Source organism: Crassostrea angulata, chromosome 5 (genome assembly GCF_025612915.1).
Source record: "Crassostrea angulata isolate pt1a10 chromosome 5, ASM2561291v2, whole genome shotgun sequence".
Taxonomy (NCBI): Eukaryota; Metazoa; Mollusca; class Bivalvia; order Ostreida; family Ostreidae; genus Magallana; species Magallana angulata.
This window is the reverse complement of record NC_069115.1, coordinates 56,072,938-56,194,833: the sequence shown is the minus strand read 5'-3', so window position 1 is coordinate 56,194,833 and position 121,896 is coordinate 56,072,938. Positions and strand designations below refer to the sequence as shown.

At 35.3% G+C, this 121,896-nt stretch overlaps 10 protein-coding genes across 39 annotated transcripts; 4 read left to right on the top strand and 6 right to left on the bottom strand.

Moving 5' to 3' along the window:
* Nucleotides 1-4,156: 4,156 nt before the first annotated feature.
* On the bottom strand, nt 4,157-12,407 carry LOC128184974 (uncharacterized). Its single transcript, XM_052854633.1, has 3 exons — nt 12,180-12,407; nt 5,917-6,063; nt 4,157-4,381 (listed from the first exon to the last, which is right to left on the bottom strand). Exons 1-3 carry the CDS (start codon nt 12,324-12,326, stop codon nt 4,295-4,297), a joined length of 381 nt encoding a protein of 126 aa, XP_052710593.1. The 5' UTR covers nt 12,327-12,407; the 3' UTR covers nt 4,157-4,294.
* Nucleotides 12,408-15,227: 2,820 nt separating this feature from the next.
* On the top strand, nt 15,228-25,390 carry LOC128184962 (uncharacterized). Of its 2 annotated transcripts, XM_052854616.1 has the most exons (9): nt 15,228-15,294; nt 17,523-17,547; nt 18,998-19,127; nt 19,583-19,751; nt 20,875-21,066; nt 22,194-22,435; nt 22,843-23,073; nt 23,971-24,211; nt 24,554-25,390. In XM_052854616.1, the coding sequence occupies exons 2-9, from the start codon at nt 17,533-17,535 to the stop codon at nt 24,687-24,689; spliced, it is 1,356 nt and encodes a 451-aa protein (XP_052710576.1). In that variant the 5' UTR covers nt 15,228-15,294; nt 17,523-17,532; the 3' UTR covers nt 24,690-25,390. The 2 variants fall into 2 exon arrangements, with proteins under 2 accessions (XP_052710576.1, XP_052710577.1); XM_052854617.1 differs by lacking the exon at nt 17,523-17,547 and having other exon boundaries at nt 15,269-15,294.
* LOC128184963 (serine protease inhibitor dipetalogastin-like) lies at nt 24,819-29,704 on the bottom strand. The gene is made up of 10 exons (XM_052854618.1): nt 29,547-29,704; nt 29,201-29,408; nt 28,873-29,004; nt 28,377-28,526; nt 28,170-28,295; nt 27,945-28,070; nt 27,719-27,844; nt 27,419-27,544; nt 25,656-25,775; nt 24,819-25,498 (listed from the first exon to the last, which is right to left on the bottom strand). Exons 1-10 carry the CDS (start codon nt 29,611-29,613, stop codon nt 25,357-25,359), a joined length of 1,323 nt encoding a protein of 440 aa, XP_052710578.1. The 5' UTR covers nt 29,614-29,704; the 3' UTR covers nt 24,819-25,356.
* Nucleotides 29,705-32,921: 3,217 nt separating this feature from the next.
* On the bottom strand, nt 32,922-45,248 carry LOC128184453 (neurofilament heavy polypeptide-like). Of its 29 annotated transcripts, none has more exons than XM_052853909.1 (18): nt 45,046-45,248; nt 43,630-43,815; nt 43,363-43,467; nt 42,375-42,398; nt 42,005-42,028; nt 41,238-41,519; nt 40,419-40,454; nt 40,234-40,266; nt 40,063-40,098; nt 39,925-39,951; nt 39,714-39,758; nt 39,559-39,606; nt 39,428-39,463; nt 39,234-39,269; nt 38,866-38,898; nt 37,545-38,150; nt 35,888-35,936; nt 32,922-34,539 (listed from the first exon to the last, which is right to left on the bottom strand). In XM_052853909.1, exons 1-16 carry the CDS (start codon nt 45,088-45,090, stop codon nt 37,545-37,547), a joined length of 1,602 nt encoding a protein of 533 aa, XP_052709869.1. In that variant the 5' UTR covers nt 45,091-45,248; the 3' UTR covers nt 32,922-34,539; nt 35,888-35,936. The 29 variants fall into 29 exon arrangements, with proteins under 29 accessions (XP_052709869.1, XP_052709870.1, XP_052709871.1 ...); XM_052853910.1 differs by having other exon boundaries at nt 40,234-40,263; XM_052853911.1 differs by having other exon boundaries at nt 41,238-41,498.
* Nucleotides 45,249-45,296: 48 nt separating this feature from the next.
* Nucleotides 45,297-77,781, top strand: LOC128184456 (uncharacterized). The gene is made up of 28 exons (XM_052853942.1): nt 45,297-45,448; nt 47,330-47,476; nt 49,180-49,227; nt 50,622-51,130; nt 52,266-52,403; nt 52,990-53,199; nt 53,617-53,739; nt 54,239-54,415; nt 56,684-57,901; nt 62,684-62,743; nt 62,835-62,877; nt 67,719-67,813; nt 67,958-68,096; nt 69,027-69,187; nt 69,537-69,629; nt 71,688-71,830; nt 72,252-72,411; nt 72,679-72,792; nt 73,065-73,198; nt 73,515-73,578; nt 73,679-73,795; nt 74,200-74,279; nt 74,572-74,705; nt 75,478-75,557; nt 76,168-76,259; nt 76,346-76,487; nt 76,844-76,960; nt 77,206-77,781. The coding sequence occupies exons 2-28, from the start codon at nt 47,374-47,376 to the stop codon at nt 77,380-77,382; spliced, it is 4,671 nt and encodes a 1,556-aa protein (XP_052709902.1). The 5' UTR covers nt 45,297-45,448; nt 47,330-47,373; the 3' UTR covers nt 77,383-77,781.
* LOC128184455 (guided entry of tail-anchored proteins factor 1-like) lies at nt 59,018-62,633 on the bottom strand. Its single transcript, XM_052853940.1, has 5 exons — nt 62,476-62,633; nt 62,185-62,350; nt 61,696-61,763; nt 61,209-61,323; nt 59,018-60,258 (listed from the first exon to the last, which is right to left on the bottom strand). Exons 1-5 carry the CDS (start codon nt 62,554-62,556, stop codon nt 60,116-60,118), a joined length of 573 nt encoding a protein of 190 aa, XP_052709900.1. The 5' UTR covers nt 62,557-62,633; the 3' UTR covers nt 59,018-60,115.
* A 1,289-nt stretch (nt 77,782-79,070) lies between the features above and the next one.
* LOC128184452 (zinc finger E-box-binding homeobox 1-like) lies at nt 79,071-82,310 on the bottom strand. The gene is made up of 2 exons (XM_052853908.1): nt 82,173-82,310; nt 79,071-81,707 (listed from the first exon to the last, which is right to left on the bottom strand). Exon 2 carries the CDS (start codon nt 81,692-81,694, stop codon nt 79,574-79,576), a length of 2,121 nt encoding a protein of 706 aa, XP_052709868.1. The 5' UTR covers nt 81,695-81,707; nt 82,173-82,310; the 3' UTR covers nt 79,071-79,573.
* Nucleotides 82,311-87,095: 4,785 nt separating this feature from the next.
* LOC128184403 (achaete-scute homolog 4-like) lies at nt 87,096-91,595 on the top strand. The gene is made up of 2 exons (XM_052853854.1): nt 87,096-87,685; nt 89,504-91,595. Exons 1-2 carry the CDS (start codon nt 87,107-87,109, stop codon nt 89,588-89,590), a joined length of 666 nt encoding a protein of 221 aa, XP_052709814.1. The 5' UTR covers nt 87,096-87,106; the 3' UTR covers nt 89,591-91,595.
* Nucleotides 91,596-105,228: 13,633 nt separating this feature from the next.
* On the top strand, nt 105,229-107,387 carry LOC128184642 (achaete-scute homolog 1a-like). Its single transcript, XM_052854202.1, has 2 exons — nt 105,229-106,043; nt 106,853-107,387. The coding sequence occupies exon 1, from the start codon at nt 105,419-105,421 to the stop codon at nt 106,031-106,033; it is 615 nt and encodes a 204-aa protein (XP_052710162.1). The 5' UTR covers nt 105,229-105,418; the 3' UTR covers nt 106,034-106,043; nt 106,853-107,387.
* A 7,072-nt stretch (nt 107,388-114,459) lies between these two features.
* Nucleotides 114,460-118,333, bottom strand: LOC128184616 (achaete-scute homolog 1a-like). The gene is made up of 2 exons (XM_052854175.1): nt 117,657-118,333; nt 114,460-114,682 (listed from the first exon to the last, which is right to left on the bottom strand). The coding sequence occupies exons 1-2, from the start codon at nt 118,228-118,230 to the stop codon at nt 114,627-114,629; spliced, it is 630 nt and encodes a 209-aa protein (XP_052710135.1). The 5' UTR covers nt 118,231-118,333; the 3' UTR covers nt 114,460-114,626.
* Between the last annotated feature and the right edge of the window lie 3,563 nt (nt 118,334-121,896).

Sequence of the window (121,896 nt, the reverse complement as noted above, 5' to 3'; positions counted from 1 at the left end):
TCTTTAAGGACAAATGAGAAATATTTTCAATTATTTTCTTCTTTTTGTGTACCGTAAATCGTTGTCTTTGCAATGTGTAGAATTTTACTTTGCATTCTGTTATCATATTTCATTTTACATGATATACTTCTATTTGGATATGTAGTTTTTATAGAAAATATAAACTATCACTTCTTAAAAAGCATTCAATTGCATTTTGTATAATATAATAAGGAAAATCCAAAAATAGTCTAACTCCAAATATAGCCTGGTAATGTATCTTTAATTTTTTGACATAAACAGGTTTAGATGTATATAAACAGGGAATAAATCTTCATGGAAACTTACCTGAAATTGAGATATGACCTTGACTTCTCTAATTCCCTTATTTTCAAATAGCAGATTGACTCTCTTTTGTACAATAACTAATCAAGAAATATTTTTTAAAAACTGCTGAGGAGCTTCAGTATGAAAGCTAATTCTAACAATATGAACACATTGACAATGCTTCAACAAAAATGGACATGCCTAATTAATGAAAATAATATTAAACAGAAGACCCCGGGGCCACATTGAGTATCTGGTGAGGTTTTGCACTTTCCTTTCCATGTTCTTTCAAAAGCAATTGAACCCCCATTAAAAACACGTGCTTCCAGCAGAATGTCATGATTAAAATTTAGATCTTCACCCCATAATATAATAAATGAAATAAAAATCTTCATCCCAGATGCCATAACTGAAAATACAATCTTCATCACATACCGGTAAACAAGAAGTTCCTTGTACTTAAAGTTTCATGTCCATTGATTAAGAACACTTTTTCTTGATGTTTCAAATTCCTAGTAATCAGAAGAATAATTTCCACCAAGTAAGCAGAAGAAGAATTTTCACCCAGTAATTGGAAGAAGAATTTCAACCTATTAATCGGAGGAAGAATTTCCACCTAGTGATCGGAGGAAGAATTTCCACCAAATAATCGGAGGAAGAATTTCCACCTATTAATCAGAAGAAGAATTTCTACCTATTAATCAGAAGAAGAATTTCCACCTAGTAATCCGAAGAAGAATTTCCACCTAGTAATCAGATGAAGAATTTCCACCTAGTAATCGGGAGAATTGCATTCTCTTTATGTACATGACCATTACTGGTCCGTGTGTCACAGATGAACAAACGGTAAACCTACACTACCATCAGAGGATGCATATGATCATCACAAATTGTTGCTCTGTGATTCTTGATTACAAACTTCAAAACATTTTTTGAATTTCGTATACACTAAAATACCATTTACATTCCCTGTTTGGTTAAAAGTAAAACAAGAGGCCCATGGGGCCACATCGCTCACCTGAGCAACAATGGGCGTTCAAAAGATATTGTGCCATATGGTCCCTCGGTAGAAAAACAAAAAATAAATATTGTAAAGTATTCGAATTTTACACTTTTTTTGTATACATGTAATCTTTGACATTGTACCTTCATGAAATACTATTTTTTACCAGAATAAGAAAATTCTACGCAAGATATAAAACTAAACATTTGGTAGAGGTATACTGTTAAGTTGTTAACTTCCAAATCCCTATATTTTCGTTCTGCCCCCCCCCCCCCCCCCCCACTTTGTAAAGCGATCAAAATATATGAGTGCATATAGTTACATTTTTTTCATCAACTACTCACTACTTACTAGTTATTGTTTTAAAAAAAAATAATAGTTATTGTTTTTTATTTTAAAAACCCTACATGTATAGATGTGAAGAAGAAAATTGTACCTCAATGTGCTCAATTTCTCAAATTAAAAACATTCAAAAATTTTATTTGTCTTCTCCATTACAATTAAATGACTGTTATTTACTTCGCGTACAAACCAGGATAATTTTCCGCTGTGATATTCTTAGGAATAGCGATAATTACTTTATCCCCGCAACAGAAATGTGTCAGAAATATGGAAACTGTTTTAAAGATGTCGTTTTTATTTACTCGTGTCTGAAAAACTATCAAAATTGATGTAGATTTCACATTATTTATTGTATAAAGAGAGGGAGAGTAGATATATACAGAATACTGTGGAATCATTAAATTTCGTGGGGTCCAATTTTCGTGGATGACTTAAATTTTACAGATTCGTGGGGACGTAATTTCGTGTTTTCATATATATCTACAAAAGGGAATATGACTTTATTACCCTAATTCATCAATTCGTGAAGGATGTTATTTCGTGGATGAGAGGTACCCAAGAATTCCACGAAAAATGAGCCACCACGAAATCTAATGATTTCACAGTATCATTATTTTATTTTGTTTGTACAAGTATTTAACATACTCTAATTCATAGAGATTTTCTAATGTTCAACCAAAATTTCAGCGTCAATTGTAGAATTATAAGCAAGATACAGAGCTCACAGTTCGCCTAGGTTTGATTCATATTTTGTTCACATGAGTTTATTACATTCAGCTTATGATTTTTAACTTGGTATTTCCTATTCAGCATTTAAAATGGAAAAAAAGAATGGCCTAAGATTTTATATTCTTTTATTCACTCAATACCAGTTCACTGGTATTTGAGGTTCAAAATCAGTTTATACAAATGTACACAAACACAGTGAAGGATCACATGTACAGTAGGAGTAATAATGACGAAAAAATGTTAAGTTTACAATACAATAAGATGTTAAAGTTGGTTTCTGAACGAATAGACTTTGAAAATTTTCTCAATAAATATTGACAAATTTTTTACTTTTTTAATCTTTAGTTTTTAAGATCTGTGTACAAACATAGAATTGTGAGCAAATCTCTGTATCTTGCTTATAATTTGAAGCTTAACACTCAAATAAGGTTAGTTATTAGAAATTGAAAACAATTAAACACAAGAAACATTCACTATAACAAATAAAGAACACAATTTATTTTTTCGAAATGAATCATATAGATACATGTATATACCTACATATTTCCGTCAGCAATGTCAAACTTTATTTAAATTGAATAAACTCGAGAAAATGCCGAGCATCGCAACAAAACCTATTGCATTAATCTACCATTACGCAAAAGATAATGCCGATCGAATTACCGGTAGAATGAATTGTATTTCATTATTTTTTAATACATCAGATTTTGCTTAATTTGCGCAGGTAAACAGTTAACTGTTTGATTTACCAAAGTCTCTGTTTGATTTGATACGTAAAAATCACGAAATAATACAGACGATTGTTCCCAGGTTACAAGCAGAAATAATGAAAACGAAACGAAAATCGGAACAAGCTAACACCAACGTCATGTGTGAAAACTGTCAACGCATTGAAATATTTAGCCTCAATTTACTTCACAAAATCGGCAACGATATATTTTGCATGTTTCAAAAATTTCCCTTCATACGCGAACTGTTGCACAACAAGCAAATTCATCATAGTCAGATCGACCCTTTTTCTTATAATGTCATGGCTGCTTTAAACAAAGAACCGCGTTTTAGATGTATGGAATACGAGTCTAGGTAAAATGGGTATGCAAAATAAAAGCCAAGGCAGATCGACAATCGTCAATTCCAAATACGCATTATTTTGCAGCAATATTTACAGCGAACACAAATATACTAGTCCATCAAATATCCTGATATTTTAATGAGATTGGCAGATTAATATCTGCCAATCTTTGTTTTGCCCAGACCAAGTCTTGCCTACCCATTTTACCGGATGCCGGATTACCGGATGCCGAGCCCGAAGCTATTAAACTGATTGAAACACCCATTTCCTTTATTATTATTTTCGTAATAACTCAAATTTGACACAGAATTAGCACTTAATTTTTGCAATTTATATTTTCCTTCCCATAAGGATAATTTATGCTAAACTACGTTGAATTGGAATCAGTAGTTCTTGAGAAGAAGATTTTTAAAAATGCACCCCCCTTTTTCTACAGTTTCAAGGTTTTCTCCGCTTTGAATACAGATCGGACTTTTATTTTTGCAATTTATATTCGCCCTCACATAAGGATGCTTTGTGCCAAATTTGGTTGAAATTGGATAAGCGGTTTTAGAGAAGAAGTTCAAAATGTAAAAAGTTTACAGACGGACAGACAGACGGACAGACAGACGGACAGACAGACGGACAGACGGACGACGGACAAAATGTGATCAGAATAGCTCACTTGAGCTTTCAGCTCAGGTGAGCTAAAAATGAGAAAAAAATACAACACACATAACTTTTTTTATTTTCTGAATGCTTTTTAAACATTGATTTTCAATGACACCTAGTAACACAGATCGTATAACATGTTGATTTAAAGTCAAAGATGGCGGATATTGAGGGTTCAGCGATAACCAGGCTTATGTTGTTGTACCAAGAACACCGATGCCTCGTATTCTATCTCTCCAAGTCAATTCACCGCTCATAATCTGTCTGTCTCTCTTGTCCTGTAAACAAGATGTCAAGTTTATTTGACTAAGATTAAAGATGACACAGTGTCCAACAAAAGAGGACAATCTATACTTATAAATTAAGACATTTGCAAATAAACTACAAAATGCCTGCACCAGAATAACTGCTTACACCTTTGATATTTCAACACAGGTATAATTGAACTGATAAGTTATTATTGTGAAATTAATTATAAACCTACTTTCATTTTCGATAAACAAGCCCGAAATGGCAAAAATGTGAGTAAGGTGGTGGACATGCTTTGGCGGATCCATGTCAGGGATAATCTCGTGGCCCCACCCTACCCCCAAGGGTCATGATTTTCACAACCTTTAATCTACCGTACACTACCTGAGGATGCTTCAATATAAGTATCAGCTTTCCTGGCCAAATGGTTCTTGAGAAGATTTTTAAAGATTTACTCTATATATTCACATGTAAAAATGCAACCCCCCATTGTGGCCCCACCCTACCCCTGAAGGTCATGATTTTCACAACTTTGAATCAATACTACCTGAGGATGCTTCCACATAAGTTTCAGATTTCCTGGCTGATTAGTTCATGAGAAGAAGTTTTTTAAAAGATTTACTCAATATATTCATATGTAAAACTTCTACCCCCCAATTGTGGTCCCACCCTACCCCCGGGGGTCATGATTTTCATAACTTTGAATCTACACTACCTGAGGATGCTTCCACACAAGTTTCAGCTTTTCTTACTGATTAGTTTCTGAGAAGAAAATTTTCAAAGAATAACTCTATATATTCCTATACATGTAAAAATGCAACCCCCATTGGGGCCCCACCCTACCCAAAGAGGTCATGATTTTCACAACTTTGAATCAACACTACCTAAGGATGTTTCCAAACAAGTTTCAGCATCCTGGCCTAATGGTTCTTGAAAAGAAGATTTTTAAAAATTTCTCAAAATTTTTCAATAATTTCTAATTAAATCCCCTTAAATAAGGGCGTGGCCATTAATTTTCACAACTTTGAATTTCCTTTGCCTAAAGGTGATTTGTGTTAAGTTTAATTGAAATTGGTCCAGGAGTTCTTGAGAAGATGTTGAAAATGTAAAAAGTTTACAGACAGACAGACAGCCAGACTGACGGATGGACGACAGACAAAATGTGATCAGAAAAGCTCACTTGAGCTTTCAGCTCAGATGAACTTAAAAAATTAATCATTGGGGGCAGGGTAATAATTTGCCTCAAATATTTGACTAATATGTGATTAGTTTCTTTTAATTTTTGTAAAAGTTTTCTGTACTTTTTTGTCCCCTCCTAAATGTTCCAGTTAATTCAGTTCATTCCATTAAATTTTCATTTTTCTATATGTAAATTTAAATATATGATGCCTTTCAACATAATTTGGGGCCCAGCTGGCATCACCACATTCTTTGTTGCTACATGCCTTAATTATTGTGAGTTAACAGCAACAAAGTGAGATTATTTTCTACAGGAGGTATCCCTCTTATAAGAGAGACATTTCACCTTAAAACATCATTATTACTAAAGATTACTGATACTTACCACAGCTCTTTTCCATAATACAGCGATAGTGATACAAGGAATTGTACAGTACAGAAGCCCTCCAATAACGTTGGATTTATGCCATATATTCATTAGCTGTAAATGATTGTTTCTATAGGCATGCCATCTTTCGAAGTTATGATCCAGCTAAAAAAAACCAACGAAAACCATGTTTTAAAGCAATATGCTAGTATGCTAAGTCTGCATGTAACTAAAAGTTTTATGATTACATGAATGTAGGTAATCAGTCACAGATTACAAAGCTCACCGAGGCATCCCCTTAATGAGTCATCACCTTTATGAGACCAACTTAATCATATATGAAAATCATACTTTATGATCTTGTGTCTTCATGGATTCTGTTTTGATACAATATCGTAATTCATATGTTAAAAAATTGTGTGATAATCATATGTTTATTTCATACAGTTGAGTGAGTTAGGAGATTTCTTTAGCATCCTTGATAATGGAGATCAGGCTCTGCATCTGAAGCAACCTCTGCGTTTCATTTATAATATAGTTAAATCAACTATGCAAGCTATCATCTATAAAACATGTGACCTGTTCCAAAAAAACTAAACCTCATCCAGCATCCGAAACCTATGGCTCAGATTCAGCATTCAAGCCTGTCAGGTGCATCAGTATACATAAGACGCATCTCCATGCAAGTTTGGTGAAGTTCAGACCAGTAATAACTAAGATATCATCATCAGAGGGCACTAGCAATTAAAACCTTAACCTGCTCCAGCATCCGCAACCTATGGCTCAGATTCAACATCCATGCCTTTCAGGTGCATCTGTATCATAAGACACACCATCAATTCAAGTTTGGTGAAGTTAGGACCTGTAATAACTAAGATATATTTTTTAGCATCCTTGATAATGGAGATCAAGCTCTGCATCTGAAGCTTCCTCTGTGATTCATTCATACTACAGTTTAATCAACTATGCAAGTTTGAAAAAGTACTATTATCTATTAAACATGTGACCTGTTCCAAAAAACTTAACCATATCCAGCATCTGAAACCTATGGCTCAGACTCAGCATTCAAACCTGTCAGGTGCATCAGTATCATAAGACGCACCATTCATGGAAGTCTGGTGAAGTTAGAACAAGTAATAACTAAGATATAATCATCAGAGGGCACCTGTTTCAAACACTTTAACCAGCTCTAAAAACCTTAACTTCCTTCAGCATCCGAAACCTATCGCTCAGATTCAGCATTCAAGCCTGTCTGGTGCATCAGTATCATAAGACGCACCATCCATGGAAGTCTGGTGAAGTTAGGACAAGTAGTAACTAAGATATAATCATCAGAGGGCACCTGTTTCAAACACTTTAACCAGCTCTAAAAACCTTAACCTCCTCCAGCATCTGAAACCTATAGCTCAGATTCAGCACTCAAGCCTGTCTGGTGCATCAGTATCATAAGACACACCATCCATGCAAGTTTGGTGAAGTACGGACCTGCAGTAACTTAGATATTGCTATCAAAGGGCACCTGCAACAAAAACTTTAACCTGGTCCAACAACATTAACCTCCTCCAGCATCTGAAATTTAGGACTCAGATTCAGCATCCAAGTCTTTCAAGTCCATAAGTAGGTCCAGATGCATCATCCATGCAAGTTTGGTGAAGATAGGACAAGTAATAGCTTAGATACTGGACCTGCAACAAAAACTTTAACCAGGTCCGGACGCCGACGCCGACGCCGAGGGTATAGCATAAGCTCCCCCTGAATTCGTCTCGGTGAGCTAAAAAGCGCATCGTGTTTACCACCGGAGCTAGTGCTTTGACATGTTTTCTTCAAAATAATCAGAGACATAAATAACCGAGATTGGCAACTCCGCCATTAGCGTGTTTTGCTGTTGAACAATGGTATGGGACCAACCTTACTTTGAGAACTACATTTTAGTGAACTGAGATAATGATCATAAACCAAAATTTATATTGTTTTCATGAAAAGTGTGCAAAGGTTTTAGACATTTTTGAAATAAAAAATTGAAAAATATGATAAATATATATAGACAAGAGGCCCAGGGGCCACATCACATCGCTCACCTGAGCAACAATTGCCTTAATTCTGATCAAATAAGCATTACAGTATCAAAATATCTAGACAACTAAGTACAATAGATCTTGCTTAAAAACCCTGAAAATCTGCCAATTTTTATCCACCTCTTTTTTTCGGTAAATACCAAGCCCTTTTTGTTGTGGTACGTGTAAGAAGATTTTTCTCTATTCCTATATACCCCCCCCCCCCATTTCATGGCCCCACTTTTCTCTAGGGAATCATGGTTTCATCAAACTTAAATCTGCAAAACCTGTGCTTTCACACTAAGTACTGAGTTTTGAACCGAAAACTTCCCCAGAATATTTTTAAAGATTTTCTCTATATATTCCTATGTAAAAATTCAAACCACCATCACGGCCCCGCCCTATCACTAGGGACTGTCTTGCAAACTTGAATTTACACTACCCGAGGATGCCTCTACACAAGTTTAAGCTTTTTCTGGCCAAATAGTCTTTAAAAAGAAGATTTTTAAAGATTTTCTCTATATATTCCTATGTAAAAATTCATCCCCTTTTGTGGCCTCACCATACCCCTGGATATTATTTAAACAAACTTGAATCCATACGATCTGGGGATGCTTCCACTCAAATTTGGGCTTTCCTGGCCTAACAATTTTTAGAAGAAGATTTTTAAAGATTTTCTCTATATATAAAAATTTATCCCCCATTGTGGCCCCGCCCTACCCCCAGGGACCATGATTTGAACAAACTTGAATCTACATTATCTGAGGATGGTTACACGCCAATTTGAGCTTTCTTGGCCATATAGTTTTCCAAAGAAATTTTTATAAAGATTTTCTCTATATATTCCTGTATAAAAATTTATCCCCTAATTGTGGCCCCATCCGTACCCCGGGGACCATGATTTGAACAAATTTGAATCTACACTATCTGAGGATGCTTCCACTCAAATTTGAGCTTTCCTGGCCTAATAGTTTTTGAGAAGAAGATTTTTAAAGATTTTCTCTATATATTCCTATGTAAAACTTGATCCCCCCCATTGTGGCCCAACCCTACCCCCGGTTACCATGATTTGAACAAACTTGAATCTACACTATCTGAAGATGCTTCCACTCAAATTTGAGCTTTCCTGGCCCCAGGATCATGAAGCTGTCTTAGACTTAAGTCAGAATTTGTATGCAATGCATTATATAAGTTTTAAAATAACATACAAACAAAATTCGAAATATGTTTTCGGATTGTTTGTCTATCTTGTTGCTACCTACACACTTCAAGTCAAAATCTATGGTTAATAAATTTTTGGTGAATGATTATAATTTTGATTTAAGCCTAAGATCTTTCATGATCCTGGAGCCAGGTCTAATAGTTTTTTAGAAGAAGATGTTTAAAGATTTTCCCAATATGTATTCCTATGTAAAACTTGATCCCCCCCCACGTTGACCCCACCCTACTCCCAGGGACCATGTTTGGACCAACTTGAATCTACACTACCTGAGGATGCTTCCATTTTAATTTGTGCTTTTCTGGCCTGATAATTTTTGAGAAGAAGATTTTTTAAGATTTTCTCTATATATTCCTATGTAGAACTTGATCCCCCCATTGTGGTCCCACCCTACCCCATGAGACCATGATTTGAACAAACTTGAATCTACACTACCTGAGGATGCTTCTATTTTAATTTGAGCTTTTCTGGCCTAAAAGTTTTTTAGGAGAAGATGTTTAAAGATTTTCTCTATATGTTCCTTTGTAAATCTTGATCCCCCTCTTGTGGCCCCACTCTACCCACAGGGACCATGATTTGAACAAAATTGAATCTACACTACCTTAGGATGCTTCCATTTTAATTTGAGCTTTTCTGGTCTAATAGTTTTGAGAAGAAGATGTTTAAAAGATTTTCTCTATATATTCCAATGTTAAACTTGATCCCCCAATTGTGGCCCCACCCTACCCCCGGGGACCATGATTTGAACAAATTTGAATCTACACTATCGAGGATGCTCCCATTTTCATTTGAGCTTTTCTGGCCTGATAGTTTTTGAGAAGATTTTTAAAGATTTTCTCTATATATTCCTATGTAAAACTTGATCCCCCTCTTGTGGCCCCTCCCTACCCCCGGGGACCATACCTTGAACAAAGGTGAATCAACACTACCTGAGGATGCCTCCACACAAGTTTAAGCTTTTCAGGCCAAATATTTTTTGAGAAGAAGATTTTTGAAAAATACCAACAAATTTTCAATAATTCTCAATTATCTCCCCTTTAAAGAGGGCGTGGCCCTTCCTTCAACAAACAAACTTGAACAACCTAGTGGTGCTTTGTGCTAAATTTGGTTGAAATCTGCCCAGTGATTCTTGAGAAGATGAAAATGTGAAAAGTTTACAATGACGACGAAGACGACAACGACAGACAACGGACAAACTGTGATCAGAAAAGCTCACTTGAGCCTTTGGCTCAGGTGAGCTTAAAATATATTGGCCAGCTATGAAACATCGGCGAAATCTCGGACGACGGGTAGCCAACTGACTCATAAAACTCCTCTTTTAATATTGTTTATATGACGTAAACTCATGAAAATATAATATTTTGAATGTTTTGGTAGTAGGTTTTAGCTGTTTATATTTCGATATGGCGAGAGAAATTAAATTTTTAGTTTTACGGATCCGCCGACCCAATTTTTCCGATTTTGTAAAAAAAAAAATAATGAAAAAAAATTCGTATCTTCGGAAATTTTTCCGGAATTTTCAAGTTTGACCGATCTTGGTTTTAAAATTACTTTATTTGATTTGAAATCTGCAAAACGTTTGACAAAGGGAGCTTTTAAAATCAAGTGTAAGCGTCTCTATAACATGGAGTATTTAAGATGGAGGTCAGCCATGCATGGTTTGGCTTAAAAGTTTTTATGAAAAGCAAAGAAAATGTTATCCTGAACAAGTTTTAAGGTTAATACCAATGATCTTGAAACAAACACAAAGTACACAGTGGATAGTGGACAAATTAAACTTAATATTATAAGTTCAAGCAAATAATATGTAATTTTGAATAATAAAAGTTTGCCCACTTTTTTTTTTTTTTTTTTATTTTCCCTCCTCCGACCCAAATTTTTTACAACAAAATCCGTAAAACTAAAAATTAAATTTCTCTCGCCTATAATTGTTTATTAGAAAGATATACTGCTTTTAAACTGAGAACACTTAACAATAGGAACCGCGGGATTTCCTGTAAATTATGTCTCTGCTGTAGTGTTTAACGAGGCCGAGTACAGAACGAGTACGCACGCTTTCGCGCAGCATTTCATTTGCATTGTGACGTCATCTTTTTGCTTGTTGACGCCATGGCGTGATAGTTTCAACTGCAGATATTCAGCGAAATTTGTTGAAAATAGCTTGTTTGATGCGTAATATTGATGTTATATTGTGAAATAAACATAAATGTCTCGAAGTATAAGCTATATTTGAGCTCGGGTCGAAAACGTGAAGAGGGTTCAGCAAGCCTAGCCCTCTGTCACGTTTTCTTAACCCGCCTAAATATAGCATAATTCATATATTTCAAGACAGTAACCATGTATTTTATATCAATGACCCTTAATATATGATGTTATATATTTATGTATTACTTAAATATGTTTGAATGTTTTAATAATACTATAAAGATCACCATTTCCGCCGTTGTCAAATAAAAAATAGCCATTATCTGACAAATCTGGGAAATTGGGCATACAAAAAACAACTTTGATAAGACCCCTGGAACAAACCAGGAGGTAAAAGGTTTTTTTCATTTGACCATTTGATGCCTTTTAGCAATAACTTTAATATATAGAACAGAAAAAGAAATCCCTAGGGCAGAAATTAAAAAAAAAATGTAAAAAATGTGCAAAATTGATACATTTCAAGCAAAATCCCATAGGGTTCTATGTTGAAAATTATCAAACTTTGAGGTGACCCCTTAAACAAACGGTGTGGTAAATGTCTTATTTTTTTTAATCTTAAAATAATAATTATATCATCAGAAATTCGTGTAAACAATTTCATTCAAAAATCTAGGGCAGAACAAATTAGACCCGGCCTCGTTAAAACTATTTAACATTATGTTTATAATTTTCTCCATGAGAAAACGTACATGGGTACGTTGACGGTTCTCTCTTAGAGAAAATGTACCCTAGGAATTGGGTACGTTTTCTCCCGATACCTCATCCAGTCCCCTTGAACAGTTGAAGAGAAAATTCGAACTTACAACGTAATCTTTTCGGGGGTCGGTATATATTTTGTTGAATTCTATTCTAAATCTGTCCTTCGTTTGTCGACGTCTGTCAATTAAATCACGCTCTGCATCAGACAGCTTAAAGGTCTTCCAGGGGTCCCAGGCTCGTTCCCCCGACATCTTTATATTGGGGGTCAAAGCTAGTCTCGTTCAACCAGACGCTCGGCTGTGCGAGACCTAGGTCAAAGCCAATCCGAGCTTGCCGGAAAAGCCCGAGAAGTTGCGATTGAGGTCAAAGCTAGATATTCCGAGTTTGACTAAAATGGGTAGAAAATTCCGGGCCGGGCCGGGATTTTCGAAACCGATAACCGGGTTTTTGTCGATTCCTTAGGAAATACTCATTTGTTCTGCACGAAATTTGCAAGACTACTTTAAAACATCTTTTTTGTCTTTGCTGAAATTTTTATCATCACAGAATAAGTTGTTCAATATTTATTGCAGATTCTCATTTTCCAGGTAACTGAAATTTGATGGGTAGCTAACACGGGTTACACATTTTGACTAATTAAAAATCATTAGAGCTGTCAAAACAAATTAAATTATTAAAACTTAGATTCTTATAACAGACAAAGTCCATGGTGTATCGTAAGTGTCCTTGGTAAAACATATTACAACTTAATTGTGTAAATAATTTGACTTTAGGGGCACTATTATGCACATTGAGAATACTTACTGTTATTTTACATATATGCATTCATAAGTTATAACAAAGAAAACATGCAGTTAACTCTATTTTGAAATCTGATATTTTTGTTTTTAAATAAAGGTTGTCCTTGGTATAACATTTGGACTAACATAATTGTCCTTAGTGTAACATCCCTTATTTTGCTTTTATTTTCAAAGATTTTCAAGAAATATTGATTTTTTTTTTCACTTAAGATTTTTTTTTTCATGTCACTTACAAGTGTCTACCAAAAAAATCAGACAGTAAATGGAAAAGAAGTTTTCAGTGTGCAATACAATATGTCATAAAATAGATGCATATTTCTCATTCACACACCAAATATGAAAATTTAAGGAAAACATACTATTGAATTCTTGTTTTATGATTAAGTTCAAGAAAAACTTAAGAAAATTTTACTTTAAAAACAAACCAAATGCATGAACAATTAAATTAAATGAAATTTATGAATATTTCTAATGCGTTACACCAAAGACTGTTTTCTTTTCATGTGGTTGTAAATATCATACTTTTATAGATTTTTATTTGATGTACTGTTGGCATATTTTAGCAAACAAACAATATAATATGCCCAATACAAAATATGAAAAATTCAATCTTGTTGTAAGTAATTTGTTTTTAAACAAGTGGTACTTGAAAAAAATCCACTTTTTGAGAATGACCGAAATAACAGAGATTGGTAACTCCGCCATTATCGTGTTTTGTTGTTGAAAAATGGTACGGGACCAACCTTACTTTGAGAACTACATTTTAGTGAACTGAGATAATGATCTTAAACCAAAAGTATATTGTTTTTATGAATAATGTACATAGGTTTTAGACATTTTCGAAACAAAAAATTTAAAAATAAAATCAATTTATAGAAAATATATTGGCCAGCTATAAAACATCGGCGAAATCTCGGACGACGGGCAGCCAACTGACTCCTAAAACTCCTCTTTTGATATTGTTTATATGGCATAAAGTCATGAAAATATAATATTTTGAATGTTTTGGTAATAGGTTTTAGCTGTTTATATTTCGATTTAAGGTGGATGAACGCATCATCACAAAATGGCTGACATCTGATCGAAATGATATTTCGTTTTATTAAATCAATTTTATTGTCGTCAACATGAAACTTACTCCATAGCGTGTGGGTAAAGTGTCGGGCTTGTGATCCGTACATCCCGAGTTCGAATCACGCAGGGGCTTTTGTTGTTACTTACTGAATTAACTTTTTTAGATATTCATTTTTATCCCCAGACTGCAATTTTTTTGCTTATTTGACACATGTTCAGTTTATTTATCATTATATCTTTCATAATAGAATAATTTACTGTTAATTTCAGTGTCTTTTCCAGGTGTGTTATTCCACCTTAATTGATATACTGATTTAAACTGGGAACACTTTACAATGGGGACCGCGGAATTTTCGAGAGATTTCGATCAGTTGCCAGTCTCTGTTATTTATGTCTCTGGATTAAATACTTAATTAATACCACTATTCCCTCAAAAAATATCATTAAATGAAATTTAAATATATACCCGGGACGGAACAAAACCGGACACGTTTACCCGGGACAAACTTTAATTTCCGAAAAAGCGACGAGAACGAACACAGAAAACATGATCAGATCAAAAAATTGATCTGATAACAAGCAAGATTAGAACTAATCATTAAATGATTGTAAAGCTCATCATTGATTATTGAAAATCCATCATGTGGACGGGGATATCAACTCCGCTGTGAGGGAATTCAGGATCCAAAAGAGAGTCTGGTCTTCATGTGTCCATCATGTATATTCTTCATGCATATGCTGACTAGGCCGAAGAAATAAAAAAAAAACATATGAGAAAACGCATGTCTTTGTTTTTTATTTGTTTTTAATGGGAAAATTTTCTAGTGCTTATTCAGTGTAAAAATGTATGAAAACCGAACTGGGCTGGACCCTGGTAGGGCGTCGCTGACTATCCATTAAGAACTGTTTTCTTGTAAATAATTAGTACAAATCTAGTTACCAGAAATAAATAAAAACAAAATAACAGGCACGTAGCATCGTTTTTGAAAGTTGAGGGGGGAGGGCAGACTCGAGCAAAAATCTTGACAAGAAAAAAAAAGGGAGGGGAAGCTTACTTTCCAAAATCCTGAAAATCCTATTTATTTAAAAAAATTAAATTTCTAATTAGATCAATGCAGTCAGCTTAATATCGCTGCAAATTTCGTGCAGAACAAATGGGTATTTCCTAAGAAATCAACAAAAACCCTGTTTTTAGTTTCGAAAATCCCGACCCGGCCTGTGTTTCGCTACCCATTTTAGTCACACTCAGAAATTCCGGAAGTAAACAACTAATCGTTCATATACTAACTCGATTACAGATAACCACAATCATGTGACAATATTGCACAGGTGACATTTAGTTAAGGTAAGTAAAATGTAGAAGTTTTTAAAATGTCAAATATATAAAACAAAACGAAACTTTTTTTTTATAAAATAATCAGATGAGCTTGTAATTTACCTTAATTGATCTGTTTCAAATTTTCTCAGTACATTAAATGATTGCTGTATAATACTGTAGTACATAAGTATGCCTCAGGTTACTAATTCCGTCGCTTTTTGACGAGTTTTAACGAGAATACACTTTTGTGTACCTGTCAAGGAACTGTATTTGGAATGGATGCAAGCCGGGGGAAATCCAAGATTTCATATATTTTTAATCGGAGTCATTAATTTAAAATAGTAAGGTAGATTGTCCCTCTGATAAGAGAGATAACTTCTGTAGATGATAACATTACTTTGTTTCTGTTAAATCACAATTATTACAGGCGTGTAACAACGGAGGCCGGGGGGGGGGGTGTGAACGAACAGATCTCCCACTAACGGCAGGGCGCAAAACATGATAGAAAACTTAAAAAATTACAAGAAACTAAAGTCGTTCCCAAGATATTCATGCAAAACATTAGGCCAATTTTTAATAAAGTTACACATACCCATGAAAGAAGATTTAAATCAATGAACGGTGAAATTTCCAAGATCTCTTCATTAACACATGCACATTATCATTATTCACTCGGAAAAATTCACAATCGAACTGGTTGACAAAGTAACACATTTTGTAACGTTGTTAGAAAACAAGAATTTTACAGGAAAATCTTTTTCAAATGTCACTTCAAATTAATGCAAATTAATCATTTACAAATCATTCAGAAATTAGCGGGAGCACGAATAATGAGGCTTATTTCGCGGTGTTGTTTTACTCTAATTTTACTCTAATTCAGGAGCTTCGAAGGCTTCACTTTACTTGAGAATTGAGAACTTCGGCATGTTGGTTAAATGGGAATAGACCGGGCGAGATGGACCGCTTGGAGACGCTTTTCAGGACGAAGTCATGATGGGGGTTTATTCCCATTTCGCCAACATTGATAAAAACAAATAAACGATAGCATTTTTAATCAAAGTACTGAAGTACTGACGGGAGTTGATTTAATCGATTACCGGTATCATTTATCTTAAAATCAACTTATCTTGCATGGCAATTAGTTTCTAGTCTGTATTTGAATTACGCACTTTTTTATTATATGAATTTTAGACTTTTTCCGACAAGAACTTCGAGAAACCACATATGAATCATGTTGTGTAATATTTAAAGATAGATTTCAAACTATGTATAAGTAATCGAAGCACTTCTAAAAGTTTTATGGATCCAAGCACTATTGATATCGAACTCTAGTCTCGTTCAACCAGAGGCTCGGCTGTCTCCGTTAATCTCCGACAAGCAAGAGAGCCTTTCTGCTTGTCGGAGATTTACGGAGACAGCCGAGCGTTTGGTTGAACGAGGCTATATTAACCTCTGGCGTAGGAATACATGAGACTATAAAAATTTCTTAGTTGTTCGTATTATATAAAATCTGACTATTTTGAAAGTGTTTATTGATAAGTTTCCTTGAAAAACAATGCTTCAGCATACATTACTTTGAATTTTCTATTATTTTCAAGAACTAAGTCTTGTCAGCGGTGATGATTTGTGCTTAGGTCCAAACACTGTTTCACTTTCGGTTTGCCAGAGTAACTGCATAGGAGAGTTGATTAAAATCAACTCCCAAAAATGATAAAATATGATGCATGAAATTATTTAGAGAAATAATGGTAATGCTAAATAAAATATATATTATGTATTATGTACTTTTAATACTAATCGAAACATACATCTTCCTTAAATCTCTTATATTATTTATTTTAAAAAGCAGTAGTTTTGCCAATTTGTTAATCAGAATTTAAAAAATGAGTAAAGTCCGGCCGGGGGTCTTGATACTTGGATCTGGGGGATGAAGGGGGGGGGGGGGGGGTGATCGGTCCTGTCCTTAAGCACCTGTGTAAAAAATCCCGAAATCCTGCATGTACCAAATTTCTCTTTACCCCCACCCTTTTTTTAAGGAGGGAGGGGTCGTGCCTGAATCTTGTGTGGTACCCCAGTTGGCTCGATGGTATTAGTATTTACATGTCTAAACATATGTTATCATTTCACAAAATTTAACACTTCATCTTTTCCAAGCACTTCATCTTAAGTTTGGGATCGTTTGGTACTTTATGCAGGGGTTATTGGCTCATACGTTGTGAAAATATAACAATTTAACGTTATCGTTTTTGATTCAGAATACTTTTGATGGCCGACAGTCAAGTAAGTGAACCAACAGTACCGTATGTGAGGTACATACTGCACGCACGCTCTGTTTGCCGCTCAGGAAAATCTGGTGCACTAGTATGATATGTATAATACAACGAACAACTTGAGAATATTTACTCTGAAAATGGAACATGAGACATATAGCAAGAGAGACTTATTTATAACCAAACTTTAATTAAGGTGTATCAAGTTTGTAATATAACTCGTGCAGCTTCCCGGCGGATATTCTTTCTACATATTGTATATATTCAATATAGATGTGTAAAAGATAAGAAAGTAAAACTACGGGCTCTGTTGGTTGCCTTAACAACCTTTTTTTACCCTATCCTTCTTTTTATATGCTAGACGATATAGTTTTATTATGCCCCCCCCCCCCAACCCCTCCACACAGGTTACATGTACCAGTGATAATTTAGAAACCATACTGTATCATATAAGTCAAATATTTGAAATATCTTATTGGGATGAAACTTTCTTTTTCTGCACGTACTCGATATACTATTGATCATGTCAAATTTGTTGTACGACGTGAATTCATCAAGGAAATGTTACTTTTATAAATATGATTAATTAACGAAAGGCCCAGGGGCCACATCGCTCACCGTGGCCTCTCGTTATTTAGTTTTATAGATTTAAAGCAGAGCTCGAAAAACTAAATAAGGAATAAGGAATCATTCTTTGAGTATTATGAGGTGATAATTTTGGTCGGGGCGTGATCAAATCCAATAAAGCCCGAAGGGCTTTGTGATAGATTTGATCACGCCCCGACCGAAATTATCACCTCATAATATTCAAAAAATTATTCCTTATTACTAATATTTATATAATTTTAAGCCATCGTACGATTAAATATTAAATTAAATATGAATAAGCAAACCCCGCTGGCGCCTCAATTTGGCGTCATTTGTATTATGGGTTATATAGTACAAAATCGATACGTAGTGTTATCACATGCAAAGACACTGGAAAATGAATGTAAATATAAGGTTATAACTACCTTCACTGGGCGTATAGGCCTATCCCACTTTTTAGGAATAAGCGGAGCCTGAAATGCTAAAATGATATAATCTATTTGACCATTGCACAACACGTACAAGTATATAGTCACTTTTTGGTCGGGGCGTGATCAAATCCAATAAAGCCCAAAAGGGCTTTATGATAATTTGATCACGCTCCCACTGAATGTTCCTTTATTACTCAGTGTAACTATATAATCTTCAGCAATCATACGATTAAATATCAAATTATTGGCATTTTAATTCATTAAAAACGCAAACCACGCTTACACCCCACACTACTTCAATTGCATCATTGATGAAATGTATTAGACTACACGTTACAAATTTGAAAAGAGTGTTATATCACAGATAAAGACACTGGAAAATATAAATATCAAAATAAATAACTATTTAGCAGAAATATCGTATTCATGTTGTATTTTCAGTTAAGCGATTCAGGCAGTCATGTCCACATGCATGCATCCGGTCTGAACATTCCATTTGCCGCATTCTTTATTGTGGGAGAAATAGCAGGATCCGGGGTGTTAGCTCTTCCGAAGGCTATTGATGATACAGGTTTTATACATATCAGCCATTAAATAAAGCATACAATACCGACCAGCCCAATCTAACAAAAAGCAAACCCCAACAAAACCCCATGTCTGCTTTCTGTGTCCGCTCAGGCTCTACAGACCCTTAAATCGCTCCTAAAAAAAGTAACCAAATGTTTTTACATGTGTATTTGCAATATGCAAGCGGCAGGCTTACAGGTGGTAAGAAAAAAGACATGTCTTCTTAACTCTTAAGTGTAAACATGCATTGGTAAAGCGGACCCCAAGAGCAGATGCAAATTTTTAAAATATATAGCAAACCCCGAGCAAAAACAAAGCATACTCGGGGTCAGCTTTAGAGGTCTTCTTTTTATGGTGTTAGGCTGGGGCTGGTCGGTTCCAGTAATTTGTTATTTATGCATACTGAATATATATTTTATTTTATCATTGCTATAAATTTAATGGATAATCTCGCTGTAGGTTGGATCGGCCTCGTTTTGATTGTGGCATGCGCACTCTTATCGTCATACACGGGAAGTATTCTTGGTCAGGCTTGGCTCATTGTCCAAGAAAGATTTCCTGAATATAAGAAAAGCTGTCCTGACCCTTATCCAGTGTTGGGAGAGAAAACGTTTGGAAAGAAAGGACGGTATGAATGATATTTATCGGGAATGTTATTTGTGTCATGAACAAAAAAAAATAGATCGTGTTCTGTTGGGCTGCCAAAAAGTTACGACATACATAATTTATGATAAACTTTTAATGGCTTTTAAGATAACGGAATGATTAAGATTGCGTAAAAAATTTCCCTGGATTAATATCTCATGCGCGGATTTGGAAAGGGGGGGGGGGGGCGGAGATTAATACCCCCCTCTTAAAAATTCAAATTTATTAAATTCACATAGTAATATTCCCCAAAATATGCCCTGGAGACCCCCTACCCCGGAAAAAAATCTGCATCGGTGTGCGTATCTATGCATGTACTAGTATTTAATCAAAAAGTTATTCACCTTTTTGAGTTACAGTGTCTTTTAAAGAATTGTCAAAAAGTAAAACCATGCTAAATTAGACCGTTTTAAAAGTGTGACATGGGCTGCGATTGCTGTCTAAAAAATGTAACAATGAGATCGACACTGTGAGAAAAGAAATGATTTTAATATTTTAATGATCAAGTGAAAAAAAAAAAGCCAGCAGTTGGAAAAACTACATGATTAAAAATATACCGACAGTATCGGTTTACGAAGAAATCCATGTCCTTCGACAAACCGCTTACTTGTTCATGTAAGACATGGTAAAACATTACTGTGCGCCTGATCAAGAAGCGGTTTTTGTTCTAGTCTGGAAAATATAAAGCTTTGTATTTATCAGTTATATTTACTTACTTTTGGTCACTGTAATTATATTTCATAAGTTCATATTAATTTTCCCGCGATACTTGTTACGCGAATCAGGGGGGGGGGGGGGGGGGTAGCATCGTTTTACCTGAAATCTTGGCAAGATAAAAAGGCCATAATAAACATAAACATAAGAACCAACCAACAACAAAAAAAAAAAAAAACACGCTTCAGCAAATATTTGAAAATTCTCATCCTTGGTGAACTAGGATTATGATTATAGTATTCTAAAGCCATGTCGATGATCACCATCGCAAACCACAGTCAATTCGTAAGATCCTCCCCCATCTAGGAGAGAGCTCCGCAGACCGTGGCTTGAAACCTTGGTTGCTGTGTATCATCTGCCTTTGTACATTTTGTTCGCTACTCTGATTTCAGATACGTTGTCTCCTTTTCCATAAACTTCACTCTGTTTGGAGTCTCCACGGTGTTCCTGCTGCTGGCCTCGGAGAATATCGAGGACCTAATTGAGCAATGGTCCGGAAAAGATCTGTCCTTCTGCTACTGGCTGCTGATCCTGGCGGCCGCTGTTTGCCCCCTCACGTGGTTTGGCACTCCGGCGGATTTCTGGTATAATGGCCAGTTTGCTTTTGATTGCCTACAACCTTACAGAATCAATAGATTTTGATAACTGAGACTTTCGTTTTTGAAAGTGGGGAGACCTTCCGGGGGGGGGGGGGGGAGGCACGTATATATAATATATATTAGACTTCAGTTTCACTGTTTCTTTCCTTATCTTCACTTATTTCACTTTCATTTTTTACATTGTTCCATAAAAGTGTGTGTGTGTGTGGGGGGGGGGCTAAAAAAAGCGGGAGGGGGCTTACCCCCTACCCGCCGCCCCCCCCCCCCCCCCCCCCCCCGCCCCCGAATGCTACGTGCCTGTGCTATGATGTGTTTGAAGTGGTATTGTCATGATTTGCAATCTGTAGCCAAAACGGTTCATCACTCCCATCTTGAAAGTTTTTAATGTTTATATATAATGTATTTTTAATGTATTTTAAATGCTAAAACAAAAATATGAATGTCAGTTGTCGAGTAACACGTGGAATAGAGAGTTCACTTTGTTTAAATATGTAAATAATGTTTTTGTTTTTCTTTCTGTTTTAACTTATTTGCAAGTACATGTAATAAAAAGTAAATCTTTTGATGTAAATGAACTTTTTATCAATACGTTCAATAATTACATGTAAAAAAAAAAAAAAGCCAACATGACACGAGCTTCGTTAATACAGGGACGTACTGCAGATTCCTTATTTTACGCGAGTATACTTAATTTCCCGTTTCCATCGTTTAGCATCAAGTCTCCAGAATATAAAATCACTATTTTCAAGCCGAGTTTTTATCATTGTTTACATCTCTCTGAAAATTAAGTTTTAGAGATTTAGAATTCAGAAGATGTTACATAACAAAGGAATGTGAGCTCTATCGATAGTCTTGACTACTAACATTCAGTTCAACTTAAAAAATGTCTATTATGAAAAAGTATTGCAAACATTAAAACGGTAGGAGAAAAAAAAGATACAAGTAAATTGCAATAGCCTCTGATAGCTCATATATTGAAATTGATTATTGTAAAAAAAAAAAAACAAACCCAAAATGCTACTCAAACTGCTAATTATTAGCAGTGAATATTGTGATAAAACTTGTGATTTCAAATATAAATATATAACATCCTGGTATTTTCTGTTTGACAGGCCGGTAGCCGTGGGAGCGACCTTAGCTACAGCTGTGGCGTGCGTCCTACTGGTGATCAAGGTGGCGATGGAGGGCGGCGCGTGGGACCCCGTCCTGCACTCCACCACGGAGTTCGAGCCCTTCTTCATGGCGTTTGGAACGATCGTGTTCGCCTTCGGGGGGCACCCAGCGTTCCCGACATTCCAGACAGACATGAAGAAACCCGGTGATTTTAAATGGGCAGTCTTGTTGGGATATCTAGGTAACATATTTTAAGGGATGGATATACGGAGGCACACATTAATGATTAGACACAGCGAACCTTTTATTGACGAAATAAGATATATCAAGGGTATATACATGCATAGATAAATACCGTATATAAATGGATACAGATAAACAAAAATCAACGGACTGACTTACTGTTGTTTCATTAATATTCGTGGGTATTAATTTTGGTGGATTCAATGAAAATCACGGTTTCAAGGATGCGTAAATTCGTGGCCAATGATCCTATCAATACAAAACATTAGTAGAAACGAATATTGATGAAACCACAAAAACCAATGGTCCGACTTATAGAAGGACATGTCTTGTCTACGATATGTTCTGCTGCCTATTGTTGGTCTTTACTTTTCTTAAATTTGTCCATCCCTTTCGTTTATGCAGTTGTAATGGTCATGTACCTGCCAATATCTTCCGTTGCGTACTTCATCTACGGAAAGAACGTTCAGTCAAACATTCTACTGACGAAGAGCAGGGACGTTGACAACAAGGAGGTCAGTGACGTCATAAACCAGGTCGTTGAGGTGCTTATTACTATTCACCTAATACTGGGACTGCTCATTGTTATCAACCCTTTCTGCCAGGAGCTGGAGTCATACGCAAGGGTCCCTAGACGTAAGTCATGGCTATTGTATGCTAGACCGTACAGAACCCTTACTGTAATATAATACAGTGTGGACCCACAATGTAACTTTTACATGCGCATAAAAATATTTACACCATATGTTTGCATTGGAAATCTGTGGTGTTCATTTTTCTATAACCAAACCTGATCAAGGCGTATGAGCACAAGTAAACGTCATCACGCGTTTTGAATCTATTAGATCTATTATTGTTATGAAATTATATTAAACGTTCAAAGTTATGTAACTAATTTGATATGTACTTATGAAAATAATCGTTAAATCATATCTATTCGTTAAAAGATATTTCTCGACAAAGTTTCTGGCACTATATTTTTAGCAGCGGAAGCGAACTAAATAACACGTTAATATGGCTGTTCCCTCTATTATTCATATCCATGACAAAAAGCGTATGTATTTATGGCTTTAAAATATTTCACACAATTAATCATCAATATGAATATAAGCATTTAATTCTTATTTTTGGATATCGTCGATCCTATGACACACCAAGCGGTGCAGATATATTATCAGGCCGTGCAAACAAATTATCAAACCGCACTAACGCGGGATTTTCATTTTGTCTGCAGGCCTGGTGTGTTATAGGACCAACGACATATCCAAAAATAAATATTCAATGCTTAAATGCATTAAGGAGCGCCTTGCACCTTGTCCAGAACACTACCTTGAAATATTTGTGTCAAAGCAATCATAGAATCAACGCGCAAAATATTTTCCTTAATAAAAAGCCAATTTATTTGCTCAAAGACACGCCATATTTTACTTACAACGACTTGGGCTTATCCTGTTTTATTTTGTGCAATATACTTTACGTATGAAATACATGTAAGAGCACATAAAGTATAAGTTCCTTGTATTTTCTTTTCAGATTTTACATGGAAGCGCTGTGTATTTAGATCCGTGGTTGTTATTGTCATCTTATTTGTGGCAGAATCAATACCAAAATTTGGCGCCATTCTATCGCTCGTGGGCGGTTCTACCGTGACACTGCTGGCTTATATATGCCCCTCACTCTTTTACCTGAAGCTGAAGTCGGTCCGCCAAGAAGACATGGTAGAGATTGTGAACGGTCACAGTGTTGATAGCATCAGTCTTACACAGGATAAAAGGTAGCCACCTTTAATAATGTATTCTTAACATCATCCGCTCACAATAATGCTGATCCAAAATAGTGGCGTCGGAAGCAAATTGAAAGGGGGGTCGACCTATCAGAAATCTTGATAAGCAACAACAAAAAAATTCAAAACAAACAAAAAATAAAACCATTTTTTGGTCATGTTTATTTGCAAAAAAAGTATGTGTATGTGTGTGTGTGGGGGGGGGGGGGGTGGTTCCGACGCCTACACAAAACTAACGGTTATTACATGTACATGTTGGTACTGTTTTACAAAAGGTCCTTTCCACTGATCACTCGACAATACTCCCTCCATTAAATTGTCTTCCTTTCACAGCCAGGGCCTCCCTTTGTGGGTGAAGGTGATGAACATCGAGATCATTCTGCTTGGCACGGTGGCCGGGATCGCCTCCACATACTCCGCCATCAAATCTATCATCAACAGTAACTTCTCCAAGCCCTGTTACCTGTGAGACATTTCATTGGGGAATAAATCACGTGATCGCGTTACTCACTTTCAACCACGTGATGTCGATTATACACGGGTACAAAACATGTCTTCTCAGACCATGATATTTTATCGGATTCAATGAATACTCGAGTTTCTATTTTCACAATTAGTGCAATATTTTATTTTAACAAACACAATAACTTCTACATGTACATATGTATTCAATTTTAAGATTTCTGTAAATGTTCTTCATAGTTCAATATTCAAGAGTTTATTTATTAATATTTTGTCTAATACTGTTACACGAGTACAATGAGATAACTGTATTCAATGCGTTTATAATTATGCGCCTGTGATACAACACTATGAAAAATGCGCAGAGGTGGTTAATATTCTTATTATAGATTATGAATGTACGGTAGGGCGAAAGCGCTTTAGATAAAAGTTGTTTGATCATTGGACTTATTATATATACACATGTGTATATATGTATATATATATTATGACTTGACACGTTTGAATTTGAATATAACAGAAGTTGCATAAAAAGTATCACACGAATAATTGAAACAGTATATAAATAGCAGTGATCGTTATACAGCACGGTTACAATTTATGTGAGCAATATATGATAATTTAATAATAACAAATTCAAACTGTCCGAATAGTCGAGTTCTTGTTTTGTTGAATTACTTTCTCAAATAAAATTTTTGCCAAATGGAAGTTAGCCACAAAAACATTGATTGGTTGTCGCTCGACTTCCGCTCTTCGATTGACCCGCCCTCTGCTGATGGACAAGGACAGGTTCCAGGACATGCCTGTGACACACCTCTACAATGAACGAAAAACCTTTGACTTGGTGAAAAATTTTCAGCAGCTCTATATTATGCACTTTTTAAATAATATCCCATTGACGACACCACAATGTAATTTGCCCCTTTTTTCCGTTGCATAGAATGGCAAATGATGATACTCATTCGGAACTTACGCGCATTGAAGTTCACATGGATTTATGTAGTCTTTGCCATCAGTACCGCAAACACGGGATTCGGGGTAACCTGTGCAGTTACAACAAGGACATTGGTTCTGGCAGCTCACATTAACGTTCCTGTCAAGTGTTTGAGGTCTTTATATCAATGAATGGATAGTTATAAATCAATCAGCTACATATCAGTCTTCACGTTTATCTTTCATTTTTATTAAGGAAATTTACATGGAAAAAGTGATGTGCGAGCATTTACGCGCAAATTACAATTTTTCAAAATTACATGCTTAAAAATTGAAATTATGACGTACTCAGTCACGTTTGCTCGCAGCGCGTTCAATTAGTAAAATATTTACTTACAAACATTTAACGACACATGTACATATAATGAATCGAACAACATTACGGTACTTGAATTTGCAATCATTTAGAATGATAAAACAGTGATGTGCAAGAATTTTAATTCGCCAAACAAAAACGTACGAGCATGCAAACATTAAATGACTCGTTGACATGCAAGCATATAGTGACGCAATGATAAACAAGCTTCACAATTTCCTACAAGCATTTAATGCCAACTGATAAACGAGCGTCACAATTTCCTACAAGGATTTAGTGACACAATGATAACCAAGCGTCACAATTTCCTTCAAGCATTTAGTGATACAATGATAAAGAAGCGTCACAATTTCCTACATGCATTTAGTGATACAATGATAAAGAAGCGTCACAATTTCCTACATGCATTTAGTGATACAATGATAAAGAAGCGTCACAATTTCCTACATGCATTTAGTGATACAATGATAAAGAAGCGTCACAATTTCCTTCAAGCATTTAGTGATACAATGATACAGAAGCGTCACAATTTCCTAGTAGTATTTAGTGATACAATGATAAAGAAGCGTCACAATTTCCTACAAGCATTTAGTGATACAATGATAAAGAAGCGTCACAATTTCCTACATGCATTTAGTGATACAATGATAAAGAAGCGTCACAATTTCCTACATGCATTTAGTGATACAATGATAAAGAAGCGTCACAATTTCCTACAAGCATTAAGTGATACAATGATAAAGAAGCGTCACAATTTCCTACAAGGATTTAGTGACACAATGATAACCAAGCGTCACAATTTCCTTCAAGCATTTAGTGATACAATGATAAAGAAGCGTCACAATTTCCTACAAGCATTTAGTGATACAATGATAAAGAAGCGTCACAATTTCCTACATGCATTTAGTGATACAATGATAAAGAAGCGTCACAATTTCCTACAAGCATTTAGTGATACAATGATAACCAAGCGTCACAATTTCCTACAAGCATTTAGTGATACATTGATAAAGAAGCGTCACAAAAATTCTACAAGCTTTTAGTGACGCATGGACAAACTTTCCTTCAAGCTTTTAGTGACACATTGACAGGCATGCGTCACAATTTCCTACAAGCATTAAATGAAGCATTGCCAAACAAGTGTCATAATTTCCTAAAAGCTAATCACATGATTCTTTCTTTCAAGGATCAAGCAACACACAGAGTACGTTGCGTGTATTTCAAACAATAGACTCATTTAGTGACACACTTACATACAACTGTTTAGTGACTCATTGGCTTATAGAGTATTTGTGACACAACAACTAGCATTAGTGACACGTTGACTCTTTCAAACACTAAGTAACAATATGACATATAGTTGTTTAGTGACATATTATTTAGTGACTCGTTAGCATGTAACTGTTTGTTGTGAAAAATGAACTCACGAGCAGTTAGCGACGCATTGGTTGGGGTATGTGATGTTGTTGACTCCACAGACGGGAGATAACTCTCTCGTGCAGGCGCACGGCTCCTGACATGGGCACGTTCCGTTGCACGCAACATCGTCCGCTCTAAAAATGTACGAGACAGTTAGTGATGCCAGAGTTGTAGCGGCCAACCAACCTGTTTCATTCATAATGGAAATGATTCGGGGGATTTTGCATACGTAAATCAACAAAAATTGTTGTTGTTTATTTTTCAACCGAATACCAGTCAAGACTAACAATAATGGCCCGGGCACTTACTCGCAACCCGCAAGGCAGGCGTTGGTGTAGTTCTGTCCCCGGGTGCTACAGACAGGTGCGTACTCGTCGGAGCAGTTACAGGAAGTGGGGCAGGGGCATATCCCTGAGCAGGCTGACTCGATCTTCCTGGAAAATGCATATACATGTATTATATATAGAATATAAGTATATATATATTTACAGACTTCAGGAATCTAACTTTATCTGATAATTTAAGTAAACTTACTGGCACTGTGCTAAGCAAGGGTTGGCATACGTTATACCGTCAGTCCCACACACGGGGTTGTAGATTCGGGTACATTCACAAATCTCTGGGCACGGACAACTCCCGTTGCATGCAACTTCTTCGCTCCTGGTAATCATTAAAAACATCGAGATCTTGAGATCTTGTTTTAATAGACATTTTGGAGCACGTTAATTTTTCGAGTTATGAAAAAAAACCAAGACATACAGACAGTCGGCGGTGCAGGGGTTTAGGATGGTCTTGTTTGAAGTTGTACACACGGGGTCAGGCCCCTGAGGACACTCGCATGGGGCGGGGCAGGGACAGGCACCAGTACACATGACCGCCACGCCACTAACACAGAACAAAAAATATCAATAATAATAAAATTACCCAGATATAAAAGTAAAAGAAATTTTAACGACGACGAAATACCTGCAATTAGCCTGGCACTCCCCTGTGTATGTGACGTCATCCGACCCACAGACAAGACCTGTGCTTTCTGGGCATGTGCAGTTGGCAGGGGCAGTAGGAGTCGTCGTGGGCTCACAAGGACACGGTCCAGTACACATAACATTTTTACTCCTTAATGCAAAATAATATTTAATAAATGAATATCATCAAGATGTAAATGAAATAACAATAAAAATGTTTGAATATTACGGTGTTATGTAAGGGTTTATATATATAATAAATAAGGTAGTAGTATGGTTGAATTTAATGGTAAAACAGCTCAATTTGTAAATGACGAAGCTTATAGATCTCTTTATATATGTCTACCCTCTATACTTTATAGTTGATTCTATAGTATAGAGGGTAGACATATATAAATATATATCGTTCGTCATTTACAGATTTTGCTGGGGAGCGCATATGAAAAAGCTGATATATTCATCCTTAAAGTGCAAAGATTTTTTCAAAATATACTCACGCACACAGAGCCCAGCACGGGTTTGTATAGGTCAGGCCATCAGACCCACACACGGGGTCAACCTCGCTCCCACAGGGACACATGGGGTGGGCGTGGCAGGGACACTGGTGATTACATTCCTCTTCCACACCACTACACATACATACTGAGTTCATTATAGGTAGAAATATGCATACAACACATGTACTTTCAAATGAAGAGTTAAATAAAAACTATTACTAGTTTACCATAACTCTCTCTCTCTCTCTAAAAAATAAATCTCTGTCTCTGCCTGTCTGTCTGCCTCTCTCTCTCTCTCTCTCTCTCTCTCTGGGAAAAGATAACTTACTAACAATCGGCCATACAGGGGCTGGAGTACGTCTGTCCATCTGTTCCACACACCGGCCTGTAGTAGTGATGGCCACATTTCTTAGAGCAGCTATTTCGTGTTAGTGGGTTTCCTCCAACCACCTTCAGAGGAATGGCTTTTTCTGGTTTCGAATCGACAACTAGTGTTTTGCCATTGTTGATTTCCGAAGGTTGGTGAAATTCGTGCACTTAAAAATAGGAAGTAACAATTCTCAATTTGTCCATTTACTACATTATTTCCTTAAAATGGACAGTCTTCATTATTGTAAAATATATTGTATATAATTATATACATTCATTAGAACTAAAATTCAAAGGATTGGTACCTAAAGCAGATGCTGCTAGTGAAAGACAAACACATAAAGCCAAGAGCCGCAGTGTGAAGGCGTCCATTGCTGTCTATCCTGTGCCGTGGATAAGTGTCCGTCAAAGGATGCTGTGAGTTGTGAGCAGTGTAGACCACCTAATACATTAAATATATACGACAAAAGATGTCTTTCAAGGCTTTGTTCCAGATTTTTAACTAATGTTGCACGTATTACTCTTATTTTAATAAAATAAAAACCAAAGAACAGACATCAATTGTCATGTGTGCAAAATAGATCACCGGAGAGGAAAACGTGACCACCATTTACAATGGAGATTTGTGATTAGCCATCCCAGCAATGTAACTTCATGATCAGGAAAATGATTGTTTGTATCCATATATACTTGGTATATATTGTCAACTATACATTTTCATATAGACGAGCTGAATTCAATCGTTTTTTTTTCTTTAAAGTGGATAAGGTTTATCGACATCATTTTCTTATAGCATCGATTAAACCATTGTAAAAAATTTAGTGCATGGTTTCAATGCAATATACATTATGTATTTGCTGTACTGAACTTTAGCTATCTTGTCTTTTGACGAACATTTTCCAGCATAGACCTACTATTTTATAGTAATTAATACCATATTAAAGACCTGTAAAAACGTATAATAAAATGGTTTCTCTTTTTTTTTCATCCCATGGTGTAATTGTCAGACACCTAACAGCGCATTGAGAAAAACCATAACACCGCGTTCCATAAACACTACTTTGCGAAACACACGCGATCGCACTCCCAAAACTTTTGAAAACCGCAAGGCCGCGCTATAACGCAGCTTCGCACCGTCTCACACCACTATTGAACCCTGAACCCGTCGTCTCAACGACCTCACTTAGATTGCCGTCGCCATAGCTCCCGCGACAGTGCGTTGTGCTTGCTGTACGGGATGACTTTTCCTTATACGCGCTGTCAAACGCGGACAGCATTAATAAGCGCGATGTGTGACATCGCGATTGCGTAAAAGCGCAACGCCGCATTGTGTGTAGTTTCGTATAGCGCGAAGGCGTAGCCTATGTGTTGTGTAGAGTTAGTGCAAGGGAATGTTGTATAAAGTTGTGTTAGGGCAAAGGCGTGTTTAATGAAGGTGTGTTAGTGCGACCTTCAATCTAATTAAAATTAGATCCTTCACGCTCTCGTATTTGATATGTCACAGCGACATATCAAATATGAGAGCGTGAAGGATCTAATTTTAATTAGATTGTGCGACCTTTTATATTCAACACGCTATTGCACCTTTGACATCAAACATGGACGTGTTGTGTGATATAGTGTTGATGGGAGTTTTGTTTGAGGCGCATTGTTTGGAGATATAATAGCTTAATGACATGTATTTTTCTCCACACGCTGTCCCTCTGCAATGGGCATACCAAGACACCATAATCATGTATTATTATATCTTTCTCTAATGCGATATGAAAAAAAAAATAAAAATTACTGGTATATATAAACAGCTACCAATGTCCGTGATACCATTCTGATTTTCTTCGCGTACCAATTATGATATATCTCACACAAACTAATGGATCCGATGAAGTTGTGGCGGACAATCATGTCCTTCCGCTTTTATGGCTGATATACCTAACAATTCTATTCAAAATTTCGTGCTCGGCTTATGTATACACCCCTGCGAATGTGTTCGGATTGTTTTCTTTATTGTTGCTAGGTATGTAATAAATCCAGAGGTGCTCGAATGAAAGTTCACGAGAATTCACCGAGATTTGTTAACTTCCTGTGAAATTTCAAGCGGAAGTATAAGTGTTCGGATTATATTATCAAAATACGTAAGTATTGGTCGATTTTCATATCATATTCTATTTTGATTTTTGTTAAAACATCACCATCCTTTAAGATGTATTGTCTCATTTCACCACCTAGCGTTTTTTTTTTAATTAAACGATGATATTCAGAACAGAGTTATCGTTCGTGTTCAACCACGTGTAGAGTGGTTGATAATATAAACAGTGTGGTGTGCAATACCATGTTTTTAAAAAATTAATGGGTGAATGTTTTGCATAAAAACTAAGTGTATCGAGCCATTTACAAGGAACATTCTGCATAAAATAGTACAGCCTGTTTCACTATTGATGTTATTACTAGGTCAGGCGCGGATCGAAAATTAATTCTAAGAGGGAATCTCTACTACGCATGTTAATTGTCGCAACAGCAGAAAAAAACTATTTTTTGTACTGTCTTGTTTGTTTCTAGAACACATTTTATCCACCAATTAATGAAGATAAAGTTTAAAATCAATAAACCTCTAGAATTTATATTTGACTACAAGTGCATGTACCTAGATTCTCTAAAATAGATTGTTATACTTTCATGTTAAATACTGAAATCTGATTGGTTAAGACGCAGTTAATAATATTTACTATTACCCTCAGCGTTAGCAACGCACTTGGCAACGGGTAACATTAAAAAATGTTACATGCGCGAAAATTATGTGCGTACGGTTCGCTGTAGAATTCACGTTATTCCTATATAAAAGCAGTAAAATTTTCTTAAAAATTTTAAAAAAGACATTCAGTATAACAAAATAAATAGTGCCTGTTTGGGAGGATAACAGTTGAAATTGACACCCCTCGAAAACCATTGTCAACCTCCGCTTCGCGTCGGTTGACAATGGTTTTCTCGGGATGTCAATTTCAACTGTTACCCTCCCAAACAGGCACTATTTATATACTATATAAAACTTTTACTGCGAAACAGAAAAGGTCAAATAAAACCACGTGGTTTAAAATTTAGATGACAATAACATTCGCAGGGTTGTTATAGGCTACCCGTTTCTTGGCTTATAGACTATCCATCCTTAAAATTCATCTACAGAAGCCACGTTGACCCCACCCCCCCCCCCCCCACACTTAAAAGGGAAATACTTTGAAAGACAATACACCTATTAATGTATTTGGCCAAAATATATAACTTTACAAACCATTTTTTCAAAGATTTTAAGTGGTTATAAGCCCAAAATACAAGTGTGGGTTTTTTCCAAATCGTATCATATCTTCATATTTTGAATAAAAGTATTCAAATTTAAAAACTTATGTATATTCATGTTTCATATGCTCACCCGTATCATTTCCACAGAAAAATTGTCAAAATATGTTTCCAATATAACCCCCTCCCTGCCATTTTTCACTTATGATTCATGTACATTATGATAAATAAACGCAGATGTTGATGGGAATGCGTGTCCAAATAGGAATAGACTGAATGAAAGCATTGTCACAAACACTTGGAATTGCTGCTCAGGTGAGTGATGCAACCCATAGGCCTCTCATTATATCATTTTAAGGTAATATTTATCTAATGTAAGCAAAAAAAACAGCTTTAGTTGGTACTTGGTACAATTTACTGTTACAATCAGGAAAATACATAAAAGTTTATTTTTTGACAAAAACTATTTTTAAGACATTACAAACAGAAAAAAGTTGTCTGAACAAATCATAAGAAACTTCAAAATGCTGATTAAATCTGAGAGGACAAAGCTTAAATTGATGTTTTGAATGAAAATCACCCTGGATTAGCTTTGTAATCAAACAGTTACATTTATTCTGGATGTACCTTAAGTAAAAGCTATACACTTTGGCAAGAAAAGATTATATAAATGAATAACAAAATATTATACCTATAATAAGTACATACATTCTGCCAGGTATCAAAGGTGTCGTGTCAGACTTAACAGATTGCAATTTTTTTGAAAGACAAGGAAACGGAAATAACAAACTAACAAAAAGAACTAAACCATGTCATGTAACAACACATTAATAAATGATATCCACTTCCCATGATTCATGTTAAAGCATTGACTAAAGCTCACATCACACATGGCACAGGGCAGTTCGTTGTCTCTAAAGCTGCAGTCCTGCAGGTCTGGCCCTTGGTATGTGAATCCACTGGCTTGGAATATGAACACAATAGACTATTGAACTTATTGGAATATGTTAGTAATCATTTAACTTGACTAGTCGCCCAATATCTCACATAATGCGTAGATGATAACGATCCAAGAAGACCAAGAGTTTTAGCTTCCCTTGTAAAATTTGTCATAAATTCCTTCTGTTAACTAAAATTAAAACTTTTAACCATTCTTTACCATTGGAAGGAGAGAGGACTGTGAGGAATTATTGGCGAGTTATTGGAGACCGGTCAAGTACGAGGAGACATAGGAGATAGGTGGGACTTCTACTGTCATCATCATAGTACTATCATTAGTAATATACATATACACTGTAAAATAAAAATAATCCTGTATAAAAAAAATGCTACACCAAAGCACTACATGCACATAGCTTGTTATTCAACCCTATCTTCAGAGAGATTCTGCATTATTTATGCATCTTCTGGGGACACTTAAAATTGAGCATCAAAACCAGTATCCAAAATTGGTTAAAAACAATTAACATTTCATACATTATCATGCTGCCAAGACAATAACTACCCAAATATTTGATGAGACAAAATTGTAATTTAAGAAATGGCATATTTCTGTTTCCCCCATAAATAGTGTTGTAAAAAAGTTGTTTGCACAAAAAGCATATATAAGCACAATTAAAACAAAGCAAAGTTGATGACTGATAATCCTGAATATATACCCTTTTTGAGTACTTCAATAGAGACAAAGATCTAAATCATATTAACAGAGACTGTTTCTTGTTCATTGCTTCTTTAAAAAAAGAAAACAATACACACAAAATTTTCAAATCAAATAAAACAAAACAAGGAATTCCCTCCGAAAAGAATTAATAGCATTGCACATCGAAAAACTGAGGGAATATGGAGAAAGTCTCCTTATCACAAGACAAGTTTTGGATGAGTACTAGTATCTCAACAGCCGAGCTTTGTTGAGCTAATCTCACTGGAGAATTGCCACTGATGGATCATTGCAGTTGGAGGGTTGGAAATGAAGAAAATGAGAGGCAGCTTCCTTAGACCTATACTCAGCACCTACAAAATACACAAGACCATTACAAATGTATCATAAGGGGGTTGAGGCCCTTTAGCATTTTAAGAGTCACCTAGGGAATATACAATTTGATGTTAATAGTCAGGATTCAATCAATAAACCTTATAAAAACTGTCATCATTTTAAGTCCTATTCACAGAGAATGGAACTTAAAATATGTACTGTAACCAAACCCTAAGGACCTTATCAATATGATTTGGTTAAGACTAACAGTGAATTTACTGACAAAAGGTTAAAATGGACTGGAATAAGGTTGTCTCAGGCTAAGCTGGACATAAATATACTCCAGAACAGCTAAACAATTTGAATTTTCCTTCTGTGGCCAATGCTAGACCTTCAACTTTTTTGCAATAATTGTATCATAATTAATCAAATCCTAAGTACCAAATATAAAATTGCACTAAGTTGTTGCACATGTGGTAATATCCACAGCGCATATTTGTCCTCTTTTAGGACTTGCATTGGTGTATGAAAATTACATTTGAAAACTAAAATCTGCTTAGTACAAAAGTCTATGAATAACATGAATGAAGACAGTACATGAAGTAAATAGGAAATATTGCATCTATTAGTAATTTGTAGATTTTTCAGAAAAGGTTAATCATAATTACCAGGGAAATACTAAGGTTGATCATAATTACCAGGGAAATACTAAGGTTGATCATTATTACCTGGGAAAGACTAAGGTTGATCATAATTACCAGGGAAATACTAAGGTTGATCATAATTACCTGGGAAAGACTAAGATTGATCATGATTACCTGGGAAAGACTAAGGTTGATCATGATTACCTGTGAAATACTAAGGTTGATCATGATTACCTGGGAAAGACTAATGTTGATCATAATTACCAGGGAAAGACTAAGGTTGATCATAATTACCTGAGAAAGACTAAGGTGGATCATAATTACCTGTGAAAGACTAAGGTTGATCATAATTACCTGGGAAAGACTAAGGTTGATCTTAATTACCTGGGAAAGACAAAGGTTGATCATAATTACCAGGGAAAGACTAAGGTGGATCATAATTACCAGGGAAAGACTAAGGTTGATCATAATACCTGGGAAAGACTAATGTTGATCACAATTACCTGGGAAATACTAAGGTTGATCATAAATACCTGGGAAAGACTAAGGTTGATATAATTACTTGGGAAAGACTAAGGTTGATCATAATTACCTGGGAAAAACTAATGTTGATCATAAATACCTGGGAAAGACTAAGGTTGATCATAATTACCTGGGAAAGACTAAGGTTGATCATAATTACCTGGGAAAGACTAAGGTTGATCATAATTACCTGGGAAATACTAAGGTTGATCATAATTACCTGGGAAAGACTAAGGTTTCTTTTATATTTACTCATCCTCTGATTTTCCCTGAAAAACAAAAACATCAGAAATTGTAAACATCCAGGATTTAGGACTTTCTCAAAAACAAAATGTACAATACTTTTCAGGTAGAATCAATTAAAACCAATATGATTAGTTAAACAATTTAATAAAATGCAGAAGAAAATAACAATAAACCTGAAAGTAATAAAAAAAAGAAGCCTGTTGTTAGTGGGCATTCCTAACATACACTATATACTCACATACCGGTATATCTTAATTAGAAAACTAACAATATCAGCATCCATAACAAAAGACTAAAGTAATGAAACCAACACAACAGTCTTTTTAAATGAATTTTATTTTAACACAAAATACTGAAAAGTGGCATTTAATTCATTGGGCTTACAACAAAAGAAGTTCAAGCAATTGAAACAGGTAGTATCAGGAATCTGAAATTGACACAAAGAGATTAAACGAGTTGGACAATTAAAAATCAAACCCTCAATGATAAAATAATGACCCTTATCAATTTCCTATGGTTTCAACTTAAAATATAACTACCAGGTATATAATTTCATATTCATCAGCTTTAATTACAATGTGGTTCATCCTATGTTTTGCCTTTATGATAGGTTTGATATTTTATTAATAAGAATTTATTTATACCGGTAAGCATGTGTTCATTTACTTCATTTTCTTGTTGTAATATATCTTGGAGACAATTCTATTTAAAATGAAGTGGATTGTGAAGTAAATCCAGAGTTAACAGCAACAACTCGCAGAAAAAAGTCAATATATGTACTTAACAATCAACAAAATAAAAACAGCAAGCATTTAATCCTGATTAATGCCTCATGTTAATACAAAGTTGAAATGATTTCCTCACTGTAATTTTATTTATTCAATACTTCAGCAAAGCTGGGTCCAGGATTCAGGACAGTAATTCCATCTAATCAGTAATGTAGGACTTATGTCCTTGCCAAAAGGCCTCATGTACACAGTCAGTTCCTAGTTCAAATAACATTTCTATGGTATTTTCATGCCAGGCATTATGTTATGTCAAATCATCCGATGAGCAATGTGGTAATTTATCACATCGATACGATTTACCAGCAGTGTTGTTAAATACCCACAAGCCTTTTTTCACCTCCTAATCTTTAGCGATCTGTTTCTTCAGAGTGACTACTGGACTACTGTTTTCAAAAAGCCAATCAAAAACATGCTTTTGAGTTCCTTACCTAATATTGTATCAGTAATAAACTGTGACATGCTTTAGTGATCATGTCGCACTGCATGTTAATTATATAAATAAACATATGTACTGTCACACTGTATGTTAATTACATAAATATACATATGTTCATCAGGGGAGGAGATTGCATGCTGAACCTCATTGTTTGTTGGAGCAATATTATTCTCAAGTGAAACTATCTATCTACTGGAGGGCCAACTGTCCCTGGTGGCTGTTAGTCTATCATTGTGGACACATCCTCATGCAGAAGTTTCTTATCATCAGCCATTTTTTTTTTATTGAGCTGCCTCTATTGGCTGTTAGTCCATGCAGATGTTACCTAATCATCAGCCATTTTTACTTGGGCTGCCTCTGGTGGCTGTTAGTCTACAATCATAGACACATCCTCATGCAGATGTTACCTAATCATCAGCCATTTCACGGCGGCGTCTTCTCCTCCTCTCTGTGGCACTCTCCACTTCCATGGAATCCGCATCTTCCTTGGCTTTCCTCTCTTCGCGACGTCTGCGACGACGCTCTTCTAAGCTGTCCTCAGCAGGCTCTGCATCAGCAGCTTCTTTCTCCTCTCTTTCTTTCCTTCTTCTCCTTCTCCTTGCCTCCATAGAATCATCATCATCATCCTCCTGAGCCGGTGTCTCGACTTTTGTTTCTGGTACAGGGCTTGGCTCTTTAGGTTTCTCCTCTTCTACTGAAGGAGCTTTCTTCTTTCTACCAATATCATCATCATCTTTACCAATCTGTGCCCAAAAATCAACTTCTTCTTCCTTCTCCTCTGATTTGGCTGATTCTTCCTCTTGTTTAATTGGTTCTTCTTCTTTTGTTGGTTCGTCTTCCTTTACTGGTTCTTCTTCCTTGACTGGTTCTGAAATTGTTTCTTCTTCCTTTACTGGTTCTTCTTCCTTGACTGGTTCTTCTTCCTTGACTGGCTCCTCTTCTTTCACAGGCTCGGATTCCTCTTTGTTAGTCTCTTCTTTGGTTGCCTCCTCCTCTTTGGTATCTTGATTCTCCTTTAAATGCATCAAAATAATGAGCAAGAAATTCAAGTTCATCAGAGGTACAGTTTTATTGATTTAAAAGTAATTTATTTCAGTAAAGCAGTAGTCCTTTTACAAGACATTGTATATTGGAGGAGATCAAACTAATGGCAATGTTTCAGAATCATAATAATAAAATCAAACAAATCTTCTACTCTAGAACTGCATGGTGAAAAGACCCATCTCCGCTCTTTAATATAAACGCACCTATATTCATTTTACACATTACGTGCTACACAACTGCTACAAAACACCTGAACTATATATATGAACCACACCATGCCTTTGACATCAGTCTCTCCAAAATCAATTAGTAACTGAACTAGTGTTGTATGTAACCATGGTAACAGAAACTGAACAGCCAGATCTTTGTTAACCATATCTTTACTGCTTCCAAGACCAAACATACATACATCCAAAGCAACGCAATCACTCAAGCTTAAAACATAGCCCCTCAAGTTTGAAATATAACCACACAAGATTCAAATTATGAATAATCAAATGTAAAACGACCACATTTGTTGTCAGTAGAATGAGGTTTTATGATAAGATATTTATATCGTTATCAAACATGCCATTCAGAGACAGTACTTTAAACATTTCACAACAGCTTTATGGAGAGATCTGTACACAATGAGGAAACCTGTTTCCTGTGTCTCTTTATTTATTAGTGTTCACTCTCACTTACTTTCTCCTCTACAATTACAAGTGGTTCTGTATCCTGTTAACAATGATAACTTTTACTGTCTATGCATATCACAGTGAAAATAAATGTACATGTACTATCTACTGGTCAAAAGCCTATTCACAATATGCATTCAAAAGATTTTTCAAAAATATATCGTACACTTGTACTTTTTTCTCTAGAAATTATTTTCTGGAGAATATATTAAATTTCTCTTACTGTTACATAAGTTTTCAATAATTTCTAATTCTGTCTATATTTGTCTCTTTTAAATAGATTCAAAGTTCTTCTGAGTCTTTTAAAATGTGTACTAAACAAGCCAATTCATCAGCTGTTAGGTAGTTTCATACAATTCCACTCTGTGGACTTACTTCATTAGATTCTGTTGTATCTTGCTGTTGTGATTCCTAACAGATTAAAAATCAAAATGCAAGCAAATTTTAAAACAACATGCTACCTTCAGAGAAACTTTATAAGCTTGGAAAAAGCGATAAACAATATCATAAAATCCTTTCTAACATTTTAATGATAAAGTTCACAGACTTCTGAACACCATGCCACTTACATCAACCATCTCTTGTTTTTCTTCTTCCTTAGGTTCCTAACACAGTAAGTTTGATCAAAAACAGTAAATGTTTGCTTTAACTTAAAACTAGAACTGAATTCTTGACATTATTAAAGCCCAAAACAACTTACTTCAGCATCCAAAACAACAACTGATTCTGTGTCAGTATCTTTTTTGTCCTGAAAATTAGCAATCAGTCATGCTAAAAAGGCAATATTGCTTATACCGGTAAATTAAAGCTGGTGAAAAGATAAAAAAAAGCTAAAGCAATGACAAGCCAACTTACATCTGTTTCCACAACAACCAATTCTTCAGCATCTTGCTCATTTTCCTAACATACAAACAAACTAAAGGTACTAACAAACAATTTCCATCAAAACTCGGGGGCATACCAGAAAGCAATTTACAACGATATACTGTCAGAATGAAACCGACAACATTTGATATGATGTAATGCTGATTAACACACAATGAATCAGAAACTATACTGAACTTACATCTGTCTTTGCATCGGATTTTTCTGCCTGAAACCAATTGTTGACCACAGTTTAATCAAGTTTATTAACAGAGCTCTAATCAACAGATTTCTAGCAATCCACTAAAACAAACAAAAGAAACCACACCATGCCGCTTACGTCAGGTGGCACCTCTGTGGCAGACTGGTCCATTTCCTGTCATTAAAGGACAAACGCATACTAGTATCAAAATCTCTAGATCTGCACACAATGTTAGCTACACAGAGTATACTGTCAGACCAGTATTGTATAACCTTGGCAGTCACAGACAGACAGACACACAACACTTACATCTGTGTCCTCTTTTTCAGCCTCCTTTTCCTGCTAACAAACAATATCTCCACATTATGTACACGCCCAATTTATGGGAATACTCTGGATTTAATGAGGTGTTTCTCCCCCCCCCCCCCCCCCCCACTGTCAGCTTTAAACTGTTACAGTATATTTTGCTACTGTATCTTAAAGAAATACATTACCTGGGGAAGCTCTGCATCCTTGTCCAGGGGTTTCTCCTGTGTAGAAATGAACATAAACACAAAATAAACGAGAGAGTTTGAGCACTGAATTGAAGCTGAATTGTCAAGAAGTTTGTATTCTCTCTTTATCTTTTCTTTTGCTGTAAATCTTTGCACTTCGACCATGCTGTTAGTACTTTGGGTTTGTCTTGAGGTAGAAATCTAACTACATGTTCAGGTGTAATTCAGACAAGTAAAGCACACCCCTGGTTGCAGACATTGGTATTTCACTACCAAAATGGTTTGGGAGGTGTATAGTCTATGGAGCACACCATGCTTAATTGAGGTTCATCTCTTTATCAACTTCACACACCATTTCCTTTGGCAATGTCTATCATACTGAACACAACTTTAAAGAAGTGCCTGGAAGTCAAGTCAAGTGTCTATTCATCGCTCTCTAGTTGATGGAGGGTCAAACGGCACACCATGCAAAGGAAAAAATCCTTTTTCTACACTTCAAATCACAAAGGAAGTGGCACCAATAAAGAAAAAAATGAATTCTGTTCTATTAGTATCTTCCCATCATATTGTTATATTTGGGGTTGTAACTCAAGGTTTCTAGATATTTTTTTAAAAACATGCATAGGTTCTTCAGGTAAGAGTAGTGACTTCTTCAGAATACAAAGTTGTTACTCAAGGTGTCTAGAAATTTCTCAACACATGCTGAGGATCTTCAAGTAAGAGCGGTGAATTCATCACACCATGCGGCAGTACAGAGGAGGGCTGATGGTTTAGTCAATGGTAGAAGTGTTCCTCTGGTTCACTCAGTGCCTGATATACCTCCTCCTTCACTTCATCCCCAGTGTCCTCCTTGGTCTCCTCTACTTTCTCATCATTGGCTATATTTGTTGCTGGGGACTCCTCAGTTTCTTTGGTTTTGCCCTCTGCACTTTCACCTTCTTTAACTTCACTCTCTGACCTTTCACCTTCTACCTTTTCCTCAGATGGTGCAGCCTCTTTTTCACTCGCCTCACCATCTGCTTTTTCCTCTGTCTTTGATTCTTCTTCATCAATTTTCTTCCCTTCCTCAGCAGCAACATCCTCAATTAAAATGGCCTTTTCCTACAGTTTATCATATCATTTATACATTCTCAAGCATCTTATTAAAAACTCTTGGCAATTTAAAAAGCCATTGGTTCATTTTCTTTTATTTGCTAGCAACACAACATGAAAGCAATATTTTAGATCATGAATTGTTAGTGAATTTCAAATTCATGGTTAGAATGCCACAGGCATAACTTTTTAAATATATTCATAAACTCTTCAAAACTGACTACATAAATAATCTAAAATTGGCACCTCTGCTATCAATTACACAATACAGAATTCAAAAAACTAAAAATTTCCATATTATTCAACTGTACTTTAATATATTAATTTGCCTTAACAATATTGACTACTTGCATGAAAATATACACTTTTTTCTCTGTGATTTGCAAATAACAATTTTTCATAAAAGAAAATTTTCAAATAAGTGAATCTATATTGTGATCTTGATCAGAGATGAACTTTGAACTCTGTTTCATAAGCATGCTCATGCTCAATACCTCATCTTCTTTTTCTCTTTCTTCCTGCATTAACAATATTTATCTTTTTTATTGATTGTGAAACAATATTTCAAACACATACTTTAAAGCCCTTTAAACCATCGAAATCATAAATAAATAACCAAATCCAAGGACTTAAATAATGAAGTCTGAAATAACAATGTTCATTTCAGTTTAATAATGCAAGGGAAATAACTCTTGATTAATTACAAAAAACTAACTAAACTTCAATTAGTAAAACATTTTAGGCCATTTCTTTTCTGAATGTGTGCATACTGGATTTCATTTTGGTTAACATTCCCAAGTTTATGCACACATGACGCCAAGAAATGACCTCTTGAACTTTGAACTCCATGCTCATGCTTAATACCTCATCTTTCTTTTCTTCTTCCTCCTGACAATCACAAGATAGATACATAAATCGAATCATCAAAGTTCTTACTCTCTGTGATAAAATGGCCATTATAGCGAAGTACATTGAAGCGTTTAATAGGAGTTAACATTAGAAAATTTTCTACGTAATGTTTTGGCTGACCTTTGTCCAATCAGATTGTAGCTGGGCGGAGTTAAGACATTGCTGCTCGTGACTTGAATATGAGAGAGAGAGAGAGAGAGAGAGAGAGAGAGAGAGAGAGAGAGAGAGAGAGAGAGAGTGAGTGAATTGAGTAAATTATAAGTGGTGCTGATGAAGAAATAATCATTAGTTATAAACTTGCAAACTTATTTTTCCACTAAGCATCCGCCTGCGTTGCCTTTCCTTTTCCCTACATCTTAATTCATAAGTGATCATTTGTTCGCATTTCAAAATATTTAATGCCCGTATTCTTGGACTCCATGCTAGGAAATTTAGTTGGTTAGCTACCGTAACGTCTTTCTTATACATGTACATGTTGTCGACGGCACGCGGCCAAAGAAATTTTCACAATCGTTCTTTAAAACGCTTTAAAGTTATACCAATATAGGATATACATGTAATTTTTATACACAGACCCTAATTAATATTTTGCAAGTTTATAACTAATGATTATTTCTTCATCGGCACCACTTATAATTTACTCTATTCACTTTCTCTCTCTCTCTCTCTCTCTCACTCTCATTCAAGTCACGAGTGGCAATGTCTTAACGCCGCCCAAACTTTTCTGGAGTTAACCCCTATTAAACGCTTCAATGTACTTCACTGTAAGTTGGCTCCACTGCATTGACTATAAAAATATACGCATCTCTCATGCCATCACAGCTTTGATGCCTTTCCTTAAGGACCCAAAAGCTACCAAGTTTTTAATTGTGGTCTCTTGTGCATACTTACCATTATGATTCTCTATTCTGTAATAACCTAATATTATATATCAATAACTTACCCCTGTTACTGTGACAGATGCTTGGGAAACTTCTTTAGGTGGAGCTAATTTAAGGAATTCATATAAAGCGTTATCTTCTAGGGCCTCCGAAAATGCATCAAAGTCCTACAATGATTAAAAGCAGAAATAATGTTTGTTATAAATGGTTAAAAATATAAGTAGATATAATCTCAACAATGACAATGATTATAAATCAGCGACAGTGAGATCAATTCAATGCCCCTCTCTTTATTTTGACTAACAGTACAGTTGATCAAATTAGCTTACCCCACAGTAATCATCATCTTTGAATACTTGAGGGGGGAGGGGCACCTTGCCCTCTTGAGCTGGTTTGCTGTTGGCTCTCATGAACTTTTTCTCTTCCTCTTTGGAAGGATCAGAGATGTCCACTGTTTCAAACTCAATCTTCAAACTTTCTAAGGTCTGAAGCAATTCCCGCTGCTTCTTCTTGATCTGAAATTTTAACAGTTCATGAGGAATACTATCATATGCACCAATATTATCAGATGTTTTATAAATATTAAACTACAGGTTGCAAAATGATATATATAATGAATGCTGCAATAATAATCATGATAGCTTTCCCATCACATTCTGGTGCAAATGCATAAACAAATAGATAGGAAATGAAAGTAAGAATTCCCAAATTTTATTTCATTGCAATTTGTCTAAAGAGGTTGTAGCAAGTGAATTCTCAGTGTTACCACGGAAGCTATGGGGCATGCTTTTATATCAATGAATTGAACACTACTAATGTATCATTTTAGTGATGGAATAAAGAAAATCTTAAAATTTTGCTTCTTAGGCCAACTTGTTCTTTTTTGTCGGAGTTAATCCCTATTTCTACTGAATGCTAATTTCGGGCCACACTGTAATAAAACTAATCAAGCTTTGTTTCTGAACACATAGTTCTCTGCTTAAAATTGGAAATTCTGTAACCATTGTTAGAAATTGGAAAATCAACATCCATAAAACTCATCTTATTTCATATCTTCTTAATTTTCTGAATCTTTTAAACAATATCATGAACAAAACAAAGAACATGATGACACTTTGACAGTGAAAGCTTGTTGTATCTCCTGATCTGAATGAATTATCAAGCATTCGTAATATATTAACTGAAGTTTAATACACTGAGGGTCTTGTGTATGTTGCTTTTTCAGTGTAAAACCTTGGCCGATTAATTTCTTCAGTAGAGTCAATATCAATGGTAGTATTCATTAGCCGAATATGAAAATAGTTAATATCTTAGTTTTATACATATTTGACTGGCTTGTTTACCACTGTAAACATTTTATTTCTATGGCATGAAAAGAAATTTTGTGGATTTCCCACTCCAAGTATTCATTGCTACTGACTCCAATATAATACACCACAAAGTTCCCTAGTATCAACTTCGCATTGAAAGTGTTAACATCATAAACATAATTCTCTTTAACCAATTATAAACCTGAAAAGTATATATATATGGATCACTGAACGGATAACATTACAGAATTTCATCAAATGTAATACAGTATGTTGCAATTTAAAATACTTCACATCAATAGATTAAAAGGTTTCATTTCCATAAAGTAATAAAGTGTTATTTCCATCTATTCAGAAACTGTCTTAATGTTTTCCTTAAAAGGTGGGTGTGGCGATTCGAACTGTCAAATTTTGTAAACAAAGCAGAACACTTACATCAGTACTGCTTGAAATATTCGTGATGAACACCTTGATACCCATTCTGCTAAAAATCTGGCACAAGAAATACGAAATATACAATCTGCTAGCTATATGCAACCTTGCATACAGATATCAATCGAGGATGTTTCCGATTTATCTGGATTGGTAAGGATTTCTCGGTATTCTGATACTCTTTCCGGGTCAGATTACACACACAAATTGCAACGTCAGCCTACTTCCGGTGCACATATTTTGTGACGTCGATTAAATTCCACACATCCGTTTTTCTTGTTGCTGGGCAGGTAAACAAATGTCACACCGGTTCACGCATATTTTCTTACCATGTCGCAGAGCAAACACATGTGTAGTGATGATATAATGGAGTAGATGACAGAACAACTGTTTAACACACTGAACGGTAAAATATGTTTTCTGTTGTATATTTTCTCAGCATTTTAGGAAACAAATTTGTTTATCTGTTTCTGAACATAGCTCTATTTTCTTTTTATTGCACGCATGCTGTATTGCTTTTGATAGTTTGAAGTACTGTTATAGTAACTGCAGGTATTTAGAAACCTACAATATATACGTTGTTAACTGTTTGAAAGAAAATGTGGTGCTAACCATCTTTTCCGGTAGTTAATTACTGTGTACAAGTAGTGTACCTCAAACAAATTTTCTTAAGATACACACTATATAGATATTTTATTTTAGATTTAATGAAATGAAATTCTTTCCTGAACTTTCTTACAGTTATACTTGAATTAAGTCACAGCAGTTTGTGATCGTTTAGGTAAATTCAGTAGTTTTTTTTTTAGAAGAGGATGTAGGCTATGCCTGTCCACTTCTCAAAAGAGAATAGTAAATTCAGCATTGACTGTTGATACAAATGTAACACATTTTCAATAATATCATTTAGGGTTGTCAATGTGTGTGAATTTTTATAGTGGGTAGTTCTTATGAAAAATTATAAAGCAGCATTTTTCATGTATCAGTGATTATAAACAACACATGTTTGTCACAGGGAAAAAGGTGAGGTTGGGGACCAAAGATAAGTTGAAGTGAAGTGCCTGTATGTAACGTTATTATTATCTATACATTTAGCTCTATTTCCTTTAGCCCATGACTCAGTAATCATACCCTATGCTAAGGAACCATAAGGTTGCTGGTTTGAACCTCTCTGTGCTCATTTAATGTTGTATCCTGAAACAAAACACTTTGTCTACATTGTCTCAGTTCAGCCGGCTTACATGTACCGGTACACTGGGGGTTAACATGCATTTGCCTGGTGCCCCATCCAAGGAAGTCAGTGTCTCTCATTCATTTAGCACTCGGAAGATTAACACTGGCTGTCCACACACTTCATGGCTCAAAGAAAGATTTCACTTTTTACTTTGATTTATCGAAATTCAGTCATATTTTGATCTCTATATATGAATTAGGAACCAGTTGAAATCTTAGTTGAAGATTTGAAAAATGATGGTGTGTTAATGTCATTCCTAATATGCTAGTAAAGTGAAAATCAAATAAATGATTTGGTGTACAAAATACACATATTGTTCTTCCCAGAGATTTAGCTTTTTAAAATCATATCAAATTAATGTAAGTTTGTTTATTGCATACTTTTTGCCACTATGTTATCACTGTTATGATCAGTCAGGAGATACATTTTCTTTCTTTTTATTTGATTGCTGTTTACTTATTGGTATTCAGTGAAACACAGTTATAGCGAACACACTTATAATGAATTGATGCTTACTGTGAAGTGATTTTCATTCCGCAAGAGTTTAATACATGTTGTATACTTGACTGATATAACAAATTTCTTTTATAACGAAGTAAAATCGCCCATCCCTGGCACTTCCTTATAAGCGTGTTTTACTGTACTTATACGTTGATTGTATGATAATTTACATTCATATGAAAGGAGTGAATTTTATAAGCTATGCTTGTACTCATTGACTTGAGTATGAAATTGGTTGGGGCAGTTTTGATTAAACTTTATGTACCTCAAATTTGAGCAAGTTTAAATAGATTGAAGTAAAAAGGTTTTTGTGGAATTGTGATAAGGTACATGTACAAAAGTGTTTGGTTTAGCTGATTTTAAATTCATATTATGTAAATTCATTTAAGCTCTTAAGTTAACAAAGCAAAGCAATCAATTAATTTATAAAAGTTTTAATTGCTTTAAGTTTTAACTCATATACTCTAAGTAAAAGAGTTAAAACTTAATGTTCGATGGACTTAATGTTGTTTTTTGTTTTATAATTATAATAGTCTGTTTAAATTTGCTTTTCAGAATAAAGATTATGTAATCTGATTGGACAGAATAGGAGGCAAACAATGTCAGATTATGAATATAGTGACTCCTTCATCAGCGATGAAGATGATGCTCCAAGAGCAACCAAGAGTACCGGGGGCAGAAATACACGTAAATACAAGCCAGGTAAATATACATTAAGAGTAATTTGGAGGCAAAATATGAGTAATCGTAAATACAAGCCGGATTAATATGACTGTATGTGTATAAGAAACATAATTTTTTATATGGGTAATTAAATACAATAGGCAGGTAAATATACATGTGTCATAATCATTATTCAAGCTGTACAAGAAAAAACCCTCAAATCCAAATCAGGTATAGAGTTGTAACATACGATTAGTATCACACACAGTTTCAGGTAGAAATAAATAGAGACTCTGGAGGCAACATTATTTTAGTTAAGTACATGTAAATACATGTGTGTTTCACTATAAGTCTGTATATACTGCCTTAATGTGAGCTGTTAGCAGATCAAATAGAATACAGGTGAACAGATTTTATAATATGGTCAGATTTACATGTAGTACATATTCAATTATTGATTCCACAAATAAAAGCCTTGTAAATGCCTCTACGTGTTCCATAGATTTAGTGCTGGAGAAATATCTCCTGAAGCCTTGCACATAAGACCCACGTTGATATTCATAATTATATCCTCCCTTCCCAACAGTTTGGGGTGGGGTTACCTGAAAAACTTATTTTTTATGTAATATTATCAAAGTTAAATGAATAATATGTCTTTTCTTCTAAAATGAATAAACAAAAATTTAAAATATTTTTTAGATGCAATTAATCTAGCTAGCTCAATTTGATTAGAAAAGTAGCAGAAGTGTACCTTTTCCCATATAACTTAATCATACATATAAGTGTGCATGTTCCTGAAATAACTTTGTTTGTTTTATAAGAAAATACCAATTATTTTAGCAGTCGATCGCATCATTTTTTGTACTTTTTAAACATGCTTTTAAGTAGTATTATTAACGTTGGATCAGTTTTCATAGAAACCTCACTCTCTTGAAGTCCTCAGGTCTTATAAGTTTATACTTTAAAGTGATTCTGTAAGAAATGACACTTTGATGGAAACCCAAATTATGACTTGTCATCGACAATGTTAGCTCTGCCAACTATTGACTTTAGAGTAAAAAAAGGCAATGCTGATATCTAATGATAAGTAACGGGGAGAGATATAACAGGGGTAGAGATTGGTGTTTAAACCCTTTAACCTTAAGTAAACCCCCAATCTCTATCAATTACCCGTATGTACGGGAAGATTTTTTGGTCAATTTAAAATACTAATTGTCTTGTATGTTTAGGGTAACAGGCAGGTACAATGCTTGCAGTGGGCCACAAAGCTTTCCATGTTGTTCTGTTATCGGCCAAGACAATGAGAAATCAATTGATCAGTGGTTTCACGTAAAACAAAAGAACGTGTATTCTAAATGACAATTTTATCACGCAAATATTTGTTAAACATGCAAACTGCAGTAACTAGCTGCGTTAGGTTAAATGATGTTTTGTTCCTACCTGTGATAATCAACCAGGGTTTATCAAACAGAGCAGCCACTGACATCATCATTTCATTGGATTGATTCTAACCTGTCAATTACTGCCTCTGAGTTTATATATACAAACAACTAAAATTGTAATGTCAGCATGGAAAATTAAGTTTATGATTCCATGCGTTAGAAGTCATTGCTGGTAACAGAACCAGGAAAATGTCCATTATGTTATCCAGGAGGATGCTGCCCAACAGTAAGTATTTATGTAGACTGCGAGGAATGCAGCATTGTCGCTTCGTTTGATGACTGTCTGTGTCGTGGTTTCAGGTTTCAAGACTCAAACAGTCAATGACATCTACTCTCCCAGAACGAAAGGTGATTAAACCATTGTCCTCTTAACCAAGCTTGTTTGTAATCTGGTTGTTCAGTAGTTCTACAACAAAGCTTGTTTATGTGGTATAGTACTACTTCCAAGCTTTGGTGCAGTGATCGCATATTCTGTGCTTAAATTGAACCTATATGTGTGTCTTCTCTTGTCATGTGCTGTGTTTTGATAGACAACTAAAATATCTCATGTCAAAACATGGAGGAATCTCTGTGTACCATGGGAGATTGTCAACTCTGCATGTCATCATCGTCCACACGGCATGTCATGGCGACTTGTTGATTCATCACATTACGTCGCATGCAGTCTGGGTAGCCTCTTCAGTGAGCTCTCAATCACTCGGTCCTCAAACACTGCATGCCTGCGTCGGCCCTCTAAAGCCATTGGCCGATGTGATAGCATGATCAGGATTATACCTCAGAAGTATTTTGTCATAATATTTCCCTTGTAAAGGGGTTTAAATTGATCAGTTATTCTTACTTCTTAAATCCATTTCTTTGATTTAAATGTTTAGCAGAAACTAACCATTGCAGAAAGATAACCAATTATGCACAAGATAAAATGCAGATTTTATTTAAAGATCTTAACCTTTTCAATGCTTCTCTTTTTGGCTGGCACGAGAATTTTATTCAAACTTTCTTTATCTTCATAATCTTTGTTGAGTACTTCAATAGTTTACTGAATTCCATTAACACTTTTTGACTCTCATCATACTCTAGAAATTTCTGTAGTATGTAGTTTAAAATTTTGCACCCTCCTCTCTCTCTCTCCCCCCCTCCCCCCCCCCCCCCCTCCACACACAAGCATTTAGAACATATATCCTGTCAAATTGAAATACCTTAATTTAAGGCTTATTTTTTATAATTGAATGTATCAGGTAAATGTCTAATACATGTAATAATATTCATTTGAACTTAATCTGATAGAGGTGGTTGTATCAGTAATTTATCATGTACTTACTGTCCAGACCTTCATTTAGTAATGGTAGGACACCGTCTTTGATTGTGATAAAGCTAAACATGTTCTATGAACATTGATTGAGTGATGTACCTTACAATGCATGCAACTGTATGTACTAGTGCTATGATGAGTGAGGTTGTAGTCATGTAATCCATATAGACTCACAGTCACATTGTGTTCAACTATATTGACCAGAATGTACATGTTTTCAAGAGGTTGGGGGAGGGGGAACATTGTCCTCAATATCTGCCGTTTTTCTTTCATGTGGATATACATTTTCAAGAGACAATCATAAGCAGTCAAAATAAAAACAAGATTTATTTGTGGATAAATTTATAATGAGCTCTGATTTCAGTAAAAAGATGGTAATTAAGTTGACCTTTTTTGAATCAATTTCTTATTAAAGTTGATTCCTATTTTTCAGTTGGCGGACATAGAGGGGGTAGGGGACGTGGTAGAAATGTGACCAGTCGAACGTCGGTGCCCAACTCCGAACCCAAAGTAGATGGGGTCGTACAGAGAATGCTGTCTGCAAAAAACTTGAAACTAAATGAGCTCAGGAATCAGATTGAGGATATGCAGACAGCATTCAGAGACCTAAAGGAGGAGAACAAACTCCTGAAAAAGATGCAGCATCGGCAGGAGAAGGCCCTGGTCAAATACGAGGATAAAGAAGGCGACCTACCACAGATCATTGCCCGCCACCAGAACGAGGTCCGCTCGCTGAAGGAAAATTTACGTAAGACGCGCGATAAATATGAGAGGACGGATCGCTACCTCAGGGATGCTGAAGATGAGCTTGACAAGGCGAAGAGTAAATTAAAGCGCTACAAGTCGCTGGCTGATCAGAATAACCTCAAAGAGAGAGATGACCTCCAGAAAGAAAACCAAAAACTGCAGATTGACTTGGAGGAAAAGGAACTGAGAGTGAAGGTAAACATCTAATTCTGTAGGTAAAGCAAAAGGTGAAAACATTTATTTCTGTAGATAAAGCCAAAAATGTAAACATCTAACTGTGTAGGTAAAAGGCAAAGATGTAAACATGGTTTTAACTCTACTAGGTAAAGCCAAAGGTGACAGTCCATTGTAACATATTGATCAGCTGGGTTTGGTATTGATTACCTGATGCCTGGTTATATAGAAATGCAATTTCTTTGAAAAGATTTTTTTGAGATTTTTTGTTAAGGAAAATCAGCATTGACCGATATAGATTTTAAAACTGCCTCATACTTCCTCTTTAGCACTGTTAAAGTAACTCCTGACCTAGAAGATGATAATCTAGGGATATTTTTTTTCTAGCCATTAAAACATAAACATCAACTTAAAAAGTTGTGTTTGTTATATGTGTAGTAGCAAGACAAAGGTAAATATAGAGGTATGTTTATATAAGTTAAGAGAGGTTATAAAAAGCTTTTTCTGTAGGTAATCTCCTGGACTTCTGATAAGGCACTCTTCTTTGGGACACTATCATATAATGTTGGTCAATCTAAAACAGTTGTAAATTTTTATAAATTGAGGATGTGACATCTGATAATTGCTTACATATATCACTGAAATTTTGATTAAATTTTGAGATAAGGAAATTTATAAGTATCCAGAGTTTTTAAAGTATTTTTAAAGGTAAATTTACATTACAGATTGTACAAATATTATGTACACAAACATAAATAAATTTGTCTTAATTTTCTAACTTTTAAGAATTAAAAAGATAATTGAAGACATGCTAGTTTAAGTGCTATGGAGTGTCAGTTTTCTGGGGATGTCCATCCACTATTAAGTTTTCAAATTAATTAATATAATACCTATTCAGTATTGTCCCAAATTCAGTTACAGGTAATTTGAAGAAATCATCAAGTAGCATTACTAACCTCTTTCCGTGAAAATGAACCTAAGCAACTAGTGTTCTTGGATTCAGTACATGAACATGAATTTTAAAGATACTTAGTTAACTTCAGGACATTTATTGTCAAAATTATGGTTTTTTTTACTGTACTTGATTTTTGAGTATTTGTTGAAACCGTCTAATTTAATACCAAAGCTATATAATGTAATGTATCATGTTTTGTAGGATTTAGAGAAACATATTGTGAATCTAAACAAGAATCATCGACATGAGCTGGGGATTGAAATGGCTCGGAATCGGGACACTCAGAAACAGAACGACCACCTCAGAGAGCAGAACTCTACGCTGGAGAGACAACTCAAGGTAATCAGAGGAAATTAAAAACACCTCATCAAATTAATGATCGTCAGGATAAAACGAGCTCGTATCATGGCATTGCTGTTATATTTGTATACCTGTATACAGGGAAGATACAGACCGGAGGTAATGGGTTTGTTTGTTCAGTCACTTGTAGGTATACAGATGGCCACTTAATATTAATGGAGATTGAATTTTATCTAATGACCTTAGGAAAAATTGAATTGTTTTACCTGCACCATATACATTACATAATATTAGTTTATAAATGTATTTATATTTCTATATGTGTGGTAGTTAGGACATTTATGATGACCTAGATAGTGGATTTTTGTATTAAATCATATCATGATGATATCTAATATATAAAGCAATCTTAATATTTCTTTTGAATGTTCTGAAACACTAATCTACCCACCGAGTAGTTGTAGCAGTGATAACCTGTAGATAAATTATGGGATGTTGTTATGGGGCTTTTGTTAATTGTTTATTTTTTCACAGGAAACATTTTATAAATCATTAAAATTTTCTAAAGTAACTCACATAATTTTTGAGATGGCTGTGTGTCATGTTTGTGATGTTTTACAAATAGGAAAAAGATAAAGAACTTCAAATAAAGAACATTTATGCCAACCGAGCACGGGCCCCCCACCGGCTACCAGCCTCATACGGAGGAACCCCCCACGATACGCCCCCTCCAAAGGCAAGGAAGAGGGCGCCCTCACTACAAGAACTGACCCCCAGGGAGAAAGTGAAGCAGTATGAAGAGAAGCGGAGAGAGGAACAACAGAAGCACAGAGAGGTGTGTAATGTGTTGACAAGGGAGATAATGCATGTCTTTCTTTTCTTTTTTGTTGTTAGGAGAGGAAAGAGAAACTGGCAAGACTAGTGGAGGTAACTTAGTGGTGACTGTGTTTAGTAGTGCTAATGTGGGTGGTGCTAATAAGGGGAATAGGTGGCTCTCTCAGATGGAGTCAAGGTCAAAAATGAAATGATGAAGAAATCAATTATAAATTAAAATTTCCCCTCATGTTTTTACTTATATGTCTCTTAAATTCACGTGTTTCAAGAACACAATGACACTGACAAAGTCTGTGTAACAATTTTTCTGTTATAAACAAGTAATAGGTGTGGGACAAATACCTCTATGCAGGGTGTATATGTTTTATCTGCAATGACTAATCAATACTTACATGTACTCTGCTTATTTTACCTGTAGTCAAGGAAGGGAAAAGGTGAAGGACCTAGGATGGCCTTTAACGATAACAATGACAAACCAAGTCGTAATACACAAAGATATGATGACTACGATTCATACAATAGTTATGATAGTCCACAAAAGGTACATAACTCTTGGTGCTCACATTCCCCCTGAGTGAGCTCCCTTTGCACAATGCAGTAACAATTTCTTTTCAGTTTGATCCTTTTACTTTCCTCATGTATATTCCCTTTTATTCTTTTAATAATTATGTGTGTTGTGAATTTTTTCAGCCTAAGCATTTTTCAGACACTGCATTCAAGTCTCTTATATTGATTATAAGTCTAATTATTATATCACAACAAACACTGATGTAAGAGAATTCAGTTGCTAGCACATTTTTGACCCATCACTACATTTCCTGCAAGTTCTTTTTGTGCATTCCCTGTGTAGTTTTGCAGAGTTTGGATCTTGGTAAACAATGTGACACACTCTACAAATATTACCTTTATATAAAGTTATAAACCTATGTTAGTCTGTGGAAACATTCACTATACAACCCATGTGTGGAGTATAAACTGGAAACTTTCAGATAAATTGTAAGTATAATTTCTTGGATACATAGAATTTATTTTCACCGCAGAGTTCACAGAACAAGGGCTACTCTAACTCCACTGAGTACGCCCCTGCACCCACATGGAGGCGCCCTGCCCCAGAGGAACACGAGTATGAATCGACCAAGGAAAATAAGCCCCCTCTACCCAGCACAGGTAGAAGGGGGTTTTCGTTTAATTTTCCTGGTGGCACCGCTCAACCAGAGGTATTTGACTGTCGAGCGCTGTGTGGCACTGCTGCTGTGATGTAGTGTTCCATCTGAACTAACCCTGTGTAGCTGTCTGATGTTAACGACACTCTGTCTAACAGATAGGAGCTTGTCATTGTAGTCAGGGAACATAACTCTGTACGATACCGCAGACTAGCTTATTTCGTCCAAGGTATCATAATTTAGTACCTATGCAAGCTAAATTATAAAAATAGATGTTCAAAATTAATAATAATTTTCATACAAACCAAATTGGGTTAGTAGGAATTTAACAGTTATATTGTAGCAAAGATACTGATTTTGCTTTAGCCATATTGCAGGTCATTCATGCAGATACAAAGTTCAAAGCTCGACTATAAGCTCTCATTGGTAAAAATACGATTACCAAGATTATACAGTTCTAGTATTCATTATAATGATAGGTTTTCACAAATATGCATTAAGATTTCATCAGTACAGACATTTATAGTACGTAAGATGGATATATATGGGTACTCGTCATTGGCTGTCTGTGGTTGGTATGTTTGTCTGTGGAGTCAATGAATTAACACGTCTGGAGGCTCCCTAGATACCTGTCATAATCACCTGTCTCTTATCCCCCCTGGCGCTAATTGCAGCCTTCTGTTTTGTTCTGTGCTCTATTCATTTTCATGCTGCGAATCATTCGGGATTACCTGCGTTGTTTTCTGTATGCACTGCTGGAGACGTATCAACGTTTCTATATAAACCATGTATGGCCTGTTTTCTGTTCTTTGCTTTCTGTCATTTTTTTTCTCTCAAAACATGTTTTTAATCTATGTATCAATGTATTTTTGTTGCTTTTGTGCTTTGATTAATTAATCCATACACAATGTACTGTGTGTGTACCAATATATATGTGGGTACTGCTGTGTACTGTGTGTGTACCAATATATACGGGTACTGCTGTGTACTGTGTGAGATTTTTATCATCACATTGTGTTTATTGAATGATTCTATCCATCCACTGATTGAGTTCCTGTCCAGTTCATGCATTATTGACGACCAGGTAGTTTAATCCACTAACCTTGATTGCAGTACACAGTGGCTGCCTATACAGTGCATGCTAAACCCACAGGACTTAGACAGAGCTAATATCTGAGGTCCCCTGGTACCTCGGTGACATAGATAGTGTGTTATATTCTTAATGAACGAATTAATCGTAAAACCCACTCTGTGATGAATTATGTTTGATTTGTGACATCTTTGTATGATGACAATGGCAGTGAAGCTCTCTGACTGTCTGTATGTATCACTTTCAGAAGGAAATCGAGGAATTTGAGGCGCTTATTGCAAAAGAGGTGAAATCTCTGCACTTAATTGAACTATGCATGAAAAAAATGCATGCATGAACTTAAATAAGAAAACTCCTTTCTCTCAATATTATGCACCGTGGTTCAGTTTTAATGTGTAGCTCTTTCCTTCTTTTTATTTGATATTGGCTTTGTTGGATTGAGGACATACATGCTAGTGTTGTTAGGTGCATGTACTGTGAACGCATGAAAGCCTATATATAGAGCATGAACTGTCATAAGGATCATACGGTAATGAAACCTTGATCAAGATGTGACAAAGAAAAGAATTTTTTAAAAATCAATTTTATCTTGTGTACATGTAGTGTACGTGGCACTTTTCATTAATAATTGTTTGATTATTTAAATTAACATTTGACACTTTTCTATGTTTTGTATATTAATATTATATAAGATTTCTTGGTTTTGTATACCAGTAAGATATTCAAGTTTCTTTACAGACTGTCTAAACTAGGGTCTACCCGGGTACTTATTCAATGAAGTGAACTAGAGTCAGATTGGAATTTTTCAGGACTAATGTCAATATTTTCGTAGCTTAATTTTGTCTGTGGTGACTTTTCTGATATCATTAATTTACCTTTCTTCATTAATGTTGTGATGTATATTTTTTTTTCTGTTCATGTTTCAGTATGGTAAAATGTATTAATTTAGCAAATTGTTTCTCAGTGTTTCTGAATAATGGTGACTTCTCAGGACAATATGCAATTTATCAAATGCAACCATTTTCTCAGAGCCTCCAATGTTATTAAATAGCAAATCAATATCATTCTTGATAAATTATTCCTAAAAAATAACGTGCAGCTGCATGCAAAGGACAAAAATCAATTGGACATTTGTTTCTTTAGGGAGAAGAGAGATGAATAAACATTGCTAGATAGAAAGGAGAGATCTAATCAAAATGTACATGTTTAACACTGTCCTTATTGTTTTACAGCAACAGGAAAGATCACGAAGAGAGAAAGAGGAAAAAGAAAGAGAAGAGGTGGAGAGGAGGCTGAACCAGGAAAGAGAAGAAAAAGAGCGAAGGGAGTGGGAGAGGCGTGACCGTGAGCGAAGGGAGCGGGAAGAAAGGGAAAGGCAAGAGGAGGAGAGGCGAAGACGTGAAGAGGACGACTGGAAACTGACGCTGGAACGTGAGAGACTCAAGCACGAACAGGAAGAGAGAGACATAGAGTTGAAGCACAAGGAGGAAAAACAGCGCAGGGAGCAACAGGAGCAGGAGCGAAGGGAGCGAGAGAGGAAGGAGCAGGAGCGAAGGGCGAGGGAGGAGAGGGAGCGATTCGAGATGGACGAAAAACTCCAGGAGGAACGTAAGAAAAAGGACGAACTACTGGCTAAGTTAAAGGAAATTGATGACGGAAAGAGTAAGGGCAAGGGTCCGGAGAAAAAAGAAAAGGAGTTGGACACTTTCTTTGTTACATCAGGGAATATGGATAGTGTGGATAAGAAAACGGATAAAAATAAGAAAAAGGATAAGGATTTGGATGATTTCTTGTTTTCTTCCAGTCGTAAGGATAGTGATGGGGGATTGGGTTCAGCATCTAGCAAAAATAGCTACACTTTCACGAAACCTATCGAAAATATGCATTCAGGAAAACCAGCTAGAGATGATGTGACTGTTCCATACATTGAGAAAAAGAAGCAGCAGAAGGCACTACAAGATGATGACGACTTCGGTGGATATCAGCCTTCTTTCTCCAGCAACAAGACTACATCGAAAATGACCAAGAAAACGGGAGGTATTGTGTTCAATGACGACTTTAAGTCATCCAAACCTCCACGGAAAACGGAGAAAAAGAATGATTTAATGGCAGATCTTTTTGGCAAACAAACAAAAACAACTAGTCAGACTTTAGATGATGACGACCTTTTTAAGCCGTCTACTACAAAGAAAACAACCACTGTGAATTCTTCCATCAAGAGCTCCTTCCCGTGGGATGAGGATTCAAAAACTACAGCAAAGAAACCGTCCACCAAACGTGAGAACTCCACCAGTGCTTTGTTCGGGGGTGGAAACGCTATCATTGATGATGACTTTTCAAGTAAAGATTCCTCTAAAATGCTACCACGACGACCACGCCAAACCACCACCACATTTCAAGCTCGCCCAGCCGTGACGGCGGTTGACCATTACGATGATGATATTGAGGAGGTCATTCTGTAATAAGAATTTTAGTGTATAATGATTCAACATGTATAGGTTAGAGAATTGCCAGTATGCATGAGAATTAACAAAAGTTTGGTTATATTCCACATCATTCAAAAACTGCCTTGCATTGTTTTCATTTCGTTTAGTTTAAATGCAAGGTGGAATTATTTACAAATATGCTTTTTTTTAAAAGAAGAAATTCCTTTCAAAGCATGTTTTATGACAGAAGTACTGTAACAGTGACTGTGCTTTTTTCGGTAAATATAGAGTAGAATTTACACATAGATAACAACAAAAAATCAGTTTAGACCAAAGTTATGAGTGAATGAATATACTTTTCTATCTGAAGGCTTACAAATATTGCATTCCTATAGTTTTGGAATGAGAGAGTTTGTGCCATTGTGTGTGTTGTGTGAAGCTGTGAGATGGATTGATTTAGATACAGTTATATATAGATGGTACTGGTGCCAGGTTCTGTGTTGTGTGAAGACAGGGTTAAATGTTTGCATATACTCAGCTTTGTTAACAGTCCAAAAAGTCCCTAACAATGGTCTCCACCACCCATATCATATGTTTTTCTACTTGGAATGTTTATTCTTAAAAGCAATGTCCTTTAATGGGAAAGGGGAGGTAACACATTCAGTAATGGTTGTGAATTAAATTAATTTTTTTTTACAGTCAGTTTTTTGTGCTATTAAACTGTTGGTGCCTCATTTTATAATACCCCTCTCTTTTTCTTCAAAAAGAATAAAATTAATTGTCATGATGGGGAAAATACAAAGATACACATAACAGTATTAATGAATCTATTGCATGACACTCAACAGTGCATTACTCTTTCGACTACATGTATGAACAGGTTTATATTAGAAGCAGTTTTTCTATAAATTCTGTCATTATATACAGCTCCTTCCTGTCTTGTTTTTTTGTGGTCCAATATCTGTGATAAGTAAGACAACTCCGTCCAGTGTAGGTTAGTTTTAGAATAGGCAGAATAGACAATGATAGACTACATATAACTTATACATTTAATTAATGTTTTATCATTTTTTTTTTATGCCTCATTTTGTTCACAACTTGTGCATCGGTTTGTTTATGTATTTAATTTTCAAACAAAATTTTTATTTGTTTAAGTTTTGAATACATTGAACAATTTTACTGTGTTATGTAAAAAAATGTACATAAACAATCAGTTAATTTTTCAAAATCACAAAAATTTTATTGAGACATTCTTGTTCAAGAGAGTAAGAATTCTCTCAGTCTGAGTTTCAGTTTTCTGATAGAACATTTTACATGACATTGTATTCAGTGTTGCTCTGTTTCTGTACGTGACAGAACTACTCATTGTACAAATATGTCTTATCTGTCATAATCCAAAGACATCATCAAGATATATATATATATTAAATTATACCAATTTATTCTGAAGTCGTTTTCTTTACTTTCAGTGTACTGTATTGACTTCAAATTCATGATTTCTAATCAGTGGGTTATATTGAAAGAAATTTCAACCTCTTGTGATTTCTTTTCTTTGTAATGTAAACCAACAAAACCTACCATATATGATAAGAATAATTATTCTGTATATCCGTAAAATGCATGTAGTTGCTGATGAAGTTTACACAATTAACAGCTATTAATACAAAATACGATTACCTGTTATGTAATATCAAGACATCTCTTGCAATGATCTGATGAAACATACTTTTGAACTAAGACATACCAGAACATGTATATAACATATTGCAGGTTGGTCACTCCGTCATCTCTGACTTGTGTCCTGAGATGTCAACATTGCAACCAGTCCCCACTTCATCATTTTATGAAGGTTTTCTGCTTACACAATGCCTATCGGTTTTGAAAAATTGTGACTAAATATGAAATGTAATGTTCATTTCTTCATTCATTCATTGTCATATAGCGTTTATATATCACATCTATCTATACTCCTTGAAAGAGAAAATAATGAAAATAGTGAAAATTGGACTAGCAAGTTTAATAAATATTTGTAGACCAATATAGTGCAACAGCACTTTACACAAGTGTATGTTTAACAAAAGCTCGCTATTGATACAAATAACAATAATTTATAAAAGAATTAATATCTGTATAGTTCATTTGACTGGCATTAAGGGAAACTCCTTGTAAAATTTCCACTGTTAGTAAATGAGGCGTTCTTGGCAGTGATATGACAAAGTACTTCACAAAGAGAACACATCAGTCTAGCGGAATATCAAGGGGCTGTCTGTCTGCTGCAAATGTTTGTGTTTCCTCTGGTGACTGGCTTAGCGACCAAAGGGAGGTAACTCTGGCAACAGCCGTCCTACATGCCATTATCCAGCACACAACTCCTAAACCACCTAAAATAAAAAATAAGTCAATGGAATGTTGATATAGAAGTCAGACACTATGAATCCTGAATAGACGAACATCAAACAACCCCTAACCCACCTAAAATAAAGTCAATGATATAGAAGTTGGACACTTTGAATCCTGAATAGGAGGACCTCTCTAACAAAACCTGCCAACAGCAAGTGCATTTATATAAAACAACCCCTAAACCACCTAAAATAAAGTCAATGGAATGTTGATATAGAAGTCGGACATTTTGAATCCTAAAATAAAGTCAATGGAATGTTGATATAGAAGTCGGACACTTTGAATCCTAAAATAAAGTCAATGGAATGTTGATATAGAAGTCAGACACTTTGAATCTTGAATAGAAGGATATCACTAACAAAACCTGCCAACAGCAAGTGCATGTATATAAAAACGATTAGCAAATATAAATTATTAAATGATTTTATCATACCTCTGTGAATATTTTCTATGTAAAATTACAACAAATAAACATGCTATTCTATGTAACCGTTAATTGGTTTCTGCGCTATCTGTCCATGGTGAATAGATATCATATCTATTCACCTACAGCATTCGATTTCCCTCGTTCTTAAACTTGGAACACCTCTGGTGTAATCCGAGTCGTTACATGAAATTCAAAGTCCGATATCTCTAATTTATACCATCAAGAAAATATGCAATACCAACAAATCAAGTTCTTTTCAGTGTAATAAGATTACTTATTTACTGACTATTCGGGTGAAAGCAAGTATATTGCCCCATTGACGGCAACTACATATTTCCCTCTGCATTGCCTTGTGAAATACTTGCTATCTTGGGGAACAATAAACTTGCTATCGTCCTTATAGCCAGTAAATAGGTATATAATATGTTTTTTAATTTGAAGGATTCCAAGTACATGCACTAGTTTTTACTGACAGCTTCATAGTACTATAACACCTAAACTTACCAGGGACACCTGTTGGGAGGGCCACAATATTATGTAGAGGGTAAAACCAGCTCTCTGGAAACAGTAGCAGTGGTTCACTTCTGTTTGTCAAAACTATCACTAACATCAATATTGCCTAAAAAAGAAAGTAAAATTGATCACACAAGGTCTTTGCTGTTTAAGGTACAAGGTAATCAGTTGCCATCAAACATTGACTGAACCATTGTTTTTCTGTCACATTGATTAAAGCAGCATCCTTAGTAATTTACTAGTATGTGAAAATGTTTTACATTTACTTATATATATCTATAGAGTAATATACAATGATGAATCAGTACTGTTTTGTATATTTTATGAGAGTTCAACAATCTCATTCAATGGTCATTATTACAAAATTACCAGGTAATAATAATCAGCTCTTGATAATGAATAATGCTGAGCTTATAATTGATATAACCAGTTTTACACTGACAATAGATATTAACAAGTTTAAGGTTACATTTCTTACCTGAGTAATGTATATTCCTGCTTTCACTCCCATATTAACTACAGCTGATTTACTATTGCGCAATGCAGCTATGGAAATTATAAAAAAAAAATTATTTTAAATATAAATCATCAATAAGGAAATAAATACACATGTACCGGTACATAAACATATGAAGTACATCATAAGGCAAGAGCAATAGTACCCTTCATCTCTCATACCATCATAGGAAACATATTTAAAACATAGATGACTATAAACTTGAGGAAGGCATCAGTCAAAATATTGATGCGAGACAAATCTCTGTCGAGATTACCTATATACTGATGAACTTCGATATCTCAAATACTGATATCTCGAATACAATGGATATGTCAAAGTGATTTGTAAATCCCAACCACTTTTTAAAAGTATTTTACCCAGTCCTCAATATCTCGAATACTCAAGAGTTTTTAAACAGTCCCATCTAGTTTGATATAACAAAGTTTGACTGCATATGTTTACACATACCCAATCTTTTAACTTCAGCAGTGTGCTTGTCAATTTTGCGTTGCAGTTTGGCATACTTCGCAAACTCCTCAGTCATACTGATTGTCTCTTGTTCAGATTTAAGGTCTTTGATCTCTGCTCGTATGTTCATCTCACTATCTGTGACTCTGTATACATATTTACTTATCTGGAAATTAAAAAAAGACACAAATGATCCCTGAGAGAGAGAGAGACAGAGACAGAGAGAGGAGTCAGTTTTAAAGATATATGATACTGCAAATAAGTTCCACACACCATAGATAGAATACTTACTATAGCAGCTATTTTCTGTGAATAATTGGGTAAAATAGTAAAAAGAATAACTAAAATAAGAATAAAGATCATTAAAATCATGTTTTATCGAGTCAGACGTCCAACCGACTCTGGTCAAATTGTAACACTTCAGCTCAATGTAAATATCACCTATAAAAAAACGCAACAACCACCAAAATTATTCTAATGGAAATCTTCTTTATTGGAGGTAGGATTTTGCGAATTTCCCGCAAAATTGAAAATGGAAACGGGTTCCTCTGTATCGAAGGTATTACTATATTCATCTTTAATGAGTTACATTGTAAGACGTAACGTTGAAACTTTTACAGCTATTCACACTCTTAGCACTGTATTTACAGGGAACTTTTGCTTACAAAGGAAAGAAGAGGTCTATAGATGCAGGTAAAGTCCAACAACACGGTTTAATTGACAGATTGTCTCATTGTTGTAGCATGAAAAGGAGGAGAGGAAGTATGTATAGTATTATTGAGTCTAAGGGAATTCGTTTTAATATCTGAAAACTTTAAGTTTGGTATGTAAGACACGATATTTCCAATAAATCACTTTAGCACTTGAAAGCACAATCACTTGTATATCTGCCCTGAAGTTTAACAGGTCCAGTACAATCTCTTTTAAATAAGCTATGTAGCTTAATTAAGCTATTCAGAATAGCTCGATAAAGTTATTTATATGTAGTTTTTTGTGAAAATGTTTATAAAAAACAAGAGACGTAAATAACAGAGATTGGCAACTGATCGAAATCTTGCGGTCCCTAGCCCTATTGTAAAGTTTTCCCCAGTTTAAATCAGTATATCTCTCTAATGGACAATTTTATCAAAATATAAACAGATAAAACCTATTAACAAAACATTCAAAATATTATATTTTCATGAGTTTATGTCTTATAAACAATATTAAAAGAGGAGTTTTAGGAGGCAGTTGGCTGCCCGTTGTCAGAGATTTCGCCGATGTTTTATAGCTGGCCAATGTATTTTCTTTATATTAATCTTATTTTTCAATTTTTTGTTTCAAAATGTCTAAAACTTATGCACATTTTTCATAAAAACAATATAATTTTGGTTTTAAATCATTATCTCAGTTTACCAATATGTAGTTCTCAAAGTAAGGTTGGTCCTGTAACAAAACACGCTAGTGGAGGAGTTGCCAATCTATTATTTATGTCTCTGTAAGAAACATGCAAAAACATCACAATTTACTAAACACTCATATTTGCACCATGGACCATTAATTAAAAAGGTAGACCTATAATTAAAGAAAGTTTCTGCATTGCAGCTATTGAACACTTTTAAGCCAAAAAATATATTTCCATCCTTTGGGTAACTGTTCACCACTTTGTAAGCATTGAAGCATGGTTGAGAATGATTACTTCTCATTGTGCTGAATCAGAACTGTTACTATTTAATTCTCTTGTTTTCCATAAACTGACCTTCTTTATATAATTTTTGTTAAAAAAGTAACTGTGTGGTTGTGAATCAATGGCCCCAAAATTTTAAAAATTTAAGTGCAAAGTCTCTTAACTTAAGGTGGAATAACACACCTGGAAAAAGTCGCTTAGATTAACAGGATATTATTTGATATTAAAAGATATAATGATAAATAAGCTGTACATATGTCAAATAAGCAAAAAATTGGCAGTTTGGGGATAAAAAGTGAATATATAAAATAATTATTTCAGTAAACTTGTAACAACAAAAGCCCCTGCGGGATTTGAACTCGGGATGTACAGATCACAAATCCGACACTTTATCCACTTGGCTATGGAGTAAGTTACATGTTGCAGTCGATAAAATCCTTTGAATAAAATGAAATGTCGTTCGATCAGCGGTCAGCCATTTTGTGATGATTTGTTATTCCTCCTTAAGGAGATGCAATTTGATGAGTAATCTTGACATTAGGGATGTAAATTTTACTCTGTTGGCATAGTCGATTAATTGGGCATAATTAGTTGAGTGATAGTCTAGTACATGTTCAATTATCTCATTATTGTTGAATTATTTAAAACGTTACCATGTGTTCTTTTCAAATCACATAGTGCCACTGTCACATACACCATATCTGAACTCAATTTTTTATATTGAAAACTTATGTTGATATGTACTCAATGTATTTGATTTAAAATGAATTGAAAAGTATTTTAAATTATCTAAATATAAATTTGCAACTGTCCTACATGTAGCTTTTCCTTTTTTTTTCTCAAACAAAATATGACCTGTTCCATGTAGAGTCATTGTCCAATGCCTAATCAACAATTAAAATTAGGCAAACATTTTTTTTTTAATTGGATTACGGATTTTTTATTTAAAAAATTGGGTCGGTAGGTCGAGAAAAAAAAAAAAAAAAAAAAAAAAAACCTCAAAGAAATAAAATAAGTCTTATGTTTTGTTTGATTTTTTATTTACTATTCCATGTACACATGCTTAAGTGTGTCTTTGGGCCACTTTCAGGGCATTCCGAACCGCAAGTCTCACACCTCTATTGACACACGATTTACAAATTCAGGCCTCACACACCTATTTTTGGTACTGGGGCCAATGGATTGGGAAAAATGCAACGTTTTGATAGAAATTGGGAATTTTTTTCCTTGCTTAATGTACAGTCCTCTGAACAAAAACCAGGGTATATTGATAGGATTTTTTAAAAGTTATTTTTTTTTAAATTATTTTTAAAACTGGGAACGTGTGTATAATAAGGAGAAGGAAAAAAGTGTATTCACAGTGTGTGATACAAGTTTGTTACTGACTGAAGGTGTAAAATTTCCCAAAAGGTTTTTTGTGTTTAGTAGCTTGCTATATGTCAAATGGCATAGAAAATAATAAAAGTTTTTTTTTTTAGAATTTAAAAAAAAAGTTATCTTATTTTTATTAATGTAAAATTTAATCTATATTTGTATTTATACCTTTTACAGATAAATGTTTCCTGATTGTGTTAGCCTATTGACAATATTTATTAAATCAGTCTCTGTACTTCTGTGTATTTGGGGTATTAGTCCAACCCATTGACCCACTTACTACCGTTTTGTAGAGGATCTAGATCTGTTTAGACAAAAAAAATTATAATAATTTTAACATTTATTGCAGAATTATAAACTACTAACAGCTTATCAACTTACTGTAATATCAGAAATAAAAGTAAATTAATGAACGTCGTTTTTAAAATTACACCTTCTCTGTCTGAGAAAATTCTGGCTAAGTTACCGATCACAAGAAACAGTTTACAACGCGGTAGTGTTGCACATATTCACAGTGCCTTTATGACTGCTGAATATAAAATATATATTTAGAATAAGTATAGTTTTCTTTTAAGTTACTTTATTAATTTTAGGCGATCTCAAATTGGGGAAAACACTCAATTTTGGGGGGGGGGGGGGGAAATATGCTTTTTCACGTTGGGAATGAGGCCGAATATCGCCCCCTGTTAAAGAGAATCGAGAGGCCTGAAATTGGTCTTACAATGAAATATTGTTGCTTTAACTGATGCAAAATGTCTCCATCATATATCGTACTTCTGTCTGACGACTTTATTTCCAAAACTTTGAAACATAATATACGTAGGTTCTTACACTTTCAAGAACTTCTGACACTGCTTGCCCCCAGTATGTGTGGGACAACACTGTTTCAAGGTCTTAAACGATTTTGCAAATGACAGATATGTGAAATTATGCCATTTAAATGATAAAACACAAACCACCGTTAGACAACATGGCACACGTGTGATAGAGAAGTCCGTATTCCAAACCCGATCAATTTTAAAAATGAAAGTGTAAAAGTTAAGGTTTTTTTTTTCGTGAATGAAACCAATTTATGTGGTTTTTATTGATATTTTTCACCAGCCATTTTATTTTATTTTTTGTATTTCTTTTAATTTATGTCGGTCAGTAAAAAAAAATTTGGAAAAGTGCATTTAATTTTTTTTCTAAAAGTCAAAAAAATTCGGTCGGCGGATCCGTAATCCAACTAATAAAAAAAAGTTCGCCTTAAATTATAAAAACAAACACCTTGTGAATATTATTTTAAGATTAAATTATCGATTTTACAAACATCTAACACATAAACTATATTATAATTGATTAAAGGAAACATCAAATTGGTCTCCTCAAGTACACCTAATTAAAAAACACTGATTGATGTACAAAATCAAATAGATCAAAATATTCGCCGTAAAAAAACACATGACAGTCATCATGTTCGATGGAACAGACTGTAACATATTGATAAAAAATGCTGAGAAAGTAAAATAGTTACTTTCATTCATATCCCCAAAAACTGCTGTGTTAAGTTAAAAAAATTTTTTAATTTATTACTTTATAACGATAAATGACTAAAAAAACTTAAGTTGATGATCGTCATCACCAAGCGATAGTCGAGTACTCAAATTCTCGTTGACATCCCTACATGCATGCATTGTTTATAGAGCAGTTCAAAGTTGAAAACTATCACTGCACTAAAGTGCAATTTTTTATACATGCTGGAAAAATTACACATTTAAACATGTTTAAGAAAATTGTATGACAAAATAGTTAAATCAAGAGATTGTACTGGTCGGGACCTGTTTAACCCTTTATTCCCTTACTTGAAAGTAACATTGCACAATATGACAAATATTTTTATTTTTCTCATCAATCGTCTATTGGTAAATTAATATAATGTCAATATTAGATGAAAAATCTTCAGTCTGAACAAGTTGTCTTCTGTTCATTTTTTGAGGGTACAGTAACAAATTATTTTAGAAATCACCCCACCTATATTTAAGTTTCCTTTTATTTCTTTTTAACCTGAAAGGGAATTATTTTGTCAATTAAACCACTTTTCCAAATACAATTTTTAATTAAAAAAAATATTCCCATTGCAATTTGCAATTGAAAGTATGAATCATCCTGTACAGTTATAAAATAATCAAACTTTGTATTGGTATGATTCAATTAAAAAAAAAGATAAGGAAAGACTTTTTGGATATCATTATCAGATAGTGATGTTGTCGGGAATATATTTTATAACATGTGACAATAATAGATTAGAATCTTGCTATAAGTGAGGGGTACATTTCTGATCCTGTAGATCTGTATTGTACAATGATGCATATGCATTTGATTACTATTAGAAAATTGTTCTCATGAATTTGATGAATAAATGTTCTATTATCTTATACCATAATACCACTACTTTATGTATCCATGTTCCATCTATCTTGATGCTTAATGCATTTCAATTTTGTCCTTCTTACAGACCAGTATTTCAAGAGATCCGACACGCTGGGAACTTACAGACAACGTCTCGACATTCTTCAGGAGGCGTGGGAAAACATTGACACTCAAATTCAGGTTTCTACTTTAATTAACTGTCATAGAAAAATTATATAAACTTTGCATAAATTTTTTTTTATTTTTAGGGAGGATAACAAAAATATGTCATTACATAAATTACATACATTAATACAAACATTTGTTTTCAATATACATTTCTAGATTCTACGATCAGATTTAAATTCAAAGATATTTGATGACTTGGTGAAGTTTGCAAAATCATCACATGAGTCCTTCACACTTGGGGGAGGTCAAATTGACAGCACACCAAAGGAGATACCCACTGCTGCTTTTGTAACAGGTTTGCAAAAAATTACACATGTACTTACAAGTAGTGTTTAAATTCTATAAGAAAATACAGTAAAATATCATTGAATATGGTAATAACAAACAAGCTTATTAAGAATTCATGCTTAGGCCATTGCAAGTTTTTTATTTGTTTAGAGTCCACCCAAAACTCAAAAACCTATCTTTCTATCAGGAAAAAAAACAAAAACCTTAGAAAAAAAACCACAACTTTAAAAGTTCAACAAAATAAAATTTGTTATATATTTTGAAGTATTTTCTTCATTTTGTAACAAAAATAACAAATACCTACTATAAGATTTCCATTTTGAATGTTGTTGTATTTGATTTCTGATCCGGATTTAAAAATGCGATCCTGAGCCCGACATATAAAAAAGCGATCTAATTTTATGAACAATTGTGTTTTTTTGGGTTTTTTTTCGTCTCAAAACCAATCCGTCCACGGACGCTAACCATAGAAAAAACTTGGAATGGCCTTACCTTGAGGTCAATTTCATTTCCATAATCTTAAAATTTAGTATACACTTATTAGATAGGAAGACTTATGATTATAACAAATCAAAATTGCTTGTCCCTGGCACTTTGTAATAACTATGTTTAAAGGTAATAGGAATTTTCAAAGGGTAACTATGTACATGTAATTTGCAGTTTGTAAAACCTTCCAGTTCCAAATTGCATAATTTTTGTACACGAATTGTTTTGATTTTTATTTTTTATGACAAGCAAACTATATCAAAAACTATATAAAAATTAAATTGCATCAGTTCATTGGTACACACTCCTGAAAATATATATTGATATGTAAAAACCTGATACCTGTACTGCTATATGGTATTGTGATAAAACATTAAGTTTTTTAAAGAATCAATGATAGGTTTAAAATTATTTATTACTGTGAATCTTGCACACACATTTATTTTGACAGGTGTAAATACCCCTGATCATGGAGTGATGTTCTCGACCTTGGTGACCACTCTACAAGACAAGGTCAGCCCCCTGGTGGCCATTCTTAAATCCAAGGATTGCAACTCTGTTAAGAATACCCTAAGCAAAACTTTGACCCAGCTGTTTCAGAATCCACTCTTGGTAAGTTTGTGCTAACTAATCCCACCCCCACCCCCACCCCCTACCCCAAAAAAATCATTTAGCAGTATTCTTAAACTACAATGTATTTATGTGTAAAGGTTCTTATTATTTAAATTATAATCATGTAATATAGTTGATTTTCTGTAGAATATTTATAGTTTCAAACATTTTAAACTTGACTTAAACACTTTAGTACAGGTTAATCATATCTGACTAGTATTTGTGTCATAAGAAAGTCATTGAAGTTTTATAAACGGATCCTAATACTATTCTGTTTTCTATCTAAGTTAACATGTACTGCTGTATCCCCAGTACTGGGTAATTGAGTTAATGTTCTCTCACTTCCAAGTTTTCAGAGGACGATGAAGCAATTCCTGGCAACACGAAAAACATGACTTGTTCTATGTCAACTCTGGTGTCTTGGTACCAAGACAAGTACAATGTAAGTTGTATAGAACACTCTGAAAAGTCTTCATACAGTGATGTAAGTTACCGGGTATATAGAACTCTCTGAAAAGTCTTCATACATTGATGTAAGTTATATAGAACACTCTGACAAGTCTTCATACAGTGATGTAAGTTATATAGAACACACTGTCAAGTCTTCATACAGTGATATAAGTTATATAGAACTCTCTGACAAGTCTTCATACAGTGATATAAGTTATATAGAACACACTGTCAAGTCTTCATACAGTGATATAAGTTATATAGAACACACTGTCAAGTCTTCATACAGTGATATAAGTTATATAGAACTCTCTGTCAAGTCTTCATACAGTGATATAAGTTATATAGAACACACTGACAAGTCTTCATACAGTGATGTAAGTTGTATAGAACGCTATGACAAGTCTTCATACAGTGATGTAAGTTGTATAGAACACTATGACAAGTCTTCATACAGTGATATAAGTTATATAGAACACACTGTCAAGTCTTCATACAGTGATATAAGTTATATAGAATGCTCTGACAAGTCTTCATACAGTGATATAAGTTATATAGAACACTCTGACAAGTCTTCATACAGTGATGTAAGTTATATAGAACTCTCTGACAAGTCTTCATACAGTGATATAAGTTATATAGAACACTCTGACAAGTCTTCATACAGTGATGTAAGTTATATAGAACACACTGTCAAGTCTTCATACAGTGATATAAGTTATATAGAACACTCTGACAAGTCTTCATACAGTGATATAAGTTATATAGAACACACTGTCAAGTCTTCATACAGTGATATAAGTTATATAGAACTCTCTGACAAGTCTTCATACAGTGATATAAGTTATATAGAATGCTCTGACAAGTCTTCATACATTGATGTAAGTTATATAGAACTCTCTGAAAAGTCTTCATACATTGATGTAAGTTATATAGAACTCTCTGACAAGTCTTCATACAGTGATATAAGTTATATAGAACACTCTGACAAGTCTTCATACAGTGATATAAGTTATATAGAACACACTGTCAAGTCTTCATACAGTGATATAAGTTATATAGAACTCTCTGACAAGTCTTCATACAGTGATATAAGTTATATAGAACTCTCTGACAAGTCTTCATACAGTGATATAAGTTATAAAGAACACTCTGACAAGTCTTCATACAGTGATGTAAGTTATATAGAACACACTGTCAAGTCTTCATACAGTGATATAAGTTATATAGAACTCTCTGACAAGTCTTCATACAGTGATATAAGTTATATAGAACTCTCTGACAAGTCTTCATACAGAGATATAAGTTATAAAGAACACTCTGACAAGTCTTCATACAGTGATATAAGTTATATAGAACTCTCTGACAAGTCTTCATACAGTGATGTAAGTTATATAGAACACACTGTCAAGTCTTCATACAGTGATATAAGTTATATAGAACTCTCTGACAAGTCTTCATACAGTGATATAAGTTATATAGAACTCTCTGACAAGTCTTCATACAGTGATATAAGTTATATAGAACACACTGTCAAGTCTTCATACAGTGATATAAGTTATATAGAATGCTCTGACAAGTCTTCATACAGTGATATAAGTTATATAGAACTCTCTGACAAGTCTTCATACAGTGATATAAGTTATATAGAACACACTGTCAAGTCTTCATACATTGATGTAAGTTATATAGAACACTCTGACAAGTCTTCATACAGTGATGTAAGTTATATAGAACACACTGTCAAGTCTTCATACAGTGATATAAGTTATATAGAACTCTCTGACAAGTCTTCATACAGTGATGTAAGTTATATAGAACTCTATGACAAGTCTTCATACAGTGATGTAAGTTATATAGAACACTCTGACAAGTCTTCATACAGTGATGTAAGTCATACAGTGATGTTAGTTGTATAGAACACTATGACAAGTCTTAATACAATGGAATGTCATTAATTACACAAGGTTTAATCCTTGAAATTGTTGTAATATTTTCTACTGCAGATTGGTAATCTGTAAGTTGTCTTTAATTCTTGTTTGTCTCTCAGACCAATAACTCCAGTCCAAAGAAGAGGAAGTCCCTAGGTGGGGGATCCAAAGATTTAGGGCAGTACCCACCCATTGTTATACTGTTTGAGGATCTAGAGAGCTTTCTACCTCATGTTCTTCAGGATTACATATCTATATGTAGGTAAGGAACAAGAACATTTCATTGATTTACAAGTTACAAGACATATGCTGTTTACATATTATATTTAGTGTGTATGATATTTTGTGGAAGTTGATTTCTCCATATATTAAGTCAGGGTTGATATGAATTAGCTTTTTTCTGGCAATAGCAATGCACTTGATATAACAGAATCTGGTATCTGTCAAAACACTAAATGGAGTACACAGCCACATACATTTTACAGTACATGTACTGGGTATGTAGGTAAAAAAATCAAAAAGGCTTTTGATATTGGCCTAAAAAGTATAAATTTAGCTTGATTCAGACTTTCAAAATGTCTTATGTTTCCAAATGTATGAGCTTATATACTATTAACCTTTTCAGTTGAATATTTGCAATGGTGTACCGGTACTTTATATCAACCTGTGCAGTTTTATGACAGGAATTACATAGGTGAGATCCCTTTGGTGTTTGTGTTTGGGATTGCTACCTCTGTGTCCGCCGTTCATCGACTTCTCCCTAATGCTGTGTCCTCCATGCTGTGTATGGAGAAATTCCAGGCACCTCCCTCCACAGAATACCTCAATATGGTCATCAACCAGGTCAGACATTCCAGATACCTCCCTCTTTGGTTAACTCATTAAATTCTTATCAATTGTACATTTTCATGTATGTACATGTATATGAGGTATTTGCTTATTGGCCAAAGATGATTTAATGTTTCATTTCTCATACACTGCCACATTATGTCAGATGCTGCCACTTAAATCTCAAATTCAATGCCCTAAAGTAGAAGCAAATACCAGGTAACTTGAATTTTTTTTTAATTTTTAGCCAAAACTTTAAAATATATATTTTTACTACTTCAGATACTGATGACTTCACGGTATCCATTTAAGTTAGGATCCAAGGTCTTTCAGCTGCTTCTGGACATTTTCCTATATCATGACTTCTCAGTGCTTAATTTCATTAAAGGTCTGCAGGTAGGTTGAATGGTGATTGTTCCTCAATTGTTCCTCATTTTATCATGTGTCTTAGTATGTTGTTGTATTTGGTTCACAGTGAAATTAGAAGTGAATATACTTGTAACCATCAGTAATACTTGAATGAATGGCCTTACTCACAAACAAATAAATGCAACCTGAAGCTTGTAATTACTACATAATTCTATAAATATTAGAGTAAGATTCTGTAATTTGACCATTTCATTATTCCTCTTACATTGCATTTCCTATCTTGCTGTAAATTGTTACAGTTTGCAATGATGGACCACTTTTTCACTAACCCTGTCAGCCATCTTTGTTGTTCCCTGGAGGAGCTAGAGGATCAAGTCACAAGTCTGAAGCCGAAGGAAGTAGAGCAAGTCAGGCGTCTCATGTCGTTCAGGGGGTAAACCGTGTTCTTATTCATTGTAAGAGCTGTTAAATACCCACATCACATTGTTCATATGAATACTAACTGTGAGTTACAGTACCTGTCGAAAAATTCCCAGATTAACATGATTAATCTCTACACAGTTTTAATTAAAACCTTACAGATCACATTCAGCTCCCAGCAATCTAACTTAAACTAGAACTTCCACCCACTCCCTGGTTTTTGATATGTAGGGTGGAAGATTCACCTAAAGAGTCAAAACGTGATTTTAATGGTTTACTGAAAGGTCACTCTGAAGTGACTGTAAAATATCTGAATTTGTTCATTTCAGGTTTGTGGAAGGATGTCCCCCATCTAAACAGGAAGACATGCTTTTGAATGATAAAGTCACTAAAGTAATTACCTAGATATCTACCTGCATAAGAAAAAAGAAATTGTGGTCTTTAATTTTTTAAGGGAGGTAACTTGTTAAGGTTTTAACATCATCTATTGCAGTCGGAGTTTGTGGTTTTGTTAAGGAGGATCCATACCTACCACTCCCACTTATACCCAGTTCTCAAATGTCTCCACATCATGGTGTCAAAAATTCCAAAACATCCACTTGGGAAACAGGTGATTACTTTTTGTGTTCATATGCATATCCAGAGTTACCGTACATGGATAATGCTCTTCAAACAAAGGCAACAACCAGACAAATCACTCTTTTTACTCAATAATCAATCCATGCCAACTTATTTTTCAAATCACACTGATGACATATTTTAAAAATTATGGGTACTAAAAGGTACATATATGTTCATTTTAAATAAAGCTTTTATGATCACTAGTTTGATTTTATTTGTAACAAGGTTTATACACAATATCCCCCTGAAAGAAAAAATGAGAATCAATAAAAGTTAATAAGACCAACTTCTTTACTTGTGTACTTTTATTGTTAAAATTTTTAAAATGAAATAGTACATTTTTGGACAATGAACATAATTTTGTGCTACATGGAGTCTGTTTTTCTATAACAGCTTCGAGAAGTGTACTCAAGACTGCTCAAATCTTTCATCTGTGATACTGAGGATTACAAGGAGTGCGTCGAATTACTGCGGTAAGTTAACAAGTGGGACATTGTTAGTGTTGTAATGTACATATCACAGATCTGTATATCAGTATGTTACTTATTATAACTCTTTAAAAATCATCTGTAATCTTTCTTTGCTATAATGTGTCTGATTTTGAGTAGGATGACCTCAAAGTATGATTTATTTTACGTGTTTTGTAATTTGATTGGTTTAGGATAACCTTTTAGTATGACTTTATGAGTTCTGTATTCTGATTGGTGGAGGGTGACCTTTAAGGGTAACTTTATGTATTCTGTAATCTGATATTGATTGGTTTAGGATGACCTCCAAGGATGAGTTGATGGACCTCTTACAGCAGTGTCGGTCCTCTCTGACAGAAGATCTCCCCCCAGACCTTAGTACTCTTCCTTCAGATCTGGACGCTCTCCTGGACAGATTCCTAAAGATTGATGGTCAGATTCAGTTGGACGATCTTTCTCTCTCTCTCTCTCTTTCTCTCTCTTTCTCTTGCTCTCTCTCTCTTTTTCTCTTGCTCTCTCTCTCTCTTGCTCTCTGAAACAAATGTACATCATTGATATGTGTAGACACTATTTTGTTAAGAAGAAGTTACCGGAAGGCAGGTAAAATCCACACATTTATAAATTATGAAGAAAAAAAATTAAAACACGGGGGCAAATTGTTTGAAGCTCTGCAATTGTTCAACAACCCCATACTGTAATTAAAAAAATAACCTAGGCTATCAGTGACAGCTAAATTATTTAAGGAATGAATTCAATATTTATTTGTTTTATACGATATAAAATGGTTTGGGGCAGTTTACGCTTTATAAACCGCGAAGCGGTTTATAAAAAAGCATTTACTGATTCAAACCATTTTATATTGTATAAAACTACCGGTAATAAATATTGAATTCATTGCTTATAATTTAATTTTTTTACTCTTAGATAAAAACGGTCATCTGACCTTTAAAATGACATAAAATTGTACAAAATTCAAACGTACCGTCAGGCGTATTGATACATTTTTGACGTTAGTCTTACTATGACGTAGGCACATTCTTTATACGATATAAAATAATTTTTTAGCCAATCAGAAAGCGCGTTACAACCAGAATTAAATTATAACAAGATGAAAGAATTGTTGTGATTGAGAACATTTTGAAAAGAAGGAACCATGTTAATTGACTTTTATTTTGTATTTTGTTATAAGTTGCTCTGTTTCTAGAAGTGACAGAAGAAGAGACACCAGAGAACACAGAGGAATCATTGCATCTGGAGAAGACTGATCTCCACACTCTACGAAAGGTCTGTATCTGTGTCCAAATATTGGGTCAACTTGTAAACTATGTAAGGTCTTAAGATTGTACAGTCCTTGCAACATTACCGAACTGAAAATGAGGAAAACAATGGATGATAGCTAAGAGTATAGAATGATACTGTCAGCCAGTTTCTTTCGCAACAACTTTATTTTGCAAGTTAGCTGAGATAAACTGGTTTGCAGTGACTGATTTTCTTGACCAATCCTTTTCTACACCCATGTTGTTTTTACAACCATACGGCAAAGACTAGTTTGCTGTAAGAAATATTTGCTTTGTCAAGCTCTCTGAACCACATGAAAATTACTTAAATGTAAATAAAAGTTGGTTTACATGACTAGTAAAGTATGATACATATACATCTTTGTACATAGTGATACTGGTATATGTAGCTGTAATAATTAGAGATATAAGGGAAAATGGTATTAAAAATACTGGATAGCAAATATGCATGCACAAATACTGGGTAACCAGATAAATAACACCATATTATTAAAGCACAAACTTGAAAGAACAGATAAAAGAGTTGAAAATAATAAACTGTACATATACTGTCAAACCAAATGAGAAAGAAAAAAAAAATATTCTCTTTTTTTCAGAGATTACAAGAAGAGGGAAAGAAGAAGAAGAAATTGTCTCCATATGAAAAGCTTAGAAATGAAACAATAGATTTCTTTGATAGCCTATTTAGGTAGAGTTGAAAAAAAAATGAAAAAAAAATCACCTGTACTGTTGCTAAGAATCACTTATTCAAATACACCTTTTTTATAAAAACAGGAAGTACTTGGTGTGCCCTACCTCTCTGCCTCTGTATGAGATATTTTATTACGACGCCTGGGGAGAAATCAAGAGACACTTGAATGCTTCTCCGCGCTCTGTCGTCCAGATGGCCCTCAGTTCCCCTCATCATTATCTACAGGTATATATATATGTACAATATTTTACATCTACAGGTATATGTACATTTACAGGTACATGTATATCTAAATCTAATCTGATTAAAATCAACTGTTTTGAAACATACACTACCGCTGTTGAACATCTGAATCCACTCTTATAAAGGTCACACCACAACGGAACGACCTTTAGATAAATCAATCCATTGATTATCGGAGTCGATCACATTGATTTTAAAATGAACAAGTCAGTCCTTTATATGCATGTATTGTGTACAATTCTAATGGGAAGACTACTTGAAAATTTGGAATGATACTTGTATTTAAACCCTTTACTCTACAAAATAATGACTAGCCATTATGATCCTGTGTATTGTAGTGTAAATGTTGTGAATCTGAGCCAGGATCCGTAACTCCGTCGATGCCTGACATTTGTATTGCCTACAAGCTACACCTGGAATGTACACAGCTCATCAACCTGTACGACTGGCTCCAGGTGAGTATCTCACTCAGGTCATGATCCATAAACAATGAAAAACTTTCGTCTCAGGTTTATTATACATGTATTTTCTCAAAAACTTTGTATTTTGATAAACCACATGTTCTTTCATACATATATTTGTTGTATTATTCTTTTGACTTACAAAATATTAATCTTGCAGTCTTAGTGATAAATTATATGTTAAGGATAATTTTACTTATGACAGAAATAGCCCAATTTATTCGATGTCTTTTTGACAGGCCTTTGTGACAGTAGTTACAACAGATGAGGATTTAGATGAAGAAAAAATCAAGAACCCAGATAAAGAACTTCAATATCCTTTTACCTACTGTGATAAATGTGTACAAATGTTCACCTCTGTAATAACAGACAATGTACTGTATAAATATTGTACATGTAGGGAAACCTCCTTTTAAATGTGTGCCGTTATGTGGCTAATGGTTATCAAATTTGTACATGCAGGATACTGTAGATTCCTTATTTTACTCGAGTACTTAATGCCGCGATTCAATGGTTTTCCATCAAATCGTGAGAACATAAAATCGCGATTGCCGAAATTTTTTCATAGTTTCATGTAGATTACATATGTCTGAAAATTAAAAGCGAGATTTTAAAATTCACTAGACAGGCTTCTCATGATTTTAGGTGGATATTAATTCCTCGCGTTCAATTAGGAATTTACAGTATCTAAATGAATTATGCGTTTAATAATCAAAAGCAACATGTTTGATTATATTAAGTAGACAATTAAGTTGCTTGGTTCGCATTTTTATTTGGATAATTTTCTGTTAAAAGAAAAGTAAAAGACTTGATGCTTATTCCCTTGCAGCTTCTGTGTATGAAGAAATTAGCATTTCTGGGTATCATTGTCCTTAACTTTTCCGTAGAGCTCGATTTATCCGAGCTGTCTCAGAACTTCAGTTCTTGGGGTTTGTGAAACCGACCAAGAGAAAGACAGACCATGTGGCTCGGCTGACTTGGGGTGGCTGCTGATGTTGGCTCCACCTGTTCATGGGGTGGCTGCTGATGTTGGCTCCAACTGTACGTGGGGTGGCTGCTGATGTTGGCTCCACCTGTACATGGGGTGGCTGCTGGTGTTGGCTACACATGTACGTGGGGTGGCTGTTGATGTTGGCTCCACCTCTTTAGTGGAGTATGACTGTGTGGATAAACTTAGTTATGGAATTCACAGAGCAGCATGATGTGAGGACGGCTGTATCGGTGATATGACTTGGTGCATTTATACTTGTTAAAACTGGTGATAGAATAGAGATTACCGGCCATTGAATCAATAAAATATCAAATTACATGTAAAAAGTTTATTTTTCCTTGTATTTACATATATTTGATCATTTTGACTGCATGAAGTTTACAATCTTCGACGGATTTTGAAATGTAACTACCGTTTATATTGATTGTCAGTGATTGTCAACTGCAATCTCTAATTACATTCACTTCTTTAGTTTACAAAAGTTACAAAAAATATTGAATGGTAAACTACAGGTACATGTATAATGATAGGTTATAAAAATCTCAAGGAATATTGAATCAATGATATTGATCAGGTTACCAATACACATCTGTTCAGAATTTTTTCTCCAAAGAAAGAAGTGAATGTTACTGTTTTTATCACATTTGTTGCTTAACCATCCTTTTCTTTTTACAATTTCAAATTCTTTCAGATATTTATGTCAAAACATTTTCATTACCCCAAAATACAGAAATTGTCCCTCAGAATTTAAATTAGTCCTTTTTTCTTAATTACTTATGTGAACACCAAGTCAACTAAAATATATTCAAGAGTAAAACCATTTAAAATCTACCAAGAAAAACCATTGTTTTATATTGTGTTTCAGGTTTAACAAATATATGTGTAGTTGATTTTCATGATGCATATTAATTCAAAACTTGGAATTGTTGAATATTGAGTTTTATGAAAATACATGTACTATAAAGACATAAAAGAAATTGAACAGGTTAGTTTCTCCTTGTAGAGTCTATCACTGGAATTACAGCCTTTCACAGTTAATCAAATATATTTACTAGAAGTGCATTATGACACAAAACTGGGAACGCATCAGAAAATGCATAAGGACATTAAAACTAAATTTTTATTTATTTTATTTTAATATAAAACAAACAAGTACATATATTATATGCTTAAAGCTTCAGAGGGTATGTACAAATATTTGAAACTTCTCCAAACATTTAACAATCTCAACAAAAATAAAATGTTATCTTTGTTTTTATTTTCAGTTTCTTTTTTAATTGTACTAATTTCTACACTGTTAGGAAATATGAAGAAATTATGTAAATAACGGTAAGCAATTGTAGGCAGTCAATCTAAATATGTGTGAATCATAAAACTATGAGTCCTCGGTGATTCAATGTAATAATGGATGACCAAAGTGAACCTAACATTTATAATGGTAACATTTGGAAACTATATGAGCAATAAAAAATCTAATGTTTCAAAAACAGATCTTTCATCATAATCAAACTGCATTTCACTGGTAAAAATGTCTTGCCTATAAAATCTGAATGTTATTTTCACATATTAAATGCTTGCTTTGATGCAGAGAAGAAAGGTTTTTTTTTTGTCGTGTCTTAGAAGACCTTCTCCAGGTTACTCTGATCTTTTTGTTCCTCATATTCTGCATCCTCATCTTCCTCCGAAGACAAGAGATCATCCTCATCTGTCCCGGATTCTTGAAATCCCTTCTCTAAAACGTCTCCGTATTCGAAGCCCTCCTCCTTTTTGGGTGGGACCGTTGCCCTCAGTTGAACTGTGACCTTTCCCCGACCCCTGGGCACTGTCTTAATCATCTTGGAGCCCTTGGATTTGCCTTTGGCTGCTCGAGCTTTCCTTTTCTTTGCCAGCTGTTTCTGTCTGTAGCCATCAGGATCACTGTGTAGAAGAGCATGCTTGGCAAGGTGATCAGCCCTGGTAAAGGCACTGGAACACTCCATGCAAGGATAAGGTTTAGTTGACAAATGTACACTCTGGTGACGCTTCACGTGCTCCGCACGTTTAAATGTCTTGTTACATACATCACAGTTATAGGGGCGTGATTTCTGGTGAACTTCCTTGTGTCGTCGCCAGTGTTCGCGCCTTTTGAACACGTAGCCACACACATCACAGACATGATCCTTGCTGGAACTTCTCGGACCTTTCCTGTCATTGTGGACTTGTCTTTTGTGCTGGGATAATTTCTTCTTGTCTATGAAATGCTTGTCACATTTGTCACACTTTAACATACGCACTTTCAAAAACTCATTGTTCATTTCCACATCCTCGCCTTCGTCCCCACTCCTATACACTTCCTCTACAGTCAGCTTATTGCGGGACTTTGGGATCGGCTTATTTCCTGGATTATCGCCTTTCGTGGGATTGGTGGGATTAGAAGATGTGCCGGTTACAGTCTTTGCCTTTTTCTTTTGCAACTCATCTTCATTGGCACCAATTATATCAGCATAGTCTGATACGGCCTTTTTCTTGGGAGCTCTGTAGGATTTGCGTATTGCGAAGGACATGTCATCCTCCATAATTCTTGGTTGGTTCTCGGCCTTCCTTCCTTGATCCATCGTCATGTAGCTGCCCACATCCATGTTCATCTGAGACCTCTTCTCCCCTTGTTTCATTGATGCACTCATTCCCCTTCCACTGAGGGGTTCCCCATGCATGTGCTCAGCATGAGAACTTTGAATCATCTCATTCTCTGGGAGCAGCGGACCTCTTGACGGGTGTGTGTCTGTAAAGGTGTAGCTCTGCATGGTATTCTCCGTCATTGTTGGTGGCCCCAGCTGAGGCCTTGCTGTGCCTTTGACCTGGGAGGGCAATGTTGACGTGTGCTGTGGATTTGTGGTTTCATAATTTGATGGTGGATAAATTTGGGCTGGTTCTCCTGATTCCATTGGTTGAGAGCCTGGCTTAAAGTTCTTCCTAACAAGACCCATAGCAGTGACAACCAAATGGTGAGGAGATGTGGTGTTTGCTGACGTATCGAATGGTGCGGTGTTTCCTGTAGCAACTCGTGGGGCAGTGGTTCTTATGGCTGAGATTGCTTCTGTCACATCACTGGTGGTGATCTTGTAAGCCACATCATCAAGGTGCGAATGAATGGATGGCATATTGCTGGCCCTCTGATCTGGTAGAATCCCTGAAGGTGTGTCTGTCTTCAATATGATCTTTGATTGTGGTTTTGATGAGGAGTTATAATCTGCAGTCATAGGTGCAAGGCTCATTTCATGTGCAGTTGTATTGGTAGGTGGTGTTTCCTCTGTGTTGACTCTGACTGATGTTGTCTGTGTAGGTCCTGCTATACTGTTTGAGTAGGGAACACTCATGCTGTAATCTTTGTTATTCAGTCCCTGTGTAGGGTTATGTAAGTATGATTCCTGGCTCATTCTTGTATCAGGGACAGCATAATTTCTGAGGCTATCAGGTATATAAGTATTGTTTTGTTGGGGCATAAAGTTTCCTGTTGGGATAACGGGTCCCTGCCCATTACTCTGTAGTGATACAGGAACTTCTCTATATGCATTATGTGCTGATATTGGGTTCATGTTTCCCATCGGCATAGACATCCCTTGGCTTTTTGAAATGGCCATGTTTCCAGCATCTCCTGATGATGTCATAACAAGGTTCTGTAGATCCTGGGGTAGGGCCTGGGTAGGGTGGGACAGATTCATCATGCCAGACTCGCTGGTACACGGGTGCTCAGCCATATTTCCTTCCTTCCTGGAGAGAGATTAAGTGGAAAATAGTAAACAATGTTCAAAAGTCAAAATATAAATTATTATTAAAATTATATTTTAAAATAATGCAATTAATTTATGAATAAAACAAGGCGTGTTGAGTTCTTGAAATCCGCCCATAGTCTCACTTTTAGATCCACCTGTGCAAGTACAGGAAGAAGTTGAAAGAGGGGGGTGGGTCAAGATCAAAGGGGGGGGGGGGGTAAATTGACAAAAAGGGGGGGTTGAACTTTAAGCAAAACATGGGACGATCTACATTGCTTCCATCCTACAATTTAAATGAAAACACATATACTACCGAAGATGGTGCAATGGCGGCCACTCAACCGAGTGAAACTGCGCCGTACACGCTCGCTAATTGAAGGTGGGGGGAGGTTTAAAAAACATGTTTCTAACCATTTTCAGTTGAACAAACATGATTTAACGTTATAAATGCAATTATACTTACACGAATTTGAAGTGGATGCAATAACTACATAAAAAGCATGACTAGAAAAAGCACTTTTCTGGAATTTTTCCTTTGTTTGACAAACCGGAAGTAGTGTGATAAGGAGTGAATGTTAAAGAAATGTTTATACGTTGAAATTTGTGGAAACGAAAGTACCCCCCCCCCCCCCTTTCCGAAAATTAAAAAAAAACACAGTTACCCAGGATTTTAAGCATATTTACTTAGGACAAGAATAAATGTAACGTGTAAACCCGTCACTTAATCCGCACAAAAATGAACGGGTGTCGGGTCCGTTCGTCCTATGTACCTGTTCGAACGAGTCCTTTCGCCACAATTCTCGTTCGCCCTATTGTACTATTTTATTCTATTTCCATTGAATTTTTTTGTTTTTTATCCTTTGAATACTTTTAAGGTAGATCAAGCCTTTCAGAAATGTGTGTCAAAGAAAACTTTTTCTCATTTGAACAGTTAAAACAACTTACAAACTAAGACCAAAATATCTACACCTTGGCACGTTTGTATTCCTATACATATATGATCTTTTTCTTTACTAAATAGCTATCATATTTTAAAACATGAGGGGATCTGATGGCCGGTTCATTTGTTGACAACTGAGCATTAAATGATAATCATTAAATCAAAATAGTCTTTTTGATTTTCAACAAAAAATATTAAAAAAAAATAAATATATATATCACATTTAATCTTCACACGACCTTCCAAAAAAGAAAATCATACAAAATTCATATTTTGGGTAATTTCTCAAAATTATACTGTTAACATGCTATTATTTTTATCTATAAAGAGTTATGTATTTTGTTAGCAAAAAACATTTTTTTCCAAATTGACCAGCTATAATAGTTAGTGCATAATAATCTTTTGAACACGTATATTACCATATTGTTGATTTGCAATTGTTTATTGCAAACTTTAGAAAAAATTGAATGTACATGTACCAAATATACACAATCACTTAAAATCATTTCGATTTACTTAAAATTATATGCTTAATCATACTGTATTATACATGCATATTAACATTTTAGTCTCAACTGGCAAATTACATTGAAATGAGTGCAGCAGCACGCCCCTCCCCCTCTCTGTCAAGAAACTGCCCCCCCCCCCCATGCTTATCTCTCCTTTTAAAAAAAATGAGCAATGCATGATTGTATGTACTGAATGCACCGAACCATACTTGTACAACTTGATACAAATTTATCACGCCGTTTAAAATAAAGAACCGGACACGAAATCCACAGGCCATTAATTTATTGAATAATGAAGTGTTTGGTTTACATGTATATGAACTCTGCTGACGATAAGGCAGGCACGTAGCACCACTTTTTCTCGCAGCATCAATTTTTTTAAAATTTGCATATAAAAAACTGTATTATAATGGGGTTGCCCCCCCCCCACTTTTTTGGAAGTTAGTAAAAAATTGATATGAAAATAAGAAAATGAATAGTCAAATTGAAGTTGCCCCCCCCCCCCCCCCCCCCACGGATTAGGAAATTCATGATTTGGAGGTCAAAATTTATGGTAGGGAAGAATTTTTTTTGGAAGTATAGTTGAGCCTACCCCCCCCCCCCCCTCCACGGATTAGGATTTTGAAGATTTTGGAAACTTTAAATTTCCCCCCCTTTTTTTTTTCTGTTTTTTTTGCTTGTCAAAATTTTTGGATGGGTCTGGCCCCCCCCCCCCCCCCCACTTTCAAAAACGATGCTACGTGCCTGTTAAAGGGAACATTTTTTGAGTAGCTGCAAAAATGTAGCACTCTCCGATTTTTATATCTGATGTTTTCTGGAGAGGAAAAAAAATCGGGAGAGGGCTACATTACTGCAGCGAGTTTTTGTGCTATTTTTTTTCTACTGTATGAGAAATACGGTTGGGTTGGGGCTTAATAAAAGCGAGAGCGATAGAACTTTTGTTAACCCCCCCTCCCCCCCCCCCAAAAAAAAAACAAACTTACAAACAAAAAACCCACAATTATCCAGAAAATAATGTGACTTGCCTACACGGATATTAGTTGAGGACCAAGATGAGTGATTGAACAATTTGGGTGACGGTGGCGCCGCCTGGTGGTTAATCTGTTGACCTCCCAGCCTACTTTTATGAAGTGTGCATATATAAGGTACGTGACTTAATTACTGTTTGTAAAAAAATGTATTAAAAGCTTAAAAATGCTACGATTGAAATATAATTTTACAGCAATATAGTTCGGTCTTTTTTATACTTGATTTAAAATAATCAAAAGCACCGACTTTGGAGCAATACATTTTAGCATTAAAAAGTAGAAAACTAATATGAGAGAGAGAGAGAGAGAGAAAGAGCCCGCGCGGCGACAGATATGCATTCTATATGTGTTTGATTTCCTGCGAATGGAAGTCGCTCGAAAGAAAACATTTTTTTTTTCTAGCCCACACATATTGTTTCCTATCCCCATTAAGGCAAAATGTGGATTTTGTCATCTGTTTCCCCAACGCTGTTTTGTACTGCGCTGTGATTATAGAGTTCCTCTGTTTGCTATGGGCTATAGCGTGTCTAGGGGTGAGGGATACCCCGCCGGTACGCCACTAGCCCCCCACTCCAAATGTCTGATACACATTGCTCACCGATAATAAATATTTCATGATCGGCTATCGGTCATGCTCATAAACGAATTAACGTGTTTAGCTGTAATAGATAGTGTTTTAGGAACAATTTATACCCATTACGCGTGAAGCGGCGCGTGCCGTAAACGGGACAGGCGCACGTGGTCACCGGTGAGGAACCCTGTTTCCGAGACACGTGGCTAGGACAGAAACATTCCCCTCAACACCTGTGGGGAATCACAAGATATGAACCATAATCATATCTTCTCTGATTTTAAATTAGAACTGTACGATTTCAGATAAAGAAAAAGAATTAACGAGATGGGATAGAATATAATAGTTTTTTCTCCCTCCAAATTAGGGCCTCATATGGGGCATGACATATATAACAGTTATGATTATATATAAATAATTATAGAGTAAATGAGAACAATTCACATGTAACTAATAACTCATCGGTCAGTAAAACAATAGTGTTCTTGTGACATATTTTAATTTTAGCGATAAAAAAAAGCATTTTAACTACAGAATTTTAATTATGCTCAATTTTACTGAAAGAAAATTTTACGGGCTTATTTTTTATTAAGATATATGAATCATGTATAATGGAAGTCATATCATAATTATATAACATGCAGGTACCTCTATATGGAAATGACAAGAAAGTATAAAGTAACGCGTTCCCAATTTTGATATCATATTAACAAACAGTGCTGGTCTAGTATTTTCCCCATTGAACTTGTTGTTTAAGACACCGTGATAGAGGAAGCTATGTTGTGATACGGGAACGTGTTTTCGACTTCAAAATAACTTTAAGAAAATACTAAATCCAACAACCTTATCTAGTTTCCATAAACAAACAAATCTCCTGTATGAAGTCCCGGGTCACTCTATTTTTGCCCCTTGGCGCGCGCCTCTGACATTCTCTAAACAAACAGTTTATATTTGTCCCTTACAATTTACAAACTTTAAATCCTCTTCATCATATTTTTCCACACTTCTTTCTAATATTTAAGACATTATGATCCAATCTGACCTTTTCACAAGATTGATGAATGTCATTTCAAATGGAAAAAAAGTTTATCTAAAATATTAGTGTCACGAATTGTCTATTTATACTACGGAAAATGACACTTACTAAAATTCACTCCCGGTTAATTTTTATTTCAAATTATAATATTCAATATTCAACTCTAACTTATGATAAAGCCGAAGTGTTCCGAGATGATTTACATAACCGAGTTACATAGATCACAAGCAGGTGCGAGTTCCCGGCTAAGTACATGCGGAGGACATTAAATATTGATGGAACAATTTCCGGAGACCGCTAATCCTTCGGAATGCTCCGTCCTGACTGCTAACTAGGTCCGCCTAGCTCTAATGATTTCTTGTCGCGTTTATTAATTAGCGATAATTACAGGGGTCACATCTTTTACAGATCTTTATCAAATAATCGCTGGCGACTTTCTAACAGCACATCGCCATTGTCTGCAGCAAATTGTAGGATGCAGCTAATACCCCAGCCAGCCTCTAGTTTACCCATGTCATCTTGTCATTGTTCACGAGGCAAGGAAGAATGTTTATTATTTGTAGAATCGCAGGGGGTTTTCATCTGGTTTTTAAAAGAATAAAAAGTATCTCTATCATCTACACTGTTACTGTAGTTGTCTCTTTTACAAGGAATGATGGAAGCGTACATGTATAAATATTTACATTATATTTCGAAATTACAAACGTATGTATACATTAAGGCCCAAAAAATTATTAATGAATTTGTTTGTATCCCGGCCTAAGCTTTATTTTCTTTCATCATTAAATTTGAAATGTATCTCATCATAATCAGTCGCCAGGTAATGTTTGTTCTTCTAGTTTTACTTTGCATCTTCAAATAACGGAGGAGATCTTCTTTCCAATAATCCTTTTTTAAAATCTTGAACCACCCGAAACATGGAAATTATTTTGACATAAAAGGCAAACGCTGTGAATCTTTTTAGTTCAGAAATTTGCTCATTGGGGGCATTATTGCTTTTACTTGCACATACGAAAGCATGAGTAATGCTCCAGTAATATTTGGTTGATCCATAAAACTATACCGAGGCATCTAATTATTATGGTGACGTTGTGAACAGAGAGAATGCTGGGATAGCTACGGGAATGACAAATGCCGTTCTCTTCTGATCACAAACCTTAGGGACAATCTCATCAATTATTAACATATACAAATCGGGAAGAAACTGTTAAAGAGAAAATTATATCATTACAATTTCGTCTAATTTCCGGAGAGGCCGCCTTCAAGCTACCTTGGCATCTTATAGTCATGCAAAGACAGGCAACCCAGAAGCCATGGACGTGTTTTGTGAGCCCAAAGTTTCGTCCTGTAGATTTACACCTGCTTCAGAAGTGGTGCAAGCAGGTGGTCATAGTGAAGATGCTTTCGACGGTATCCAGAAGTCTGGGTGTACTGGGATGACTGTTCGTTACAGAAACCGCGGGAAAAAATCCGGCGGAAAATCGGCGTACCGGCACGTGCCGCACAGCGAGAAACCGCCACATCTTGTGGCGCGACGTAACGCCAGAGAACGCAGGCGCGTGGAAGCTGTCAACGAAGCTTTCCAGAGATTACGTAAAAGGGTGACGGGGGAGGTCAAACAGAAACGGCTGTCCAAAGTCCGCACTCTTCGGGTCGCCATTGACTACATCAACAAACTTCAAACGATGATAATGGACCATGACCAGACGATGCGCGAGAAACATTGCATCCAGGTTAACCCTAAAAGAGACAGGGTTGCCTCACGTAGAAGCCCAGAGACCTCGAAGGGGACCGATTACGATTCTTTTCCGGTGAGATCACGTGATTCGTCAGAATCTGGGACGATAATGTTCGACATGTCCACAGAGGATAACAACAGCACTGGATGGCAGGTATTGTGTATAAAGTGGTTGATATCTATATGTGTTTGGACGTATTTTGTATAATGTGTTGAAGGTATTAGTTGACATCTATACATATGTGCTCTTCGTTTCTATGTATTGCAGGTATAAGGGATATAGTTGATGTCTACGCGTGCTTTCATGTTTTTATCACTACCATATGCCACAATATGTACTTGTCACTTACTGTGGTTTCATTTCATTAATATTCTTTTAAATCAATTTTCGACTAAGGTAAACATATATTTAAAATGATACACGAATCTGTGGACACGTCTTCTTCCAATGCAAATTGTTATCATATTTTTTACTCCATTGAACATTTAACTTCTGGATACATTCAGCAATGAAATCCATGAAATCAGTGCTTAACGAATATTGATAAAACCACAGTTACTGTTCGTGCTAATGGAGGGGTAAACTAGTATAAAGGAAGAAAATCGGAGTAAAATACGAAATGCACAATCCTGTACAAAAATAACGAAAACATCTTTATACAAACCGATAATTTAAAATATAGAAAAATCATGCAAACAGGTGGAATCGAACCAGGATACAGAAAACCTTTAGATAGGTGGTAAGTCACAGCAGTGAAACCAACTGAGCTTTTCAAACCTTGCAGATGTTACATGTATATATAAACCACTATTATACAAATAAGTTATATATTTTTTGTCGGATTTTTTTCTCCAAAATTCGACCAGGGGTGTCCCTCAAAAAATCCTATCTTTATTTATTCCTTTGATTAAAACCTATAAAAATATCTTAGTTTTTTTAGGGGCAGGATGTTTTAGCCAAATTTGAAGGTTAATTTAAGAATTGCAAGCGCAATATGCTAGGTTCTAAATGAAAATTCGAAAAAAATTAGAAATATATTCAGTAGAAAATATTTAATGAATTTTTATTTTTATTAGGGATTTTTCCGGGAAATCGATTTCTCTTATTGGTAAATTCTTTTGTTATATACACGTGATCCTTTTCATCAACTTAAACTGTTCCATACATATCCTAAATATGTTAGTCTATTCAAGTTGAGAATACATGTTTATCAACTGCTAAAATTTCAAGAAGATACTTTATCCTCTAAAGCTTGATTCCTAGGACTAACCACTCCCCATTTTATCCCCCCACCCCAAATTATCTTGACCCCCGGGACTTTACTCCTTTTCTCATAAAATTACCCCTTTGTGGCATATTCATAAACTAATTTGTACATTCATTGCACAAAATAACTTAAAACAAACATTTTGTTTTTTGAAAAATCTGACCCTTTCTATGTTATATAATATTTGCAATAACTGTATAAATTAGTTTTTAAAATATGAATATGCAATAAAAGGATACTTTAATGAAAAAAGGAGTAAAGTCCAAGGGTCTAGATACTTGATGTGGAGATGGAAGGGGGTAGGGATCGGTCCTGTCCTCAGGCACCTGTGGAATGTTATAAATATTTCATTAAAATATTACTATATAGTCATGCAGATTTTCACGATACATCCTTCAAATTTCTACCATTTTCTTGTGGTACATTTTAATTTTACCTCTTTATTAGCTTGAACTTATTATATATATTATGATATCATTAAAAAGATAAAAAGTGCATGATTCTTATATCTGTTGACACCTTTGATATCTTTATAGCGTTATTGATTTTTTGGGGAAAAAAAGTAGTTAATTAGTTAAGTAGTCAAATAGTTATTTGAGTTTGTAGGGAATCTATATTCCATAAATAATTTAGCAGTAATTTAATACAAAAAACTCAGTTTGATTAAAATTTTGCTTTGATCAATTTCTACACATGTTTTACAGAGTTCCAGTACATCGGGGGAGGAGCAGTATTTCCCAGAGTATGGATCTCTGGGTATGCGGGAAATCAGCATTCTCCCCGACCTGTGAGTGGTCGTGAACGTCAGTTAACACGAGTTGTCTCCCGCACCCCACCGGTACGTCACAAAACCATATACAATGTTCTGCCAAAATTTCTTGACGTGACACTTTGATTTCTTATGGACTATGTGTCGAAAAAAATTGATGTCTCGAGAATTCAAACGGCCATTCAGGGTGTTATTATTTGCTGATCAAAGTTGGGATTAATGTTAATGCATTTCATTATCAGGAATAGGTTATCATGACCACCAGTGCATTTAGTTTCTACACTGTCCTTAAAAGCTGATAATGGACCATCTGCAGAAATTCATAAAACAGTTTCCATTTTCCTTCGTGGCAAGATTTACAGAAGTCTTGTGTACCCAGTTGTTTCTAAACTCGGTCTCCATTTTTTTTAAAATTTATACCATTGTTCTAACGCGTCATCCTGGAACAAAATGACGAAAAAATTGGAGAATGAATATATACTATCGTGTATGATTATGGAAGGCACCAAAAGACATACGGCGCGGATCTCAACGCAAGGTGTATTTGTGGAACGAGGGATGTGTCTGGGTTCACGAAAGAGAACGACTTCATGTCATCTTGGATTGCCTCCCTTTGATATACATGCTTATCTCCCCTAACTATCAAAAAAGTGTCAGCCATTGGCGCCAAAACTAATCAACATTTATCTGTCCGGTCGACCTCTGTGCCGTTCACAATTAACCTGTGTACACGTTACCGTTACCCCCGTAACCTTCTGTCGTCTGCTTCTGGTGACCGTGCCCATTTTCACTGGTCAACTGGCAGTAATAGCCGTGAGGGGGAAACCCCGACCCCAAAACAACAGGCCGCCATATTTCTCCATCCACCGACCGGGTCATCCTGGGTTTCAGGCGCATTGCAATCTTCATGACGCTTCCTCTGAAATTAGGTCATGCATGCATTGTGTATGATTAATTTTCTTGGCTTTCAATTATACATTTTGATTTCCTTTAACACCATTTCTCGGTATGAACAGGTGATAAAATTGTATATATAATGTGATTCAATAAAGGAAAATAACGTGGAGATCCAACATTCGCAAATACAAATGAGTATATCAAATGAAACGGAACAAATGGAGGGAGAAAATGCATAAGTTCCAGACATTAATGGAAGTTACAGAGTGTGCTTTATTTTATCTTTGTGAAACCTCTTCACCGATTTAGACATTTTATGTGAAAAAGGTTTTAATACAACCCTTTTTCAAACAGAGGTGATTAAAGATTAAAACACGGAATCTTGCAACCTTTTTTTACCCTTGCGATAGGCCGCTAAATGAATCGATCTAGAGATATACAGTGTGTTGTAGCGTCAATCTGCAGACAATATGATGTTGAAGAAGACTTTAATTGAACTGTCGTCCAATATTGTACTATCTTTTGTAAACGATTGCCGATTTAATCAGGATTGCACTCGATCTTCGAAGACATTTCAAGTAGTTCTACCGACAACGGCTTATATCAGCCTCTCTTTATCGCAATGTTCAAGTCACGTGACTACAAGGGTAGATAAACCCTGCGACCCCCAAAATATCGCATTTTCTTTCAGTTTCCATTCCATATGATGTGAAAATTTCCTGTTTTGTACTATAGAAGCTGTAATTTATACTAATAAAAACCTTCGAATGTTCTGTTTTTGCTGGGGTTAGTCGAAGCTGTAGTAATAGGGTTTTGCAATTTCCGCTTGCGTACCATATGAAGAGTGTAAGTCCGGACTAAGTTGTTTGTGATGTGGAACATTAAAACCCCATTTGTGTGGCATTTTAGCACAATATGTCAGATATTCAAGTCGCATTGCCATGGCATTACTCCACAAAAAGTTTAAACAGAGATTAGTGTCATACAGAAGATGAATTACGCGGAGAGTGAGGAGATAGGTCGCATTTAAATGGTTTTATCAATAGAGGTCCAGTTACTTATCTTTTTTTTTTTATTTTAAAAATAATTTTAAAAAACATATCTTTTTAATAACGCTAATAAATATTCAAGTCATGGAGAGTTGTATTATTATATAATGAGGAGACGTTTTGCAAGCGACTATAATAACAGCGCACGTGCAGTGCGCGTGCCGAGGACAGTAGCGCCGATTCAACGAGACCGATCTGCATATCTGCTTGTTGTGAACACGCGACAAGGATACCATTTGAATTTCTTTTTTTATGTTTGTAGAAAGAGAATTAGTTGTGGAAGAAGAATTTAAATATAGAGCATATAGGAGTCGGTCGTCATTGGTACAGGCATTGATACAAGCAGACGACAGTTACCAAGATATATACGGAGTGGAAGACCACGATGAATACAAACGGGCATATTTCAAATTCATTTCTTTTTTTCAAACTTTGTATGTGCAAGGAAGATACGTTCAAGATATTTACGGATTTTAATGATAGAAAATTGCTAAACGATCTCCATCTGTTGAGGACAAAAACAACTTTTCAAAAGATGCATAATGTTCAATATGAAATTTAACAGCCTTGGTGGTTGCTTGTCATGTCTAAAATCATGGCAAAAAAGTCTTGGCGTTATTTCGAACTTAATTTGTTACTTAACTCCAACTCCCTAATAAACCGCACGAAAACATATAAAACAATGGATCGAGCGATCTGTTTGTGCTTTTAGCTTCTATAGGTCTAAATGTTTCTATTGCAATTTGTTAAAAATTTTGTTGTTTATTTGTGGGTTTTTTTTTGGTATTTCAATGGCGTCTCCAAAGTACATATATGATACTAGCGTTAGGTCTAAGAAATTGAAAAAAAAACAACAACAATGCATTGGTCGGAGGTAAAGAAGACTATGATAAGGACATTGCCTTTTCCCTCTTTAGAACACAAGAAAGGATACCAACTGCCTACCACTCCATCAAAATTAAAAGTTTTCAACGAAACATTAATGAAATGTTTACCTCCTTCATTTGTAAAGAAATTATTATATGTAGATCAAATTTATTCTCCGTCATTGTAATGAGTATAATGTATAATAAGTAATCCATTAGTCATAAAATAAATGCTTAATTTTTATCAGTTTCTATAATCCTATTCAATATCAATTTCTGTTTAAACATTAAAAGAATCATTTCCCAATTTTACACACCACGGGGAAATGAAGACTACAACAACTAACGCTGCATAAAAGGTGGGCGTGGCAAGATATGACACGTGCGCCGCACAAGGCTGGCGGGGTGAAACCCTTCGTCTTTAAAAATTCCACCCGAGATTGTTTTCAACAAATACAATCACTACAGAAATCGGCGTCCCTGACGTTTGAAGTTTGACGTATTTGATTTAGTCCATCACGTGACGCGATACCTGCTCTGCATTTGTTGACGTTTCTGTGTCATCATTTGCATAAATCTTGTCGTCTTAAAAGATCTTGGTGCATCGCGTAACGGGGCCTCCTTTTGATGTCGACACCCAATTACTGCTAGATGATGCAGCCTGTGATTATATATTGCCGTAAAACGGTTACAAATTGCAGACTCTAGAGACCCAAAATTACATACAAGACCCCCGGTTATAGCATCGCTAGCGTCGCGACTGGTGACTTGACGTTCCCCTATTGACTGACAGAGAATACCAAAAGCGCTCACCATTACCCAAATATAAAAAGAAAACTGCTCCGTGCAGCAAAAATTCTCTAAATGGAAACCCATCAAACAAACATGTATATATCTTCTATGCATGTATAAATATAATGTTTAAAACTACATGTAGCTCTCGTGTTGATTAATTCTGCTTTTATCTCCTTCACACTGTTCTTTATAAATTTTCAGCATTTGGTGTTTTTCCCCAAGTATAATAGGTTGTGAACAATATTAATTAATCAAAGAAATCTGAATAACGAAATAAAACTTATTTGAATGGCACTAGCACAAAGACTGGCAAACACGGTGATTGTTTAAGAGAGTACATTACTTTATTCGGTGTTTAAAATTTTCAATTTCAGTTTTAGATAAAAGTACAAGAACTGTTGAAAAATCTTTTTGAATGGGGATTTTCTCTCAAAGTGTAAACATTAGGGCGATATTGATATGAACCTATATTTAAACAAACGGATAGACCGGACGTATTTGGACGCGGTTCTGTGACGACACAAGTACCCATATGTAATAGTTCACCCGCTGCCAGCGCTGCCCATGTATACCCGTGCCCACCGCGAGACTCCGCGAGACTCCGCGGCCCTCCTCTACTCTCCACTCTAACAAAGGCCCTCGAGTTTATCTCGAGTGCTTTAGGGGGTTGTGCTGGCCGGATTATCTCGAGCAAGGCTACTGATTTTCAGGCAGTGAAGTGTCCTTCACGTATTTACCAACAATATTAGTGATGCAATGGTGACCCTTGTCATTCCTTCGGGCTGTAGCTTTTAAAGTGGCCTCAGATCTGCGGATCGCAACGCTTCACACTTTACTTTATTATTTAGTACGGGCATGCTGTTTTTCAGCTTTTCAGTGCGTAAAGTAAGTTAATTTATAAAGATAATCTGTACCCACCTTTTGCTTTTCCTCAGGTGTCTCTGGTTAAAACCATCTGAAGTGTGGATCATACCATTATTTAAACAAACGGATATTACGACTATAAAAGGGTTCACATATTTTAAAAGAATCAAGAAGTCTATCTAAAACAGTATAAAAAATTTCCATTTATTGACAATACCTAGCTTTGAAATTCTTTTTAATGAAATTAAGGTGCGATCTAAAAAAAAAAAAACCTCTGCGAAAAACATTCTCCCCTTATTAACACCACAAAAAAGACACCCCTAATTACTAGTCAATTCTTTGATTTCAAAGTGGTATATTTAAAAAACAGATTAATGTTTTTTGTCATGGCTTCACATTGGGAAAACAAATTTGAAAACAAATCGCGTTTTCAATAATTGTCGAAAATTGAGGATCTGATAGAGATCGGAACAGATTGTTGCAAATGGAGTTGTGACTACAGCTGATTACTCTTACAGAAATGATGCTTTTGCATTAGTTTCTGATTACCAATTACCTAAACACCCATGACATTTCAGAGGAACCTAATAACCTTCATTGCCGATTTGTCTCATTGACCAAAGTATCAATGCAGCGAACTCCCATAATGCTTCCTTAAAAATGGCACGCGCCAATTCAAAAGCATGCATTAAGTGGAAAAACCCCTTCGTTTTGTCTATTCGAATGACATGAGTTCATGCTAGCTTAACTCTCGTGCCCCCCGTGCCCCTGGGTCCCGGAGCGATCGGTGACCGTTCCCAGACATCGGATCCATCAGTCCCCGGATATTGCACGCGGACGCCGGATGCACCACTGTCTTTCAATTACCTGCCCTTTTAAAAATAATTGTTTTATTATTGATTTCGTAACATGAAATTGCAAGGGTTTTTTGTGATGAGCTGCATATTATATTTTAAGAATAGATATTATATTTTTTTTAAATTGCTAGCGCTTGACCCTCCATTAAATCTTGCAAAATGCTTGGTTGAAATACTCGTCCAAGCTGCACATAAACTATATCTTTATCATTTTCACGATAGATGATAATGAATAAGATACTACATCAGATAACAGCTGAACCGGAAACTTTATGGTCTGGTGCCTGTCCAAAACCTTTGCTGTCGCGATACCATTGCAAAAAGAGGGGATGTATATCTTTCTCTAGCTTTCGAAAAGAAAAAAAAGAAAAGTATATACTTTTAATTCCATGGAAATTTATTCGGATACATTGGTTGAAGTACGGCCTGTTTATCGGCGCGTCCAATCTCCTTCACACCTCTGAGTCTTCTGAAAGGGGGACAAAGCCTTAAATTGGAACAGCATGATCCAATCAAGGGGGAAAGCATAGGGGACAACGTTTATGCAAAAATATGTAAAAATTGGTCGCTGATTTGTGTAACTTCTTTCATCCACTCGACACCCTACATAATTCTCCGTGTATTGGTAAAGCCCGACCTAGACAGAACACGAAACCTGAATTTATTTCCACGGCAGAGGACATGAATGCATGGACAGCTAATTAGTTTAAATTTTATTTAACATGTCGTAAAAAAGGCAAGGTCTCTGAAATTTTAATTATATTCAGGCACAGAAGCAATGCCCGGCTCGGGAAGCGACGCGGACCGTATAATGCAGTAGAACTGTTTCCATTTCATTTGATTTGCGAAGATAAATATGGTATTGCCATGTAAATGAATGAGAAAAATGCAATCGTGATTTTCCGTCGCAACACGAGCATCTGCGAAAGATTCAACAGTTATTCAAATTTTCAGCAATTAAACATGACAAAATATTAATAAAAAAGTGCAATAATGAGCTTCCTTCAAAAATAAAACGTCTTACAAATGTTAATGAGAGGAATATCACCAAGATTTCGGGGAGGCTACGTAAGGGTAAAATTGTTGGATGTTTTTGTTTTTTGTTTGTTTTGTTTTAAATAGGCATCACATCACAAATCAGCATTTGAAACTTTATACTTTTGCATGGGCTGTGTATATTAAACTTTGTAAATGTAATATTACTCATAAAACTACAAGTTGGCGCTCGATTTCCCAAAGTTAAATAAATTTCTGGTTTTTTCCGACTGTTACTGTTTTATCATTAATTTTTTTTTTTTTTTTTTTTTTTTTTACACAAAATCAAAATATAAGATGTTCTTGACAATCTCCTATGCTACAACAATGGTTGAGACACCATCGTTTCCATGTTGTGAAATTTATTCGTGTAGTTATGTGTTTGTCATTGTCAATATACTCGAACTATTTTACACATAAAGTATATGTTTTGACACTTTGACTTTCAGATGAAAGAAACACAGGACACGTCACGGCGGGCATCAATCAGGGGGATCTTCTGTCACATCAAAGGAAGAAAACGGTATAATTATACGCACATCGACAAACAGACTTAGCCAGGTTAAATTTGTTGGGATAAATCCCGCCAAGCATTTATTGGTGGTTTTATGATTAAACTTATAGCCGGAATAAATTAAGATTTTAGATACAATAAAAACGCGTACTATTTTATACCAGCGATACACCAACAGATCGTGGAATTTCATACACAAGGTTTCTCCTTTGAATAAAAAAAAAAATTGGCATGCCTCTAACTCCTTCTGGGTTTTTTTTTTTTTTTTTTTTTTACTTTTCATGAATCTTTTCTATGTGCCTAATATGAATACTTTATGCAGAAAATTGGTTTTTAACATTTCTGGCATCTAATGAATCATTTAAAGGCAATGTTTAACAATAGAAATAATTTCAATTTTGACATTAGTCGAATGATTTGGGTTTACCAAAACTTTGCCGCAGGAAAAACAGTATGGAACTTTGGTGTATAGCTTAAACTAATCTTCCTTTTTATGAAGTGTGTGTCAGGATAAGAAAGGTCAATGGAGGAGCCAATGTAGACCAACTTTGATCTCTTGTCCTCTGAAATCCAAACTTTTCAATCATAAAAAAGTACTTTCAATTTAATTTTATTATGTAAACAGTGAGCTGTCATAATAGGAATAATTTACGAGAAAAACAAATTTATCATTTAGCTTAAAACTAATTTGCTATAAATGCATATACTTAGCATTTTATCAGCGCGCTCATTTTTGAATGGTTGTAACGAGGCCAGCAAGACGCGTGGCATGAAAACTTAAGCGCGTGCGCAGGTGAGACAAGTAAGTAAGATTATGTTAAACAGCAATAAAAGCTTTTAATCATGTCTCCCAGCGCTAGGCTGTCGTTTTAAATGGCGGGGACTCTACAGACGCATTAACGTTATTGCGTAAAGAACGTTTCTCTCGCCGATTTTGATAAAAACACTAGGGTGAAAGCTCCTCGTGGTAGATAACCAGCTTGCGGGTTCCGGGCGACAGACAATCTCCTGAACTGGATATTTAATCAGAAACATATTTAATATTCATATAGCTTAAATTGAAATAATATAATCTAATTGGACAATACAAAGAGAAAACGCTAATATTAAACGATGCGATGATAACCTGAGCCGGGTACCAGGAAATGGCTGTTTGCAGGAAACGTCCCCTTTTTGCAGATTTCAGCAGATTGGTGTTGGCGACTGCACACAATGGCGTCTTTCAGGAACGCTAACGACATGGAGATCTAAATGGTTCATTTAACAAAATCTTAATAAAAAAAATAATCATAACTCAATATTCCTGAAACCTGAGAGAACTAGTAGTAATTTTTATTGTGGTATGGCACAATCTTTCCTGTGTATAGTTAACAGGAGCATATCGTGTGATTTGATACATTGGGTCAATTATTTAAAAAAGTGTCAGCATGCGATTGGTCTATATTTCTCCCTCTCTCTCTCCCTCTGTGCACGATATCTATAGTTTGCTTTGATGGTTCTTCGATGCATGTCATAATGCACATCCTTAAAAAAAATAAAGTAGAATTCTATACAGCTTTTGGGTTCTGTTGCATGAATTAATTAATAAAGCTTTATTGACTGTTAACGTGGTAGTGATTTATAGAGTTATGAATTCACAGGGCGTGAGTGAAATACGACTGCATTCAGTCATAAAGTCCGCCTCATTTAAGAAGTCATCCCAAAAAGCCAAAATATTTCACAAGAACAACTTGAATATTCATCGAGGGTTGAAGATTTATCTGAATGTTGAACTCGAGTTATACACACACACAACAAAAACGCGCTGAAAATATATGTTTTATTATGAAGAATGAGATTAGCAAAGGTAGAATATTTCTCAAAATCAAATGCAATGAATGGATATATTCTTCACAGTGTATAAATTAATCACTCTACCCTGTCAGTGAACCATATTGAGAATAAATAGGACAAAGATGGCGACTTCAACACGATTTATGTGTGACCATATATTACTTGAATGTAGTTTCTACAACGTATGTAACTGTTGGTGCAAAAACTTTGCTCTTAACTATCTAAACAAATCCAAGCGTTTCAACACACCTTAATTATTCCATAATAAATATACACAAACATTTCTTGATAACTTTACAACTCAGTTCCAATTGCCACAACGAATCAAAATCCAATTTCAGAAGAAAAGGCCTCCATAAAATAGTTAAGATAATGCATTGTACTTTTCATAATAAACCATTGTAATATTCAAACAACTCAACATAGAGAGAAAGAATACTTTTTTTTTTTGGTTAAGAAATATACTTCTAATCTAACATCATCTAATAATAACATAATTAACTATACATCCAAATCTGATATGATCATCACATGCATTCATTACATAAAGTTAAAAAAAAAACATTGTAACCAAGAAATAGAAAGAAAATTACGAACATATTTTTTTTTTAACAATTTTACAAAATTGGCATTAAATGACCCGCCCTTGTTTTTTAATTGATTTATTTAACCGGCTGCGTCAGCTCACGGACAGTTGGAGCTCGTTCCTGCCTGGGTGACCACAAGTCTCGTTATCTCAATGCAATCGCCATGACAGCTTCTGACGGTCCGTCTCACCAAATAATGGCGATTTCACGCTTTCTGTAAACTTAGCATTTACTCCCGAACACTAGGATGCTCAAGTGCGTACAATACGCTAAAACTTTAAAGTCACACGGCGCTAAACCTGCATTTTAATCTCTAAGAAATGGCATGAAATAAATGATGCAATATTTGTCAATTTTCTGCAAAAAATAAATAAATGGTGATTCGATTTCCTGATTGTTTATGCCAAAAATCTTCTGCAAATTATCTTGGGATTGAAAAGCTTTGTTGTCTCGCGTCTCTTTCTGAATTCAAATTGAAAGCATTATCAAGTTGTGAAGATTTATTTCAATTGGAGATTTGATAAAGTATCAAAAACCAATTGTCAACATTGCCTTAATCTTCTTTTCCAAACTTACTGTAAAAAATAGCACTTCTTTGCACCACAGACCACGTGACAAAGGTGACACAGCTGTATGGTAATATATTTGCATGCCTACGACTTCTGTCCGTGAAATTTTAAAATCACACACAACAGAGCCGTCTGAGTGCCTTCATAAACACCGTGACCCCGTCACTTAGGAATACGGAGGTGAACGGTTTCACGTGCGCCTTCGTGCGATTCGCCATTTCCATATATGGAATCGGCACGCGCAGGCACCACGTCCCGACTTTACACCTATGTTCTTGTTTAACTTTTCTAAGACGAGGCTTCCAGCGGTAGTACGGGTAGGATTTGTGGTCCGCGTGCGGAAATCTGCACGGTAGCATAAGACTGTGCAATAAATGCACTGTGCGCGTTGCTTATTTTTTTCTTATTAATTTAAACTTCCATGATCCGACGCCAATACAAATACACTACAGCGATACTTGATTAATTTGCATTTCATTATGCCTAAATAAGATTCGTTGTCTCCCCCCCCCCCCCCCCCCCCCATTTTTGAGACAAATATGTGCGCTGTAAATTTGAGAAATAATTCATTCAAGTGTATAAAAATATATTGAAAAGGATTGAACAGCAGGCGAGATGTCCTCTCTCCAATATTCACTTAAAATAATTGTCCACTATAAGACTTTTGCAGAATTAATTAACCTGAGGACTAGAAAGATTGTTTTTTAATGATGTTTGGCTTACATTTATTTCATTCACATACAAAAGAGAATCCGAAAACATTAGTCTTGTTTTGCCAAATGAAAACCTTCAACAACCACGACGCAAGTCATTGTTCTGTCCTAAAGTACAAATTAACCAAAGATGGCGCACGCGCCGCAACGGCCATGACGTCATTTGTACGACTTCTACCTCTTTATAAGAAAATAATCCCGGGAATCGAGTGTGCAATTTGTGTTGAATATTGCTTAGGCGCCGCTTATCGGCCACTGCCTGGCTTCCTGCGCTGGGTCGCGCGCTATTTTTGGTCCGATGACGACACGCTGTTCCAGTTTGATGTCCAGAGAGTTGTTATCAATGGAGAGGCGTGATGGCCGTATCTAGTGGGTTTCATTGTTATCGCTGATTTTTACGTTATTTCCGAATCATTTTGCTTGTTTTATGTAACATGACAAAAGAACAGTGGTCATTCGTGCTCGTTTCGGGTGTCTGTGGGCTTGATAACCATTATACATGGTATATGTGTAGCGGAAATGCTTCTTTCAGTACTTTAGACGTGTTTGGTATTTAAGATATTCCGGTGTACATGATATTAACTTATTAAAAGGAAATACGCGCGCAAATGCATTGAATTGTTATTAAGTAAAATAATCAACTCATGAAGAATAGTTTAGGCTATTTGCCAATGCCCGTAAGAGCTTACGTATTTTAGTAACGAACAAATAACATAAAATGTTAAATCAATACCTCCAGATATTTGAACTTTTAAGCGTATGGCAAATCATTTATTCTAGAGAAATTAATTAACAATATTTTTTCAAATAGACTGAAAGAATTCGCTAGAAATAACTCCACGATATTGTAAAGATTCGTCAGAGGCACGTGGATAAAATTGGGGTGACAATCTTCTATTCAGTATTGAGATTTGAGTGCGATGCTGTCCAATGTCCCCTCTAATTGCCCGGTTTTGCGTCTTTGTATGGACAAATCGCTCCCTCGCATAATGAGTCCCCCCCCCTCCCCCCCCCCCAAAAAAAAATCAAACCCGAGAGTCTATAACAAAGTCCGGGAAAGAGTGATACTATCACGGCCTTTATACCTCTCAACATGGCGCCCAGTGATGGCTCATTAAAAAGTAAGAACTTTTCACAGTTACAAAAACCGTCAATCCATACAACATGTATCAGGTAAACACTTGAAACAGCCAATGATTCACAAGTGCATGTTATTTTTACATAAATACGTCGCAATATATTAGATGTAAAAAGATAAAAACAACCAAAATATAATTTAAAACGTAAAAATCAAAATCAATTGTTTGTTCTATTTTCTTTTTTGAAATCTCCACTAAAAATTATTGAAGCACGCCTTCGTGTGATTATCAGTGGGAATGTGCCCAACAATTTTATCATAATTTCATAGCTTTAAGAAGTCAATGGTTATTGATCGTAAAAAGTTAGTAGAAATATTTGTAACAAACCGTCGACACTGTAATAAATCCTTACTTCTTGTTATTGCATCTATAAACGTTTCTTGAATTCAGCTCTAATTTTGACCATAAATTTCAAAAAATATAAACCTCAAGGTTTTATATACTTGTACTATCAAATAATAGTCTTCTTAGATTTCTTACATCATAGAAATCACCGTAATATAATATACAAACATTAAAACGAAGTCACATTCAAATGCCAGTGTAATACATTTATTGCATTTTTCTTAAAAAGCAAAATTTGTTTCAGCATTAATTACAAACCTCTTAATTTTTTAGGGAGATCTTATCAATATTGCGGGAATCCTAGCTCCACATGTAGATGGTTCTTTATTCTATTGTTCAGATTCTGGTTAAAGGGGCATGATCATGATTTTGGTCAAAAATTATTTTTTCGATTTTAATACCTACAATGCTTCAGAAAGGCATTTTAAATAGGCAACCGAAATTTGAGTGTCATTTGTTGAGTCATAAGCGAGTTACAGAGCTTGAAATTCTTCGCTATGTATAAACAAAGCGTTTGTTTACATTTTGAAGGTTGAAGTAAAAATTTCAGTTTTAAACCTAAAACGAATATGTTAAACGTTAGAAACTTTTTATCTATGCTTAGAATAAATAAAAATATAGACAAATAAGCTAGAAAAATATTTTTACTGGTATATTGAACCTATGTAAACAAAAACAGGGCACGAGCCTTGTTTACATGACAAAGAATTGTAAGCCCTGTATCTTGCTTATAACTCCACGAATGACTCTCAAATTTTATTTGATCATTAGATATGCATTTATAAAGCATTGTAAATAATAAAAACATAAAATTAGAATTTGACCAAAATTTTGACCATGCCCCTTTAAAGGGACTTGTACACGATTTGAGACCAAATTTTTTTTATGTATAAAATGGATTACTGGTGCATTTTAAATGATTGACCAAAATATTGAGTGTTAAAGTCAAGTTACAATTGAGATACAGAGGTAAGAATTGGTTGTTATGTAAACAAAGATGAGTCTTATAGTTGTTTTTAAAAAAATGTAAGGTAGAGAATTCCCATTTCTTAGACAAAATGACATGCAAAAAACAATTTAAACTAATTCAAAATCTTCATAAACACTATCAAAAAAAGAAAGATACATTTAATTGAAACTTACACCAATATAACACATATGTAAAAATAAATCCAATATTCGAGCTTTGTTTACAAAACAAAGAATTATAGATTCTGTATCTTGCTTATAACTTGATATTTGACTTTCAAATTTTGACATAGCATTATAAACTTCTATATAAATTTATCCGTATAAACATTGGAAATGAAAAAATAAAATTTGAAAATTTTATGTCAAATCGTGTACAATTCCCTTTAAAGTTGTTGAAATGTTTCCCATCTTCCATACCTTTGTTGATGTTACGCACACTTCCCTCTACACTACATGATTGTCTTCCTTCCATAATTTTGTATATATGACCAAAAAACATAATTGTTTCGACACAAACTAGAGTAATAAAAGCTTATAAAGTACCATATACAACATTTGCAACACGTGCATGTTATAAAATTATAATACAAAATAAAGTTGAAAATAAAAAAATTTCTTATTGTAATTTCCAAATTTACCTTCAAAGGCAATGTACGTAATTTGATGACGATATAGTTTTAGGATATATAGAAGTTTTCAATGCTATTGTGCATGTATTAATAACAGTGTGAATTAAATTTGTATCGCACTTTACAAGGAACAGTTTGGTATCTGCGTTGAGTAGATTTTCTAGACAGTGATTATTATATTGTACACTAAAATGATACGATTGGACTATGGAAATCGTCATTCTTTTTTGTTTCAACAAATAGGACAATCGTGACGTAACATAAAAAAATACACCCAGTTTCTTAAACCTTTATCGAATTAAACTAAAAGATCACACGTTTTCCCAATAATGTCGCAAAATTATAACAAAACTTAATTTAAATTCAATTGCCACAAAAATTCGATTCTTTCGAGCGCTGCTGATTTGTTGGTAACTGTCTGACCAGGCGCTCGACTTAGTCGGTGTTGTAAGAACTACTTTCTGGCAAGTCAAAATCTTGCTCTTAACAAACCATTAATGACTTAATTGCCATCAATTTAAGTAGATTTCTTATCGAACAAATGTTTCTGCGGGTGTTAAAACTAATCCGGTCGTGGTGAAAAACTTAATAAATCAATAATGAAACTCAACATTCTTTTTCTTGAAATTGTCTCTTCAATTTAACAAGATCAAAGAAAGGAAAACATATTTTTTGTAAATTACAGAATCTAAATTCAGAATTAAGCTAACAAGGGCTCATTTACCACATGTTACAATAAAAGAGGGAGCAATCAATATTTGTTTTTAACAATTTACTAATCATTTCCAAATTAACAGTGTCCCAAGAAAACTAAATTCAGCTCAAAACCAAGGGAGATAACCTCTCACACATTAGGAGGAATATTTAATATTAACAATTTACTTATCATTTTCAAAATTACATATTATCCTAAGAAAACTACAATTCTATATCTATATTCAGCTCAAAACCAAGGGAAATTACACCTCAATTGTAAGGAGGAAAGACAAACATGTGATAATTAAAACACCTTTGTAAATACAAATAAAACCCTTGTTTGTCTTCATAGTTCATATCCGGTGGGACGACGACTGAGTCTCGATAAAGGGATTTCAATTACTGCAGCGCTCATCAATGAAATCGGAGAAAGGAGGGTCCAGTCGTCATAAACATACGGAGGAACGCGTGAAAAACACCTTGTCATATCGAATCTACTCATGCGTCTGAATCATTTCTAAATTAGATTTCTATCAATAAGTAGGAAACTGAAAATTCATTCGAAGTGATAAACAATTATTTACGATTCAGATTCAGATAAACAGGAAAAAAAGTATATACTATATATAAGCCTACCAATATGATCCAGGAAAATAAAACTTATATATGTTTGAGATTGATTTTATTTCGGTGTGCAATGCCAGAGTTTGGGTGTATGCTACCCGCATGCGATCTCTTGCAATGAGGACGACATACAGACCCCGTCTCGCGGCTCTCTTGGCTAAATTGATGGGTATCCCATGCCTCGTTTTGTTTGCTTGTCTTTTGTTATCAATCTTGTTTCATTTGCTCCGCTCCGCTGCGCAAAACTGTTTTACTTTCAAGAAGTTTTCTGAAACGGTACACCACTTGCATTTCAATTGGTGATTTTGAATATGCAAAGTCGCTCCATTGTTCCTCCTAATCTTATGCGGAGCTGATGCGTTATATTTGACAGATAGACGTTAGCGTAGGGCAAACCCGTCAGCCACTTCTTTGTGAATGCTGCAATAAATGCATTGCAAGTGATTTCAAAGAAAAAAAGCAAAGTTTACATAACAAAGATTTTGTGTTAAAAGTTGTCAATGTTCGTTGAAAATTCAAATAAGTTGCAATTTACTTTACGCTCAAAGTAAAAAAATCAACTCACACCGGAGGGGAACCGATTTTGGCAACTCCGCTATTTGACGAAGTCATTGGAGTGTTAAGAGCACGCGACAGTCTTACGACGCGCATTCGGCGAGTGATAATGCCAAGAGGGGGTGTGGCCTAGCCCACACTACTGACAATATCCGTATAAAAAGAAACAGGCTTGTTGGACACCCATATCAAAAATTTGACATCGTACCCTAAGAAAATATTTTACCTGAGAAGTATTGGAGGACTAAAACCTCATCTTCGACAAACAATTGTCATCGGGGTTTTTTTTTTGGTCACCGTATTTCACAAATATGGAGAACGATCTTAGAGCAATGGACTATCAGCTCTCTGACTTTCAGACCATTAACGGCCAAATGTTGTACCAGACATTTGTCAACGAGCCCCCCGCCTGCATGTTTTCGATCTCCCCGGAGTCCTCCCCGGAGCCCGGGACAACGCACGTATACGACAAGGAAAATGCACGTGGAATGATGTGCAAAAGACGACTGGATTTCGGTCAGCAACCCGACTACCTCGGGCTGCACAAACCGCCAACTGTTGCTGTGGCCAGACGCAACGAGCGAGAGAGAAACCGGGTCAAACTGATCAACATGACCTTTGCCACACTCCGAGAGCACATCCCGGCCGGCGCCAAATGCGGAAAAAGTAAGAAACTTAGTAAAGTGGACACCCTGAAGGCCGCCATTGACTACATCCGCTACCTGCAGACCCTAGTGGACGAACACGACGCCGTGAATGCTGTACTGGACAACAACTGCCTCCCCAAGTCCTCCCCGGGGACCTCATCACCCGTCTCCCCCTCAGCCAGCTCCCCCCACCCAAGCACCTGCTCTGAGACATCTCATGAGGGACTCAATCTCAGCACAGAAGAAGAAGAGCTCCTCGACTTCACGAACTGGTTCTAGTCCTGACGAGGTAATATTTCCTATTTCTTTTTTATATCTTCTTACGTTCACATACGCAATGCCTTTTTGCAAATAAAACAAATTAATAATTAAATGCATGTAACGGGAGTATAATAGTTTAGGATAGTCAAATCGGCACTTGTGAAAGAATTAGTAAACAAGATTTTAATTGTTCTTAAAGGTAATAATTGTTAGACAAATGCAGGTATAATGGCATTGAAATCGACCAGTTGACACCTCAATAAAGTGTCATAAAACTCTCTATCGATTCCCGGGTGATACTTTATGATATGAAGTTGTGAAATACCGAGGGGATGAACATTGTGTAGCGCTACTGAGTAAACTTTCAGTACCGAAGTATTGTTGACTTATTTGATAATAAAGTGCCACTGAGTGTCACAGAACAGGTATACCCATATCTACAGGGGCCACTTCTAAGTCGATAATGTCCCTACTAATCTCACTTGCGCTACAATAATTATCGGCATCGCTATCCAAAAAGATTATACATCCCCGTAGAATTCAATATAGGAGATCGATATGAATATATCCTTAAAGCGGCCAAGACAGTCTATTATTTGTGTACCTGTGTGTGCACCGGCATTACTGTATACTATTTTGTTCGTCTACAGAAATTTAAGCGTAAGATCATTGCCCGTTCATCGGTCTCTACCGATGCTATATAACATCATCCTCAGAGATTCTTTTATGTAATATAATAAGATTTGCTAATCACACTTTGTTTATTTTCCCTATGCTAACAGCGTCGGGCGTGTTATTTTATTGTCATTAAACATTTATTATTTTTTATTCAAACAGAAAGAGGCTTCAAATCATCAGCCCGTGATTGGATAAAAAACGAAAGGTGCACGCGCTTGGCGTAACGCTGCCTGCCATCTAAGCTCCGCCCCGTAAGACACACCATAGCGACAACGCCAGGTGCAAAGGAGGTGTTCCCCATGATTGACAGGTTCTTGAAAAGCAGAACACGAGTCTTGGGACAGCACGCGAGTGATCGTGAACAAATAGGTCTTCCAAAACGCAGAAAAAAGATACTGCTTCACTACTAGATGACGGATGGCGGTGTCAAAATTATGCAAATTGTGAGAAAAAAACGTTGACAATTAGCTGTAGAATTTATAATTCTATTTTATTGATAGATATATTACAAATAATATTTGATCAGATGTATTTTTATACAAATCAAATTTGAATCATTTCATTGTATATTTTTTTTATATATTTTATATACACTACTTTACACAAGTGCTAATATTTGTATAATTATTTAAAATGCATACAGATATCTCTATTTTAGAAACATATATAAATTAGAATTTATTATAATAAAAACGAAGAAAATCAAAATTGTTTTTATTTGATTGTCTACGCTATAGGAGATAATTGGCCGGTTTGCACGCGAGGGAAATAGGAGAGGGAATTTTACACAAATGTCTGCAAAGTTATGCGCACCTTTTGCCCTTTGATAAGAAGATGCATCAAAACTGCTTTGGGGATGGATATGTGGGTCGTAGATCATTTTAAGAGAAGATAAATTACGACAGTTTGGCAATTGTAAGAATGTTGTGGAATATATTAAAATAATAGAAACGGAATGCCGTAGAGCAGGATTTTTAACCAGTGATTATGTAACTAAATTATGATGTCAGCGACACATGTTCTAATGACAGTGCATGGGCACACGTGTGCAGAGAAAAAAAAATGACTTCAAAAATGGAGAAAAAAAACCCCATAAACGCATATTACTGTTAAATATGGAATTAAATAATGTAATTATCAAGTTATAGAGCATGTACATATGGATTTAAACACTTTGTTGATAATGTAAGACATCGCACAGCGTATATCCAGCGCTTTTTATCACCCACGTTATCGGGATCATGTCCCTACCGCCTGTGTGTAGATATGATACGGGTATACAGTGCGCTACTGGGGAGACAAGAAAGGGCTCTGATAATCTTTGGTAGTGTATCTTTTATTTCCTTGATCTCTCAGCATACCTAGGTGCTATACATGTACCTATTGCACCGACTATGTGTACCTCTAGTAACGATTCAAATTTCGTTTTCTGCATACATTCAACTCGATTATTCTCACATTGCATACACTATGTGTATAATATCTGGCAATAGATGCAAGACAAGAGTGTACAGATATCGGACACTTTTAAAAACGTTATGACTTAAAAAAATAAGAATTCACATTGAAACGTATGCATGCTCAACTGAAATAAAAAGTAATGGTTTATTTAAACGGAATAAGATCTCCCCGATAACACAGGTGATAAAATCTATTTGATATGAAATTTTTGAATTCTGAACAGCTCAGGGTAAAATTTCTGCAGTTGGTTATTTCAACTAGCATGGAGGGGGGTGGACGGACAGACAGATAGGTAGGAAGGTATACAAGATAATGGTGAGTACTTGGCTTCACAAAGTGCATCAATAACGGCCATACTCGCACTGAATACAACCTTTTCCCCATTTTGGTCAACATTTGTCAAATCTTTCAGTTACCTCCCGTCTAATGACATTTTTTAAACTTAGAACTAACTTATGAATTTTAATTGCATGAAGGTAAAGCATAATGAGAATGCTTTAATTGTATGAAAGCAAGGCATAATCATAATGAATATATCATTTGGAAAATTAAACAATGGTTTGTTTATTTAGGATATTTTTTCATTGATATATTTTCCACATATCATACATTCACTACATCAATTGCAGGACGTACAATATGATAAGTCAAAACCAAACATTGGGTTTGATTGCAATGCTTGAGGATTTGAATTCAGAGATTACAAAATATAAAAAAAAACCAACAAACAAACAAAACACCCCCCCCCCCAAAAAAAAAAACCCACCAAAAAACAAACATGATATGCTATAAAGTAATTATAAATCATTGGAGGTGTGGCCTCGTCTTATACTGAAAAATTAGTGGGCAATGTACCACTGTAAGTTATGAATCGGTGGTCTTTTTTAATTCGAACAAAAAAAACAAACAAACCTGAAAGTGATTTAATGCTGATCAATCCCATTTCTTGATTTATTGGATGAATCGAGATCTGTGGCTTTGTGTCGTTCTTTCTGATTGGCTGATTCCCTTATTTATCTGCACTCTGATGTAATATACGTCTCAAATCCGGGTCTTTAGATAAGGGGAGATAACTATGTAGAACTTATTATCTGATGCTATCAAATTAATTATTCCTTCATCCTTCCCGGAGAATGACGGGTAAATAATGAAATAATCGTGGGTCTGTCCCTCTCCGCTCCATTTTAAATACTTCTCTTGTCAACAGATATAATGACTCGGGGCAGAGAGATACATCTAGAATTATCTGCTATGCAGTGTGTTCAGCAAACCGTCAGCCCGGCCATTCTCTAACTGCAGTTATAAATCAAACATTTAGTCTAATTGTTCCAGTAGTAATTACTCGTCATAATACAAGGGTTTTTTTTTTTTAGGATGTCGGCTTTTGGATTTTTTTCATTGTCCGGACATTACTCCGAGGTTAAGTTTCTAAATAACTCTCTCATAATAATGGCGACATATAATAAATATAATGAATGAAAATTTACAAATTTCGCCCCCGTTGTCGTGAAATGATATCATAGAAAAGTTCATTGTATTTTTTATTTGGACATAAATACCCTAAAATCATCTCATTCTTATGTTACGAGAGTTCCTGACAAGAAATAAAAGTGTAATGGACGAAACTGAAGTCATGTAATTGTTGTTTTATGCTAAAAAAAAAGTCAGCCATATTAATTTTAGTACTTTTATTGCTATAAAGAATATTTAATGTATTTTACTTTTATAACTTAGAATGCCATTTATCCTAGGTGCATTTGCTTTTTAAACTAATAAGCTATGCGACGGAGCAATGCGGCGGTTAAAAAACCCAAAATAACTCGGTAAAGATTAATAAAACAACAACCATAATATTTCTACATCGTTGAATCAATACTTATTAAAAATCTTGGTTTATCATTACAATCTCTTTCTGTGCAATATAAAAAAAAAACAAAGTAAAAGTGGACTGCTAGAGGATTCTTGTTTTCTTGTGTGGTCATTAGCCCCAATCTAGATTCATAAAACGTTCAAATGACTTGGAAATTTAACCCGTCATTTCAGATCATCTCATGTGTCAAGAGATGATCTTGAAACCTTATGAAATTCAGCCGATACTTTAAATATGGGCATTTATCTTATTTCCCTCTCTTTTTTCATCTAAAAAAGCACTGCAAGTGTGTAAGGCAATGTTTGAGAGGAAGACAATCATACCAGAGGCGCTGCAATCGACACCGATAAAGAGAGAGCTTTGCCCGCCATTGTCTCAAATGCAAGACAGTACCTCATCAGAGTAATATTTCATAACAGACCAAGTTCAGCCAAGAGATCTAGGACAATTAATCATGAGCAAGGTCTAGGATTGTTGAGTTGTGTTAAAGTGATTATGTTCCGATAAACAGCGCCGGTACATCCAGACGGGTTCTGGTTCCTCCGTGTGACTAAAAAGGTTCCTATTCATGATGTCCGCGCAGAGCAACTAAATATCTTCCTATTGTTCGACTTGTCATAATTAACAGCAATGGAATTATTATTTATCTTCCAAACTCGTTTTTAATGAGTATCAAGCACGCGTTAGATCGCGCCATTAGAGAAATTTCGTTTTTTTTTGTAATGGCGAGATGAATTAGTAAAAAATGAATGTATTGGCTTACATATTGAACCTGAATAAACTGGTGACTAGAAGGGTTTACAGAAAGGCTTCTTTTTGTCGACGGTAATCAAAATGCAAATTGAAAAATTGACTCTCATGCTCTAGGAGTCAATTTACGTACATTAATATCATGACACAACGGGAGGAAAATTCTCCAAGGAGTTCTTTTAAAATTTGAATTAAAAGAAATCTACGAGTCACTAAACTTTAGTAGTTTTAATTCCTGTCTACAATGGTGTGCTAGACTACTGGATTTTCAATTGCTTTTAGTCGATTTGGCGTAGATTCTTTTAATTGTTAACACTTCATAGTTCCTGAAATGTTAGAGTTTACTTTAAACGCTGTTATTTTGCATTTTGAATTCAAAAGGAATTTTAATGCGCCAAACGAATTTTAATTTGAATAATTCAAAAAGTTTTTAAGTCCTCCAGAAATCTGTTCGTATCTGCTTCACTAGAGCTCTTTGGCGACCTGTATACGTGCTTAATGCTGTTTAAGAAAGCCCCACCCCATTCCGTCTACAGGTGAAGTTTTAAGAAGGCTGACATTTAAGATGTTTATGAATTTTATGAAATTTTATTTCAGCGAGCAGCGTGACAGACGCGCGCCTGATATAAATCGCGCTTCCGCACGCGACTGCCGGCGGGCAACTTGTTAAGTCGTAAAACCACAGAGCTCAATACAACTATGTTTGTTCTTCATGCTACCTAGATCTCTCCACTCACCGGTATCCATAATGTACGTTCGCTCGGAGACCAACCCTGTGGTGTCAATGAAATAAAACGTTCACAAGGACGATAATGCCAACTCTCGTTGAACTAAATACCACCCTTATCTAAATAAAAATATATTCCCCAAAATACTGATAAGTCAAATATATAACGTGTCGGTCGGTTGTTCTTTTGTCAGGACAAACACGTGTAAATATGCTACTAGAGTAGAACCCAAATAAACGCGGACCCTTCTACTGACGGGTGTAGACGATCAAAACAGAATCTGTAACACTTTCTCAATCATGACAGCGACGTGTAAGAAATCCGATGTACTTGAGATGCGCATTTCAAGTTCTGGTTATACACTTATAAGCTTACTTAGTAAAGATTGTCTCAAATCAAAAGCTCCGGATCTCTTGAGACTGAAATACAACTCGTGGTGCTCGGTCTGCAGCGATTCGGAACCACTCGATCAATCCCGGCAATGACACGGGAGGAATCGCACCTGCAGGTACAATGTACAGGTATAGCGGTATGGAGGGTGTCCCCTGCACATCACCGGATCTCAACAAGTTGGGGAATTTTTTTTAAAGGAGATCAAAATATTGTTTAAGGAAAAAAAATAAGATTCCTCTATGATAAAAAATACTGTGAATAAATTACAATTCAGATTACAACCCTCCAAAACAGTGCTTAAAAAGGGAAACACAAATTATAATCTGACCATCAAAATAGGGAAAGATATATATATTTTTTTAATAAAAAATAATTCTTAACATTTATATTTCTTCAGTGACAAACAGGAATAAATTATGGTATTCCGACTCCAGCTACAATATCTGCTACAATGAAATAAAATGCCTTCAAATTATTATAATGGGTACTAGCTACCATTCTTTTGCAAACAAAACATGTAGACATTTGGAAGCCCGATCACAATTTTCTTCGCCAGTAAGCTGTCAACTCGTGTCAAGTCCGCCATTCAAGAGGGTGCTAATGTCCGGAATATTTTTCTTGACAGTTTCTTGTGCCAGAATTGTAGCTAGAGCTGGACACCTTAGATAGATTTGTTTATGTCGCCCATTGACAGCCCCATAATAACTGTTCCCGCCATCATTACCACGTCTTATCAAATTGGTAAATATTAAAAGTCCACACAACACACAAAGCCTGACGCCTCGGGTTTCCACTTAATCTACTCGAAAGCTGTATCTTTTTTACCCTCTTTTGGACAATTTGAATGTTTCACTTTTTATATGTGAAAAAAAAACGATACAAGAAATCGGTAATATCGATAAATACGAAGCCCTTTTAGCTCAATTCTAGTGACGTATTAGACAGAATACACGCAGTTTACGGCGAATATGCTTTGTCAGTTGGTCGTGCCATGTTTTTGTTGACAATTGTCGCAGGCGAGGTGTTAATGGAGGGATTATTTGCGATAAACTTCGATTGGAGGATAATCAGCTCTCATGTTTAAACTAATTTCACTTCAGTTGCGCTAACTGTATATTTGCCCACCCTATGTGTGGTCAACGCGCTATGTGGAGCGCGCGTGGTTTTGTGACATGTCTTACTAATTGCATTACGGAGTCGGCACCACACGGGGACTGATTTTATAGAGCTCTGCAGGTACCCCAGAAAGTGTTCAGAACTAAAACGCAATCAGTCTATCTTATTGACCACTTAACGGTCCTGCCTTCTCCCTTTTTCTACTTATCTCTCCCACACATCTACTTGAAAATTGGGCATACTGTGACAGCATTGTTAATTTGAAGGATTGACAAGAACCTAAACTACTTACTACAAAACATCAGCAACCCACCTACCTCAAGTAAGAGTCATGGACCCGGTAAAAGTTTTATTGTCGGTTACTTTGTCTATACGACACAAAGATAATAGTCCTAAGAAAACATATCAACGATTCAACGTTATTTGATATCACTTCATAATTTTCATGTACCTCCTAACAATGATTGTACATTTTAAAATATCTTATATATAATAAAAGGAGTTTGGCAGTTATAAATGCCAAGAGACGAAACCGTCTGATATCTAAGTTATCATTCTGAATTTATTCGTTCAAACACTTTTATTTTGAAGTGATGGCGAAGAGTGATATACAATGTAGGTACTATACAAAAACTACACAGAAAAAATCAGAATTTCACTTACAATGTTATTATGCATCATCTAAGGATATACATGTAAATGGGAAACCTCTGGGATGTTTAAATATATCTGCATTCCTATTCTGTTAATGCAACAAGATTTTGAGGCTCCCACCATTTTGGTCTGATGTAAAAATTCGAATATAAATTGCATTTCTTTTTAAATTAATACTTACATTTATAATAAAAATAAATTTAGTTTTTTTTTTGTAGAATATGGTCTTGCAAAATACTTTTCTGAAAAAAGCGCAATCCTTATCAATAAATGCCGAAGTATACTCACTTACATGTACATACATGCCACAAAAGTTAACACTTTAAACTCATGTGATTTTTTTTTTGAAATTATTTCAGTCAACCTTCACGTAAAAAAAAGAGTGTACCTTCGCGAGAATAAAAAATGATGATATTTTAGTTTGTTGTACAGATCTGCTTAACCATGATTCGAGCCGTTCACAGGATTTACACATTCCAGGCTTCCTGGTAGCTATATACAGCACTGGTCAAGCATTCAAACCATAAATATCTCGAAATTTTTGAAATTGGATAATATGAGGTTAACAGCGGAATAAAATCTGATTTCAGCCTTGATAATCTTTGTAGATAGTAAAAGTTAGAGCGTTATCGCTTTATGGCGGCGTGAAATGATCGTCATTTTAGAAACTGCATGGTAATGGTGTTCCAATCTGTAGAAAATGACCCAAGGTGCTTAGTATTTATTGTCCTATAAACGATAAAACCTCGTCAGTGCGAGTAATAGCCACCAGATTCAACGTAAAAACAACGCAGTAAAAATAAATAGTTTATTAACAGTATATATACACCGTTCAGTGTAGCAACTCTTCGATGTTCTTCTTTTCTTTGGATTTCTGTAAAATGGCGCCTGGCACACTACATTGGAAGACATTTTGAAGGCACAATACGATCTGCGCTGTTGCGCTACGTCTTTCGTTCTCTCACAAGATGCCCGGCATCATGTCGAATTCTTGGTGCTGTGTACTCGTTGTCATACCTGTAAAGAAACGAAAAGCGAACGTATACAGTCTATTCTTCAGATATATTTCACATATATATTTAAAAATGCTTGTCAATACTAAGAAATGGAGTCCCTGGAAATGCAGCTTTTAATTTAAATATTGAAACATTTGTTTCTACTGTTCACAAACATTATTACTTTGCAGTTGAAATTATTTGCTTATTCTTTTTTTAAAATGTCTTATCTTATTTTGTGCAAGGTTTTATATCTTAATAAAATATGTAATTATATCTAAACTATATTTAGTTTGTCGATAGCAACACGTACACTCCTTCGACGAGAAACAGAAGACGAGAAACAGAACTTTCAAGTATCAAAAATTGTGGTATAATTTCATCATTATATATAATCATTTACATTTTTTCTTGGTTTTAATGCAAATAAAACTACAAATCTTGTGTGTGGCCTTTATGTACTTCCTTTTATGAATCATGTTGTCTGTATACATGTATATACTGGGGAAGATGACATCAACAAGTTGCCAGAAGATTGGGAGAACGTTCAGAATGAATAGTTTTCAGAAAAGTTAACAATTAACACTACGAGGGATTACACTGCAAGTGGGTGGTAAACCCCGACAATAAACTTTAAAATACAAGCATAAAACTTTTATTTAACCTTTTCCAAAAGTCGGTGATGTTATATCCCCCTTTTTAATCATCATTGCACGACGTGCGCCGGAGCCTCTAATTACGGCCTAATCCAATTGAACAAGACATGTCTAAAGTGGAATATCTGTGCATCTCTATTGAGAACCTGTGGGCGCTTGATTTGACTTTCTACAGGGTATGAAATGGGGGAGATTCGCCTTTCGTCGCAGCACAATGTCCACTTCTGATAATACAAGTTCTTTTGCCACCCCGTTATAAAGCAAAACGTCCATGAAATTTATTTCTAGATGACCGAGGTCTGACCCCAGCACCCCCTCTCTCCCGGACAGGGGCATGTTTTTGTGCAAATTAAAATCATGCATTTCAAGTTTGGATAGCTCTTAATTTACAGTTTAACAAAAGTATTCACACTTCGACCTATTGTAGAGGCACCAGAAAATACAATATAAACTGCCCTCTAACGGCGAGAAAACAAAGGCGACTAACCGTTGTCCTCTGAGGCTATAGCATAACCTGCAATTTATCCCCAAAAGGCCGAGATGACAGATTCCATTTTCGAATGATTTTCAGGACATAAACTGAGATGACTTTTTGTGTCTCCATGTTCTTATTCCAAAGGGTCAGTTGATAGCTTATGAAATATTCAAAATATTATTGAACACCGATGGTGGCAGAGCCATTGTATCAGACAATGTTTTTCTCACTCCTTTTGAAATTTTTGGCCATTTAGTCTTCGTTACATTAGATTATGAGGGACAATCTAGGGGATAGGGGCACATGCGGTCAATTAGCGGCAGATGGCCAAAGTCAGGACCCCAAAAAGAAATGATCATGCAACAATTTTTGCTGTTTGAATTCTGAAAATGATATTTAATTAGAATTCCGACACATGGCCGATATCAGGTGACCGGTCTCTGAATATCTTAATATTAAGATGTCCATTATTGCTAAGCGCTCAAGATGTCGTTGGTTTTTTTTGCCATGGTTTAAAAATTTCCAACAAATAAAAACTTTATGTGTGCTTGATAGCGAGTTTAAGATGAAAAAAATCTTATCAAGATATATATTTATGAGAGAGAGATTGAGAGAGAAAGAGAGAGAGAAAGAGAGAGAGAGAGGAAAGAGAGAGAGATTGAGAGATTTTGATGACATCAATTCCTAATCAACAACCTTAATTGTGTTGCCTCTATTAATCACAATCATTTCGAGATTGCAAAATTGTAAGAAGTTGAATTACATATTTAACTTATGGCCGATTTATTGTTTATAGAAAACTTAGCACATTTCTTTTCAGTCAAATCAAGCAAGCAAATCTATTATAAACGAATTCATTTTTTGTGATAGTAAAACAGTTTTCACTATGGATCCACATTTACATTTATTTAATGCACATACGTTTAACGTAACCAGATATATCTCTAATAATTTCATTTGGTATAAATGCACATCATGTATGCAAAGAAACCACATAGCGTAACGCGGATAATTTCTTTGTGTTAGTTTCAAAGATTATAGGAATTGTGATTGCACATATTGGGGTATTTTCTACAACCGGCATGTAATGTTTCTCGATTTCAAATCATACAAAGTAAGATCAATTACTCTATGTATATTTTACTTAAAGAGGAATACATAACGTAATATTTAAATTAATCTTTATCCGCCTGTCTCCCGTTTCCCTCTATAATCTGTTGTTTGCACTCATCCGAACTGGAGATTCTGAACTTGAAATTATGAAAGAAATTAAAATTTACATGAATGAAAAATGTACTTTAACATATTTTATAAATAATTCAGAATGATAGTAACAATTTCTCAGATGAAACAAACCACGACTTCATAATGAAAGAATCCCAATAAAGCAAAAGAAACTCTGTTAGCTGTTCGTTTTTGATTGAAGTTGCTTTAAAATGTCCAAAGTATTGATTTATGTGTCAAAGTTTATCATTTGAGGCGATGTCGAATTCCTTTCATAAAAACGATGTTGTGAATAATTATGAGGGGAATATTCAAAGCTTGGGTGCCATCCCTCTGATGTGTCACAGGCGATTCCTTTAACACAACGCTTCAATCCACCGATTTCAAATTATAACTTGTTTATGCATATTTTAGGATTCTAATTTATGAATTATGACAGAGAGATATGACTGAAGACCCACGCTTCATCAAATATTGCATGCAACGATTAGCATGGCAAAAATGATAGCGGCGGGAAAAAGAATCGTTACCCTTGGCAATTATTTTTCTTTTGATTTTTTTTTTTAAAGAATTATGATTGAATGAAAATTATAAATTCCCTGCCCTTGACAATATTAGTTCCGCTGAATAAAATATCTTACCTTTTAAGCGAATATTAGAGCAATCTTTCATTGGTTCTGAATTTTGGTACAACCATTGCGCAATATCTACAAACATTCCTTCCTCCCGTACTGGAAATCTCTGGAAGGGGGACAATTCATCCGACTCCTGCCCCGAGCAGCATGTTTCTTCAAAGTCGGGTTCATCCTTGACAACTGTTGGAGAGGTAGTACTGAAAGAATCGCGCCGATTTTCGGCCACATTTAAATCTGTTGATTTGGAGGCTGAGTTCTCCGACTGCAGTAGGTCTTGTAGGTATTTGATGTAGTCTACCGCAGCTCGGAGCGTCTCAACTTTACTCAGTTTTTTATTGTCTACCCCCGCGGGAACATGATGTCGTAGAGTTTCATATCCGTTATTTATCATCTTCACCCGCCGTCTTTCGCGTGCGTTTCTACGAGACATGGCCATAGGTTTCGGCCTTTTGCCGTCTAACAAGTCTTTTTTACAGTGATAATAAGAGGCCACTTTGGGTACATTTTCCAAGGACTGGAGAGCGTTCATGTGTCCTTGCTGTGTCAAAACGAACGGTTGCTGCATCTCTTTTCTGTTCATCTCTCATCGATTATCTAGTCAACAATAACAATATCAACTGATACCGTTATATCTGGTCTCTCGCGTGCTCTGGGTCGCGTGCTGGTCGCGAGCCCTGCCATTGCCATTGGTTGAATTCGGGTAGTTGACAAGGCCAAAGGTCGCGCTTGATTGGAGCCGGAGCGACTCTAGTGTGTGGACTAATTAAAAGCGACGTCGTGCTTGGAGGCCCCGCCCTATTGTGACCACATTATGGTCTTTCATTTTACTTTCGTTTATCAGTATTTCCAATCTAGCTTGTATTTACAGGTGTATTAATTAAGGTGCATCAGAATTTATCGATCTTGTCATGTCGTCTGTTTTGGTTTCTGGCTTTTGTTACGACATGGCAATGCTAACAGTCTTTATGGAGAGACCAGACATCACTCTGCTATAACTCTAATCAGCTCTTGAGAATTTTCCGCGATTTTCCCTAGTTAATACAGAAATCAATTTGATAAAGGGATTCGGCATAAATTTACTAATGATATTTAGAAATGAAGCAAATCCCTTCCCTGTTTATTAAATTTAGCGGCTATCATATTTATTACACGACCCTATTTATACATGTATGATTTAACGTAAAATTATTTAAACTCATAATATCATTTATCATGTCGTTTGTTAAGTGTCGCGTGCGCAAAAAGGCTAAACAAAACAAAGGAAAAAAAACTACATCATTTTACAAATCTTTTGAGTTTAATCTTGAAAAATTTACATTTTTTTTTCTTTTTGAAATTTTTTTGTTTTAGTCTGACATGTTGGATAAAAATCACATTTACAATATTATCACATGAATTACAAGTTGTATTTAGTATTTTTTTCACATTATCATTTTATAAGGAACATTCATTTATCTTTCAGAAAACAAAGAAAACAAAATCTTTCTGACTTTGAAAGATTAAATCATGGCTCGTAAATGAGATAAAAAAGATGGATGGCAGCTGAATTAGAAACAAAAGGATTTATTCATTTTATTGTCCAACAAAAGTTAAAATGGGTATGAAAGCTTTCGTGAGAAGCACATATTTCGGAGATATTCGTCATGTGGTAAAGCTAAGGAATGGATCAGATCTGGCGCCCATCTAGAAACACTAACAGAAATTGGCGGTAATTTTGGGGAGTCACATGACATCATAAAAAGGAGTAAATTACAGTACTAGTATTATAAAATTTCGTTATTTTTGTATTAACGTAATATTTTCAGGTAATTATGTCGATTTTTGTCACACATTTTCAGACAGTCAGTAAAACCGATGGTAACGAAAAATTGTATATTATTTAATGGCACTTCACGTTTACCTCGGACTTTTACTTGATTAATTCGGTTACTGTTAATTAATTTACGTATGGGGGTGGAGTTGAGTTGGGGGTGGTACACGTAGGTTTGGAATGGATGGTTATGGTGATCAATGCAATTTTGATCAATAGAAATAAGTTATTGAACTGATCATTAGTAAGTATCAGTATACATACAATAGTCCTCCGGGGTGGAGAGGGACGATAGGGCCAGCATGCTTGGTTAGCGCGGCGTCAGATGACATCGTTGATAGAGGACAACAGCAACGACGAGGCGCGGGAGGGGTTCAAAGACGACTTTGTTCATACAGGGCCCTGGCGATAGTATCCGTTGTTCCACGTACCATAAGTAAAAATCAATCAATATAATACATGTATATTTATACTATACGGAGAGATGTAATATTATATATATTTGTAACATTTGAAGATCAATTTGTTTATATCTGAACCCAATATTAATTTTTTGAAATTCATCTGAATAAAAATTCATCTCATTCCAAAAAAAAAGAAAGAAAAAAACCCCCAAAACACTGAATACGCTAATTCTAACACTTTCAACCAAAAATTAGATATTAGATATCATTTGTAGTGTTGCCGACAGGGAATTTTCGGGCGTGACTTCAACAGCTCTTGTCAATATCGGATGTATTCCATAGCCTTCGTCTTTTACCGAGGCGTGAAAGTTTCCGGGGAGTATCGGGACGAGCACGACCTCCGCGTACAATACATGGTGCTTATTGGTTTTGGTGACAAAATATCATTGGCTACGTGTTATAATAGGGCCCTATAGGAGGTCCCGATCCTTATAACTGTTCTCTCATCATATCGGATTTGTAGGGAAGTCAATACAATTCCATGTCAGACAAAACACGAGTAAATTGGTCGGCCACTTTGAAATATGGTCACTGTCTTAACACGGCGGTGTTCGTTTTTTCCGAGGATTTACATCAAAGCTGCGGTGATGCGGCCCGCCTCGGATTAGCGTGTATTGGTTCCCGCCTAGCTAATATCCCATTACGAATGGCGGACGATACAAATGTTGACACATAAACGTTTCCATTGTTTTTTTTATTTTACATTCTGGGGTACATGTAAACATTGCGATACTGTAACAAAGAGACGGATAAGGGAATTCCTATACTATGTAAGCGCTGACTGTGTTTACTTGTAAACAAAATTAAGAGACACCGATGTTTAATTCATTTTAAATCTCAAAGTTGTAAAATTTCTGGAACTCAAATATTATTTGTGTGTTAAGGCGACTGAAAACAAATTCTTCTATTGACCGAGTTCTCCACGCTTTTCATGGCAATTTCTATACTTCGTGCGCTCTTACAACTGGTGACTCCGAACGACTCTCCCTTTCTCACAAATACAAACGTTATATCTGCCAAAAATGATTCATATATATTCAGTTTTAAAATTTTTATTAGGTAATTTAAATGCATCTCTGAAAGTGACATATCATATCCAAGTTCCGCTGTTATGTGTAATTTTTAAACATGGAACCTAAGACTCGTGTGCCGCACGCGACAACTAAACACTAATGGCGGTTAGCGCGCGCCAAATGGTTTAGGAAAAGTTTCCTACCAGTCACCGAAAGAAACCGATTCATTATCCTGATGATAATTTGGTTTTAAGAGTTTAATATTCATGCAAATGAGAAATATTTCAAAATTAATCTATAGAAAAGTTTTCTCGCAAATGTTGACCCTTTGCTATTGCTGGAGGTTTTGTGCAAGGTTACGGAACAAAATGTCAGACCTCATCGAGAGTTGTCCGGTAGAATCTTTCAAGTACTTTCCATTTCAGTGCAGCTCAGTTTATTTGCTCAAACCAAATAATTTGGTACAAGAGGAACATGTATGTAGAATACAACAAAATACAAATCTTTAGAGGTATATATACAGGTACATTTTCCTACAGGAAAAAGACATGAATAAAAAAGGACATATTACAGAATCAATACTTATGTAAGACTATGGTATAAAGGATCAAAATAGGAAAACAACTAAGGGGAACAGACAGCGTCGAAAATATTTGAAATAAACACGCACAATTTTTTTTTTTTTAAGAGATTGAGAATTATTATTTGTCATGAGTTCAGAGAACTTACAAAAAAATTTCTACACACCTTTGATAATGATAAAGGAGACCTATTTCCCTCATCCATGAACAGGACATAAAAAGGACTTGGAATTCTAATCCTGTTCAAATATTGTTTACAGCTTACCGATTTCTATCTTTTCATAAATGATGAATTTCGAAATTGAAAATTAAACATAATATTCCTTATTCAATTTCCGTAAAGAGCAAATTAGACCATTATTTAGTTTGTAAATAGAG

What these genes read in the sequence shown, in the direction of transcription:
- LOC128184974 (XM_052854633.1), bottom strand. Translation starts at nt 12,326, where the DNA reads ATGTCGGGGGAACGAGCCTGGGACCCCTGGAAGACCTTTAAGCTGTCT. An exon ending in ACCCCCGAAAAGATTACGTT is followed by an intron (nt 6,064 to 12,179) that starts GTAAGTTCGAAT and finishes GGTTTTTTTTAG; the next exon opens with CTGGATCATAACTTCGAAAG. An exon ending in TATTATGGAAAAGAGCTGTG is followed by an intron (nt 4,382 to 5,916) that starts GTAAGTATCAGT and finishes TCTTGTTTACAG; the next exon opens with GACAAGAGAGACAGACAGAT.
- LOC128184453 (XM_052853909.1), bottom strand. Translation starts at nt 45,090, where the DNA reads ATGGGTATCAAGGTGTTCATCACGAATATTTCAAGCAGTACTGAT. An exon ending in CATCTGTCACAGTAACAGGG is followed by an intron (nt 42,399 to 43,362) that starts GTAAGTTATTGA and finishes TGTGATTGTCAG; the next exon opens with GAGGAAGAAGAAAAGAAAGA. An exon ending in AAAAACAAGAGATGGTTGAT is followed by an intron (nt 39,270 to 39,427) that starts GTAAGTGGCATG and finishes TTAATCTGTTAG; the next exon opens with GAATCACAACAGCAAGATAC.
- LOC128184403 (XM_052853854.1), top strand. Translation starts at nt 87,107, where the DNA reads ATGGACGTGTTTTGTGAGCCCAAAGTTTCGTCCTGTAGATTTACACCT. An exon ending in ACAACAGCACTGGATGGCAG is followed by an intron (nt 87,686 to 89,503) that starts GTATTGTGTATA and finishes CATGTTTTACAG; the next exon opens with AGTTCCAGTACATCGGGGGA.
- LOC128184456 (XM_052853942.1), top strand. Translation starts at nt 47,374, where the DNA reads ATGTCAGATTATGAATATAGTGACTCCTTCATCAGCGATGAAGATGAT. An exon ending in CTACTCTCCCAGAACGAAAG is followed by an intron (nt 49,228 to 50,621) that starts GTGATTAAACCA and finishes CCTATTTTTCAG; the next exon opens with TTGGCGGACATAGAGGGGGT. An exon ending in CAGATTCCTAAAGATTGATG is followed by an intron (nt 74,706 to 75,477) that starts GTCAGATTCAGT and finishes CTCTGTTTCTAG; the next exon opens with AAGTGACAGAAGAAGAGACA.
- LOC128184962 (XM_052854616.1), top strand. An exon ending in GGCACTCCGGCGGATTTCTG is followed by an intron (nt 21,067 to 22,193) that starts GTATAATGGCCA and finishes TCTGTTTGACAG; the next exon opens with GCCGGTAGCCGTGGGAGCGA. An exon ending in AGTCTTACACAGGATAAAAG is followed by an intron (nt 24,212 to 24,553) that starts GTAGCCACCTTT and finishes TTCCTTTCACAG; the next exon opens with CCAGGGCCTCCCTTTGTGGG.
- LOC128184963 (XM_052854618.1), bottom strand. Translation starts at nt 29,613, where the DNA reads ATGGACGCCTTCACACTGCGGCTCTTGGCTTTATGTGTTTGTCTTTCA. An exon ending in CCCTGTATGGCCGATTGTTA is followed by an intron (nt 29,005 to 29,200) that starts GTAAGTTATCTT and finishes ATGTATGTGTAG; the next exon opens with TGGTGTGGAAGAGGAATGTA. An exon ending in CCTTGCTTAGCACAGTGCCA is followed by an intron (nt 27,845 to 27,944) that starts GTAAGTTTACTT and finishes TGCATTTTCCAG; the next exon opens with GAAGATCGAGTCAGCCTGCT.
- LOC128184616 (XM_052854175.1), bottom strand. Translation starts at nt 118,230, where the DNA reads ATGAACAGAAAAGAGATGCAGCAACCGTTCGTTTTGACACAGCAAGGA. An exon ending in CTCTAATATTCGCTTAAAAG is followed by an intron (nt 114,683 to 117,656) that starts GTAAGATATTTT and finishes GTTTCTTTACAG; the next exon opens with GTATGACAACGAGTACACAG.
- LOC128184455 (XM_052853940.1), bottom strand. Translation starts at nt 62,556, where the DNA reads ATGATTTTAATGATCTTTATTCTTATTTTAGTTATTCTTTTTACTATT. An exon ending in TGCTGAAGTTAAAAGATTGG is followed by an intron (nt 61,764 to 62,184) that starts GTATGTGTAAAC and finishes TAATTTCCATAG; the next exon opens with CTGCATTGCGCAATAGTAAA. An exon ending in CCTCCCAACAGGTGTCCCTG is followed by an intron (nt 60,259 to 61,208) that starts GTAAGTTTAGGT and finishes TTTTTATTTTAG; the next exon opens with GTGGTTTAGGAGTTGTGTGC.
- LOC128184452 (XM_052853908.1), bottom strand. Translation starts at nt 81,694, where the DNA reads ATGGCTGAGCACCCGTGTACCAGCGAGTCTGGCATGATGAATCTGTCC.
- LOC128184642 (XM_052854202.1), top strand. Translation starts at nt 105,419, where the DNA reads ATGGAGAACGATCTTAGAGCAATGGACTATCAGCTCTCTGACTTTCAG.